General features: G+C 39.8%; 1 long non-coding RNA gene across 3 annotated transcripts; it reads left to right on the forward strand.

The window, feature by feature from the left end:
• The first annotated feature begins 1,088 nt into the window (after positions 1–1,088).
• Positions 1,089–105,605, forward strand: LOC131096014 (uncharacterized). 3 transcript variants are annotated; one of them, XR_009115939.1, is made up of 3 exons: positions 1,089–1,783; positions 41,185–41,281; positions 105,546–105,605. It is a non-coding gene; the product is annotated as an uncharacterized LOC131096014 (long non-coding RNA). The 3 variants fall into 3 exon arrangements; XR_009115938.1 differs by lacking the exon at positions 105,546–105,605 and adding an exon at positions 90,100–91,088; XR_009115940.1 differs by lacking the exon at positions 105,546–105,605 and adding an exon at positions 86,152–86,215.
• Positions 105,606–144,179: the final 38,574 nt, after the last annotated feature.

A 144,179-nucleotide genomic window follows, 5' to 3' on the forward strand; every position in this document is an offset into this window, starting at 1 on the left:
GCTCGGGGCTGACGTTTGGATCCTCACAGAGCTCTCTTTGTCCGCCAGGTCTCCGAAGGCTGTGCCGGCAGGGAATGCCCGCCTGCCCGGGGCTGCTGCGGGGCTCTCCCCGTGGAAACATTCCGTAGAAGTCTGCAGCTGAGAACGGCAGAGCGCCTTCCCTCTCCCTGGAGCCAAGCGCCGGGGGGAACATAGGCTTGTTATCATATCTATAAATATTTATATGGATGGATGCATACATATGCATACACAAGCGTACACACACATGTGTCTGTGTAAGGGCATCTGTAGGGTGTACATATGTGTATGTATATATTTAGTAATTTTTTAGCGTCGCTCCTCCCACCGCCAACCTCCACAGCAGCCCCCTCGCAGCCGCCTCCCCTCCGAGGGACGCCGTGTGTACCCGACCCAGAGTGAGGGGCCAGCACGACATCGGCGCCCCTCAGTCACACCCCACACGCCCCCAGACAGGGGCTAGAGCACGGATGAGCCGTCCTGCCATCCCCTCCCCCTGCATACCTCTCTCTATCCCTCTACTCCTCCTCCATTTCTCCTTCCACCCCTCCCTCACAGCACACCTCCCGTTCCGGCGCTAACTCAAACTTCTTCCCGTCGGCCCCCGCACCCTAAAAGCTAGGTGGGGCTTTTACTGGTGTTTTCATGCTGTTCTCAAACCCAGAGAGACAGATGAGAGGGGGCAGAAGGAAACGGCAGTGCTTTAGGACATCCTCCTCCCAGTGACGAGAGGTCACGCTACAAGTTCGCCTTACAACAGGAATGGGAAGAGCGTTTTTTGTTAACACCATTATTTTTCCTGTTTGTTTTTTGGGTTTTTTGTTGTTTTGGTGGTTTGTTTTTTGTTGGTTTTTGTTGTTGTTGTTGTTGTTTTTGCTGGTGGTGGTTGTTGTTGTTGTTGTTTGGCCTGCTGTTGACCGGCTGCTTGGTTTTGACAAAAGTTGCATAAAATATCAGTGCCTCCCAGAAACAACACTCAGATGAAACTGTTCTTCAGAAGTTAACTGGAGAAAAACACCTTAGGAAGCTCGACCATTTGCTTCTTCTTCTTCTTCTTCTTCTTCTTTTTTTTTTTTTTTTTTTTTTTTTTTTTTTTTTTTTTGTTAATGTTTCCAAAGAAATGCAAGCTTCCCTTCTTCTCTAGGGAAAAAGTACTCATTGCTCTTCTCTGCACTAGACATTTCTAATTTGTTCTGTCTGTCAGAACGGGACTATGAGAGGTTTTGGTGCAAATCCATTATCTCTGGCAATGCATAACGTATAGTAGGAACTGAAAAAGACCGTGGCAATGGATGAAGAACAATAGAGCTTCAGTTCTTCAGCAACAAAAGCGTTGGGGAAATTGGTTGAATTTCAGAGCACGTCCTCCTCAGCAGAGAGGCTGGACTAGACCTTGGCCAAACCCCCAAAATCTTGCAGAACCTCACATACAACAGTTCACTTTCTACTCCAGGGTGTGGGCAAAAGTGTGGAAAAAGAAAAAAAAAATGGCAAACCCAAGCCAACTTTCTCCATTTCTCCCCCGTTTTCATGGATGGAAGATTTTAAACTATTTTAGAGTCGTTGGAGCAAGAACAACACCATGGATCTAAGGGATACTTTTAAATAGAGATGGAGAGGGGAAACACTTGAATTTCTGGAGACCTGAAAGAGCTTTTTCTGCTCCTAGGGGCCTTGGCTGTGGGGATCTTTGTTTGCCACCAGAGGCTCAGCTCACCTCCCTACATGTGGGGTAAAAATCACTCCCTGATAAAGGCGAAGATATGTAAGTACTGCAGTGTTTATGTATGTGTGTGTGTGTCCTGAATTCCCTGCAAAATTTGGGTGCTGAACCCCCGACAGATGCAGATTTCCCGGGTAGCCAGAGCGGGTCGCTCGGCTGCCTTCTCTCACTCTCGGCAAGGGACTTTTGATTAGCAAGGCAGGGTTTATGACTAGACACAGTGGCTTACACCGGTGAGCCGATTTTGTGTCTGTTGCTAAACCTGTTGGTCGTCGGGCTGTATTTAATTGCGGGAAATGTTAATTATCTAGCAGACCGCCAGCGGATGCTGAGCAGCTGTGGCTTCTCGGGGAGTGTTTTTGCAGTGCCTGGTTGCCCTCGGAAGATGTGCAGGCACAAGAGCAAACACAGAGTTGAAGAACAGCAGTTAACAAACCACGCAAACAAACCACACAAACAAACAAACAAACAAACACCCGAAAAAGTGTGTGGAGTGGGAGGGGGGTGGCGGCGGTGAAGGAAAGAAATGCAGAGGGAAAAGAAAAAAGAAGAGGAGAGAAAAGATAAGCCAGAGGCATCTCTTGCAGCTAGTCAGGGTGCAAAGGATTGCTCGCAGCAGTTAGTCCATCTGCTGCCTCCCACGCAGTGGACCATCACTTCTCGGGTTTTCCAAAATCTATCCCTGCCAAAATGGCTCTGCACAGCACAGGAACGCATCTGGCAAGGGAGTGTCGGGACAGGACAGTTCCAATGGAGTTGCAGGAGGGCCAGTGAGGAGCCGCCCGGCCACTCACCCTGGCCCGAGGGTGCCCCTCTGCATCCCCCTGTCCTTTCCAGCAAAACAGTGTCATCCTTCAACAACCGCAGAGCACTCGTGTCCATCGGGTGGAACTGCGTCATCGCAACATTTAAGAACAGCGTTGCTGCCTGGGAAATAACAACAGCAGCAACAACAACAACAATAACAATAATAATTTTTTAGTTGAGGCTGTTGTGATCGATATAATCTGATGCAAACCAGCAACTTACATTGTATTTATTTACCCCCGCGGCCCTTGATAAGCTTGCAGACTATGCCTTCCTAGTAATTCTGGTTTCAGGACATCATCAGTCAGGAAATGTGGGAAATCTGTGGGAAATCTGGCAGGAAAGTGCTGATATAATATATTTTGCCTGTTTTGAGCTGAAGGCTAGGAGGCTAAAGGCCTCCAACCTTTATTAAGTAACTGGCTGCTTATAGTACAAAAATCCCAGATCTGCCTCTACAGTTTCCATCCCAGATATGCCTCTATAGTTTTCTCCCCTTCTGTTCAGGAGCCCCAAATAATATTTTTAGCCTTCTATTTTTAAGTGTAATTCTTCAGAAATAACAATGCAGCTTAAAATACACGTATTATATTATATTATATTATATTATATTATATTATATTATATTACATTACATTACATTACATTACATTATATATAATATTTCTGGTAAATATTGATTACCATCTTTAACCCTGCAGATACAGGAGTATATCTCTCATATCTGTTTTGTGTCATCTTAAATCATTTGCAGGGAATGTAACTAGTTTTTTCCACCTTTAATCTAGGGTCAAATGTTTTAGTGATAATCCCAAAAGTTAATATACTCAGTGCCTTCTAATCACATAGATTAATCCATTCGTATATATTTCTGGAACAAGATGTTTAAATGATCCTTTGCTTTTTAGGGGGCTATTTTTCAGGTTTAAACAACTCACACCACAGGTAGTTACAGTTGCAACAAGAAATGGTAATCTTTGTTTGTTTTTTTTTTTTTTTTTAATAAAAGTCAGATGATATTTTATACATTACCAACAGAAAACACATCCTTTAACAGCACATGGTTTCCACGTGTAAACTGACTGTTTGGGGGGTTTGATTTTTCTTTTCCTGTGACTTTGAATTCTTGATACTTTGTCTTTTCACCATCAGAATTTGGATTTGTACCTTTTTGCATACTCTATGGTTAATGTAAGAGAAGTATAATCTGTTGCTTGTAAAATGAAATTGTGGTCACAAAAGAAACTGTAAACCACCTTCATTTGAGGGTGAGGCAGTTGAATGACTTACCTGAATGGGAGAAAAGGGATGCTGGTCTACAGAGAAAAATGCCTTGGACTCTACTGGCATGCCACAATGTTTATATGAATTTTGTCATAATTTAGTGCAAAAAGGGAATTTATGCAACACACTTCTTATGTATGTCACAGCAGCTTAAGTGGGGTTCCTGTGAGTCCTCCCAAAGAAGGTGGTGTTGCTGGAGATAGGATGGGGGTCTGATTGCAATAATTAGAGAATCATAAGCATTCCTCTTTAAAGTCAATAGAGATGGTTTGCTCTTAAGGAATCCATACAGGATGTTTCTTTTTTATGTCACAGCCATCTGGGGACCTATAAAAAGATTAGAAAACAAGTATGACAATCTACAAGCCATTAGCAGGAATTTGCTAGGGAGCTAGAAGGAAAAAGTCAGTGTCATGTATTCCATAACTTCCAATAAGCAGGTATTTCTACAGTGACTTTGGAATAAGTAAGTTTTATATACAACTACGTAAACTGGAAGAGAGTGGGCAGTGTTAACAGCTGCTTTTGACAATCCAGGTGATGTTTTGGACAGAATTTTCACAACTGTGCTTTTCTTAAACTTTCGACATGCTAGGCAACAATCCAGTTTTAGAAAAGTGCTTTACAACTGCTGAAAATATTTTCATATTCAGAATAAGCAAAAAGTTAAACTCATTATGATTTTGAGGCTCTTGATGTCTCAGAGCTCGAAAATGTAATTGGTAAAGACTAATGAACAGCTGGGTCATAACCACACATTGCCTCTTTTGATGTGCTTAGGCTCCAATGATTAATCAACAAAATATGTCAGGTGTATTGCAGTTACTTCCAAAGTTAGTGTGTAAGTGAGGCTGTGAAAAAAAGTTTGGTGTTTTAGATATATGCTTTGTCTCTTTGAAAAAACACCAATTTACATTAACGTATCTTGCATTTAAATCTGGTCATGTGACAGCTGGTGACACGCATGCATTTAACATGTACATATGCATCTGTGTTAATATACACATATGTACATATGCAATTGTATGTAAGCATAGATGCACAGACACCCACACATATGCAAGGATCACTTGTAATTTCATACCTCTGACTAAAAGAATTTAATGCATAAGCTCACAAACCTGTCCTGTGCAACACATGCTTGATCACCAGCAAAACTGCCCCTAGTTATTGCCACAAAAAAAAATCATTTGCCTATCTGCCGACTCAGAAAAACTCATATAAACTCATTAGAACTTTGTATATTAATCAAGGTGATCATGTGCCTCTGGTTGCTTCAGATATCTGATTCAGTTGACCCTGTTATGCCTGAACAATCCAAGAGATAGTGAAGGAACTCAGTAAGACATAACACAGCATCATAAAAATTCTAACCATTTTTGTGCCAGTCTGAATTTTCATCAAAGAACACTGCCACAAGTAGGTCTTATATATCCCAGGTAAAAAAAAAACTCTTCTTTTTCCTGGTGGAAAAAAACCAGTCTATACCAGGATATATAATACCTGTTTAAAACAGAAGTGCTTAGCTTCAAAGTCATAGAATCTGAAAACTCAAGTAAATTGGTAATGTCCCGCAGAATTCAGATTCAGCAGTTAGTAGATTAGCAATGTCTGTGTGCTACTTCTTGGTGCCAATATTAATTTTGGGCTGTGTCTTACAAATAGGATTTTTTTCCCCCATTTTCATGTTTCTGTAATTGCAATAAAAATAGGCTTGTTGATACAGTGGTTGTTTTACAGTGTAACCACATATACCTGCATATATATTTTAACACAAACACAGACACATGCACCTAGACTGACACATGTATATATGGCTCCCTTGTGCACACACAAGGGAACATAAGCTTTATCATACAAGCAAGCCCTGTAGCCGACATAGAGCATCAACAACTTCAGTTTAACCCCTTGAATTTAAAAAAATTGACCTAAAAATAGCAATATATGTAAGTGCAGGTTAATTTACAAACAAATGCATTTAAATGCTGTGTGACCCATAGACTGTGATTGTATGTTTTATTTTGTGGCTTAGAAAAGTAGCAGCATGAATTTTAGTCTCGTATTCCTTTAAGAGTTCTGAGCAGTCTATAGTCTGTCTGATGAATTTTTTTATATGTATCTTACACTGAACACAGCACACAAGAGCTGTTGAAGTGCATTTATTAATTTCAATAGTAAACATGGTAGATCACAGTGAGAAGGTTCATTTTATCACATATACTCAAGAGACCTTTAATGTTTGCACTTGAAAAAATTCTATACAAATTATATTGTTAAATAATTCAAAGTACAATGTTCTTTTAGCGGGGGGCTGGGAGGGAAGGAGGAGGAGCTGAGAGACTTAAATCCTGAAACTCTACATTCTCATCAAGACTTTTCTCTGTCTGTTCCATGAGTAACACCAGCATGCAGTTCTTTTCTCTTAGTACGAGGTCAATAAAAAGAAACGATAAATCAGCTTTTTTTTTTTTTAAGGCGTTTTGTCAGATGATGCATGGTCTTAGTAAATATTGCTGCAATGTTCACCTGTGTTGCATTCTAACACAGACACAGAAACACACACAGGCTGGGAGGAAGTGGGGGGTGGGAAAAAGGGCGGAGAGAGGTTATAGAAGCTACAGAATACGCTGAGCGTGCCGCTTGCAGCTTCCTGCGCAGACAGGCAGAGGAGGACGCCTCGCACAACTGTCCCGCTGTAAATACCTGAACCACCACGAGCGCCAAGCACGACAGAGATGCGGAGTAAAAATAAATACACACCTCTTCTCTCCCCAAAGAAACTAACAAAAAAAAAAAAAAAAAAAGTCCCTCATAGACACATAAGGACAGGGCAAATTGTCGGTGTAATTACACATCGACTCATTGCGCAGCACAGCCCCCCTCCCGGCTTTCCAGCGCAAGGCCCCGCTCCCCGCCGCGGCATCCCTTCTCACCAGCGGGGCTGCCCTAGGAGAAGCGCAGCAGCGCTCCCTGGGGTCGGACAGGCTGCTTACCGTCCCCGTGAGAGTCCTCTCTCCCGGCCTCTGGATTTTAGAGCGGTCTGTGCTGCGGAGGAGGAGAAAGGCGGGCGGATCCCGCACCAGGGCGGCGGAGGCGGCGATGCTGGAGGCCAGACCAGACTCGGTCCCGGCGCCGGCCGCTGGTGGCTCATGCATATCAATAGCCGTGTGTACTCGTAGTTTCTCATGACATCATCATTATCTTGGTCTCCCGCGGTCCAGGACCTCTGACCTTGCCGGGCTGGCCCACATTTTGGCACTGAAAGCCCTCCAGTGATGGCCCTTTTCTCCTTCTTTCAGACCGGGAGCAGCAGCAGCCGGCAAGGACCGCCGTCTTCTTCTGCCCAGCTTTAGGAGCTCCGAGAAAGGGCGAATCCCCCCCTTCCAAAATACACACGCAGGCAAGGTATTTGCAATCAAGCTGCCACCATTTGGCAAAGAGCTCTATGCCGTGTACAATGTAAGGAGCTCCGGAGCGGCATCCTCGAATCATCTTGTTACCTCCTACTGAAATGGATTTTCCCCACCTTCTTGTTCCTCCTTACACTGCGCTGGAAATTGCCGAAGGCTTTTCACCTTTATAGAGGCTAAGGTGTCTTTCGTGGAAAAGAAGCGATTCACAATGCAAATAGGGGCCTGTAAAGGAATGGATGCTCCTCTCTCTTAATGCAGCTTGACGCAACTTAATAGCTGGTTTTATTTTCTGTTATTAAGAGACGAATTGATGGCTAGCTTTGCCGGAAATTACTGGCTGAAACAAAAAGTTCGGAATAAACTTTGAAGGCAAGGGGTCGTTGTGTAGCTGCACATACATACAGAAATAATTACATAAAAGGATGACATTTTAAAGCAGCGCTAGTCCTCATGGAGGAAACAATACTTTTGCCAGAAAGAATCTGGACAGTAGCAAGGACAAAAAAAAAAAAAAAATTCTGAGGGAAGTGAGTTGTTATCTTTGGTTATCTAGCTGTATGAGTGTTTTGGTCTTCATAAAGCTAGATAACCGAAAGTAAAAACTCCTTCAAGATCATCGTACAGTGTGTGAAAATGAAAGACTGCTGCAACAGAGTAAAAATCAAAAAGGGTCAGAAATGCTTATTGAATCTAACATTTTTACAGCTAAAGATGAGACTGGAGAAAGTTAAATGGCATACTTATTCCAAAATACGAAGTTGATGGCACGCTTATTCCAAAATATGAAGATGTTGCATGGCACAGAATGGAAATTCACCCGCTGCAGAGAGAACATGGTACTGATGGTAAACAATGTATATGCAACTATTGCTGTGGAATAAATAAATAAAGAGAAACCAAGAACGGTCAGCATTAAACCAGACTAAGGGGATATTTTTTTTTCTTTTAGAAAACTAATGCTGAATTTCATTTTGCAAAGTAATTAATTGCAATGAAATGACCTTAAAAAATAAAAGTGGTAGTTGGTGATGAAGATGGTGCTGCTAATGATACAGAGCTGACTACTGAACTGAGGAAAAATAAAACTCAAATACAACAACAAAAAACAACAGTCCAACCTAAACCTGTCTGTGTGCATCTGAGACAAAGCATTGAGGTTAATTTCAAATCATGTGAAAGCAGGCTTTCAGAGAAAGTTTACACCGAAGTGCAGGCAAGCTTAATGATTTATATCTACTTAGAACTCGGTGGAGTTGCACAAAAATGGAGAAAAAAAGTAATGGCCGATTTTCATTCCTCTATTCAAAACGCGAGCATAGATGCTTCTCTGTTTCGAGAGGGTTTCCTTGAGGAAGCTACTGAAGCAGAAAGTCATGATGGAGACGAGATCGCCCTCCCCCCGTCAATGTGTGGAAAAATGTTTTATGCCTCGCTCTGCACCTAGCATTGGAAATGAAAGTGACATTTACTCCAAAACCCACGTGTGCGCCTCCTCTCTTTTTGTTTAAGGATGATCAGGTCTATCCTGAAAACAGCTCTGGCATCCCATACCGAAATAATTAGGACGTATACAGACCTGACAAAAACACGGCGAGGAGGGGAGGGGAGGAGGTGGAGAAGCGGAGGGTCTGTCTTGCCTAATTGATTCCGTTAAACGACGTGCCGGAGATGTGAACGGCCGGGCGCTCCCATTCCCACGCTCGGGGCAAATGGCAGCGCCGCGGCCGTCGGTGACAGACAGCGCGGCGGGGGCCGGGGCCGGGGCCGGGGAGCCCGCTCCGACACCCGCGAGAGCATTTGCCACCCACTGCCGTCCCAGAAATGCCGGGCGAAGGGACGGGGCTGCAGAACACGCCCGCTTCCCCTGCCGTGCCCGCCGAGGGAGAAGGGCGGAACGCGGCCCGGGCGGAACTCGCTCCCTTCGCCCGCGGGGGTCGCGAGGGGACGCGGGTTTTGGTCCCGATGGAGGAAGGAAGGTCAGGGCAGGTGCGTCGGGATGCAAACGGTCCTGTGTTTTTAACAAGTATTAACATTATAATGACGGCTCTTTAGGCACCTCTTGCAGTGAAACTGAGGGGGATTCATTGCTCAGGGTTACATATTTTCTTTGGACTTGACCTAAAGGTTTGTCCAGAGGCACGCTCGAAAGTGTTACTGAGTTGGTAACCGAACGTTCTCCGCTGCAGATTAAAATAAGATCAGCGATAAGGGAGTGTGGGTCAGCGGTCTCCATCCGTCTGGGGCAAAACCATTGCTCGCCGCTCTTTATAATTATTTAATTTATTTTGTTTTTTCGCTTCGTTGTTGAATTGACTATAAAAAAACATTGGTTTGGGGCTTATACTGGGAATATTTACCTTCACGCCACACATTGCACTGTGAGAAGGATGGAACAAGGATCCAGCTAGCGTGTTCTGGAAGCAGCAGGAGCACTGTGTAGCAAAATCAAAGAATTTTGCCTAAAAAGTTAGACCATCCGCTCTGTAGCTGTTAAAATAACCTTAGTTTCGGCCGGAGGGTGCTCCCCGTGGTCCTCGGCAGTGCCGGCTGGGACCCCGGCTAGGCTCTTTTGAGGTTAAACCTTTGTTTTGTCTGCGCTGCGTATGCTCTAAGTTTTACTGCTGCAGCGCCCGGTGAGGGGAGCTGTGTTTATTTACATCAGAGCTGAGTTTGATCAGCCGGGCTTTCAACGCAGAGTGCCCGCCTCTCATTTAACTGCTTGTCCAGTGGTGCTATTTACCTCCAGCCATTGTCCACTACAATTAATATTTACATGACAAAGTGCGCGGTCTTGTTTCTTAACGAGCTTCAATAAAGGCGATAAGCTGTTTTCTGGGGAAACCCCTTGTTTACTTGGGCATGAATGGGGTTAATTTACTTAATTTACTTAAGATCTTGCTTGCGTCTAGGTCTTCGTTGTAAATTTGTGAAAGAAAACATCAGAGAAAAACAGCAGCATTATAATCGCGTGCTTGCCCTTGTCATCTTAAATGGTTTTGTATCTTAATAACGTCACGTGATTATGAATCAATAAAATATTATTGGCTATTATTACTATTACTGCCCTTACTCCTCCTCTTCTTCAGGAGCAGAGACCCATTTCTCTGCATGTTTTTTTCTACAGAGTAAACTTCTGACTTGGGGAAAGAGAGCATGTGGAAATGTGGTAGCAGGCCCTCAATTTTATGCTTTAACAGGCTCACGCAACCACTAACTAGGAAAGGTAATCCTTCCCTAGAATTATCGACCTTTTACGTGTTGTTCTCTCAAAGCTTGTGTGGAAAAAAAGTCACTCTATCAACCAAAGAAAAAGTTTTATGTTACGGGAAATGAAACCAAACCCAAAGCCAAAAAGTGGAACTATAAGTGGGCATTTCTCTCCAAGACACTTCTAGCACTGAAGGAGACCGGATCAAGTTTATTTAGCATACCAGTGCATTGTAAAACAGTTGGAAGGTAGTTGCAGGTTGTGTGAGTATGCATGTTAACTAGCAGGGATTGGGGCTTATTCTTTGTGAAAAGAGAACAGCAGATTGCTGTGCAAGGCCAATGTTAAAAAGGCAGCTGAATTTAACACCATCTGGAAGAAAAGATCCCTTGACGACTTTCTCACACCGTCAGACAAAACTGGTGTCTCTTGTTCTGTGTCCTTGTCTATGCAACCACACAATACTGAGTCATTATACTTTTGCTGAGAGAAAATTTGAGAACACATTATGGGTAACTGGTGAATGACCAAGTTTCATTATACCCGCTTAAGTCGATTGAAATCTACGTCTAGAGCTATGAATGGCAGCATTGTTTTCCTCAACGGGGCTGTACTAAATGTCAGCATGATGTAAAGAAAAACTTGAAGTCTGCAAATAACTTACCAGATCTCAATTATAATATTTTCCCACACTAAAAGTAATATCATTGCTAGTGCCTACAATGCATGAAATACAACAAAAGAAGGCAGAAAAAAAATTGAGTTCATTTACAAGTTATTTCAGCCAGACAAACACTTTAATTTTCTTACAATGACTTCAGCACGTAGAGCTAGATAATAATTTCCTAAAAATTTCAAGCAACCAAACTGCTTCTTATGAAATTTAAAAAATAAATTGTGCAAACTAACGTATTTATTTTAACCCTCCAGTTTAGGACTGATAAAATATTAGTAGATGTACTTTACAGTAACAGATCTCTTTGTATGAGTCTACAAGATGATTTCTTCTTTAATGTTAAGCAGAAATGGCACAAACAAAGCCATGAGAAATGTATTTCTTCAGGTGCTGGAGGAAATCCACCTGGGCATCTCAGTGTTTGCACAGGTACCAGAAGGACAGTTTTCAGTTCTCTCATTTTTTAACTACTACTTTTTAACCTCACTTTATAGTAGTTTCTTAGTGCTGTTCAGGTCAATCTTCTGCTTATGATTTCATGCACAGTGGAGACTATGAAACGGCTCAAAGGCATGGTGAAGAGTTAGTTGTGTGTGCTTTGTTAGAATGTGTTTTAAACCTAGGTGACCATGATTCCGTCTGCATTTCATAAAGCACAGTACAGCTCCTGACATAAAAACTTGAAATGATGAGCAACTACCCTTGTGCTGAGTAACACATCTCTTCAGCAGCTGCACTTGCTGCATTTCTCAGCAGTTCCATCACTGCAGCCCTGGACATTGGGAATGCTGGTGCATGGGGCAGGCAGAGGACTGGCGGGGTAACTGGGCAGGTGTCGGTGCTAGATAAATTATTTTTTGACTTGGTCATGCAACCACTCATGAATGAGGGGCAGCTGGGGCCATCTGGATCGGGAGCAGAAGCAGGGCAACGGCAGGCAGGTGATGGGGACGTTTAAAGAGAAGCCAGTCCTTCACTAGTGCCCTGCCTGCTGAACAAAAGCTGGCACCTGTTGGAGGAGGGAGTTCCTTTCACAACCAAAGAAGTGTTGTTTGTATGAATGGGTATATTCATGACCACACCTCTACTTTCCTGAACTTGCCATCAATATGCAATAGCATAGGGTCGATTTCATTATTTTTGTTTCAAATAAATTGTGAAATATTTTGTTTTGTAGAGAAGCCAAGGACACACTGTCTGTTAGCCAGATTTCTCCCTTCCCATCTGAATTAAAAACAGTTTTCTGACTTCTTTTGGCTAAAAGGAGAGGTATATGTGCATAGCTGTCCCACAGAGACACTATTTAAAAAGCTCACTAAAATTTTTAAAGCATGCCCCACTTCCAAAGACTGCTCACCCTGGAGTAAACATATTTATTACCCCTTACATCCTCCATTATTTTAATTTAGAAGAAATAAAATGCCAGACTTTGACGATTACATTTGCTATTAAACAGCAAGTGCATGAGGTAAATATTAGGGCATTTCTTATCACCTTTTCTGGGAGTCTGAAAGGAGGAGAAAGCAGCCCTTTGATTGTGCTGTTGCTTGTCAATAGTGCCTGTTTTGTTCTTCCTGAAGCTCTCATTGGTGTATAAACATATAATTATAGACATACATTTGTGTATGTATATATATACATCCATAGTTTATGGTATAGAGCTGGGGTGACCCTGTCAGAGTCTGTCATGGATGAACTTGTGTCATCCACTTTGTGGAGATCAGGACTGAGTCTGACACCAAGCTGTACAGACTTATTTTAGGGATGTATGCAGTAATGCAGTGGAAAGGGAATGTTCAGTCTATGTCTTTAAATCTAATGCTCAAAAAACCTATTTTCCCAATAATTCCGTGCTACTAATGCTAATCCATGCTTGCGGAGGCGGGGAAGGGACAGGAGGGGACAGAAATTCCCCTGGCAAACGAAGAGGTTGCGCTCGGCCCGCGGATTCCCTGCCAGGCCGCACGTCCCTCCCCGGCTCCCCGGGCTGATCCCGCTGGTTCGAAGCGCAGCCACCGACCCGCATCCGCAGCATCCGCAGTCCCAGCCCCGCCGGGGCGATGCAGTCCGGTCGCCGGGCTCCGGTCACGCTCGACGACCGCTCCGATTGGAGTTTTCCAGGAGAGCTGTGGGATGCGCGGGAAGCGGCGGGTTGCGCCGATCGTGCTCCGTGCCTCTCCTCTTCCCGCTCGCACCGAGCCGGTGTCCCCTCGCCCGGCCTCATTGCCCTGTCTCCGACCGCAGGGCTGCATTACCGCCATTAATTGCTGTAAGTGGACCACCTCTAATTAGCGCTGCCCGCCGAGGAGCCGCCTCTGGAGGCAGCCAGAGCTCTCTTCCCTCCCGCTGCCGAGTAACTGAGGTATTGTCGCGACTGATCCCCCGCGCCGGTGTGCTCCTCCGACAAGGGAGATTCGAAAAAAAAAACCAACCAAGTCCAGGTCTTAAGTACTTACTAAAGCCAGTTAATGACATCGTGCATGGATATTTCAACTTGTTGTAAGTCACAGAAAAGATTAAGGAGAAATCATGCTACGCAGGTCTAATGATAGCTTCTTGGCTCCGCAGCACTGTCAGGTGCGGCTCAACCCACCTGCTCTGCATACGCCGCTAAAAGGCTCCTTGGAGGCCCCTGCTGTCACCTCATACCCAAGGTGCTTTGCTGTTTATTTAAAAATCCATAACTGCGTCTGAAATTTCTGTGCCTGGCCTACACCATAAAAACACATTTTAAAGGTGGTTTGTGCTAGAATGGTAAACACTTATATTTAATGTATGGGATGCACTGAGTTAAGGGCAGAACTGATCTTTCTCCTTCAGGTGTAGATGCTTTATTGCCATATTTCTCAGTTCCTTCAGCTCTTACTAAAATCTGAAGCACAGAATCACAGAATGTCCTAAGTTGGGAGGGACCCACAAGGATCATTTAAGTCCAGCTTTTGGAACTGGCCAGGGCAGGCCCAAGATTAATAGTGATTGGGTATTCACTCTTCCTCAACGCTGATTATGCAAATATCTGTGCCAAAGTGTAGTGCGTGATAACAACCCTGATATTTTTGCTTAATTACTATTATGGTTTTGATGGTACTGTAAGGTGGGTGAGCAGGGTTGCAGAAGGGAGCAAATCAGCACGCCAACATAATAAATAAAGTAAAGACACTGCCAGTGCACAGGGAATTGTGATAAGGAATCACCTTCTGCTTAGCCTTTTGACCGCTAGTTTGTACATCAGCATGGGGAAAGTAGTAGCCAGGTCAAAATGAACTTCATAAGTAAATGACTATGTGAGACAGTCAGCAGTTTGTCTTCTTTAAAGTCTTAGAATAGTTTGTTGGGAAAAATTAATATTTTGTGCTTTGGGTCAAAACTTGGTAAATCTATCTGTGATTCAAATAGGAGCAGCATTTCACGTTCAGACCTGTATAGTCTGAATGAGATAATTTTTCCTTCAGAATAAGCTCTGTGTCAATTAAAAGGGGCATTTAATAGTTATTTAATAATGATTTTTTAAAAAATATGTCTCTGTTAATAATATCAGTTGACTAAAAGGGACATTAATATAAAAAATACTCCAGCATCCCTGTCATGTAGAATACTATCTTTAAGAAACAAGATTTTAGGGTGCAATAAAATAATATAATTATCATCAGAATAACAGTACTGGTTTAATGTAATTGGAATCTAACCTACAATAACCTTGTATGAGAGAGCTGGAGTCAGTAACAGAAAACCTGCGCAGAAAGGATGGTATCGCACATATGCAGTTTCCTGCCATCTAATTCAGCAGCAGTTGTAGTAGACCAGAAAAGGTAAAATTAGTTTTCTTTTTAAAATTAGTGCTCTCGCTCTGTCTCTCTCCATAAATATATATATAAATTACTTTCTTTTGCCATTTTCTATCACAGAAAGCAATTGCTGCTGTATCATGTCAGAATTCACTCTAGGTGTGTCGGAAGGTACAGGCTGGTGGAGGTACAGGCTGAAACAGAGCAAGAGATAATTCTTCACTTATTTTTCACTTTGGAAAATTGTTTCAAGATAGACCACTTCTCTATGGCTGTAATTAGTGTAAGCATACATTGTAGAGATCCCTCTTCAGCTGAATACTTGGGATTTTATGTGTTACCAATATCTTATCACTGGATATAAATATATTGCAGGAAATTTATGAATATTAAATTTATGTCTTCCTCTAAATTCCCATAATTCTCATATGGCTGGGCTCATATAACAGCTAAGCAGATCCTTTTTTATATACATGGACATTTGGCATATACAAATCATAACTTTGAATCTGGAAACCTACAATCTGCACCGTCATGAAGTGAGTTTACTATGTTCCATCATATCCATATGCTCTACCTCATTTGTCTCCAAAAGGTCCTTTCCAGCTTAGTTAGTTTAGTGATTCTCTGATTCTATGACTTCATGTGCTGAGGCAATATTCATAGTTAACACAATTCCATAACACAGTTATCAGAAGTAAGTCACCTCTGAACCTAGACTGTGAGTAATGACAGAATCAAAAATTTCCATTTTTCCCTGCATTGTTCTTTACCCCTGATGATTAATAAGATAGACTAAACTACAAAAAACCAAGACACCATTTAATGATACTACAATTAAATTGACATTTCCCACAATAGTTGGAGAGAGACTCTAGGATGATATTATAAATTGTATTTTAGTTTGTTTTCTTCCAGTTTTGTAGGATGAATATTTCCTATAGAATAATTTAATTCCTAGTCTGTGTGCAAATATTGGATGTCCTTCTGATGTCTCTCCAGTCTGCTAGATTTGTAAGTGTGATTATGTAAATTTTTTACTGATAAATAAATTATTATAATTGTAGTTGAAAGACCTCTGGAATTCATAAAACTATTGCATCTAAATAACATATTATGAATTACTTAATTATTTATCAAGACTAATTCAAAATAAGTATAGGGAAAAGCATACATTTATTTTTAAATAGCACTTTTTTTTGCACCAGGTCAAAAAATATTCCAGATATGAAAAATAAAAAAGAGCAAGAGAAGAACCAAGTTTCCTTCATTAGCTGTAAGGAGCTTGTTTTAGGTTAATAATATTACAACAATGGTGCCATTCTTACTGTAAACTTGTTATCAGTTATAATATATTTTGGCTAATATATGGAATTTCTATTAGAAGGAGGACAAGAAGGGAAGAGTTAATATGGGTGAAAGGTGAGTGTATGTAACAGTAAGAGAAGAACAGCAGTTTTAAATTACACTGCGGAACAGAGAGGAGATGGCAAGATTTTAGCGGCTATGGATTTAACAAGAGTGTCAGATACATCAGTAATTGCAAAATTAAAACAATGGGTTATGTGTATTTTCAAGTCAGTATTCAGTGCTAAATGTGGAAAGCCTCAATAAACAGACTGGTGGTTATTAGAAGCACTAGGCTGTCCATTTAGCTACATCTGCAAAAGAACTTTATTTTCAGTCTCATGCAAATTTTAATTCCAGACTGGGTTCTAATCACCCTGTAGAAATCATCACAGGCAACATCAGATCTCAGGGTACACACAATAGCTTTTATTTTCCCTTTTCAGAAAAGACCTTTATCTGGCTGCTAATGAAATACAGGAAATTGATTGCAGAAAACCTGCAGAGGCATACTTACTGTACCAGATATAGTAAGCCCCACTTGCTGCATTGGCATTTAGCCGTTTTATGTAAATTTAGTGAGAAAATGACTCCTGTATATGATCTAATATGCATCAGTAATAACTCGTAATGTCCTCATGTGAGGAAAGAAATTAAAAATTCATTAGAAAACTAGACCAGTGACACTACATTACTAAAACATATTTCAGTGTTTTGCTTACACTAGTGTTCTTATCATGGTGCCTCCATTTCATGGCAAAGAAGATGGAGGAGAAAACATTCAACTTAAAATGTCTGCTGGCACACATCACTGGATTTGTGTGTCACTAAACAATGAAGGAGCATAGCCTTGAATACCAACTATTTAATTAGCACTTTTGCCAGCCATGCACAGAAAACAGCTCATTTACATGTGTCATTCTTAGTGATTATTCCCATAAAAATCTACTGGTTTTTTTAAGTGTATGTCACGTTCTAGTGTGACAATGAAAGAAAATCAAAACATCTGTTATTATTTTAAAAAACCTTGAAATTCAGAAATTGAATCGAAATTTATAAAGTCTTTCTTTCTCTTGTAGGTATATTTTAGTTATTTAATTTAACCTTAAGTGTGGCATAAAAGACTGGATACAACTAATCATTAAGAACTTCAAAGGGTAACAGAAAACCTCTAACAGTCTGCAGTTTAATTAAAGGCTATTATTACAAGCCTCTAAAACATACAGCTACATGACAAGTGTAATGACAAGAGGTGGCTTCTAAATGCTCCATTTGAAAGGTACCACTCCTGCTCTAAATGCTGCTGATAGACAATGTTGAAACATGTAAATTCTCCCAGGGAAAGACTCCATTTTGAGCATAAATGTGGTACCTTTTTGAAATATTTCTTCAAAAGTATACCATTTTGAAGCATTTTGCTTAGAAATGTTTTGCTGTTGTCTCTCAACACCTGCAAAATGGCTAGAGTATCATTGAAGAGATAAGCCAGTTCATAGAAATGAAAGTCAGCCATTTCATCACATTTTTCCTAGAAATATATAACATACAGAAACATTCCCTGGCTGTACACACAAGAAACATAAGATACTAGATATAACATAAAGGTTTAATTTCTCAGGGAAGTTAAAAATGTCAATCCACTTGCAATTATAAAAAAATAAGCTTGTATATATTTTTATGAGTGTTTAATGAGCAGTGTGTATTCAAGTTTCTGTAGGAATGTAGTCTATCAAATAAAGGCCTATCAAATAAAAAATATGCTGTACTGACTCTCAGTCATTGAGCCCAATCCTGTAAGGTCCCTGCTTTTCAGGCAGTCTTTGTTGTCTTATGGTGTCTTTTAAATTCAGCATATCCTATAATTAGGAACTGCTCAAACAGTCTTAGGTTCATGCTATCATACATAAAATTGGTATTTCTCATGAATGGATACAATCTTCTGTATTTTCAGTTTTAAACTGTTCGGTTTTTAATGTTTCATCCCTGTAGCTTAGCTCCCTCAGGTGAATCCCAATTCTGTGTCTAACTTGCCACCAGTTACATAGTGTTAAAGATCACAGAACATTTGATTTCTCAAGTACAAAATGATGAGTTAACCCAAAAATAAGCAAAAGAACATGCAATTTTAATGGTCTAATAATTAAAAAATATTAATAATATTCCCCCTCTCAAAAAAAAAAACTTAAATAATTGCAGACACTTTAGTAATTTTAAGAAAGTTTGTTATCTAGGTCTAAGAATACTGAATTTAAATCTGAATGTATTTATTAATTGATAATTTGGAGAATGCAAAAGAAACAACTCAGGTTACTATATTTTGAGATGCTATGAAAACTTGTAGGAAAAGTAAAAGAATTATCATAATCAAAACAGGTTATCAGTATTTTCTGGAAACCTAGATGTAAGATTTAAAAAGTAAAAAAATGGCAATGAGTATGTGAGTGGAAGGAAAAATCTGAAACACAAATAAATATTCAATAGATACAGATACTGAGTAATTGAAAGAGACCAAAGGGTGAAAAGAACAAGTTACAAGGATAAAATGTGATTTAAAAAAATACAAACACAAAAAAAGAAATAGCAGCAATCCCTCATATGCATTGTATTTCAAACCATCCTGTTGGGACCCCATAATTTTGGCATAGGAATATTAGACTATGTAGAATACAACTCGCCATTAAAAAAGATGTATAATAAGTCAAATGGAGAAGATGCAGAGAAAAAAATGGAAAAATAACAGAAATGTAGGCATTGCTTCAAAAGAAAAGATTAGGAGAAGAGACTAAGCTAACTGATGATCAAGGGAAATATGTGTGGGTGTTTGGACAAGCAAAAACTTCAGCAGCCAAAAGCTTGCATTGTTTTGGTAATTTTTTGTATACACCCAGAATTTTCTTTAAGGTTAACCAAAAGTTGGCCAATAAAACACAAAACACCATGTAACATTAGGACCATGCTGATGTGATCAACTATGTACCTAGGAAAGGTAATTAAGAATGTAAGCACAGGAGATTGTTGTCTGAGTATCTAAAAAACTCCTAGTGAGGAGGTGGATGGTGGGTTAGATTGAAAGAAAAGAATGTTGACTCCATAGACTGATCCATTTAAATCCAGAGTAAAGAATATTCCAGAGATCTTATTGCAGGTTACAGTCCTGCGTTCTTGAGAGGATTGACTAGATCAGCTCTTAGATCTTATTTTCACCTCTAAATTTTTATATTAGATAGTTTTGATTTAGATTTGATTCTAGGTGATGTTTTCACCTCTCAGGCTAATCTTCAAATAAAATGTTTTGTAAAGATAAATGTGGATAGCTTGTCTGCATGCTCATTTTGAGAAGCGCATATAATAGAGACTTACTGTGATAGTGTTTGCTGCCCAGATACCATCACTGGAGTAATAGGAATACCAATATTATCTTGAAATATAAATTTTAAAAATCAGAAATTAAAAGGTGTTGAAGATCCCAAAGGTCTAATTATATTAGATATTAGCACATTACTCCCATTTATTCAACACTCTATAGATATCTACTGCCTTTGTCTTTTTTTTCACAGTTTCTGGTAACACAGTGTATGAATTAGTCCTTTCTGTGAGTGCATGAAGTACAAATACAACATATCATCTATCATTATATTGTGGTCTATAGCACATGTTCACAAATACAATGGTCAAAAAAGTTATCTTTAAATTTTTGTGGTTTGGCAGTTTGCACTGTCTTTTAAAGATGCTTGCATCTTTCTACTGAAGTCAATGAATGATGTTGGTGGTATTGCAAAATCAAGATCTCTTTATGAATGTCTGTACAACATTAAAATTACTGAGTGTCAAATATTTATTATATTTGAGTAGACATTGACAGAATACCAGGCCAGGTTACTTTCAGAGAGATCTGTCCTGGTTTCACCCTTAACTTTCAGTTTTAGCATAGCAGGAATGTTCATCTGCCTTGTTCAATAAGAAGAATATAATCCAGCCCACCAAATTCAAGCCCTTTGACAGTATGCTATGAGAGCTGATTTGGTGTCTCTGAGTTGTTCTCTATGTCGTACTGGCACCATCACTGCTGTGCATCATTTATAGTTATACACATATGTGTATATCTATCTGTCTATATTTATACACACATGTACATAGACTATACGCAATATAGATTTTATTTTATGTACAATATAGAATGAACTATCTAGAGAGAATTTATTCCAGTGTAGAACATCTTTGGTCATTATTTGCCAAATTAGAGAGAAAAAAAAGACCTTTCAAAAACTGTGGCAGGCACAGGGCCTGCAAGGGCTCCCTGGCGGTCAGCACCCTAAAATGGGAAATGCTTAGTCATGATGACTGGACCTTAGAAGCTCCTCTGTCTGACTTTGGAAAGGGCTTATCCCTCTGTAAGCCTATAGGTCAATTTCCTTTTGACCCCTACTATTGGACAATTTCTAAAACCCCTGTATCCTATAAAAACCCCTACTTTTGCCCAGTTGGGCAGAATAGCTGTCCCTGAGAGCCTTCACAGAGGATTCAGTAAAGACACCCCTGTGGAACCTCACACAGCCTTCTCCTCTCTCTCCCTGTGTCTGCCCAAGGCACTTGGCAAGCTAAAGAGCTGAAATCACACAATGAGCTGATAATCACGAAAGAGCTGCTATCACCTAAGCTTGCTAAGGTAGCCTGCGCCTGGGAGCTGCTTGGGAACTTGGACAATTTGTGCTCAACAGGACTGCACTATCTGGGACCCTGTGGCAGCCCACTGGGGATACCCCGAAACCTGGCCGAGGCCACATTAAAAAATAATAGAAATTATATGTTTTTTAAAAAGGAAATAGAAGTGGGAAAAAAGAGCTATCAACATTAAATCACAGAATCACAGTATCAGAGAATATTCTGAATTGCAAGGGAATCCATTTAAACTTTTTTTTCCTTATAATTTCCAATAGTAACTAGGCATGACAAAGTCAGTGGGTTGTCTTACACGTTTTCTCATACAGCCTTTTTTGCTCAAATACTGCCTTGACATTTCATGATGCCAACTATATCTTGGTGTGTATTAGATGTCACAAAGGGCTGGTGAAATTGTAGGCATGGCCTTCACACGATCTGTCTCTTGCAGTTTCTCCACATTTAATTTCTTGTTTTCCCCCTCAGATATTCTGTGCTTGCTATCTTTTCCTCCATACCAGTGCAGAGGATGATTGTACTGTCAGAATTAAACACAGAGAGCATAGCTGCTGGTCTTGGGATGAGAGCTTTGCTGTCCTTTAGGGTAATTAAGTGAGAAGATGATCTTTTTGTAGTGAGGGCATCAGTGTTAGAAATCACCCTTTAAAAACCAGGACATTGTCTGACCTATTGACTTTAGCTGTCCCCAGTGACAGTTAATAGAATTAATTTGAGAAGAGAATCAAATTATTTATTTTCTCCCCTCAGGTTTGCCAGCCCTGTTTTGCCAATAAGAGTAACAATAACAAAATAACAACATAACAATAACAAAATAATAATAGCATCAACAATAATTATTAATTTGATATTATTATTATTATTATTATTATTATTATTATTATTATTATTATCATCATCATCATCATCATCATCATCATCACCATCATCATCATTATCATTATCATTATCAATATCATTATCATTATCATTATCATTATCATTATTATTATTATTATTTCATGCATTTTTTCAGTATTTAAATGAGGATTAAGGTTGGAAAGTTTGTTTTCTAAGGCCAACCTAACAAATATGGTAGGGGAATGTGGAAGTAAGATTGTCAAAAAATAGCCCCACATATACTATGTACATCCAGTTTCTCTGCTTGGTTCACTCTACCAAACAGCAGGAAAGGCTATAAAGGGTATGTACTTAAAGAGGAAAAAATGTGCAGTGATGGGTAAAATGGGAGGCTCTGCAGTAAGTCAGAATATAAAGCATTGCAAAGCTAAGAATAAACTTTATACAGCAATTGAGTGTATCTGCACATTAATTTACAATAAGTTTTATTATAATCTTGCCACGAAGACTCATTCTACAATGCATTTGTGAAATTTATTTTTTACAATCTAGCTTAAAGTTCCAGATAAATTTGTACTTAATATATAATGGATTTGGATAGAAATGGATTATTACAACAAAGGGTAGAGTTTTGGAACTGCTATTCCAAAATGCTATGGTCTGAAACTTACTAAATAAAGAAAAAGTTTACTTTGAGTAAATTTAACAAAATAACATGATTTGTGATTTTGCTACATGATTTCTCTTCTAGCTAGGTATAAAATGTGTATATAGCTTAGTTATAAGCTTTTCTGTACAGAAAATTTGGGACAGATTATAGACGGGTAAACTACATTTTAGTCAATATTTCACAAAACAAACAAGTCTTCCTCACAAAGACAAAAAACCTATTGAAGGAAATAACATCAAAATTCCTTTAATCAGTTAAGAATACTGGAAGAATTCTAACATATTTTTAAACTTTTCTTTGTATGTTAATTGCCATTTAAAATATTCCATAAAATGTAAATTTCAAGTAGTGATGACATAAATATAACATTATAGAGATTCTACAATATCAAAATTTGATCTGTTAATCTTAACTTATAAATCAGGATTAAAAAAAAAACTTTTCCTATCTTTATTTGTGATGATATTGAAAGTAATACAGCATCCTTACAAAATGCTTACCATGTATATATGTGTATGTCAGGGATTATATGTGTAGTCTCAAATGTTTACATTAATGTATAAAATGTATAGGTATACATAGATGGAAAGAAGGCACTTCATATATAAAATTCTTCATGAATGTTTATTAATAATAATATAAGGTACATTTCATTGTGAAGCTCACTATTTGGAGGCTTTTATATTTTTTTTAAGCAGGGTAATCTCTCAACTCTGTAACTGTCTTTCAGAAGACCTTGAGAGATAACCTTCCTCCAAAATTACATGTCTTTTTAAAAGTAATTTTCTATATATTAAGAAAGCTTGAGGGAATTATTGTTCTTTCAAAATATTTTTCTTTTTAATTTGAAATTCTTCATGAAATACCTAAATGTACTTATTTTCCCTGGGAAATTCATAATTGGCCATCATCTTGAGTCAATAATGGGCACAGCTGAGTTGCTACTGCAGTTATCTAACTTGGAGTTTATTTATACATGTGTAATTAAGGAATATTCAGCATTGTTTATGAATATCTGGTAAATATCTGCTATATTATTTTGCCAAAATTAGTCTTTTGTTCGGACATGGTCTCAAAGAACATATATGCTCAAGAGCATATTCAGCACTGCTTGGGAACCAGTTTGGATCTTGGTCTGGTTTTATGTTTTATCATTCTGAGTACTGGTAACTGCATTTTTTTTTTTCCATGTTAGCTGCACATTTAGGTGACAACTCTCTTTTCAGTGAAGATAGGTTTAGGTAGATCAACTGAAGTTCTCAAATCTTTCATGCTTTGGCCAGGTTAATTGCTGCCCTGCTCTTCTCTCCTCAGGACAAAGCAAAGGTACAATCCTGCAAAAAGCAAAGTGCCTTCCGTGATATGCTGATTTTAATTTTAATGGAAGCTGAGAATGTTCAGCATCTTGTAGTAGACACTCAGCAGCTGAAAGACCATATTTTCCCCTCTCAAACGCAGAGGAAAGAACAATAAAATCAAATCTCAAGACAGAGTCAATGTGTCCTCAAGGAAATTTCTTTTCTGACCCAAATCTAGCAAGCAGTGAAATGTCAGGTAGGATATCAGGAATTTCTGACAGAACAGACCACAGATAAAACTTGACTGTTCCTTTCGGAGCTTTAATACCAGTCTCCACAAAACTAGAGAAGATCGGGAAAACAGATTAGTGAGAGCTCTTTAGTTGACTGTCATTAGTGGAGCTGGCCTAGGCTTCCACTTTCCATCCGACAATCTCAGTCTTCTGATGGAGCACCTAGAAGAAATTCATATGAGTACAATTAAATACTGGGCAACCAGTCAGCTCTGTCACTGGGTGGTCAAATCTCCCTTCAGTCTGGGAGAGCTTAGATGGTGCATTCCTTATGTAGACAGAAAGTGGGGATTATTTTACAACTGAGTCAAGTTTAAAATTCCTTATCTTGTCTTGGTGCTGAAGCCTTTATCCTAAACACTGCACAGAGATTAGAACTATTTTTGTATACTGAACTATACCCTTTCTCTAGTAAGAAGGACATACCCTTAAGTTTTAGTTTACTAGATGCAATATTAAAATAACCAAATAATTCTACTTTGCATTTGTGATTATTATTATTATACACAAATCCAGTATGTCAAAAAAAATGGTCCTGGACATATATTAAATGTCAAGGTTTGTAATGATTTGCTCTTTGTAAATATTTTTGTAGTTTACTAGTGAGCAATGAAGTGGCTTTTCTTTCTCCTAACTGTGAAATGTACTGTGTGAATATCTAAACTTGCAATATTGATGATAAAACAGTCAAGCACAGAACTTAAATGCTGAGCTGCAGGATATCAGATCAGATACCCTGGATATGTGCTGTACATGGTTCTATCCTGCCTTTTACTGAAGAATTCTTCCTTTCGCTGGGGAAAACCAATGTGTTTTTGTTGAATGAGGTCAGAAGAGAAGAACAGAAGAATGGAAGCGCTTAAGAACACATCTGGAGAGAGAAAAAAAACTACCATTGAAAATTTTCATGTTTGTTGAAGTGTTTTGATATTACTCAGGGGAAAAAAAAGAAAGAAATGAAAATGTTTGGTCTTACTCTTATTAAAACATATCTCTCTGCATTCTATTATTCTTTCATGGCATCAAAGGTGAGATTAGTTCTCTCCTGTTTAATCAAGTTCTAGACAGGTTGTTGTAGTTGCATGGCTAAAAGTGCCTGTACACTTAACAATCTTTTATACAAAGAAAAATAACAGCACTGCAAGACTTTTAAGGAAACATGGTGCAATATTTGCATATGGGAATACCTGATATTACAATCGATTTTAAAATGCCAAAATAAGAAATAATAAGGAAATTACTTTTATTATTAAATTCTAGAACGTAGATCATTTTACAGTTGCTTTTGTGTTCTAGAAACACAAACACTTATTTCTCACAAAGAAAAGAATGAGAAATAGATTTAAATGAAAGAAATCAGAAATAATTGAAAATTACAAAAATTAAAATTATCATTGAGCATGCTAGTTAACTACCTAGTTTAAACTAGGTATAATATAATTAATACTAAATCCTAGGAAAAATATCTTTGTTGAGTTAATACATGACATGTGACTTAAAATTTAATTTCTTTGTGTAGATGTATTCTTGCCTAAGTTAATTGGAAAACTAAGCATCAATTTCCATTTTTTTCCAGTTCCTCATTTATATTTCCACTTCAAACATCACTTTTATTAGTTTGGAAAATAGAATTAAGTCAAGACTGGTGACTAGATGACTAAAAAATAAAATGTAGCTGAGTAATAAACATCAAGATTCTATTATGACAATGAGCAATTTAAGCAAACCTATTGATTCCCCTGCTCAGAAATTTGGCAGAGTCTCAGCCTATACAAATGAAGAGCTAAGAAAGATTGCATCTTTCTTCAAAAAGTGATTTTAATCATGGCAGTCACCATAAAGCTTGGCAATATTTTCTGGTAATTCATGTGAGTAAAAATTGAGCTAAAGCCAGGATTTCTAGATTCCCACCTATTATTCTATACAGATAGTAGTGCAGACACAAGTTTCTGCATTAGTTTTAATGAATTAGTTTTACATCCCTCTGTTGACAATGTTTGATTCTCCCTGCACAGCACTTTGGTACAATGAGCAGGGTCCCTACATTTTTTGATTGCAAGTCTGAAATTGTTGTGGCTATCAAATGTGGCCATTTTAATTAATTGAAAATGCTTGTTCTGAACTTGAGCCTAAATTATAAAAAAGAAAACAACTATCTTTAAGAAAACAAAAGCAAGCAAACTAACAAACAAAAATCTCCCCCCTCACCAAACCCAAATACCAAACACCATGGCCACAAAATAAATCCTGCTTACTTGCTTGATGCTTATTGACTTAATAAAGTGAAAAATATTGTCAGAAACATGCTCATGTAAGACTACATGTGTCTTACATGAGCATGTGTCTAAAGTAAGGAGGGGAATTATTTTTCCACTTGAAGTGCAACATTGTGCAAAGTTTTTTTCCATGTTGGCATAAAGGCAATTTAAAATTATAGATATTCCAGTTCAGGAATAAATAAAAAGGTTAAAAAATTTATTGCTGCTGAATGTATTTTGTGTCAAAGATTAATTTCCAAATTAATCTTTCAAACTAGTGGTTTAGGTATTCTAATATTACTTCCACGCTTAATTCAATATGTGGAAAATAAAAGGTTAATTGTTACACAACAGTGATTTTTTTCTAACTTTCACAAGTATCAATAGATTTCAAAATTTAAAAATTAATCTAAAAAAATGAAGCTACAAGGTACCAAAATCAGCATATGCATATATATATATATATATATATATATAGATAGATATATATAGATATATAGATATATAGATATATAGATATATAGATATCTAATTTACTAATTTTAAACAAAAATCAAAATAGTGTTTTAAAAAAGCTGGTGTTTTTGAATAGTTAATAGAAAAATACTGCAACATACAATATGAAAATAAATGCCAGTGAATATGGTATTGTCAATGTGTAGTGGTGAAACAGTTGTTTGAAATGAAAAGTATGCAGGGATATTTTAAGAATGTAAACTATACCTCTAAAGTAATAACAATCAAAATGAAATACTTGATAATTGCATTTCTTTTTGTTTTTACTAAACATGAAATGTGTGGAAGAAAATAGGGCAAAAATCTCCACATAGATAATTGATATTTCTTTTTTCTGCTTCTCAATCCACTTATAATCTGATTGTTCTTCCCTATGTACCTGGAAAGTAATCAAGAGCCCAAGACAATGCATACTCTTTAGTGTACACTTCTAGGAGCTCATTCAAAGCCTCCAATTTTGAATTAAAATGTCATTTATTTGTTGACTTTCACAAAGAATTTTTCACTCATTTTGGGTCAGATTGTGATATGGATTTTTAGTTATAATTTCCCACTGACGCTAACAGTAGTTTCTGCTAAAAAATCAGTTGCCTGGTGGGCATCACTGTGAGATTCCTACAGAAGAAAGAACCTGATGTCTCATAAAAATTGGATACTGATAGAGAGGTAGCTGTATGAAAGTTGGAAAATGAAAGAAGAGTTGATACCAAGTAGAAGTTGATACTCAGAAATAGAAGTTAAAGGTGATATTTTGGCTGTTGGGTCTTCTTTAGGCCATAAGTAAAAAAGTAGTATTTTTTTAATTCTTCAGCCAGAGAAAGGCCTCAAAGACAGAACATTGCCCCTAATCTCTTTCTTTACTTTAGCATATGTTCTAAGTAACATTTTCTTGAGTAAACTGACTCTGGGAACTATACACCCAGAGTTGCTCTAAATTCAGCATTCTGCCCAGGGACACTGCTGATGAATATGTAAGACTGCCACTGACTTAACTAAGCCAATTTTAGGCCTAAACATTGTAAAAATCACTGTCTAAACATTTCCCTACTGATAGTGTGTCATGCAGACGACCTGTTTCAGCTATCCTGACTTTCATGGTATGATATTTTGTGTGCATTAATTGAGGTTAAAAGGCCAAATTCTAATCTCATCTGTACAAGGGGTACATCTTGAGTAAAGCTATTAAGGTCAGAGGAGTTACTTTAGATTTACAATAGCATAAGTAAAACCTTATAGGATATATTCACATAAGAATTTTTATGCTTGTAAAGGTTACATGCTAGAGCACGTAAGTTTTCTCTTAAAGATAAAAATTTTGGGGTTTATGTCTAATATTAGATACCTATTTAATTCACATATTCCTGCAAGTTAGTGGTTTATAATTTATACGTAAATGAACACACTTTAAAATAATCTGTCTTTGAATTTGAGGAGATTGTGTGTGCATAGATAGAGGAATAAAAGTATTAGCTTCGGATTCCCTCAAAATAAAGTGAGGGAATCACACTGACTTTCTAAGGATATGCGCCTCCTCCAGAAGAATTCAAAAGACTTTTTTTTTTAGTTAGAGTAATGGCCAAAAAAATACTTGGCAAATTTACCAGGGGATCTACTCAAAATATTGAATAAACTTTAACTAATGCATCAATAAGAGCAGTGTTTTGACATGATTTTTTTCCACTTAGTTTAGCTATGTCTTTAGGTAAAAACAAATAATGTATACATACAGTATATGCCATTGAACAAAATTGGATTAGAGAACTAAACACAGCTATGAGTGCTTCCATGACAAAAATTATACAGTAGCTTAGGACTATTCTATTTTCTCCTAGGCCTAATTTGTTTCAGTTCAGTTGGAAATAATTTTGTTGCTGTGCTAAAAGGAAACAATTTTTTTAACTGAGCATAACATTTTACAGAAAAAAAGAACACTAGAAAAATCCACCAACACTTCTGGAAAGTATAGAAGTGACAAATTTGAAAGCAGGAGGGAAAATATTTTGATAGATAAAGAAATCCAGGGAAAAATAAGAAGGAGGTTTAAAATACCCAAATATCACTGTAGTATAAATTTAATCAAAATTTTTACATAGGGGAGAGTGTTACTGGCAGGGGTGTGAGGCTTATAGTGGGTTTACATAGCAAACATAAGGGAAGAACCCACAAAATGCTCTGGTAAGTAAAAGTGGAAATGGACCCAATTAGCAATGAACCAGGGTTACAGAATGACAATGTAAATGTAGCTGAGATTCAGAGCTGTTTTTCATGGACAGTTATTAGGATTTCAGGTTTTGGAATTAATAATCTTGATCAAAAGAAAATGAGGAAAACAAAGTATACTTATTAAATATCAGTACACCAGGGACTAAAATTACTGGTGTGTGCTGAAATGCATATGGCCACTTTAAGAAATTTATTAAACAGTAACTAAGCTAGATTTAAGTATTGTCTGGTATGAAAATACATTTTGCATTGATTTTTTACTATTTACTTAAGAAAAAACCAGCAATTTTTTCATATAATTACTCCCACTTAAAGTTTGACATGCTTTTGTAATTTTTTCTGACATTAAAATTTTACACATAGATAATATTTGCTTTGGAATAAACTGTAAATCATACTCCTTATAATTCAGTACTTCAACATTAGTTTCATTAGTATAGTCCCTTACATGTAAAACCTGTCAATTCTGCCTATCCATTAATGTTTTAAAGTAACCTGCTAGCACATAAACTCTAAAGCAGTGTTATATTCATTTCTCTAATATTGGGGTTTTAACAGCTCCTTTAAGTAATCTTGATCAAATACCTGTGAATAGTTGCAAAAGTAAAATCATGAGTACTATACAATAAATCCTGCCATAGAAAGCAAGGCAGACTGCATTTAATAAATGGGATAATTCTCCAAACCTGAAAGGAATATTTTAAACCAGATGAGAGGAAGTGGTGTTCCTTAAGGTAAGGTACATAACTGATGTATAGAAGTCACTTCCGAAAGCAATAACCAGGATGACACTCCAGCATAGTCTTAAGTTTTTTATGACAACTCTATTAGCCACAAATATGTTATATGAGATGTAAACTGCATACAGATAAACAATCATCAAATCAAATAACAAAACTTTTCCTCTAGGCTGGTGACTTCATCATGGGCCTTTGCTATTTGTAAATTATTTTCTTCAACTTAGATAATGCTGGCCAGCTGGAGAGTCAAGTCAATCTGACCAAGGATTTAAATTCCAATTATTTTTTCTACTGGCTACCTAATTCCCACAGAATTAAGGGAAATTACATGTGGCACAACAGTGATTACAAATTCATTAGGATTGTGATTAAAGGTTTTGTATGAAAAAAAGCCCAACAAAAAAATCCTCAGAAGAATTGTATTCTTATATAGAACATAAACCAAGATGATCTTTCAGATCTAGAAACTGGAGATATCTTAAATTTGATATTTTATATGTCAATAATTTTATAAGATTAGTGCTATGGTTTGTTAAATCTCAGAAAATATGATTTACACAAGGTTCCTTAAGGTACTTTCAAGGTATTCTTTCATTGATAAGGCTATTTATTAGATCAAATAATCCATTGGAATTTAAAAATTAAGTTTTCTTTATATCTGTAAGAGTACTGTAAAAGCATAAAGCCCTGTCTTCTGTAAAATCTGATGTAAGCTCTGCATTTGTAGCCCTTTCCTGCAAAATTTTATCAATCCTCTTTTGAGACAGAGGAAGACTCCTGCAAGTCTTTTGCATGCATTTTCTTTAATTATTCTGGTTTCTTTTCTGTCTGATTTTTATATAGTTTTTCTTTATGGTTTCCAATATGCATCTTGTTTCCTCTTCCCAAGTCTCAGAGACCTCTTCTTCCTCTTTTTTCCTACACCCTTTGACTTTCCTACACTTATCATTCAAATATGATGAATGATCTTTCTCCTAAGTCAGTGAAGTAACTCTGTGCTCTGTGGTTATATGGTTATCTGTCACTCCAGCCAACTCTTCTAAATTGGTTCAGTACCTTAAAAAAAAAAATTGGCATAAATAAGAGAAAAACTGCTCTTTTCTTATGTGAGTGGGAAATGGATATTGCTGGAATCATTATTTAAAGACTTTTATCCATTGTGACAAAAATTACAGTGTATCTTATGTGTGCTTAGCCATCATAGAAGCAGTAAAAGGCAAGGCGAATTTACAATACTGCAGAATATAAAATATATCAGGAATCACATTGATGTGTGCATATGCATACTGAAACACAGAATAGTAGTTTTAATGGGGGATTTTAAAGAAGGGATTTTCAGCTCTACTCAGTCCAGTTTCCACAAAAAGATATGTATACTTAAGTTTTCTTAATCAAGTCTGTTTATGTACAAATATACTCATAAATAAGATGTTGTAATCTCAGAACTGTTTTTAGGATGTCATTTATTGCTCTTTCTTAATTAAATTTAAATTATGAAGTCATGTCTCAGAATAAACTGGTGTCATTTTAAGACCTAGGAAGCATTTTTCCTGTTACAATATGTTTCCCATTGATTAAGAAGTAATGTTTTTTTGAAATTTAGGTTATCTGCATTATGTGCTAAATTAAAAAAAAAAATTAATGAAAAGGTCTGTTGAGGATCTCAGACTACTGACACAACACACAGTCAAATACAAAGTGTCCATAAACAGAAATCACAGCCATTAGATGAACTAAATCCTTTTCTAGCTGTCCCAAGGTCCTGCTCAGGTTTTGTGTCACACCAATGGTTTGCTGAGATGCTAAATATCTCATTTTCAACCTTTTTCCCTTTTTCACAGAATAGAGAGGGGAAAAAAGTGAAATAAAAAGTACTTAAAATTTAAAAAGAAAAAAAATCTGTTAACCTTGTATTACCTACATTCATACTACCCTTTCTTGACCAAAATGCCAAATTCCATTTTGTTTAGAATGTTGAGAAACAGTGTTTGGTTAGTGTCAAAAGGCTCAGGAAGAGTTTCTGAAATGTGTTTGTCCACAAAGGCCAAGTCAACCTCACTATCAGTCAAGAACCTTTTAGGTTGCTATATAATTTTTCTCTAAGGTGAGATGATATTCTGAAGCATTATAACTCACATGGTAAGAGATGGAGAGAGACAAATAATGTTGCTCTAGAATATATAATTTACTGTCTTTCAACTGCTCTTGTTCAGGTTTTGGCCTTTATTTTTGCTATATGCATAGGGATCAGGCATTTCTTCTTAAAAAATGCATTTTATAGCCTTAGTTACACATTCTGAAATGAAAATATCAGATTATAACAATAAAGCAATGCAGAAACAGCATGTTTCTGTAATAATTTTGCAATTAAGTTTGCAATACAGAGACTATTATTATAGAGATGTACTGGGATCATGAATAATACCTTCAGTGAAGATAATAGCAATAAGAACATCACTATGTTAGAAAAAAACATGTAATCTAGACCTCTGTTTTAAGTGACTGTCTCCAACTCCTATGGTACTATGAGGTACATAAACATATGATGAATGAGGGGAAAACAATAATGCATGCAAAATCAAATACAGCAAATCAGGTGTGTGTTGAAATGTTATCTGCAAACATCTAATTAAGGGAAGGAGTTGAAAATGGAATGCAGTGATTATGGAAAAGACCTAAGCTTGTCCCATTAAATACGGATTTTCAGATACTGTTTTCAGATACATACAAAGAAGGGAAGGCAGCTGCACCCACTTTCAAGGAAGACCCCTGAAAACTTCTTTGTGGTATTTTTTGAAATAGATGTGTAAGCAACATTACAAAAGTGCAGAGCAGGATGAATAGTACATGTGATGTGCCATTGTGAGGGTTTCCGGCCATAATTGCAATCAGGCTCTTGCACTGTTTCCAATCTTTAGCCCTCAATATTGTTAAAAACCCTTCTCTACTCATACCCTTGTCACTTTAAGAGCATGCATGGGGCCAAAAGAGCTTTACTTGACATTTCTTACAATGTTCTCAGCTGGAGTGTTATCAAAATAAAAACCTAACACTGAAGAACAGAATTGTTCTATGTAACCACTTCTTTGCTCCTACAGTACTGTAGGTTTTACTTTTGGAAGGTGGAAGGAAGAGTGCAACCTCCTTTTCATAGTTCAGAACAGTGACCGTAATGAAATGCAGCACAGCAGTATTGCTTTTTGCACTTTTCACTTTTCTGTTTGAGGATTCTGGTTGTAAACCTACAGATCCAGGGATGATATTAACTTAGTTGGCTGGACTTCACACCAAGATTTCTTTGTTTCTTCATATTGTATCACAGGAATGGCTATTCTAATTGGGGTTTTTTAGCATAATGATATTTTAAAAATATTTTTTCATAGTATTCTGTGATAAAATAATTGTCAAAATTATACAGAAAGTACTCAAAAAAAATATCAGTAATGAATAGCTAAGTTTTCATTGTGGGTTCTTCACAGCAATTTTCTGTAAAACAGTACTATGCTCAGATAAAGTTAGTGCAGTGGATAATTCTCAGGCATTTGACTGTACTTTCACATGGATGCTTCATATTCTAATTCAACACTTGTGTTGTATCGCAGGTGGTATTGCCTTACTTTCTTGTTATGTTACCTATATTATTTAAAGAAATTTTATGCTTCTTATTCCATGAAAGTAGGAGTCTTCAAAACAGATGTATAGTTTGCTCTGCACTAGGACATCTGCATTAACACAATATTTGCAAAAGCACCAACATCAGCATTTTTGCTAATGGTACAGAAATGGTACTTCCATTTCTGTCATGGTAGCGAAGACTTACCTGCCTGCATTTTCACAGGTCACACAAACATTGATGGAATAAGGTTTTTGCCCTAAACTAGGATTTGTGATTTCTTAATGCTGCTGTATTGCTTTGAATCTGTTTAGTTCCACAGAAATAAAGCATGGTGAAGACCTAATAGGTCACTTTTCTATGCCACTGAGGTATTGTTCCTTAAAATGTTTTATGTTGAAAAGAACAGGAGGCCACTACTGCCCCAGGAAATTTTTCAACAGTATAAGAGAATTCACTTTGTTCATCTTACATTTGATTTTTCTTCATTTCATTCAGATACTTCTAAATAGAAGTATCTGAAAAACAGCTGATATAATTTTTCCAGACACAGTCTCAAACACTTGGAACCTAATTCTGCAGTCACTACTAATGTACAATGATGAAAAGTTAGTCTCCAAATATAATTCTGCAAGGTGCCGGGCACACCTTGTGAAGCTTTGCATTCATCACCTTGTGGTTGAATTCCAGGTCCTTTTGCCTTTGTATGCAGAATTCCTGAAAACATTGCTCTACTTAACTTGACCCAGATATTTGACCTTCTTCTGCCCTCCCTTTTTTACTAACAGTGTTATCCATGGTGCCCTGGCTGCCTTCTTCATCTGTTTTGTGGCTTCTTCATTCACATCCTCAGCAAACTGAATTAAGAAATACCCACCTTCCTCCTAGGAGGAGCCATGGGGAATTCCAGGCTTTGGCATCAAAATTAAAGCAAGATGTGTGTGATACTGTTGAATGTTTGTTAGAATATTTATTTTGGAAGTTATAAATATTGAAATAATCAACCGCAAGGTAAAGTTGCTTTTGCTAAATGACTGAGGTTATTTAATTTTTGTTGTGACATTTACATCACTGGTCTCATTTGATTCTGTTGTCACACTTGTGATGAAATTGTAGCAAAAGTAAACTTTGGGGGAAAAAAGCCGTTTGCTTGAGAAATAAAATGTCTAATAAAGTTTAAAAAAGCATTTTAAAAAGTTTAAGAAGGTTAAAAATGCTTAAAAAGTTAAAATATAATGCTTAAAAATTTTAGCGTTTCAAGAAATTTTAATGCCTAACAAAGACAGAAAGTCAAAGAAAAATTATGCATTCTTAGTAGTAAAACAGTGGTAGTAGTTGGATCCTGAAATTCCAATAAAGAAAAAATTCTGCAATTTTCCATAGCCTTCATACTCCGACATCAAATATAGCTTGGGCTTCATTAAATTAAGAAATAATTTAAAAACTAAGAGGAGTCCTTTAGCTCCTTTTTGTTCTACAGTTTTATTTTACAACAGAATTCTCCTGTGTCCTTACCCTTGAAACAAATATAAAAAAAAATATACAACTCTGTAATTTATTTGAAATGATACCCTTGTGTATGCAGCAGAGTAACTTTCTTGCTGTCATTCTTATTTACCTCACTGTATTTCTACGAACTCTTAATTGAGGTCAAGTTTTATCCCTTTATTTATTGACACTATTTATTTGAAAAGTGAGAATCATAACCACAAAGAGAGAAAAAGCTGTGTATACACTTGCTCCCACACATCTACCAACTACCAGATAACAATCATATATTCAGATTTTCTTCATATGCATTCTTGATTGTTTCTTCACCTACTGATCCTTCTGCTTGGCTATATCCAATCACTGCTTTCTTGTGGAAATTGGTCTTTCCAGAATTCTAACCCATCACACATGATTTCATTGTTCCACACTGCTCTGCTCCAGACTATTGCATTGCACCACAGAAAGAGCCAGTCTTTCACTTTATCTAAACATTGATTTTTTGTTGTTGTTGTTTTGTTTTGTTTTGTATTGTTTTGAGTCCAGAGAACAAATCAGAACAGGGCCTGATTTGTCGCGTGAGGGATCCTGTGAACAATTGCAAAATCCATGCCTACATTTCAGTGGACCCTGTGCTGGGAAAATCTGACTTAGAATATATTGCCATGAAATTAAAATTTGAATTTTAAGCTTAGAATTCATTAAGTACCAGACGAATAGGAAAAACTCTGAATATTATGGGTGTTCATGCATGATGGTGACTTTCATACAATTCATTATTATGTTTGGAGGTTTTTAACCAGCTGAGTGCTAGGATTTGGATATTGCTCTGAACAAAGACATTTGCTCTGAACAATTTCTGTCAAAGTTGTGCAACTGACTACTCACCTGAATGTTTAATTCAATCCCCACTTATTCAGCCAGCTGCTGACACGTAAAAACTACCACTGGTATCACCTATCTCTTATCATAGTCACTGACATGGCCCAGCTTCACTGAGTTTGTGAAATATGGGTACTCTGCTTGACTGCAGATAAGTACACATTGTTGTATCACTAAACAGCACTTTTCCCAGCCTAGTCCTTACAACTTTTTATTCTGATTTCCTTGGTACAATCTGTGCTTTTACATGACCTTCTGCGTATATTATAAACATTTCCCACAGAGTCTTTCATTTTACTGTTATTTGCAACTTTGCAATATTTTGCTACTGCTGCCATGCAGTAGCAGACGCACAATTAATGAGAATTTTGGTATCTTTTATTCTACACAGAAGAGATGTAATATTTCTAAAGCCTGGGATTTAACGATATTCTGTGGGAAAACAAAGATAGCAGAGCTTGGGTTTGGGGTTTTTTCACCCTGCCAAATTTCATGGAAAATCTTGCTTTAGATTTCTTGTCCAATGTGACCCATTTTTCCAGAAATGATAAGCACTTATTTCTCCTGATGAAATAAACGGAAAAACACAGAGCTTGTAGAAACCTGATTTTCAAGTATTAATATATTAATGCTTGGGTTCTTTTCATTTTAGCAATTATCTATGTCTAGTGTCATTTTGCTGTTTATATTACAATTGAGATTATAGCAAAAAAAAAGTAAAATCAATCCTCTTACTAAGAGTTTCTTTTCAGATGTTTTTTCTTCTTGTGTTTTCAGAGTAAGCAGGCAAGTGAAGCTGTAGAAAACGACACACGTGATTGAGGGGATTGCTTGCAAGAGTATTTGCAGTGTCAGCTTGAAAATACATTTTGGAAAGATGGAATGAAAAAGAGGGATGTTTTGACGCAGAATTTGGGAGGAAGAACAAAAATAATTAAAAGGAGTCAGCATCAATAACTCAATTAAATTGCTGGAAGGCATTCTTTTGCTTGTAAAAGTCTAGTGCTTTTAGGCCAGGAAGCCATTTCCTCACACAGAAACTGTCCACAGCACGCTATGATAGTGGTGATGGACTAATTGCTGCATCACTAACACCTGTTAGTGTTAGTGATGTCAGCATCATCTGGAAATGGTGAGCTCAGGAGAGTGCCTGAAATCACATCCTGGGCGGGGGGATAAGGGAGGGAGGGTATAATTAATAAGCTTGTGAGAGGGGTGAGTGGTGCTTCTGCACAAAAGGAGAACACAAAATCAAGGATACACCAAGCCATGGAGTGCAACGAGAGCTGTTCTGACTTGGAGTGGGAGAAGATGTGTGGTGATAGCCAGATCTCCTGGGTAACGGGGCTTGCTGGGAGCTGGGCTGTTGCAAGGCAGTCAGGATGTGAGCAGGAGAAGGGCTGCTCAGCCAGGGCCTGAGGCTGCTGTCAGAGCAAGAATAAGCTCTGAGGGAGGCTCAGAGTCTGCAGCTGCAGCAGGGTGCTGACATACTGGAGGTTGCTTACGGGGCCTTTGCCCAGGAGGTGAGAACATGAGTCATGTAACTCTCTCTTCAACCTTCTGGTAATGAAATGACCATTGCTAAGCAGCCTGGCGAGGGCACATTTGATGCCTCCACTGAAATGGGAAAGTTGTTTCCTTTGGACTGGAAAATATTACATTTATTGATTTTTTAAAAAATCAGTCTTAAAAATTACAATCTAGCATTTTGAATAGTTGCTGCTCAAGCTTGTTTATAATTTCTGTCTCACCAGGCTCTGTAAGGTGGCGCTTGCAGGTAAAATTGTTAATGAAAGAAAGCCTTTTTTGTGTGACCCTTATCAAGTTCTAAAAATTGTTCTCATATTTAGTCAAGGAGTTCTAGAAACACTTAGTTTATAAAGCCTGACTATGTGTGGGAAAATACTGACTTGACCACTGGGTTTTCAGAAGTTTAAAGTTGTTACAAGAGCTTAACTTTTCAATAAATTGATTCTCATACTACATGGAAAAATCTCTAGAAACTTAACTTTCCTCACTCAGTTCATATAGCAGGAGAATCACATATGCATGGTATAAAAATTATCAATTCCTTAAATGCTGTTAGTAAGCGAAAGAAGTCTTTGTGTTTCTCCTTCATGAGAGAGAATTGTAGTGTTTTGGAACCTAGCATATACGGAATTAATGTGGTATATATATATATATATATATGTGTGTGTGTGTGTGTGTGTGTGTATAGATATATATATACATATGATCATGTCTACATTTAACATTATACTTACGTATTTAAACTTATAAAAGGGTAGATTTTACACTTAACCATACGTATCTGTTGATCTACTGAATGGACCCAATTTTCTTCTCTCTCTTTCTCTCCCTCTGCCCCCACCACCTCTTTCACCCTACCTTTTTATTTTTGGCAGTAAGAATGAACAAAAATTACCCCTGTTGTCTTGGCTGTATGGCTTAATACACTGAACTAAAGACTTGGAGTGAAAAAGGAAAAAAAGGAAGAAACCTACAACAGCAATAACATTGACAAAAATAAAATTCTGTTCTTCTTGTGCATCGAGAAAATGTCACTTTCAATTTTTCAAATGTTTATGCACTCAAGGGTCCCCTATAGGGTATTTAGATGGTTCATATGCATAATATTAAATGTAATACTGCAACACTGAGGTCTTGCTTGTTAAATTCCTCTTGGAAGGATTTTCACGCACATAGAAAATTGCTTCACTATAGACAGCCCTTACTCAAGTGTAACCCTATTGCAACTCTTGCTGAAGAAATAGTTACTCCAATGAGATAGTAACTTATTTTCAGGAGTAGGCTACTGGAGCATGTTTGTGAGGACTGCATTTATGTAGAATGACACAGTTGTAGAAATTATCTGAGGATAAACACAACAAAGAGAATACCATGTTAGTGATTTATCCTGTGTTTCTTCTTTTAAAAAGTGAGTTAGACATAATTCTGTTGAATGGTCCTTCTTTCTCCCAACATAAGGTCTTTTGATACTATTTGAAATTACATTACTAGGAAATGAAGTAAACACATTTTTGTGTGTATGTTTAATGGGTTGTTATGAAAGCAGAGTTAAACTGCTTTGTGTTTTAATTTCTTTCAAAGGTCCCTGTCCTGTAAACACCTTTTTTCCAATCGTGGCAGGTTTCTGTATCCCCATACTGAATACAGGGGGCTTCTGCATAGATTCACTTCCCTGCTGCTGTGCTAATGTTTGCTGGCTCAGGGCTGAATGCACATGCCTACCTCTACATGCATTAGTCATACCAATGAACACAAATGAGGGAGGTGACCTCATGAAACAGCTACATCAGGGATGTACAGTACATTATTCTTAAGGTTGTTCTGCAAACACATCTGGCATTGCAGCCTGACACAACCTGAAAGACTGCTAAATGATAAGAACCTTTCATTTGACATAGTCAAATTGATAAGGTGAATGATTAGCAGCACCTAACTACATAATGCAGCCTTTGGATATGATTAACTTTTTAAAGAAAAGAAACAAAACCCAGCAACTAGTATGTTTCTAACATGATTAGCAAAGCACTTCTGAGAAATGTTTTCTGCAAAATGTGCTGTTGTATTTCATGTCATTACATATTTTAAAATGCAAAATGTATTCACTTCAGAGAATGACAGTATCTGGAGGATAGAAGCAGTGAATATCCTTACCTATAATATGTTTACATATCTTTGAAATTTGAAAAAAGATATTTTTCACAGTTTCATTGAATATCTTGAGGTTATGAATGGCACTGCATTTAAATTATAAATTATGTCTTTCCATTTCTCTTTTGACTGTCTGAACTTTGTTACAGCTTCAGAATAACAACTTGTGCTAACCACAGGCATAAAATTATTCACTTCTATCAGAAGTGTATTTTTTACCCAGACATGCAAAGCACACAATTATTATGTTAAGGCAATACTCATATGTAATATTAATGTTCTTATAATTTTACCTAAAAAATGATGGAAAATATGTGCTCTCTCATATCATTTAGGTTAATGTGCACTCTAAAAATAGTACTTCATAACTCTAAATTTCCTTGTATGCTTACATCTCTGTGGTATGCTTTCCAATATTCAACACTTGGCCACAGCATGCAGCTAATATTCCAGTAGTCTCCTTTCTTCTTTTATTTATCTGATCTGCTTTGGAGTATGTCTTGAAGCAATGCTGCTTTATGTGCATGGGATGCACACAGCTAAATCTGGAGTTTTGGTGCCATCCGATGGACTTGCTACTGGAAGTTCTGTTCCCACACTCCTTAATCAAAACCTCCATGTCTTTTCCCCAGTTCCTCAAGGGCTGCTTGCAAGATTGATGATATATTTGGCCTAGTGCTAAAGACAGGTAAGACTTGTGCAGATCTTTAGCTCCATCCTCCCTAAGCATCTAAATACTGTTTGGCACAACCTGCTCTCTCCTGGCTGCCAGAAAGTGAGAGTCAGCCATCAACCTATATGTGATGCTTTCTGCTGAGGAGGCAATGAGACAAGATATTGGCCTGAAACAGCCTGCAACTCATCACCTATTCTTGGGCTATGGAAACAACACAGGAGAGCCAAGCTCAAGTTGTATTTGAGGCAAAATGGGACAGGTTCAGTCCAGGTTGCTTGTATTTTTGCCCTTGAAAAAGAGTTTAGTCTGGTCTTTTTGGTTAGATTCAAATAGTTTGGAACTTCAGGTGGTAAAATGGTAGCAAGCTAAGTACAAAAAAAAAAAAACAAAAAACCCTAAGTTAAACAGATACTGCTCACTCCTGCAAAATTATCTTCTGTATTGGTCATTCTCTAGGCTGATATTTTTGTCTAGCAAATATTTTTCTAAAAGAGATTTACTGCATGAACCTCCACTAATAGTAATACCTATCATGTAATGCCTTAAAACAGAATAGCTGCTTTGAGTAAAAATCCTCACAGTCACTTTGGCAAACTGTAAATTATGGTTTTATTCCCTTTTCACATCAATAGAGTTGTACACAGAGGTAGAGTTTATTTGTGGGTAAAGTACAAGATATTATCAGAACTCGCATTAAAACTAGGACTTTTCAAGTGCTTTTCATTTTCTTAGGGACTGCATGTTTCTATTTCATTTGCCCTTTTACTCTAATACAAATGAATTTATTAAGATAAGAATGTCAAAGCAAAATACCAGAAACATCTTTGTGTAAGTATTTGTGCGTCATTCTACCTCTAAAATTCGTGATTCATGTCTTGGTAGAGGAGCACCACATCTGCATCAGTGTATTGCACATAGAATCAAAGAAGGGAGATTTTGTCTGCATCAGTGTATTGCACATAGAATCAAAGAAGGGAGCTTTTGTAATTTAAAGTTTGATTTAAATTTTAAAAAATGACTAAGCAGGATAGCAAACATTTTTCTAATGTTCTTAAAAATTCTGTGTTTCAGAGTGTGGCTACTGACCCATCTTCCTGAGGAGAATGGCTAAGATGTCTTTGAAATTATTCCTGGAATTCGACCAGCATGAGATCTCTACCAAACTGAGGTAATACTGTTGAAAGGCAAGAAATCTGAAGTGATGTATGTCTAACTGTCTGTGCATTGACAATGTCAACTGCTGAAAACATTCCCGATGCCTGGGGCCAAAGCAAACAGTCAGAAAGGGTAAACCTGAGGACATCAGTCTCTTCTGAGGGATATTTTGTTGGTGAAGCCAAAAGTTTTTCTAGGTAATTTCTAAATCCAGGTTTTACTAACAATGATAGGCCAGACTTCTGCCATAATGAAGTACCTTCTTGGAGGTTAAGTAACTAGTTATTTACCTAAAATACTCAGCATAATGGCAAGCACAGGAGTGGTGTTGCTTTTGGTTAGTTTGTAGAGCCTTTAAAACCTCAGAAATTTCACTATGAGAAAACCAGACAATTTAAAATGATAGCATGGGCAGTAAAATTATGTAGTGTATTACTACTAAGCCTTCTGCTAGAAAATTCACAAATTCTTCTTTCTTTAACTCTTCACCAGAACAGGTTTTGGTTACAATTCTTTTCTGTCGGAGTGCACCTGACATAAAATGATGTCAAAAATCAGTCACATTAGGATTACACACATAAATAAGACAAGTACCACTTGCCAAGTGATATGCATGAAAATGAATTTTCTTGCTATGGAATTATTTTTTTGAAATGTTTTCTTTAAATGGCATTAGCTAGAAAGCAGCAGAAAATATGCCCTGGTCTATACCAGGAGGTACATCTGTCTCATTCTGTTTCATCAAGCTTACATAAGTTATGTATGGCATTTTCATTATGGATAGTAGTCTGGCCTTAGAAAGATATCAATTATTATGGAATGTCTTTCATTAATTGTTTCTCTCTTGTGAGGATTTAAAAAATAGTTTGTGTTGAAAAGAGCAAATAATAAACACTTTTGTTAAGATCTCTGTAGTGTAAAATAAAATACTGCCTCTCCTAATAATTTCAGCAAGACAAAATTGGTACCATTTTAATTATGTTTAATTATGTTTAATTATTGTTTAATTATGTTCAATTATTTAATTATGCTATATGTACATTGTGCTTCTGACACCTTTGCTGGGAGGAGGAGTAACTTGCCAACATTACTGGCATTATGCAACCTGAAAAACCTGCACCCCCCAAAAAATCAGGGTGTTCAAGTTACTATCAGAAAACAAATTAAAATGCTAAACCCATTGCAAACAATATGCTTCATGTTCAGAAATTCCATTTACTCCAAAGGTGTGACCTGATTTCAGTGGGAAGTCTGTAAACAGGGGTTGAAAATCTAGGTTCTTAATATCAAAAACCTCACTCCAAAAATACGTAGGACAAAGGACGAAACTGATATTAAGAAAAGTGTGAACAAAAATGTTTTTCACAAGTCTGTCAATGTCAGTAATTTCTCTCAGTTGTCAAAACTCATGTTTACAGAAGTTAATTCAAAGATAATATCTTATGTACTAGGAAGATTTATAGGTATCTAAACATTTCTTAAAGACAAAAGTTGCTGCACTTCCTAATAACTCTCTCAATTGCATATCTGTTCTCAAGTTAAAATATGTAACAATACATATATTTATATATATACAGTTCTCTTTAAGAGAAAGTATGCACAAAATTGTGTATGTATTCAGATTGGTATATATGCAAATGCCTCTGTAATTTCTAGTGGTCCCTAATTCTAGAAGAATGGAATGCTTATGCTGTTGAAGGTCTTCATTAAAACATACATTATTCTATAATACAAGTAATATCTAGTTTAAGAAATATTTTATTAATATGGAGTTCAACAAAATGCTTAATCTCTTCAGGATTTTAGTGCTACCTCCTATCTGCGAAGCCATCCATAAGATCTCAGACTGAGTTTGCTGTTGTTGCTCACCTCAGTCTTATTTTAGATATACGTATCTCAGGCACTGGTCTTCCCCAGTAAAAAGGGACTAAAGACAACAGAAAAGGTAGCTTATCTAGAAGAAGGTGAAAAACAGTATTCCATAACAATTAAGACTCCTGGAAAGCAGAAAATACCTTAACTGAAGGTATTCTTAATAATTAATTTAAGAACCTGATTTAAGCTGAACACAGGAAAACAAATTACCTTGCTATTCTATGCAACCATTTCTTCAGGAAAGCTTTGAGATTTCAGTGTAAATTCCAGTGTAGGTACATCCCAGTTTTTAAGGATACTGCAAAGACTCACCAAGCTAGCCAATAGCATCAAGGTGCCTTCCCCCTGGAAAAGGATTTGGATGGGACAAATTTTATGTTCAGTTCAGCTGACTTGGATCAGTAAGGTGGGTGTAGTTGATGTGGTGTCTGTACATATTTCATATTCTGAAAAAATAGATCATTTTTGTATAATAGAAACAGGGTTTTTTTACTTTTTAGAAATCATAAAACTTGTACAGCAGCAGAATTAGCTGCTCTACTTTTTGCCTGTATGGCCTCATGAATCTTGAATTTGTGAGATTCATGAATGTGGCAATCATGAATAAGGCAATGAGGCAAATCAACTTTGCAAGTTGAGCAAGACTGAGTGTCCTCATCTAGAAACTGTCCATTCCTGGTGAAGGGGAATAGTTCTGACTTTCTCTGTAGAGATAAGAAATAGAGGCAGCCAATTATAAGGGCAGGCAGAAGGATTTAGGTAGAATTTAGGCTGGCAGCATCCAGGCCAGCTTTATTTATGTAACTCCTTTGTTTTGGCATCTCCTCTAACTTTATGTCTGATAGGCCAGAGCCTGGTGGTCAATTTGATATGTTTGGAGAGTTGAACATGCTCCAAATAAGGTGACTTCTATTTTTACTTTTCTTTTTTTTCCTGAGAAGTAAGGGTCCTGAGCAAAGCTCTGTCAACAGCATCTTCCACTCTCCTGCCACAACCCCCACTATGACCCATCACTTGATGATTTTATGCTTTGAGGTTTTTGGCTTTTTTTTTTTTTTTTTTTTTTTTTTTTTTTTTTTTTGAGGAGGAGGAGGGAGAGGGGAGGCCTTTTGATTTTTGTTTTGTTAAATTGTGTCATAACATGAGCTACCCTACTCAGAAAGGGCAATATTTCAGTAACTGGGAGGAGAGCTAGTGGCAAAATAAATGTCAGCAGCAAATCCAAACATCTCTTTACCTACTGTTTGTATCATAGATGCTCTTCAGTTTTAATTAACTGATCAGCACAAAAAGTGATAGTCTTCCTCTTCTTCCAGGGTCTACATCTTAGTTGTTTTGTCACCATTTTACAGAAAAAGTGCGTAAGGCAGTGCAGCATATATGGCAAAAATAAAAAGACAACCCCCTCTTGCATTAGAGTCTTGGAAAACTGTCAGTTTGTGAGTTCTGTCTTAAAGTTTCCTAGAAGAGAATTGTGCATTTGAGTTTTTGAAAGTTTAGCAGAGTAAGAATGAAAGCTTCCCTTGAAACCATTACGATATTGTCACATAGTGTTTTTCTTAGTTATTTAGTCAGCAGAGGTTGATGGTAGGACCTTCAAAGCTGTAGCATAAGCTGCATTCATTTGAGCCAACAGAGTAACCAATAACTGTGGTCAGACACTTTCCTGTACATGGGCAGTGCTTGGAGACATATTACATATATTTTGCCTCCAAGATATGCATGAGTGGAATTTAGGGTAGGTGGGCTGCTGGGCTCTGCATCTGGAGCTGGGGTGGGCTTGGTAGCCCTGCAGTTCTACAAGAATCGTAATCCTATGAAAATTTTATTTACAAAGAGGGTATTTGTTGGCTGCTGTGAAGGGAAAATCATACTGAGAAACAAGGCTTTATATAACAGAAAAGAATTCTTCTTTGCACAATGGAGACATGTCTCAGTTTAGAGACAAGTTTAGGAGAAAATACCCTAGAATAAGTGTTCCCTCTAAAATGATTCAAACAATCCCTTTCTGCCAACAGGAAACGAATACCAGTGAACAGGAAACAAATGAAAGTGAAAAAAAACCCAAATAAACAGCTGTTTATTGACAGTTTGCCCACATGGTACAGGAAAAAGGTAAAGAAATGCTAGATATTGAAATGTCAGACCTTAACTCCCCCCCCACCCTGACCCTGGAACAAAACCCAAAAATGCCAGGGAAAGAAAAAAAACAGCAGCTGGACACATAGTGGGTAGAAAATGGCATGGGCATTCAGGGAGAAAAACCAAACAAAAAACAAATATGAGATTCCAATAGCAGTTCAGGCAAACAGATGTGAACCTGGTGACTCTGGTGTCGTTCCCCTCTTCACAGCAGAGGAAGCAGGTGGGCTTGGTGTGCTTTCTCTCAGTGGCTGGGCTTTCTCTGAGGTGTGGAGCCAAAAAAGAGCAGCCCCTTGCCTTTCCTGCCAGTTCAACTGAACCCCTCTCCTGCCAGTAATCCTCTTTAATCTTACACCAAAACCAAACAGTCCAGTTCACTTTGAAAAAGATGCCAAAGGATTGCTGCTTCCACCTCTCCAAGGACATGGAAGGATAAGAAAGCTCCTTGCCTGGACTAACAAAAAAGCCAAGCTAGCCAAGCAGAAAACCCCAGATTGTACGGCACCCTGGATGCCATGGGAATGAGGCTTCGGAAAAAAAGGACATGCCAGAATGCCAAGGCGTCCTACTCTCCCAGACCCACCCTAGAGATACAGCAACCTGTATTGGGCATAAAGCAGAGGATTAGGAAATAGAGTACCATCATAAAATGACCACAAGACAGAAAGAAAATGAAGGAGTTCTTTTGTTTCTTAAATCACATCTGAGTGTATTTTCTTTCCATAAATCAACATTCTAAAGCTCATGGTGTTTTAGGGGTTTTACCTTTAGATGCTATATATAAATCCCTTTACAATGGTGGGAGTGCTATAAAAGTATGCAAACATATGCACATATGTATTTATTTAAATAAAAGTAGGGGACAGAACATGGCATATTTAAAGGCATAGGGCAACAAGAATACCCTTGGAGAGCTCTGTCTGAAGATTGCAAGGTTGGTTCTTATTTTCAGTGATGGTCTTTTCAGTTTTAGCTCATTCTCTGGAGTAAAATATTTTAATTAAATATTTTCATTGATTATATAGTCTATTCAAGATATGGTACAAAGCTAAAGCTGTAAGAAAATAATTGATAGATGTTTAATTTGGATTCATTCCAAATCCACTGAGTATCATTGCACCACAGTTTTTTCTTTACAGCTCAGCCACCATCAATCTGGACTTCTGAAAAATCAGTATAAAAGTGTCAAAGGCCCAGTTTAAATACAGGCCAATATTAGGCTGCAGTTTATGCATCAGCACAGGGGAAGAACAGGGAAACAGACACATTTTTTGACTTAAAATGTCTTCTCTGACTTCTAGAAAAATCTTAGCATATACTTGTATAAAAATAGTATTTTTCTTTTTGGTAAAAGTAAATTAGGATTTTTTTTAAAATTTCCATAAGAGAGAAAATGCCTGTATTTGATTACAACATCAACATGTGAAAATATGTGGTTCTGGATAAATATTTGTACATATATAAAGAAAAATCAGATTTGAACAGCTGAAACGGGAACAATACTTCCACTCACCATCTCCAGCAACATAAGGTAGGATGAAAGCAACTGCAGTGGTGAGCCACCCAAAACTAACAGCAACTCAGAGCAAGTAAGTCAGTCCAAGTACACATTCTACCTGATGAATAAGCCAAAACCAACCCTAAATAGGTTTATTTTCCTGTTTGAAATCTGTTGAAAGCTTCAGAGATGACTTTGAATGCCTATAGCTATTGCTTCCCTTCTGCATTAGAGGCTGGTGAACACCTTGCATCAATGTCAAGAAACGTCTGTTCATATCTTTGAGTGATTTGCTGTAGTTGACTCTGCTCCTCTGTGTATGAATAGTCTTAGAAAGTACTTTATTGGAGAAAATCACTTATAGAAAATTTTAAATAATTACTAAACACTCATGATGTGGAAATTATCATTCACAGCCATGAGCATTAAAAGTCTCATTTCAAAGTATTATTAGTCCAGCAAGAGAAAATCTTATGTTACTTATATAACCAAATAGGGATATTGATTTAGAAATAATTATTTTAGATAAAAAGTATTCATTATTTATTAAATAACAAAATATATCAAATGTGTCTTTGATATAAGTACATCAAAGATAATGGAAGACAATTTGCAAAGATATTTGGGATGATGCTTCACCATAGCCATATACAGTTAGTTGGGGAAATTTGTTTCATTTATCAATCCAGTCAGAGTACAACAATGGGAAAAAAACCAACAAATCTCAAAACACCTTCTCTCCAATCTTACCCTCTTGCTACCATGGGAAGCTCATATATTTCTGCACCTGACAGTCTTCAAGGAAACTCTTCAGAACTTCATACCTACGAAGACAATTGCTCTCCCTGCCTTGTGGGCTTGTCCTGGAGATGTGTATGGAAAGGCAAGGTATGAATAGGTTACTTTTAGGTCTGTTTTCCTCATCTCTAGTTTATTTTCAAAATTGTCAGCTGGGATGTGATGACTCATAACCATGCTTTCTTCAGAAATCTTCCACAGCTGATTTCTGTCAGCTTCATAAGTATCTAATGGATGAAAAGCACCCTGTTGACATTGCTCCCAGGAGTTTAGACTTCCTATACTTGCAGATTTGTCATCCTGAACAGTGTATTTGTGTGAAACAGCACCATTGCAAAAGACTGTGTAAGTTAAAAGTTTCACTTTTGAGTGTGAGTTGACCTTTGAATCTCTTTCAATGAAACCTACTCCTGCAAGATCTATCCATAACACTTGACTTCGATCTTATTTCTCCTACATAGGAAAAGCGTCTAGAGTGAGATCTTGAAGGGATTCTTAGGTAACTCACATTAAAGTTCTGTAAAACAAGTGGTTTACAGGATATCCTTCATCCTATGTCTTCTCAGGGAGACACTAGGGTGACTGACTCGGGTCATGTTGATGGTTGCCTCTTGGTGAGGGCTCATGGTGGGCAGCCAACAGGAAGGAACTCCTGTCTTCTGCAGAGGAAGATGTTGCATAGACTGCCTGTTCAGTGTGGTGATTTCTGTGCCAACCACACACATAGCAAGACAGAAGCTAGCATAATAGTATGCATGACATGACAAAGTCGTTTAGATTCTTTAAAATATCATTTATAGTTATTGTGAAACTATTGCCTGATAAGGTTTGATTTGCGAAAGACAGCACACAGAACATTGGTAGGGGTGTGTGTGCAGAACTCACTGACAGTTTGGTAGTTTGAGTGATGCCTGGACAATTCTGAGCCCCCATATGCATATTCCCAGACTGTATCTGTCAGCTTTTATAGAAAGTACCCCACAAAAAAAAGTGCCATGAAAACCATAAACAACTGCTATTTCCATATATGAAAGATAACCGGACTACACAAGAAACAATTGGAACAAAATGATTGTAACAACAAAAAATGTGTAAAACATCTTTTTAAGCAAAATAGGGAGATACAAACAAAGCTGCATGAATTAATTTTGGCAGCTACCAGAAAGGCCTGGACAAATTCTTAGAGGTAATATTTCCTCTCTTATATTGTGGAGATATTTTATTTATGATGCATCATGTTGATCAGATGTAACCAAGTTTTCCACTGGAAATGCTCTTTAACAAGTAATGAGGACAGCATCATGTTCCTTAAGAATGGTGTGAGAATACCCTCCTTTGAGAAAGAAAATAACTTTTTGCATTCTCGTTTCTATGGGAAGGTGATGATGGTGGTATTATAAAAGTTGAGCACTACTAAAATCTTGTTTAGAAAAATAATTAATTATATTGTATTTGAATAATTCCACTATTTCCACAAAATTTTAGAAATTACCAAAATGGTTAATCTCCCATGTAGGAATCTTTCAGCAGGGAAGGTACTTAATATTAGAGAATCACAAGATGAAGTTCAAGCTTCATCTAGATTATTCCTTCCTTTTTATACCCTAGAATTCTACTGAAGGAAAAGACTTTTATTTTTTTTAAGAATTCATGCTTCCTGCAAAGTGGACCCACTGGCAGCAGCCAGAGGGACATTTTTTCCCTTTCAAGTGGACGACTTTAAGGACTTTATCACCTACTTCTGGAGAGCAACCTTCCCTCTCACTGGCAGATCCATGAAATCAGTGGAAATCTGGATGAATCAGACTGAAATTTCCATAACAAAACTGAACAAACTGCTGCAAGTATAAGGACAACCAGATGTAATAACATAGTAAGAGGATACAGTCTCCTGATTTTCAGATGCAAGGCAAACAGAAATCTTTGGAATTGAAACCTGGCTGTCCATGTTGAGCCATATCAGCCAAATTAAGCAGTTTACAATATTACTTTATCAAGCTACCTATATAGTTAGGCATATAGCAGATATCTCATGTGTTGTAAATAAACAAGAAATAAAATAAAATTTTAATAATAGTATTTTATTTTAATAATAAAATACACATTCTTAATTGTTACATGCCACTAATGTGTTTGACTAAAATGTCAGCATAAAAATCAAAAGTGAAAGACTTTTGGAGGTAGTTTAGACATTGACTTCTTATTTTCTCAAGCAATAATAAATCTGTAATTATTTTATCATCAAGACCTTAGATCTGATTTAATGTTGAATTATATTGAAAAATCAAATGTTAATACTGGATAGAGGGAAAACTTTAAAGAATAGAAAATGTTTTCTCTGTATATAGGTTTGCTTTGTCACCATGCTGCATTCTATATCAGAAAAAGGGCTAAATGCATAATAAGATTACGCACATGAGGTGAAATCAGCAAAAGTATGGTGGAGGAGGGGAAAATTTAAACCATGGCCATAAGTGAAACAACAAAGTAGTAGAGAATTGAAGTGTTTGGTGCCAGCTCATTTCAGTTTATTTTTCTGTCACACTTTTGAATGGGTAGACTGAAAGACCAGAAATGAAAAGATCCCTTTCTGGACCAGAAGGATTGATAGTGTTCTTTAACAGACTGTCCAGATATGTCTCTCTGACCCACAGCTATTTGTTTATTTGCTTTTATGTTTTTAAAATAGAATCAGCATGGTAATAGCTAGCAGCAGTAATAGAGGGGAGAGAGAGAACCCCTGCTCTGTGCTTTGGTGAGAGTGCTGTTTTGCAGCCGTGCTGCACTGCCTTGATGTCAGCCCCCACTTTCAGCCATCATGGAAGCTCCAAGTACCACTATGAGCTCAGAGTACAAATATGAATTACAAATTCATGTATCTTACTTCACTGCCTCCTTTCCCCTCTTCCAATTAATGTAGTCTAAAAATATCCTCCATTCTAAATTGCTTTACTGCTGATGTCTTGTAAAAGCACTATGGTTATTGACAGAAGAAAATAGAACCTCAAGCTCCAGAATGAATAATCTTTAAGCTTCAGAATACTGTTAATGTGAACTGTTCTGCATTTGACTGCAAATTAACTATCTTTTTGAAAGATATTGATCTCACTTAAAAATGCAGCACGCCCACATTAAGAGCAATACTCTTTTACTTACAGAGAACTTATGAGGAAAATCCTGTTACTTCAAACAAAAATAAGAGGGAAAAGTAGATGCTACATATGCACATGTTGTGATATTCTTTTATTGCTGTAGCTCAGTAAACATACTTTATATCAGCTTCTGAAAAAGTAACATAAATTATTTCTTCACAAGTGGATCTCAAAAAAAAGCGGGAGAAGAAAACTGCACAGAACTAGTACATGGAATTAATATTAAAATTATTTTTAAATTTTAGAGCCAGATTCAGTAAATTTACTTACAAGAAACTACTCAGATCAGTAATTTATTGATTTACTCAGATAAGAATTGCAACTTGCAAGAATTTACAGATAAAAGTCCAAGTCTGTTAATATTTAGAAAATAAGATATTTAGATACATGAAATCTTGCTCTTCACAAAAAGGAAATATTCATTTGGCAATAGTAAACTAATGAAAGGCTTTCTTAAAGAAGTGAAAATTAGATAAGTAGGGATTGCTTCCTTTGAACTAGCTAAATCCTTTCTTTACTCTCTACCAAAAGAAAAATTAAGATGAGTAACTCCTTCTCTAACACTTTAACTCTTTTGCAAAAAACCTTATCACTGCCCATATCAGTGTGTGGCTTAATCAGCACAACTGACAAGGATTTATGAACACTTTAATTTCAAATGCATTTACATACACATACATATATATATACACACTCATTTTATTCAAGCTATTTTACACAAACAGAACCTTAAGTAGTTGAAGTACTAAAAAAGTCAATCAACATACTTTTCATATATCTGTAAGTCCATAAACCTCTTAAAATTTTGTCTTAAAAAAAAAAACCCCAAACAGCTAAATTATGGAAATACAGAATATTTACCAAATATATATATATTGATTTTTTATTCAAAATTCCTGCAAAACTGCAGGCCTACCAGTGATATAAACTGTAGTAACAGGAAAAAAGCAGAACACACGAACTTGTAAATAAATCTGTGAATAACAAGAAGCAGGGATGCTAAGATTATGAATTTTATCAGTACAAGCCTTTGCTTGTAAACTGTAAGGGAGGCAGTTGAGAGATGCAATAACTGCCAGCTTTGCAGAGGGGAGTGTTTGTATGTGTGTGTGGTAGGACACAAAGAAGGAAGAGAAACAGAGGTAGAACATGTAGCCACAATAAAGCATAATCACATTACTGAGCATTTGTGTCTGCCCTGTCCCTCTGTATCCTACTGCTATCAGTACTGCCAGCAGGGTCACAGAAGCAGATGATTGTCTGCTTGTTTTTAATTCATGTATTGCTTGTTTTTAATTCATGTATTCTTTGACATAGGAAAAAATTGTAACTTCAAGTACAGGGGAAAACTGAATATTTAATGCAATTTCCAAGATACAGCAGTGCATCACGTTTCATAGGCTGCTTGCCAATCATAAAATACTGGCATACATCTTAGTTACTTAGCATGGCCTATTAGGAGTGAATTAGTATCACTAACTACAATTTATCTTTTAACAACAGCATATTTAAAAAAATTACAATTTTAGAGACATAAGATGAAAGTGAGCCCAGAGCTGTTCATTGCTGTTATTTGGCTCCATAGAGGACTGTTTTTTGAAAGTATAGGGTATCTTTTTCTTTATTTGGTGGATGTTGGGGCTTTAATGAAGAGTGACTGAGTTGGCTTAACAACAAGAAGGAGGGCTGAATGTGTTTTTTGCAAGAGAATAAACACCTTCCAGAGCTCTTAAATCCACACTATATATAGTGCATGTCCTGAGTGTCTTTTGTTTTCCATGTATTTTGTAGGCTTTTAGCATTAGATTTGTTTTCTCTGCATCAAATATCAAGTTAATTTACAAGGTATTATTACTGGTGTGTTTTCCTTGGTTTGTAGTTTTCCATGAAAGGTAGGCAGCTGAGACTGAGTCTTGGAGTGAGGGGGAGATACAGGACAAAAGTGTGTGCCCATGCTTGTAAATTGGCTGTCCGTGTGACAGAGCTAGGAAAACTTCCCATCCTCATTTGTACCCTGAAGACGATCCATGATAAAACACAATGGATTTCCACATGGGATTTAGACTTGACATTTTTTATTTAGTTCACAAACCTCTCAAAGGAAAGTTTGTTTTCCCTTCATAGATGGAAAAATCCTCTAAGATAAATAAAGCTGGTTTAGCAGCAGTAGTAAGTAAATATCTTGGTTATATTCCTTACAAATTTATCTTATGTGATAAAAACGCAGATTCTTGCCATCAAACTGTTGTATTTTGCTCCTTGGCAATTCAAAAGAAACGTCTATCAACATCTACCATGTTCCTGTTGAAAAAGTCTCCATTTAATTCCAGAAGTTTATTTGCCATAAATAAAATTCTTAATTATGGTTTTAGAGGGAAATTAAAACAATCTTGAAGATATATGTGACACAGATTTTACATATTTCTATCTTTATGTAGGGAGAGGCAATTTTCCACTGGCTCAGTTAGGTTGCACATGGGGAGGGGTGAGGGGCACGGAGACAGAGATACTTGCCCCCAGACGTTTGTGCGGCACTGAGGGTTTTATTTCGCCAGCCTACCCTTTATAAAGATTTTTGAAAGACACAGTCTGGATTTTCTCATCGGTCCATGCCCCCTCGGGATCTGGCCAGTGAAATGCCTGCAGCTTCGTAAGAGCTCTGACTGGGAGAAGCCCCTGTCAGCGAATCCTGGGGCCTGGTATATGATATCCAGTAACACCAGATCTTCCTTTTTATTGAGAGATAGTACAGTGCTTTGACATCTTACTAATTTAAAGTAAAACATTACAGTTTTTACCAGTGCTGCTCTCCAAAAGGCTCTCCCAGGAACTCTGATGCCAAGACCTTCTGTTACTTGTTCAGTGGCTTTTCAGGATCAGGGCATTAGCAGGCATATCCACTTAAATGTGGATTCCAAATCTTCAGTTTTTTCTGAACAGCTCCTGAAACTTAGCTTGGTCCAAAGAGTGAGAACAGAGTCTCTGTGCTGCTCCTACAAGAACTAGTGTATGCTAACAGAAAAAAATATGCCCAGAGAGCACACAGAGACACAGCCTTAGTGTTATTATGTTTTATTCAATAACTTTGTGATGAAATAGATTATCCAGAAGCCATGCCTTGATATTAATTTTGGCCCCGTGTCTGTAAGGCACTAAATGTTTTTGCAGGACTCTTTCTTGTGACTGTACAGAGGTCTCTGGGCATAGAACCTTTGTGAACAGGGAGGAGATGGTGGTAAACCTTGGTCACTCCTTCTGTGGCTGATAAAAGCTCAATATCTATTCAAACAGAGAAAATTCCTATAGTTACATCTATGCATATCCACATATTCTGAAGCACATGTTTAAGACATTAATTTGATCTTCAAAGATCCTCTGGCATATTATAAATTTTAGCCATTTTGAAAATGCAGTGTTTGGGGGGACCATATTGGTCTGCGCAGTTGGGAGGCTCATGTACCTATGCCCTTGTGCAGATATGTGAACACCTCCACAAGCCTGAGTCCTTAGGTGCAAAATATTCCCTCCTTTCATATGAGTAACACAGCTGTAAATTATATTTGCAATGTGTCACGGTCAGGTTTACACATGGCCACAAATAAATGTAAAATGCCTGATTTGACATCCCTGTCTAATGCAAAGTGAAAACTTTCCACATTGTTTTATTACCTTCTGGCTAATTTCCCCTATTAAATCTAAGACCTTGCACAATAATGAAAGATTTTCAGTGAACTCTATCACTCTTGTTCCACAAGGAGGACAGAATTGTGTTGGTGTCCATTAAAAATACCATGCCATTAATGAATGGTAATATCATTCATTAATGGTATGGTATTTTTAATGGAAATACCATACAATTAATGAATAAAGGAAAAAATTTTTCAAAGTACAAATGCAGTGGTGTATTTATGTATTTAAGAGACACAATGAAATGTATTCTTGAAATATATGAACAGTAAATAAGTTTTACTAAAAACATACACAATTAAAATTGTGTTCTCCCTTTTATGTGGTCTACAACATTTTTTCTGTTTAGCGATATGAGAATAGAATAATTTCTCATAAGACTGAAAGATTCATAGAATACTGATATCGCATGTTTTACTAGTGAATATTTGGAGGCATTTAGCAGTGTAAATAACAAAGATTTTGTTTTGCAAATTAATTAATTCTGCAACAATATCCAGTAACACTGTTATTTGCAATGTAACAGGCAATTTAAATAGTAAATAGAATAGTAAATAGAATAATAAATAGTAAATAGAAAACTATGTAAAAACATCGTTTTCTCAAGCTTTCTGTTGTATGCTATTGTGTGGTAAATATCCACTGATACTTTGAGGTCTCAGAATGCTTTACACCTTCATTTACAAGTCACTTTACTAACCTTAACTGAAACCATGAATTTGAAGATATAGCTGGTGTGCTAGATATAGATATAGATATAGATATAGAACTCAAAATACCAAGAAAAAAAAGGTTCTAATTAGTAACTAAGCAGTAATTTTTTAGACTATGTCTCAGTTAATTTCTCCACTAAAAATGCATCCAAACATCTATGACATACAACAGATTTGGAATGTAATTGCAGTTTGCCATAGCAGCAAATGTATCTTTCTGTAGTTAAAATAAAAATGAGAGGAAAAACTTGCTCAATTATTCTATCAGGTGGGTAATTATTATTGAAGTAATTAGATAGATCAAATTCATTTCAGAAATTAGCCCAATTCATCAGATTGTTTTACTCTTGATTATTATCTGCAGGGAATAGAACAATCACATATAAAATACCTACAGGAACACTTTTTCTCATTGCACACAAATAATCTGCTTTGAGATAATGCACACCAGATATGCATTAAAAACCTGAAGCCTTAAAAAGTAGTATGCTAGTAAAATATTTGAATTTTAAAACATTTTGTTCAAATTGCTACCAGCTCACACTGTTCTCAGGAGAGGTCAAGGAAATATTAAAAATACTATAGAAATAAAAAGAATAAGGTATCTGTCACTCTCATTTAAATTGATGTATGTTCCTGTCCCACAAATGTCATATGGGATAATCCTGAAAAATTACCATAAATATCCAGAACTATGCATATTTATGATGGTACTTTGCATAGCACCAGTAGCCATTTGCATGGGAGGACTGTGAATGGGGGCGGATGGGTGAAACCTGAACAGTCAAGAGGACAAAATTTATTACCAGCATCCTATAAACTGTCTCAGCAACACTTTTGTTTTGCTTATTTTACAAAACCAAAGCAATTTGCCTCGCACCACTCCTGTGATGTTTTCAATTTGCTGGCAGTTTAGTGCTCCATACTTAGCCAGAAAAATTTAGCCTAGATAAGTTTCTGAGGGATACCCATGTTAAATAGAAATATCTTTTCCTATTACTGACAGCTGTAAAGAAATCCAAGGAATATTAATAATGCTAGAAAAATCACCAGAGCAACTTTGCAAGATACTGAGTACCTTGAAGCTAATCTGCTACAGACTCATGAGCAGGATAAACTTACAGTTAAAAGATATGCATAGGTTTAACTGTTTTGCTAAGTGGAAGAGAAAATGAATAGAACTTTGTTGTCCTGGTTTTTGGTAGCTTTTTGAACAGCATTTCTCAATGTTGAGAATGGTTTCTTAGAATAAGGAAAATAATTCCAAAAATATATAGGACTTACATTTTGTTCTCAGCCACGCCAGAGACTTCTTTGTGAGGAAGGTCTGCCTTATGAGGTCAGATTCATTCTGATTAAGGAGATTTACGTCCACTTAAATAAATACAGACAGTAAAATCTCTTTCTAGTTTTATAAAACCATGGAAGTATTCAATTTTTCAACATTTGGGCATTGCATAAAAAATCCTAATGTAAGTAAACGGCATAAGAAGTGGTGAGACCAGACAGTGGCTGTAAGGATGATCTGGGTGTTATCATGTTATCACCTGCCCCAGAAGGTAAAGGTAATCCAGGTTCTTTTTAAAAGATCCTTTGGGGGCAGAGCAGGTGAGATGACACTGAATGACTGGTGTGTATAATAAATATATACACAAATATATATGTGTGAGTGTATTTTAGATCAAATTGGTTACAGTGAAAAGCAAGTAGCCATTTTTGTTATCATTATCTATAGTAATATAGCAACATAAAAGCATAAAAAGAACACTGACAAAAATGTATAAGGACAAGAAAGAAAGTGAAAGAAAGGATAACAGTGGAAAGGTATCACCACCCATGGCTCTTGCCTTGATTGTTGGAATTTTGGTGCCTATTTGTAGAGATGATCACAATCTTCATCCATCAGGACATGGAAAAACCCATGAAACACAATGATGAACTGGTTAATGTACATTTAGGTTGAGGTGGAATGTACCTCCCCTGGGGAGGAGGAAGAAATATTACACTGTCTATTTCAGCACTGTGTTTCTGTTGTAACACTTGTGCAGTCCTCTGGAGGCAGACCTCAGAAGGAAAGTCTGGGGGGCACTTTGGGGATATTTGATGATTTATGAGCCTTTCTAAGAGAGGTCAGCTAGCTCTGTCATCAGCATAGTTGAGCCGTTATTCCCCATCAGAAGGGGTGAATTAATCTCAGTCCTACAGGGGAGGGGAGGGGAAGGGAGGTGAGGCGAGGCGGGGCGGGAGTTTTACAACCAAACTAGCCGTAAAACCATTGGCATGATAAAAAGCACTATCCTTTCTCTGCATGATCTGCTTCTTACCAGACTTCTCCCTTACCTGGCTCAAGCTGCAGCACACAAAAAAGTCTCTGCCTTTCCCTCAATTGAGTGATGAGTGCAAATCTGGCTTCAGCAAAGCACACTCCTGCCTCTACAAATGAAAGAATACTTTAAGTCATTAACCATAAACATTCCAATCTCTCCCAACCCTGAAGAGAACAATACTGATATTATCCAGAGTAACCAGTCCAACTGACTGCACAAAGTGAAGAACTAGATAAAGGAGGGAAAACAGGCATTGGGCAGTTTGATCATAGAATGGCTTGGGTTGAAAGGCACCTTAAAGATCATCTTGTTCCAACTCCCGTGCCACATGCAGGGATGCCTTCCACAAGACCAGGCTGGTTCAAGCCCTATCCAACCAGATGCTGTACCCTCACGGGACATCCACAGTTTCTCTTGGTAATTTCTTCTAGTGCGTTGCCACCCTCCTGGAGAAGAATTTCTTCCTAATATACAATCTAATACAACTCTCATTTGTATCTATCCGCATCCAATGAACTCTGCTCAAGCACAACGAAGTGGCAAATTTGAAAAGCATCAGCTATGTGTTTTGCAGAGCAAGGATTGTAATAATTGCTGTACAAAGTAGCACAGAAGCTGAGGATAGATATTTTGCAGTTCCCTAAAGAAATTCAGTGTTTCTGCAGTGATGGATATTTTGGAAATACCCGCTTTGTAGTCTATTTTTCAGGCAAAAACAATTACTCTTTAAAAGCTAAGAATAAAGGTCAACCCTATCAGGGCTGGTTTGGAAATTTACAGAGGAGGACATGAAATACTGGAGGCCACAGCAACTTCCTGCCACCCTTTCAATTTTGGCACCAGTTTAGAAATCTATGTAGCTGTGTGGTCCACCTTTAGACCTTCTGTTTTCCAGCAGAAACTTCAATTATCTTGTTCAACTTTCTAACAAAAACATTCGTGCTAAATATGGGGCCATGATACAGACTTGTCCATCCCCATAGTTTTGTGTGCATCACCTAGCTTTTTGTTAAGTCCTATAAAGTTTCTATTAGTTTTCCAAGATGCAATTTGCTATTTCCTATGACTGTTTTTTACTCTTAGCTCATCATTGCTGGGGTTTTTTTGCAGTCTTTACCTCCATTCCTTGCCTTCTGGTTTTCTTCATTTTGTTTTCTTTCCCCTCTCCTTTTCCTCCCATTGCATTTTCTCCCACATCCCTATTTTTCAACCACCCTCCCACATTCTGACTCTCCTTTTGTGAGGTCATATTCTGGTTTTCCCTACTCGTGCAGATGTGTTAGGTTGATCTGCATTCACAGACACTATTGCTCTCACTGGGTCCCTGGAATTCACTTCACAATAGCCCCTTGCTCACTTGTTCATAGCCAGGCTTTACTTCAGTTGGACACAGTAAGGCACTTGGTTGAGCGGTGCAAATCTCTAGGATCTTGAAGTCTAATTGGGAGGCACTCCTGTGCAGAGAAGAATCACAGATGTATGTGGCTGTTCTTTTGGGAACAAGAGATCCAAAGAAATCTCTATCAGGAGAGCTTAGGACATCCTTGCTTTTGGTAGTCTGTGCATTGTAATGAAGGAGTTTATTTTTAGGTATAAGTATCATGTGAAAGCTCTGCAAGTGGAAATTATTACTTAGCAACCTTAGGGAAGGGCTCGAACAGCTGTCTTTTAGGTGAGGATAGGCCTTCAAACTGCCATGAGAAGCCTTACGTGGAAAAGTTACTGAAGTAAATAATTGCCTGCAGGGCTAAGCCTAGACACAAAAAACCTAAATGTGAGAGAAACACAAGTAGTTTGCAAGGTATTAGTTCATTATGAATGTCAGTATATTTGTAAAAGGTATTTTAGTCTCTGGCATTCATAAAATTCACACTGTAACTGTATATTGTGTCAGTATAAATACAAAAATATTTTTTAGGTAACGTATTTCTAGACTGAACGCATTTCACATAAACCCCAATGATTCAAAATAAAAAGAGCACCAAGTACCCAGAATTGCTAACAGAAAGCTTTGTTGACTTCTGTGGGACTGATTATATGATGAAAGTTAACTATACTCCTAAATGTTCTCAGGTAATAATGTAAATTTTTTGTCACCTCTTACTCCTTGGAATACTAATAATCCATAGGTGACCTCTTCTAGTAGTAAATTACCCTTCAATCCCTGCATCTCTGTGCCAGGTGTGGAGAATGTCCCTGATTCAGCTGCATTTTTAGCTTCTAAATCTGCTAAATTGTTCCTTCATTCCCCTTGAGTAAGCCTTTTTTAACGTCCTTTAATGTACACTACTGGCATTTCCTCTGGTAATTATAAGGTTTCTAATACTTTGAAGTAAGTTTTTTTGTGAATTTTTGTGAATTTCCCTTTGAATTTAATAGCCCCCTCTCTTCCTGAATTTTTCCAATGTAAGCACTACTCCAAAAGCATATTTTGAGTCTGTATATATTGTTCCCCTTTTCTGTGCTAATATTTCCAGAGGTCACTTTAGGGCACATAACTCACATGCTTGAACTGACCATTTGGAAGGTAACTTTCCCTTTCCTGTGGCTACCAACCCTTCATCCACTATAGCAAACTCCAATACCCAGTGCCCCTGGACTACTCTTTAAGATCCATCAATGTACAATAGTTTTTCTCCTCGGAAACTGGATGGTCCTCATTAACTACTTTTATTACTACAGGTTTCATATTCAATTTACCTCAATTTTTTTGATTTTGCCCACACCATTTTATGACTTTTCTCCTCATATTCTTTCCTTAATTGGAGAAGCTTAACTACCATTTTCCCTTCCTCTGGGAGTATTCCAACATCCAACTGCACCTGTAAATCCCATCTTAATAAATTGTACCCTGCTTCTGGAACTAATAGAATCCCAATTCCTATTTTATTTGTTCCTTCAAACTTTACTTGCTTTATCAGTGAGATTTTGAACACTTTCCCATTTGCACCTACTACCTGCATGGTATCTTTACCTTTTTTGCACCCCTTTGGAATTCTACAAACACAAGTTCTTTTGTGTCTACTAAGAATTCAAATTCCTCTTCTTTTAAATTCTTCCTGGAGACCTATTTCTAAAGTTATCAAGAGTTCCTGATGGTATCCTGTCCCTAGGAGGTAGAGACTGACACCCTTAATCTCCCACTTCTCCTTTTTGCTCTGTCTCATAGATCCTCAGGTCCTTTTCCCTGTGGGGGCAATTCTTTCTGATATGCCCATTCTCTTTACAGTAAAAGCAAACTGATCCTAGGTTTCCCCGTTTCCCAAACTATCCTTTTTGTGTCCAGTCCCAAGAAGCTGCATCCCCCCTCCATCCATCTTCTCGCATTCAGGGTCCCCCTCCCTTACATGGGCTGTTCTTTACATGCTGGCTTCCTTCTCTAATGGTGGTTACTATTACCTTGGCTTTTGACGTTCTCTTCATCCCTCTTTACATATATCTTCTGTAACTCTCTTAAAAGATTTTCTAATCTCCTTTCTTGCCAACTATCTAACATATCTAACTTTCTCCATATATCTTGAGTGACAACATTTATCTTTAGTAAGATCCATCCAGCTGCTGTATTAGAGTCGATCCTGAAGGCTGCCTCATATTCTTGCTCAATCTTTCCAGCTGCTCTGTTAGGGTTTCTTCTTTCTTTTGCTGTTAATCAAAATCTTTACAAACATTTTGATTTCGTGGAGCTGCCTCTTGAATATATCTTATAATTAATGCTCTATAGTCCTCTATGTCTTGCATTCCCCCAGAGCTGTTGTGGTTCCAATTGGGGCACATTATGGACCTTTTCACGTCCCCTGGAAGTCCCTTTCCCATATCCATATCCCAGCCACCCACATCATCTGTCTTTCTTCTGGTGTGAATAGCATAGTCATTATTGATTGCATTTCTTCCCATGTATAAATATTGGGCCCCAGAAACTGGTGTAACTGCTCTGCTCATCTAATGGGGTCCTCTAGTAATCCTTTTAATTCTTTCTTGAACATTTTCACATCAGAGGAACTTAGAGGTATGACTACAAATCCAATTCTTCCCTGCAGCTCCCGCTGGAGTACTTCCCTCAGGGGATATAATCCTATTGCTCTATATCCTATATATCCTATTGGGATATAATCATATCCTCTGATCTGCTTTCCTCTCATTGTGCCACCCTGTTTCTAGTGTTTTGGCTAGGCCAAACAGAGGGTAGGGGAGGTGCAATTGGGGCTACTGGAGGTGGAGGGGGCAAGTGTTTTAAAGGGTGTCATTCTCTGATACTTTAAACAGGATCACCTTCGAGGATGAGGTCTCCCCCTCGCAGCAGGGAGGGTAGTCACTTTCTTCCTTAGCTCTTACACAGATGTTTAATGCCCACCCGAGATATTTATTTTTTGTCTGATCTACATCTCAGCCAGTATACATGGCTGCTCCTGGTTTCCCCTTTGGTGCATTCTATTGTACAATACTGACTCATTTAGAGTTTGTCTTTATCTCTGGTACTGAGGTCATATCTCCTCTGGGCTAGTTTCCTTCCTAGTGGGCTATCTGGAGGTATTGGAGATACCTATTGGTATCTCTTAAATTTCCACTTCTCCCCTTGGGGATTCCCTACTTGCCCATAGTCCCATCCTGACCAACCAATCACAGGCCCTCCCCTGACAGAGCCTGCCTCTCTTACAAGGGAAAGGGAAAAGGGAGGGGGAGGAAACAAGGATAGGAGTAAAGAGAAGGAAAAGGGAAGAGAGAGAGAAAAAAAACCTAAAAAACCCCCCCAAACTGTAATTATCTTTTGACAAGTAAGAAAAACACTTATGATCTAGGGACTCCTGTATCACCAGACCTGTCCCTGCCCTTCCCCCACTCCTCCAGTGGCACTTTGCTCCCAACCCCACCTGGCTCAGCTCGGCTGCGGCCCGCCCCTAGTGCAATTCGCCTTGGCAGCCGTGGTCCCACCATGGCCCAGCTCAGCCGCGGCTTCGGTGGCTCCACGCATCCCGATTTGGCTCGGCATCGGTCTGCCCATGGTCCCCCTCGGGTTGGCGGTGTGCCAATGTCTCCTGGGCGACAAAACCCCCTCAGCGGTCGCCCCGCTTCCAGCCTGGTCACTGGAAATTATAGCACCGCATGCGCCCCAGAGGCAGCCCCTGCTTTGAGCGCTGCATCCTGCTCGGGCCGCTGCGTCATGCGGAGCTCACCAGCCCCTTTTGTGTGTGCCATCTGGGAATCTCGCTGCGGATTCCCGTCCCCGCAAAAACGCGACTCCCCCAATGGGCGACCTCTGCCGCAAACCCTTCACAAACTCTTCAATCTCATGCATCCTGCCGGCCACAGGGTCCTCTTTTGGAGGATCTCTGCTTTTCCTCCCCACCACACATCCCGCTGTTCCCTTTTTCTTCTTACGGTCCAATATCCTGACGCTTCAAGGGACTAGGACAGATCCAGTATAGTACTAGTATGAAACTCACTTTACATATTGGAATTACAGAGTCACAATCTGGCAGAAATAGTTATGAGGATGGTACTCATCCCCCCCTTCCCCTCTTTTCTTTATCCAGCCTTAGGTTGTCTTTGGGCTTCCAATCTGCGACCACCGGTGGTCCTCGGAGAGGCGGTCCTCGGAGAGTTTGATAGACTCTGCCAAATTTGTGGCAGGGGGTGCCCCTTTTGAAAACTCCTAGTGCCACCGGGGTGAGGTATAAATCCTGGGGGAAGCCCCCCACCATTATGAGAAATTATACTCCTAAAAAATTAAAAGGTTTATTAAAATTTTATCAAAAACACAACAGAAGACTGAATAGAGAAAATATTATGGTGCTGGGAGCAGAGGATTTTTCCCACCATATGCTCATCCACACAATGGAGGTTTTGCCTTTTAGCCCTTTAGCCCCTCCCAAAGTTCTGTCCATTGACTCCTTCTTCCATGTCCAGTGGTGGAGTTTACTTCCTTAAATGTTGATTTGCGGTCAGGTGCTGCCACAGTAACCTGTCAGTAAGCTGACCCTCCCAAATGACCGACTACCCAGGTTACCCCATGATAACAAGCAAGAAGGGGGTAAAACACAACTATAAATCTATAAAACTTCTCTTAACATATACACATTATTTGCATTTTAATTGTGAGAGTCAACAATTGCATTATTCATCTGTCAAACTTGATCAAGGGCTTGAAGCCTGTACTGCCAGATCTCAAGGCCACCGTAAACTTTTGCCATTGCATTAGATATATATCAAAAGCTATTGATTGCTAAACACTCTGCTCAAACATACAGGGTTTACCATACAAAATTATTTCCTTATGGCTTTTTTTTTCCTGTCTGCTTGAACTACTTGTCCCAGAGCTCCTGCAGGAGAGGCTGCAGAGAGCAAACTTACCGCCAGCATGTCTCATCTCCCTCATGGGGAGGGACCACATTAAGAGGCTGAAAGCAGCTGAGACAGTTGACATGGGTGCCAGTTAGTGTCAAATGTTGCCATCATTCTCTGATATCTACACCTATCCATTGGGAGCCAGCCCAAGACTTCATAGTTTGACAGTGAATAGGCAGCAGGTGACAACAGTCTTTAGTCACATCCCAGCTATCTTTACCAGCTTGGTATAAGGATTCATTAGGCCTTGTTGGCAATGATGAAGCACTGTATATATATTGCTGGTTGGGGGCTATGCACAAATCACAAACAGGACGGGACCGCTAAGAACGCATCTTGAGCTGTTTTATTTTCCAGCATCAATCTCATTACATGGGTATGACATTGGGAAGATGCCATTAGATCACATCCCAGGCAGCAAAGAATGTTACAACTTACTTTAAAAGTTTTTTGACCAATCACACAAAGCAAAACCATATTGACAGTAATCCCATCCAACCACTGTAAGTACACCTTCACTTAAAACAATGCTTATTTCCAATAAAATACCTACTTGTAAGCCTTAAAACACAATGCACAGAGCTCCATTATTAAGCTTAGAACTTCCTAATATCTTGCTAGATATACTTTTCTGCAACTTAAGGAGTTATTCTAGACAAGTGTTAATACACTGACCATTGCTCTATTTGTCTTTACTATTCTACTTCGTATATAATTTTTCTGCTGACAAATCTTATGACTACTGCTTAGCTCTAATCACAGTTCTACTGTCCCTAATGCCTGTCTTTTACACCTTTCCCAAAACACTGATTTTAAAGTTTCCCACAATTGCCCCTCTCAGTTCACCTAAAAAGAAACCTTTGTAAGCATGTCATTTATTAACTACCTTGTGTTTTGTGGGTTTACTATAATATATCTATTACTTACTTAAAGCATCTTTTTGCTTGCACTAAGCATTACTATATTACAACACAGCAATTTTAATGCTGTGAAGCCTAGTCACTTTAAAGGGCATTAGTCATGTCTGATAACAATTACAAGTAATTATTGGAAAAAGTCTCGTCAGTTCTAAGGTCTTAATTCAAAACCTTCCTCCATGTCTATACCTTCATCCACTATCTCTGTCAGATTTTGAGAGTTATCTGTAAATCCATGTCCTACCTCTATCTTTTTTATGATAAAAACTTCTTTGATAGTTTTGTCCATCATTTGTCACACACACTGGAATATGCATGATATTACTACTAATATAACTACCAAAACACCCAACACATATGCGGCAAGGCGTATGTGGCCCAAAGGGTCAAGGTCCGGCTAGCTATGGGCAGGGGCCAACGCCCAGCTGCAATTCTCTACCAGCACCCCTCGGCGTCGTATGGCCTTGGGCAGTGCTGGCTGCGGACAGGGTCTCGCTGGTGAATAGACAAGGAAGGAGCAGGACATTTCAACGGGGGTTAATGTCGGTTTATTGGTGTTCCAGACGATCCAACAGAGGAGAAACCAACCGGGGGAGTGACCAGGAATGGAGGATGAAACAAGATTATAAAGGGAGTGGGTGTACAAAGGAGGGGTTTACGCTGAACCAATGGGGAAGGGTGAAGGGATGAACTTAACATAACAGATATAACGGGGAAGCCAATAAGTACAAAGTAAAGGAGGGGCCCCGGGACCACAGCCAACCACAACCCCCAGAGAGAAGAAGGTTCTGGAAAGTTGGGAGGAGTGGGGGGTGATTGACTGCGCCCAGGGAGGAGAGAAAGTCTACATACAAGGAGATAAGGGGGAGGAGAAATTATATAACTTAGGTAACTGACACAACCAAGGGCAGGGGTAACCATGGTAACATAACTGACAGTAAGGCTATGGTGGGAAAACTGGGGAGGGCAGAACCATTTACATGGAACAGGGGGAAACAATACATAAAATGGGGGAGTAATACAAGAAACTCAACAACACACTGCAACATCTCCCCGTTTTTTACCAAATAAAATAGAAAGAACAGAAAAGACTATATTAAACTTAAAATGCAGGGACCCCCAGCTGGTCCGGCCAAGTCTCGCCCTCTTCGAGTTGGAGTCCGCCCGCCCATAGGTGGTTGAAGGGCAGTGCGGTAGCCCCCTCCTCATCCACGGCTTCCCCTGCTTCCAAGGAGAGGTCCTCCAACTTGACAGGCTCATTTAGAGGAATGGTGGTGTGCTTCACTCTCGGCGCAGTTGCTTTTGTTATCAGTCTTTTGACCAGTCCGCAGACCACAGCAACCAAAAGGGACAGTATAATCAAACTTAAAACAACTTTACAAACAGATTCTATTATTGAGCTGGCCCACCCGCTAAGGCCCCAACCCTTGAAGATGTCCCCCAGCCAATCAGATATTTCTTGCTTAACCTTGTGCAGAAGGTCTTGTAGTCGCTTCATGGACTGCCTGGCGTCCTCAGCTCGGGAGGACGGGTTCATGCAGCAGAGGCCCTCAAACTCCTCACAGTGGTGGTGATGGAGCAGCAATAGAAAATCTATTGCTGCCCTGTTTTGGAGTGTCGCCTTCCTTGTCATTTCCTTGTCTGTGAGGAGGTCGTATAGAGCAGCTGAGGTAAGATTGGCTTGTTTAGCCACCCAACAGTCCAGGTGGCCCAATTCGCCCAGAGATTTCGCCACTGATACCCATGGCAATAAGATGGTAAAAGCGACGGATTTTGAGTGAGACCAATGGGTAATTTCGTCATCACAGTCCTCCATGAGATCTTTAAGATCTCTTTTAGATCTGGCCAATTCAGATGTGATGTTTGTCCTTTTCCAATTAATAATTTGGGTGATGTTGGGGGTAAACAGTGTCAGCCTGCCAAAAGTGCACGGCCCTCCGATCAGACCAGAGGGGATGCCTGCCCACGCTTGGTCGCCACAAATCAAAAACGTTCCCCTAGGAAGGGCATAAGGGGTCCGTCCAGTGGTGGTGGGGCCACTGATCTTTAGTACAGCCCTGCACCACTGGTTTGCCTGGTATTCTTCTTTAGTCTGCTGGACCACCTCACTGCCCTCCTCTATGGGGGCAAAGGTACTGTCGAACTGAAAACAAATAGAGGACTTGGCAGAACCACGAAGATGTAATTCTGTGGGCTCGGAGGGTAAAGGATCCAGCCTGACCACTCCGTCTCTCCAGGCATTGCTAGAGTCAAAACTAAGGAGGATGGTAAGGCTCCGGGCCAAAGTAGGGGAAAGGGCAGACTGAGAGGCGGAGGGGAACTCGTCTGGAGAGAAAGGGATCCCCACAAGGCAAGACGATATCGGGTCCTCTGCTGCGCCGGTGTCGAGGCAGATATGGTCCTGTCCCAAGGACTGAGCCAAGGCACGCCAGACATTGACCTTTGGCTGGGGGATGACCCACAGCTCCGAAGATGGCAACAGGAGTCCGTAGGTCGTCAGCAGTAGCAGCAAAACTCCAGGGTTGGGAGCCATTGATGACGATGCGGAGGCCATCGGGGAGATGTACGAAAAGTAAAAAGAGAACAGTGAAAGTATGCAGTAATTAAACGGATGGTTCTGCCCCAAATAATAAATCTAAATTGGAAGGAAATGGGGAGGAAGCAGGCAATGAGGGTCGGGACTCATAAACTAAAGGTAAGTCTTGAGCTGAAAGGGAAGAGGGAGGAGAGGACTCAGCTTCAGGAATAGGGGGGAGTTCGGGAGAGAAAGATGATGTTATGAGAGAGGGTTTCCTCCGCCGCCGCCAGCACGCTATCTGCACCTGTGGCACGGCCTTCTTCTGCGTCCCCTGGTTCGGGAGGAAGGGCCTTACCCACTTAGATGGAATCCACCTGGGCCCTGAAGGAGTGGACATGCAAGCGTATCCCCTCCCCCAGGTGACCAGGTCAAAAGGCCCCTCTGTCCGCCAGGTCTCTGGGTCCTTAATAAGGACCGGGGGCCTGGCCTTAGGCTTCAGCTGCTGGTGACTGCCGAAGTGCCGGACCACTGGAGGATTTGGGTTATCAAAGGAGCAATTCAGAAAGTTTAGAGTGTACAATGCTCTTGATAACCAGACATGGGGGGTCTCCACCTTCACCGCCACTTGTTGTCGTGATAGAACCTTCTTTAGGCTCTGGTGGGCCCTCTCCACCATGGCTTGGCCTGTTGGGGAATAGGGGATGCCGGTCTCATGCTGTATTCCCCATTGCTGCAGGAAGCTCCGCAGCTCCTTGGATGTGTACGCCGGGCCATTGTCTGTTTTGATGGCCCTAGGGATGCCTAAGACAGCGAATGCCAGAAGCAGATGCTTCTGGACATCCGCAGCCCTCTCACCTGTGTGGGCAGAGGCAAAGATAGCACTGGAGAAGGTGTCAACTGAGACGTGGATGTAACACAATATACCGAAAGATGGGATGTGTGTTACGTCCATCTGCCACACCTCACAGCTTGCCAAACCTCGAGGATTTGTCCCCGAGGAAATGGTAGGCATCTGATCTTTCTGGCACTGGGGACATGTGGCCATGATCGCCTTAGCCTGTTTCTGGGTCAGGCAGAATTGCCGGACCAGGCCAGGCGCGTTCTGGTGAAAAAGCTGGTGGCTGATCTTAGCCTGGCCGAACACATCTGGGAGTGGGCCCACCCTGACTGCAGCCACGGCCAAAGAATCGGCCCGACGGTTGCCCTCAGCGATGAACCCTGGCAAGTCAGTGTGTGACTTCACGTGCATAACATAGAATGGATGCTTGCGGTGGGAGATCAAATCAATGAGCCTTGTAAGTAAATTAAATAATTTCTGATTGGAGACCTCCTGCAGAACTGCTGATTCTGCTCTGGACACTACACCGGCCACATATGCAGAATCTGTAACCAGATTGAAAGGTCCAGGGAACTTCTGGAATGCCCTGACGACTGTGTCCAACTCAGCGATTTGTGGAGAACCCTCCACAACAGCAACTTCTGCCTCCCACCGCTGAGTCTGAGGATCCTTCCAAGTCATGACCGACTTGTGGGATGCTCCAGACGCGTCTGTAAAAACAGTCATGGCATCAAGAGGATCCTTGCTTTGGACCTTCTTTAAGGATAATTTAAACTCCAAATTGAATAATTTGTGGGCCAACTGCAATATGCCCAGTGTAGCTGTCCAGTGCAAACTGAAGGTTCTCATTCGTTTGCACTAGTTCATTGAAGGTCTTTATTTTAAGTTGGCCCGACTCCAATTCAATTGGTATGTGTATGCACTCAAAGTCACACCCTTCCATCTCCCTGATCCGCGATCTCGCCTTGCGGATCAGTTCGGCAACCAGCTCCTGTGGCCTTGTTATTCTTTTGGACTGGTGGTGACTCAGAAAGACCCACTCTATGATTAAGAGTTTGTCTCCTAAGCCTTGGTCCTTCAGGGACTTGTCCCACTGGTGGATTATGCCATGGAGGTGTGGCAGCTTTCCCAGGATAATAAATTTGAATGGCAGGCCCAGATGGTAGTGGTGGGCCTGCCTGGCCGAAATAGCTTTTTGAATTTTCTCCAATGCTACCTGAGCCTCCGGGGTGAGAGCCTTAGGGGAACTAAGCCCCGCTCCCCCTTTCAGTAAGTTTAAAAGGGGGCCCAGGTCTTCGGTGGGAATGCCCAGCCAGGGTCTCACCCAATTTAAAGACCCACACAGTTGATGGACATCCGCTAGGGTCTGGACTTTGGTCCGTATTGCCAATTTTTGCGGCACAATGGTCCGCTTAGTAATCTCAAGACCCAGGTACCTCCAAGGTGGCATCCTTTGAATTTTGTCCTGCTGGAGCTCGAACCCTGCAGCAACCAAAGCATTGGTTGTCAGGTCAAGCGCATGGGCAAGTAGGTCATTGTCGGGTGCACACACGAGGATGTTGTCCATATAGTGATGGATGATGACGGCATCCCCGAGGGCTGCACATATCGGGGACAGCAGAGAAGCGACGTACCACTGGCAGATCACAGGGCTGTTCTTCATTCCTTGCGGAAGTACCTGCCAGTGGTAGCGCTTGTCCGGGGACTCACGGTTAATGGCGGGAATCGTGAACACGAAATGCGGGGCATCATCAGGGTGCAGAGGAATTTGAAAGAAACAATCTTTTATGTCTACAATGGCCAAATTCCAATTTTGGGGGAGCATTGCTGGGAAGGGCATCCCTGGTTGGAGAGATCCCATATCTACAATTTTTTCATTAATTTGGCGAAGGTCAGTCAGGAGCCGCCACTTATCTTTATTGGGCTTTTTGATAACGAAAACTGGAGAATTCCAGGGAGACATAGTCTCCACGATGTTGCCCTTAAGTAACTGCTCCTGAACGAGTTCTTTGAGCGCCTTCAATTTTTGTTTGTTAAGTGGCCACTGCAAGACCTGTACTGGTTTATCAGTTAGCCAATCCAGCTTCCAGGTCCAGCGCTCCTCAGTGGCCACTGCCCAAAAAACCTGGGGAGCCTTTGGCAGGTCAATTTTGGCTCCCCACTGGGCCAGTAGGTCTCTCCCCCAGAGAGGCTCGGTGTAATCCAATACAAACAGGCGTACTGAAGCCAATTGCCTGTCGGGCCCCGTAATTTGCACAACGCTCCTGGATTGCTTAGCCAATTGGAGCCCTCCTACACCTTGAATGGTTCCAGCCCCGTTTTGCAGGCCCCAATGTGATGGCCACTCCCGAGAGGGAATGATCGTCACATCCGCCCCTGTGTCCAAAAGACCCCTTACGATCTTACGATCCCCGCCCAACGAGAGTTGACATGTTAGGCGGGGTTTTCCCTCCCCACTACTTGTGCCCAGGCCACTGTAGGAGGTGATGCGTCCTTAGATGTTTCCGCCCAGTGCGCCTTCTCCAGCACTGGGATGGCCTGGGCAATGATCTGACCCTTGGGGAGGAAGAGTGGGGGCCGGGCACAGTACAGCCCTACCGCGAAACGGTCCCGGTCCGTAGTGACCAGCCCCGGGACGATGTAAAGGTCTCGCAGCGTGTGCTTTGTGTCTCCGACAATGGTCCACCTGCAACGTCCTAACTTCCTCCAGCGACTGGGATGTTGAAGGTCGGCAGACATCAGCTGAAAGTCACTGTTAGGGAGATGAATTTCCCTAGTTAGCTGCAGCCTGTAAGGGGAAGCTGAGGACAAGGTAGTTAGAGCAGGTTGAGGCCGTACTTCACAAGTGCTAAAAGTCATGTCTGATTTCAAATATGTCAAGTCCAGTAGCGTGCATGGCAGGTCTCCCTTTTCTCCTCCCTCCTTGCTAGATGGTACTTGTCCCACCTCATTTTTGTCTTGGCGCAGGGAGGGGCTGTGCTCTGGAATTAGTTTTTTTGCTCCTTATTTTTCTCCTCCCTCCTCCTCCTGTATTCTAGATAATCTTGCCTCATGGGGCACTGGGGCATCCAGTGCCCCACCTTGCCACAGAGGTGGCAGGGGTGAGTCGCCATCATCCTTCTCCGGGACCCTGGTGTCATTGGTCCGGTGGCGGCGGCAGCTTCGGCGTCTATGTCTTGCGGAGACGGGTATTCTGCGAAGGCTACGGAGGCTCTTCTGGGGCGCGCTTTCAGGTCTTGGAGAGGAACCTCCCTGGTGCATACTTCAATCATTTGTTCCATGGTGGGTCGGGGGTTTCGAGGGAGAGATCGGATGGCTCGCCGGCACGCAGTATTGGCGTTGTAATAGGCCATCTGCCTCAGCATCTCCTCTGTCTCCCTCTCCCCTGGAACTTGCATTTCTACGAATCTGTACAGTCTCTCCATAAACGCCAGGTAAGGTTCCTGCGCGCCCTGCCTTATTTCTTCTTCTTCAAATTGGGAAGTGGTGGTGGCTAATTCATAAAAGGCACGTTCCGCAGCCTTCCCCGTCTCTACAAGATGTTCCGTGAACAACGCCTTGGCCTGTGCTGCCCCGCTTGCCCACTGCCCGGTGCCCACAAGATGGTTCTCTGAGATCACCAAGCCCTCTGTATCATGAGACGTGGCAGGATTCCCCCAAAGCATAGGGAGAACCTGCATGATCTCCCTCCTCCATTCTCCCGCCCAGACCCTGAATTCCATGGGTCCCAAAAGGCTAGAGAAAAGAGCCCTCAGGTCCATGGGCACCAGATCTCCCTGTGCAAGCACTGGACGAAGGAGCCCCCGGAAATACTCCGATTCCCGGGAATACTCCCTCTGGGCCTTGCACAGTTCCTTAATTCCGGGCCTGGGCGATAGGCACTCATTGGGCCTCAGCACTCCCCTCCCCGCCGAGGCAGTATGTAAGCGGGGCAGCTTCCAATAAAGGCACCACCACTCCCAGCTTCCGGTCATCCACCCCCCCACCCCCCCCACCCCCCCCCCAAAGACAAAGTGTGGGAACCGGAAGAGGGAGCGTGGGAACTGGAATTGGAGGAGGTTGAGGCGGGGCTTGGTTTGTGGGCTGGACAATGGCAGGGGCGCAGCGACTCGGTTTTCTCTGCCTCCAAGGTGGAGTTAGGAGGCGGAGCAGAATAAGGAGGAGGGATTTTGGAGGGGCCCACAGGGAGTGGAGTCATGGGCAGAGCGAGGGGAGGGGCTGAGAGTAGAACCATGGGTGGAGAGACTGAGGAATGGGAGGGATCAAGGGAGAGGAAAGGGTTAGACCTGGGAAGAAAGGGATTTTGGGAAGAAGAAGGAGTTAGGGCAGGAAAAGCCACATGGCCGTCTCCATCTTGGGCTCCCTGGGAGCCATCTTGTAGATCTTCAACAAACCGAACTAACTTAGGGATTGAAACTAGGGACTTGGGGGTAAGGATAGAGGGATCGGGAAAGGAACTCCGAAGAGCTTGGCCAGGGCTCTTCAGAGGAAGAGGCCGAGCTGGTCACGAGGGACCAGGGGCAGGGTGGAACCCCTGCTTCTTGGTGGCCCTAAGGATCCCCTGAGAGGGCTCCTGCCTAGGGGAAGAGGGAGAGGGACGAAGGGTAGGAACACGAGAACTGGGAGAACTGGGGAGCAAACTCGATCGAGAAGGACTTTTTCTCCAATCCCCAGCTGGGCGCAGCGAAGTTAATACCTTGCTCGCCCAGTATGCCACGTTAGATAACTGAGTTTCCCCAGAGTAAACTTCTTGATCTAATTTAGCAACAATGGCTGTCCAAAAACGTGGCTCTTTTGCAATCTCTGGGGAAACTTCGGGGAAATGCGAAAAAATCCATTTGACCAACATTTTTAACTCCTTCTTGGGGGCAGCAAACCCCCCCCCAAGCAGCAAACCTTTAACAACATAATATACTCTTTTCTGAGTTTTGCTCAACCTGGCACCCATGGTGATACCCCTAAGACGCGCTAGACAGCCTGACCTTAGGGGGAGCAAAACACAAGATGATGTACCAACCGCCCAAGGAAAAACGAAAACTAAAACACTGAGGTGCGCGCCACTGGCCCCCACTCCCTGTGCTGTCCCCAAGTCTGGGGTTTCAACACAAAGAAAGAAAGGATATTAGGTGGTGAGGTCTGGCCCCAAGTCTGGGGATACAGACCTCACAGGAGAGGAAAAATAAAAAAACGAGGGGTTGAGGACTGTCCCCAGAAGGAGAGCAGTGAGGAAAGAGAGAGCACTGCCTGGGGATCAGCCCTTAGAGAAGAGAGGGTAGGGAGTGGTCCCCAAAGCAGGGCATGGACTCCTAGGGAGGGTTAAAAAGACAGGGGGGAAGCCACTGAGAGTCCCCAGCTCAGGGCCAGGGCTTACCTGGTCCGGTGGTGGCACAAACAAAAATCCCCGGGCGGTTGTCCTCGTCTAAGAAGTCCTCCTTGGATGCAGGGAGTTCTGACTTCTGATCCCCCGGAAGCGCTGCCCCTAGAAGGGGCCTGCTACTACCGAGGGTAGCTTGGCGGCCAATAGAATTATAATATCCTGCCTGCGGGGTCTGGTGGTCTGGTGTCCAAGTGTCCCGAAGTCCACTTCAGGCCCCACGTTAGGCGCCAAACTGCGGCAAGGCGTACGTGGCCCAAAGGGTCAAGGTCCGGCTAGCTATGGGCAGGGGCCAATGCCCAGCTGCAATTCTCTACCAGCACCCCTCAGCGTCGTATGGCCTTGGGCAGTGCTGGCTGCGGACAGGCTCTTGCTGGTGAATAGACAAGGAAGGAGCAGGATACTTCACCGGGGGTTAATGTCGGTTTATTGGTGTTCCAGACGATCCAACAGAGGAGAAACCAACCGGGGGAGTGACCAGGAATGGAGGATGAAACAAGATTATAAAGGGAGTGGGTGTACAAAGGAGGGGTTTACGCTGAACCAATGGGGAAGGGTGAAGGGATGAACTTAACATAACTGATATAACGGGGAAGCCAATAAGTACAAAGTAAAGGAGGGGCCCCGGGACCACAGCCAACCACAACCCCCAGAGAGAAGAAGATTCTGGAAAGTTGGGAGGAGTGGGGGGTGACTGACTGCGCCCAGGGAGGAGAGAAAGTCTACATACAAGGAGATAAGGGGGAGGAGAAATTATATAACTTAGGTAACTGACACAACCAAGGGCAGGGGTAACCATGGTAACATAACTGACAGTAAGGCTATGGTGGGAAAACTGGGGAGGGCAGAACCATTTACATGGAACAGGGGGAAACAATACATAAAATGGGGGAGTAATACAAGAAACTTAACAACACACTACAACACACATATAGACCTCTTTTACAAAGTTCCTTTAGCCAAGGTGCAAAACTCCATTCTTCGAACAAATCATCTAACCAGGGTCCACCATCTTCTTTAATTTGAGCTTCAAATCTTTCAGCTTTTGTATGCTTTTGTGGATGGATTCAGAATGATCTGACAGGTCATGCAACAAAATCCTTCAAATTCCTTACAACCATGTCTGTGTGCCAGTAAAAGAAAATCATGCTGCTCTAGTTTGAAGGGTTGCATGTCTAACACTACTAACATCTGTAAACATATCACTGATTGCAGTAGATGTGACATTAGTTTGTTCACTCAGCCAACATCCAACCTCATATAATTGTTTCAGTGCCATTGCTGAAGCCAGTTGGGGTAAAAACAAACCCTCTGAAACCCTTTTCGCAGCATTCCAAAGTATGAAATCACTTTTACAGTTTTCATCATAATGAGGAGCAGATCTTGCTCCTCTATGTTTCTTCTTCATGACTGCCTTAGCAGTAGGTGCTATCACAGTGAGCATTCCAATGCTACATGGGCCACCTTCAAGGCATGATGAAATGCCCTGCTAAGCCCTATCTCCACAAATGAACCAATATCCTTTTGACAATTGTTGTGGATATTGGTCAGCCTCAGAAATCACATCCCAACTGTTTTAATAATTATACCAAAAATTTAAATTTCTGTATGGAAAAAAATGGGGAGTAACATCATACTTTGGAGGATCACCTTCTCTCCAATCATTAGCTATAAATGTAAGGCAAATATCCATTGTTAAAGAAGAAAGAATTTCTAATTATTGAGGTTCAATACTGCTTTGACAAGTTCTTTGGCCCAAATTTTCCAATTCAATACAGGATTGCTCCCATTGTCAATTTCACCAGGTTTACTACTTAATTGCTTTTTGATCAAAGGCAAATCCTTTACTGGCACACCGACAAGACAGGTTGAGAAAGGCTTTTCTGGTTCTGAATTAGACAAACATATGGTATCCGAGCCTGCTGCCTTGGCTAAGTTCACCTAAATATTTGGTTTTTGTTGTTCCACAGGCAAACCTGCACTACAAGAAGCAATTAAAACCAACTAACACCAGCGTATCACTCAATTTTGCTCCATCCTTTTCGTGAGCTAATTTTTGGCATAAGATCCTCCCCTATATGTCAATTTAAAAACTTTGCTTTTGACCTTAAAATAAAATTTCACCTTTAAAAGTCCAATAGAGTGGATCTATAACATACCAAACAAAAACTATGCTTTTGCCAAAAATCAGCTCTATGAAACTAACAATAAATAGATAGCAGAAAATCAGGAGTTTGTTGGTTCTACCGGTGAACAAGGGATGTCAGGCGTGACTTGTGATCCCTCTGTTCGGCTCACATCTGCCTGTTTGCTTTTACAGTCTTGGACTCGTCAACATGTTCTGGAGTGTGATATGATTTGTTCTTTATCTCTGGGACCCACTTCATTCCTGCACCCATAGAGACAGAAGCATATCCTTTGCCCCAACGGATTAATTAGAAACAACATTCAATTTGTCCAGTCTCTAATTCAAACAGGGGATTTTCTTTCAGTTTTGCCTGTGTGTTGTTTGAAAAATGCCAGAAAATTGGTGGATTGGGTTCTGCAACAGAGCTGTTTAAAAAATTAAAAACATATAACTCTACTCCCCATTCTGTTGATCTAGAATGCATTTTAATGTTTGATGTGCCCTCTCAATAACTCCTTGACTCTCCCACTTGCTTGTGGGAGAGTGAGGAATACTAAAGATGTAACAAACTTCCCAATCCTTTAAAATGTGGCCAATTTTTGAGATATATATGTGGGACCATTGTCAATTTTTACTTCTTCACTGGGGCACACCCAATGAAGCAAAAGCTTGCAAAAAATGGTGACAGGCATGATTACCTGCTTCACCTGTGTGAAGAGAAGCAAAAACTGCACCAGAGAACGTGTCCACTGAAACATGAATATTTTGAAATTTACCAAAGGAAGGGTATTTAGTGATATCTGTTTGGCATAACTGCAGGCTTTGCAAACCTCGTGGGTTGACCACTCTTGTAGAAACAGGAGGCTGCACAAGCTGACAGGGCAAGTACTGGCAATAACCTTAGCTTGACTTTTGGAAATATGAAACATTTCCACAAGTGCTTGTGCGTTTTGGTGAAAAAGGGCATGACTCAGTTTTACTTGTTCAAAAATGTTTGTCAAAGTGTTTGAAATAACCATTGTCAGTTCATCTGCTATAACCTTTCCTTCCACTAAAAATTCAAGAAGTGAAGAATGAGCCCTGATGTGATAAACAAAATAGGAATTAATTCTATATTGCAAAATTTTATAAAGTCATATAAACCAACTATATAAAGTTCCATTACTAGCATTCTTTGAAATTGATCCTTATATTCTTTTAACCACATTAACAGCATCAGCAGAATCTGTGATTAATTCAAAATGTTGTGGAAAGAGCTGAAAAGCCCAAACCACAGTGGCAAGTTCAACAATCTGAGGAGATCCTTCTAGTATTTGAATATCTGATTCCCAGGCTTTAGTTGTTTGGTTCAACCAAGTAATAACTGATTTGTGACTTTTGTCAGATCCATCAGTGAAAAGAGTTATTGCATTTGAATGTTCTTCACTTAACATAAGTTTCTCTCTAAAATACAATTTTGCTTGCCAAATAATTTGTGAGCTGTGTAATGAACAGAACAAATACCTGGGAAGTTTAACAATGCATATTGCAAATCATCAGAATTTTGCATTGGCCAATCAAGATAAACCTTTTTCAATGGTAAATAGATAACTGCAAATTCTTGATCTGCTAAATCTAATAATCTTGTTCTGGCCTTAATTACAATTTGTGCTATCATCTCTAAAACCATAAAAATAGTCTTTGGAAGAAATCTGTAGAGAAGAAAGATCCATTCTGTTATCAACAAAGGATCTGTCTCCGAAGGGTCCCACTGAAAAATGAGACCACAAAGTTGCATTTTTTTCTGCTAAAATTACAAAAAAAAGATAGGCTTTCCTGGAATAAAGCAATGAGCTTGTCGTCTTTGGAGAGCTTCCATGACCTTGTCAAGCACTGCACGAACTTTAGGTTTCAGAGTTCTAGGAGAGTTGATGTCACAGCTTCTTCTTAGTAAATTAGAAAGTGGGCCCAGTTCATCGTTGGTAATTCCCAAAACAGGTCTGACCTAATTGATTTCTCCTGGAAGCTGTTGTAAATCTTGTAGATTGTTGACACTGGTCTGGAGCTGTATCTTCTGTGGTGTAATTGTTTTTTCAGTCATCTTCCATCCCAGATACTTCCAGGGTGGAACTTCTTGGATTTTGGTTATAGAAATTTCAAGTCTAGCATTTTGGATTTCAGTAACAACACTAGCAGGGGTTTGCTCTATCTCTGTGTTGGAGCTGCAATGAGTGAATCATCCATGTAGTGCAGAATTATGGATCTTGGATGCTTCTGTCAAACTGGAGACAAAGCTTGTGCAACAAAATATTGGTAAATTACAGGTGAATTCTTCATTTTTTGGGGCAATGATTTCTAGTGATATTTCTACATGGGTTCTCTTTGATTGATGAGGGGAACTGAAAAGGCAAATCTTGGATCGTCATTGGGATGAAGTAGGATGTGGAAAAAACAGTCCTTTAAATCAATGATAACAAGAGGTTAGTGTTTTGATAAAGAAAGGAGTCTAGGTTGAAGAGGTCTCATGTGTTTAATAATTTCATTGATCTTCTTCAGGTCATGAAGCAACCTCTAGGAGTCTGATGTCTTCATATGGATAATGAATACTGGTGAATTCTAGGCACTATTCATAGGGGTGGTGTGACTTTGCTGTAATTATTCTTTTACTAATCTTCTAAGGATGTTTAATTTTTTCTTTGTTAAAGGCCATTGGTCAATCCATATAGGATGGTTAGTTTTCTAGTTTAGCTTTAAAGTGGCAGGTTTCGATGTGGTTTCTATCACAGGCACACTTCTAGTTTTGCTCTCCATTGGGACAGGACATCTCTCCCCCAGATGGTGAGAGGTTTCTGAACAACAAAAGGACGCAGCATTGCTGTCTTTCTTTCAGGACTTACAATGTCCTGAAAGATGCAGGGATGCACTTTGCAAATACACAGTAGCACCTCCAGTTCCTGTGAAGGAACCTGCAGGAGCTACCAAATCCCAATCACTGGGCTAAAACATGTGAGAAATTACAGTGACATCTGCACCACTATCTGGCATGCCTGTAACATAAATTGTTTTACAATGGCGAGTCAGGCTGCAAGTCAATTTTGGTTGGTTGCAGTCTAAACATTGTACTCAAAAGACCTTAGGACTTGAGGTACCAAATGGCACAGACATAACTGAATTCTTTGGAAAGCTGTTTTGCTTGGGTGTATTCATGGGTAAATGGAATGCAACAGCTATAGGTGTTTTTGTGGAATTACCATAGAACATTAAATGTAAGAGCAAAAATTACTAGCTCTTCATTACAATTTACTGAAACAACAGCGGGAAGGATTGAAAGTCTAAGAATTTTGTTGTTGCCTAGAATAAAAAAATTTTGTATTCAGTGAAAAAAATTGACAGTTCCAGTCGGAATGTTTTCATAACAAAGATTATTTAAAAGATGTATCCAGTTTGAGGATGCCAATTCAAACCTTGTACCTGAAGGTATTGAGCTGGGACCATTTGAGGGATGGATGACTGAGGGATAACTGACTGAGATACCAATACCATTTGATTGGATAATTGACTGTAAGGAGGTACCACTACTGTGTTGAGGCATGGTGGTAATCCGTGCTCTTTTTTGAGTTTAATGACAAAGATTTGCCATTGATGTCAAATTGAGAACTAAGCAGTTCTTAGAAAGATGCTTCTCTTTCCGACACTGAGGGCAAATAGAAAGTTGGTTAGGTTGGACTGCTTTTGTAGGACAATCCTTTTTAATGTGTCTTGGTTTACCACAAGCAGAGTAAGAATCCTTTTTATCAGTCCAACTGTACAGTACCAACAGATTTTTCTAAAATTTTTGTTTGTGCTTTTAGGGCCTTTTTAAATTTTTCCATTTGCTGTCCCAAATTTTCTCCTTAAGTTTTTGCTAAATTATTTCCCAATGTTTTTCCTAACTTTTCTTGAGATTCTGCAATCTGCTTTCCAAAAGTATTGACTTGCACATTAGCAATATGCTGTGGAGATGTGAGCTTACTGCAAGCTGTTAGCATCTATGTTACAGCTGGAGGTTGATCGGGTGAAGTAATTTTTCTACATTCTTCATTAGCATTGACAAAAGTAAAGTTTTGAATAATACAGGAATGAGCTCATTCATCTAGACATTGTTTTTCCACCGCTTGGGTTAATCTATCTAGGAAAGAACTAAAGGATTCCAATTCACCTTGTATGATAGTAGGATAAGCATTTACATGGGTACCAGCTGGCTCAACTGAAAATAAAGCTTTTTTAGCAGCATCTTTAATATCTCTTAGTACAGGCTGAGGCAATTCTACTGCTTGATTTTTTGGTTTATGGAAAGGCAGATTACTTGCTAGTTGCTAGAACTACTTGCTAGTTAGGTAAGAGCTATATTTTTATAAGGAGTATTTTCATGTCTTTTAACTAATTTATACAGAAGTTTTTTCTATTGTAATTCTCATAAAAATATTGTAAATTGGTTAAAATTAGGGAAGCTACATTTTGATAATTAGTAGGGACTAAGTAATAAGAATTAAATATATTTTTAACCACATTATTAAAATAAGGAGAAGATAACTTTTTTTCTAATGCTTGACAGAGTTCTTTTATATCATGGTGAGAAAGAGTTTTATATTGTGGATTTATATCATTATGAACCATATTTTATAGGTAAGGCAAGGAGTTGTTGTATTGAATCTAAATATTTTTCTAGATTTTGATAAATATTAGACTAATTAGGTAATTGTGATGGAAGGTTTACTTTTGATTTAGATTGTGTTTTGTTTTTCTCTTTTACCACTCTTGTGTCTGATATAGAAGAACAAGGTGTTGTTACAGCTATCAGCTGTCTTAGGAACTTTGCTAAGAAGCTTTAAGTTCTTGGTAGCAGTGTTGCCATAGCAACAAGCTTTCTTGGGAGTTCGGCTAGGAAGGGTTGGGGAGGAGAGTTCTAAGTTTTCGGTCATATTGGTGCTGGAGCAACACACTTCTTTGGGAGCTTTGCTAGGAAGGGTAAAGGAAGAGAGCTCCACATTGTTAGCAACCCCCCCTGTTGGAGGTACTGGCTGAGGAATGTGTTGTATTGGTTATGGGAAGAAAGCTAGAGTTCGCTAAACTACATCTTAAGTTGGGTTTTATTAGAATCATACAAATTGGGCTGCTCTTGAGCTGTAGATTTTGAATTTGTATTTGTGACACTTTCTAATGAACTGTTACAGGTTCTACACTGTATCCCCACCCACAGGGATACAGATGAAAAACTCTTAGCTCTAAGCTGCAATTTTGATATGCTGTTTTCTCCTTTAGTAGCAAATGAGATAGCTTCAAGGCTTCTAAATTGTTTGTCTTTGTCTCTACAGAAACTTTATTGCGTTCTCTTGCCTCTACTTTATCTATCTCTTTGGGCAGAGCTATCTTGGTTTGCTCAGCTCTTGGTTGTTGTTTGCTTCATCTTTTTTGTTTTCTCTCTTGTAGGTAGTGCTAAATTTAAAGTTCTCTCACTGCTTGTAACTGGAGGCTGGGGAATTAAAAGCGGTGAAAACTTTGGAAGAGGTTTGGGGGAGGAATCTATATGAAAGAATTCTTAGAATTGTAAAACAATTTGCTTGCTTGAGTTTGATCTGAGGGGGTGATTTCTTGGGAAGGGGAAACTGTGATAGGGATGATTTTCACAGCTTCTCAGCTAGGCAGAGTAGATTTGGAGTCTCTCATGGCAGACCTGCCCTGTACAACTTCAGAACAAGATCTGGTCATAACTTGTTTGGAAGAGGAACAGGGCACAGGAATAGTAGCTCTTTTTTTGTAAAGCTTCTCTAAACTCTCATCTCTTGGATTTTAACTCTTAACTTTTCTAGAACACAACTTTTGATCCCTTAAATTCTTGGAACACAACAAAAATCTTGAACACTTTCTTGGGAAATCTGGAGGTGGATGATTTTGCAGAGGAACGGGAGGATGCCTGGTTGTAGTATTAGTGACGCAGGAAATCTCAGAAGAAACAGAGGACACGACTGAAGTTGGAAGCTGATCTGATGTCTTCTTCCTGGGGATTGGGGTGTTGTCTACACTGCTTGTAGAAACTCTAGACACACTAGGAGAAGAGAAGGAACTTTGAACAAAACCTGAGATCTCTTCAGAAGAGGACAAAGGCTCAGCACTACTTGGAATTAAAAGTCTCAGAACTAGGTGTTCTGTTTTGGTATTTGAGAAAGTCTCTATTATGATCATTCTGTTTAAAACTTTCTATTAAAGCTTTGGAGATAGGCTGAAGTCTCTTCTTTTTTGAGAGAGACTAGATCATATTTTTTTTTTGTTTATCTGATCTTAAAAATTAAAGGTAAAAGCAGATTTTAAGTTTCTATTTTGAGTACTAACCTTTACTTTCATTAAGAAGATTTTAGTTCATGTTTTGAGATGTCTGAATATCTTTTATTTTGAAAAATTGTCTTAAGCTGGTAAAAAACATTCTGTTTGGTTTTAGATAAATGATTTCCCATCATGGTGTTTAGGAGATCTTAAAGTTGCTACTTATTACTTATATCAGCTACAGATCATGAAGGGGATTATCTGTTCTTCCTATTAACAGTTTGGTCTTCTGGCGACTGCACTGTCTACTCTCTTATTTTTTATTCCTCTAGTCTAAAATCTTCTTCATAGAGAAGCACTATTTATTGTTGGCAGGGGGCTAGGTACAAATCATGAACAGGACGGGACTGCTAAGAGCGCAACTTGAGCTGTTTTATTTTCTAGCATCAGCCTCATTACATGGTTATGACAATGGGAAGATGCTATTAGATCCCATCCCAAGCAGCAGACAAAGAACCTAATGTTACAACTTACTTTAAAAGTTTTTTGACCAATCATACAAAGCAAAAGCATATTGACAGTAGTTCTATCCAATCACTATAAGTACATATACCTTAGGTTAAAACAATGCTTGCTTATTTCCAATACAATACCTCCTTAAAACACAATGCACAGAGCTCCATTATTAAGCTTAGAACTTCCTAATATCTTGCTAGATATACTTTTCTGCAAACTTAAGGAGTTATCCTAGACAATTGTTAATACACAGAGACCATTGTTCTACTTGTCCTAACAAGATTTTCTGCTAACAAATCTTATAGCTACTACTTAGCTCTAATCACAGTTCTACTGTCTCTAAGGACTGTCTTTTACACCTTTCCCAAAACACTCAGATTTTAAAGTTTCCCACATATTCATAACACGAAAACATATATATTGCAATGTTGGTAACAACAGATATTCTGGTGATGATGTGAAGGAGCCCTGGAGGGCAGTGGTTGTCTCCATGTGAGACACTGCGAGAAACAGCACTATTTTTAAAATTTCAAAGGTTTACTAAACCTTAACAAAATTACAACAGAGGACAAAAGGAAAAATTACAACAGTCGGAGTCTCCATGACCAACAGCCATGTGCTCATCCACAAAACAGATGCTCTGTCTTTTATACCCTTAGCTGCTCCCAAAGTTTTGTCAGTCAACTCCTACTCTGCCATCCATTGCTGGAGATTACTTTCTTACATCTTTCTTGATTGGAGGTCAAGTGTCATTATGCTGTGCCTCCTAGTAATAGGCCGTGCCTACTAGTAACAGGCCGGCCCTCCCCAGTTGCAGTGACTACCAAGGCTATTACAAGTGGGAGGGGAGGGAGGACTCTGGGAAGACATATTCCAATAACATCACTATATATCTACAAAATTTCCCCAATAACATCATTGTACATCTACAAAATTTCTCTTAACATACACATAATATCCATCTCTTAATTGTGAGAGCCAACCATCACATTACTCGTCTGTAACAGACGCCACTGACTTACTCTCTACTGAGAGTTCCATCTACCTCCAGTTGGCTTTACACTTATCAACCAGATCTTACCCAGGTCTCAGTCATTTAATCTCGATCTCCAGTGCAAAATACAATCCCAATCTCTCCATTGTTTCTGGGTCAGTTAGCAGCTTTTAAAATGACCAGATCAGACACCTGGTAAAGTGTCTAGGAGCAGGTCCAGAGAGACTTGAGTGATGGCCAAAAAGATCTGGCTCTGGCAGACAGGCTTTTTGTTTCTGTCACAGCCATCATAGGAAAGCCTTGGTAACCAGAGGCCTAACTCATATAAATGTTATGGCTCAAACAGAAACCCACCTTTAACTTGTCAAAAATGTACAGCTGAAAGATAAACGACAAATTCCTTTGAGATACAGTATCTAGTAGTAGATGATTCCTTTGCAATGCTTATAAAGTGAGGTTATTTAATTCCACTTAGTTTGTGTGATCTTTCCCTTGTATTGTGAGTTACTGTAAATCAATCATGGTCATGCATCCAAAGGCTCCCAAGTTTGTTTCCATGTGTTTACAAGTGCATAAGCACTTGACTTCACATCACAGTACACCAATGCAGCTGAAAAGGTTTAAATGAACCTTTCCTTCACGTCTTCCAGTTCTTTTTAAGCCACTATATTTTGAGGTATATATGAAGTCAATGATGTCCTGCAGGTTGCAAGAAACTCAATATCTGAATTTAGGCATTGACTGAGTTCTCAGTACTCCAGAATGAATTGGTCAACTTTTTCAACTCAGCCTTACCAGATATTTGGGTTTCATTGGAATGGCATGTCTTTTCTGGGTTGTTTCCAATTTCATGGGTTTCAATGCAACCCAGGTCCAGGTAGAAATCATACATTCTTGTGAGGATACTAATTGCCAAAGTGATGTTTCATGCTTCATCACTCCCAAATTCACTCTGCAAAATAAAAAAGAAAATTAAAAAATCAATTTCATTACAGGGAACACCCCTCTGAGTCCCAATAAGATGGAAACACTAGCTATGTTGTGCATCTGGCTTTGCTCGCAGGACAAGATTTAGGCAACATAGTGACTCTACTCCAAGAAATGCTTGGACAGCAATGGGCTTGGACCCGGATAAATCTGCTCTCACTACTCTTCACACTATGTTTCTTGGAATATTAAGAAAAAAGAAAGCAATACTAAAGGACTATGAAATAACAGCACAACAGCAAAGATCGTCAGTGTAGTACAGTAAGGTTTTTCGCACAAAAAATTTTCCACCCCTTTGTATGCATGTGCATGCAAACACAAATATGTTACAACATTGCAACATTACTCAGGTAGAGTAAGTATGGATATTGTTCTAACATCATTGTCCATAATTCTGGATGATTTACAAGGCCATGCTGATAAATACCAAAACTCTCAAGACTTCTGAGTCTGTTTTTGCCTGGTTTGGATGTGTTGTGAAGCCAGCAATCCCTATTGGCATCAGCAGATTTTGCAAGAGTCAATTTATATAATAAACAGGATAATTAGGAATAAAACATCTTCTGAAACCCCTACACAGCTTTATGGGAGATGTAAAATCTTTTATTAACTCAACAGTGGATAAAAGAAAAGGGAAGCCTTCAAATTTGTAAACATTTCTTAACATGCCAGTTGCATAAGAGATATAAACTTTCTGCAAACTTTATCTCTTGCACTAAGGCCACAAAAAACTACAACAAAATTATTATAAAAGTGACTTAAAAGAATTTAAATATTTTATTTTTATTGACCTAAAACTAGGCTGTTTGTTTTTGACACAACCACGTACATTCTTGCTTAGGACATTCATGATTTATAGTGGTCATGTGTTCAAACTAAACTGGCTTCAAGGTTGTGTTGCTCTTCTGGTTCTTTCTATTTTCTTTTCTTTTTGTATTCCATTTTGTCCTGAGAAACCCTTTATTTCAGTGGCTTTTTTCCATTTTGTAGACCTAAATCTTCTACTGATAAAATCAGTGAGACCTATGTCACTGGTGGTTGAAGAAGTACAACAAAGCCATATTTCTTGACTAAAATACATGAAGCAAAGGTTCTTCATGTGATTTTAAAGGCAGGTTCATGCAACCTTTTCTTAACAGATTAACTTGCCTCCTTAACTACACAACTCATTACACTTCTTTACTTAAATAAGGAATAAACACCATCATGTATCACAGCTTCTTTGCATGAGGTCACTTGTGGATAAAGGAAATGTCTAGCTGTGGCAATATTGCAAAAGTAATGTCTGGCATTTTTGTGAATGCATGATAGGGAAAAAATCTGTATCCAATAGTTAGGATAGCACTGCACATTTGACTATATAATATCCTATATAATTTGAATAAATGATATCCAGAAGTCAAATATTCTTATTCTGTCTTTTTTTTGACCACAAAATCTATACCTGGCCTTAAATGTAGTACTAATTATTTTCATTTTTGTTGTAGCCTACTAATTGCACCAAGCTGTACTCATGCATTGTTGAAGGAAGGTTAATAAACAGTAGGGAAAAAATAGACTTCTGAAATTCAAACTGCAATTAGTCCAGATTTTGTAATGTTTTTTGTATCTGTAGTAAATGTATTTTATGTTGTTCAAAACTAGAGATTTTAAGTACATTATCTGGTCCTTTGATAAACAGTAATAATTTTAAGAGATAAAAGACTTGATGGCACAATAAAATTTTACCTTTCAAAACCACAAAGCCACACCAAGCAGATTACAAGAGAGGAATTTTGATAATATTTTTTTCCTGCAGATTAAAACCAGAAAAAATAAGAAAGAAAATAAGAGGGCAGTGGAAAGGGAGGCAATAGACAAAGAGGGTGTAAGCATCATATTATTCTAAATAATCTTTGCTGTAAGTTTTGATCTAGAATGAGAATTATTTGATGGGTTTATCTACTAAATATCAAAATATATAATCAAGACAACATGAAAAACAGATACTTGGCTCTTAGCAGTGTAAAGTCAGGTAATGTGCAACTGGCTTGTTTTGTCGTAGTACTGCTAGGACAGCCTGATAAGGAAAAATAAGAAACTATCATTGTGTTAATAGCTAAGTTAATGCTAAAATAAAGTAATATTTACCCTGCAGGAGTAGCAGCTGTGTTGCACTATTGAATTCAGTGGCCTACAAAGTTCTTAGCAATGAACAAAACCAGCTGTGCCTGGCAACAATAGGTGACTTACAGCACCTTGATACAGGCTCAAAATTAACTAATTTTTAATTGTTGTATAATTTTCCAATTATAAATGGTTGCCAGTTCTTTTCTTGCCAGTATTCTTGTAACAGACATCCGTACTGGCATCTTGAACATTTTTGGGGTTGTTTATTGTTGGCTTGTTGCTGATGGTTAGCTGAAGAGAAACTTTCAGGTTCTGTTTGAGGAACCTCAGGGCTCTGTTTTAGGCAGTTCAGCCTAACAGAATTAAGCCTGACATGTTTCAAGTCTAGTACTTTGTAGAATAAACATAAGACAATGGTTTAGATTGATACAATTCTCATACAATTCCTGAACTGTATGAGACTCGAACTTTCCTAATTGCTTTACACATCTATAAATAAAGACCATAAAAGAAGAGTACAACAGGATCAATCAACATAAATTTGAAATCCACTGCAGCACATTAAATGGTGCAGTCTCACTGAAACAAAAGGTAACCCTGTGGCTTCTTGCAGTTTGAAGCTAATTGTTTTCATCAGGATTGGATCATCTGGATGTTCACTGTAGTGTCCCTCAGTAACTGAGCCGGCTTGCAGAAAATGAGTCCATTTTGCAGCAACACAGCAGGCTCAGACACCACCTATTCTGCTCTCGAAACTGTCATGCATAAAAACTTCATTGTGATTAATTCAACTTGAAAGCAACTAAAGGCTATGAGAATGAGAGGCTATGAGAAAAACGTGCTGCCAGCACTGGCAAAAGCTGACCTGGAAAGTAGGCTCAGAGACAGGAGAATAAAAGACCAGGACCCATGAACATAGCATATTGTTTAATGTTTAAGTATGATTCCCGTGCCAGCAAAAATAGCAAATGTGATGTAAATTTATTTAAATAGATTCCACAGCTTAAAAGTTTGCCAGCCGCTCTTATCCAGCTTTCCCAGCACTCTGATTCGTTACTTAGAGTGGAAATATAATGACATATAGTCATCATTGTAATAGCTCCTTTGCAGAGACACAATGATGATTAATAGCTAGCAGCAAATTTTCACATGGGCTCTGAAGAACTATAGCATTAAGCAGGCAAACACTCCCAAATCCCCCTTTTCTGTTCCACTGAAAAGTACTCTCCATGCAACTTGCAGATATGAACAAAGCCTATCTTAATTCCAATCAGCTTTTTCCTCATTCAAAGAAACTTTCTCTTTTTCGTATTTGATTAATGTGCATTTTTCTTTCATCTTTCACTTGAGCCTGAGACTCTACTTTTTACTGGGTGGAGACAGGAAATAATTTCAGTAATAACTGATTTTGCTTTGTTTGTCCATCTAAAATATATTTAGAGACTTTTCTCAGTTAGTTGATCTAATGCATATTAAAAAGAACACAAAACTGAAAAGGAAGCCTAACTTTCTCTTCATTGAAAAATTATTAACACAAGCACCAAGAGATGAGCTCAGAGAAACAGTTCTAGTTGTGTAAGTCAAAGACTGGAGAGCAACAACAATAAGATGCCTCAATTTATTGTATCAATTTTCATTCCCATTATGAACTTTTAATTGAAACTGGAATAAATTCACTTTTCCTTACAGAATTATGTCAAAGATAAGACTTTAAATAGATATGTTTTATCTAGATTTATCCAGATTTATTAGAAAAACATTATTTTTATATTAATGTTGTATTCACTGATGTGAATTTATCATTTTTCCACAAATGTCCTTGCCACACTGATGGAGAAAAAATATTTTTAGGGAAGTTTCAGTGTTCCTTTTAACACTTTTACTGTGATAAAACTAAACTTGGAGGTAATAACGCTGGATTTACATTAGAATAAGCATACGGCAGAGCAGCAGGATACAATTTTAGCTTTTTATTAAACACCTTTAAAGAGAAAGGAAAATTTGCACCAGTGCAAAAAAAGCTGAAATTTATGAAGTATGTCAGGTTTTGCTGATGCTCTAGAGAACTTAAAAATTCTGTAACTCTCTGTATGTACCACATACTCTGTTAGACTTTGCATATTATTGGTGTTCCACTCATGAACTGATTATTTGATCTATCCAGTCCCAGGAAAATGGTCCTTGTCCTCTGCATATTAGATATAACACAGATGAAAATTGACTTTGAAAGCAACATAATATCTCAGAATAAATAGTGTTTGCTGAAATGATTTCATCACCATGTGAGATGAAGAAGTAAATACATTTGTCACCAAGCTTTCCGTGCATTTTAAAAGAATGCTACTGTCAAGTTGTCTGTTAATTTGATCAGTTTATTGTCTAGAAGAAATTAAAATCTCTTCTCATAATAAATTATTTTGAAAGAATGCAAAATATCTGTGAACCATTTCAATTGTTTTGTATTCACATATAATTATTATTTGGTTTGTTTCAGGGACTAAATTTTCTAGTGAGGTGAATAGCATGGCAGATTTGCATCAGAATTTTCTTATAATTACTTGGGAAATAACATTTCATATGAAAATTTCTCATAAGATCAGATTTCTACACAATTTCTTTATGTTTCTGCACCTTGTAAGCACATCTGTTCCTTCTGTGTGTTTTAGAGATTTTTTTTACCCTGGTGTAACTTTGCAGATATATAGATGATTTAATATCCATGACCCAAAACTTTAATCAGACTCACAGAATTTTTGTCAAGTATTATTAATGCTCAGTGAAGTAAAGGCTGCATTACTGACATGGGATTCTTTCCTCTTAGAAAGATAGATACACTGCTTTAAAAGAAAGATACACTGCTTTAAAGAAAAACTTGCATTTTGTTTTCTCCTAGAAATTCCACTTTTAACCTGTAATTGAAATTACTCAACAATTAATTGAAAGAGTTAAATATAATGCAAATTCTAGTAGCTATTAGTGACCTGCATTGAATACTTGCATTGGTGTTATTTAAGAGGGACTGTCATTGGAAATATTCCCAGAAACTTGGAAATCAGAACTTGCATATGGATGAGGGAGATCCATTCACTGGTTTATGGATCCCAGGTTCCTCAGTTGTAGTCACAAATTGATTCAGTGTCCTCTTTAATCCATTTTGTTTTATTTGAAACTTTTAAAATTGGTGCAAAAAATGTAAAATCATGTGTAGCTGGTGAACTCCCCACTGTGCATCTGAGAAGCCTTATGTGGGTTGTATATTCCAGCAAATACATGGAATTCATGCACACTCCTGATGGCCTCAGACAACGGTATGCAAACAACTGGTAGGGAGGGCTAAAATCACAGATGTCATACATTTTTCTGGACATGTCAGCACAAGCACATTAAACATGTCAACGTGTTCATGCATGCCAATCTATGTCTTGGAGGACAGCAAAATCCCAGCAACGCTACAGTTTCAAAGCACTTGTTTTACTGTTTGGTGCTGTGTATGTAGAAGTTCCACAGAGGCAAGCTTTGGGTTAATGCAGGGTTAGATGAGGAAACTCCTTTCTCAAGAAGTCCCTAATAATTTGTGGTCATGTATAATGTTATTGCTGGGTTTGAGAATTTTGTTGATTTTTTTTTTCCTCTCAAGGAATGTTCCTCCTACATGTTGCTAGGAGACAATAACGACTGGATACTTAAGAGAGACAGACAAAAGAAGCTGTCAGAGCTCAGACCTGAGATTTGGACTGGGAAAATGGGATTGAGTGCAGTCTCTTGCGCTCTCAGCTTTCAGAGGGGAGAGAGGCCGCAGTCGGTTGCTGTGAGGAGAATTCGTCACCACTGCAGGGTTCCGTCCCCTGCTGCCTTCTACCACGAGTGGAGCTCTGCTCATAAGAGCAGCTTTTGTACTGGAACCTTATTAACAGCCTGCCTGTTATATGTAGTGGAGATAATTCATGCTATAGAAATAGATATATGTATGTATAAAATATTAGTAAAGTCTAAACCTATGTTTGTGAAACCACCCTGTCCAGGAACAGAGTCCTATTCACATAATAACTGATTCCCGGACAGAGTTGAGATAAAATCAAACCCTGTTATCGTATGAACAGAGTAGCCCTGAGTCTGCAATTGTCCTGGTCGGGACTAGAGATATTCACAAGGTAACCAGTTCCCGGACAAGCTCTGGGACTATACCAGACCCATTATCAGATGTAGGAGACAGGCTGGAGTCTTCAGAGGGGATTTCCTCTGCACCTGGAAGATATCATCTGGAATTTCCTGGGTGATGATCAATGGGACATCTCAGGAAGCCCACGAGATCATGCATCATCCTGGATTTGATGGAATCTCTGCTACTCAAGAGATGGCATCATCTACTACATGTGAATAGCTCTTCCTCTTGGGCATTCATCAAGGCTTTGGACACTCTCTTTGTGTGTTTCTACACATGTATGGATCCAACTTTACATGCAAAGAGAGACAAAGAATTATGTGGTCATCTCTGCCTCAGGCAGAATAAACTGTATATAAGCAGGCTGCTGGAAGCACTTGGGGTGAACCTTCAGGGGAGCACTGTCTCTCTGTCAGCAGGAACCCAAGGTCACCCAGCGGCTGCACCCAGGGCTGACACTGACTTGGCTGTGGTGAGATTTCGAAATTTTCTATTTTTGTAAATTGACTTAATAAATCTTTGTCGAATTTTTTTTATAAATTTGGCTACAGATTTGATCATTTATAACACTGCCTCACTAAAAGAGGGACTTATTATCATCTGCTCAGGTGCATGAGGGGAAAATCCTGGGATCCAGAGCTAGCCTTTCCCGACCCTGCTGGGAGCTGGGTTGCCACTGGTGCGCCCTGCCGCTTCTTTGCCACTGCTCCAGGTTTTTGCTATATTGTAGCCCCGCACGCCCTGCTTGCCAAGACGTCCTGCGGTTCCCAATACAGCTGTGGGGTTTGATATATCTTGTCTACTGTCCCCAGAGATTTTTGCTCATTTTTGCTGTTCCAGTTTGCTGCTTCTGAGGATCCTGCTGGGGCACTAGGATGGACTGACCCAAGGGGTTTGCGAAGCAAAGTCTGTTTTCTATCCCCTTCTTGTCTAGGACAAAGCCCCCATTATCCCTTCCTGTCTGGGCCAAGCCGCCATTACAGCGTGCTGCCTGAGCTCCCACCAGTGCGCCCCCTGCAGGCATGGGGGAATCACTGCACCTGCACCGCCCAGTGGGAGCCACCAGCGCCCCTGCCGGCTGTGACTGGAACTGCAACAGAGGGGAAAGGGCTGCAGCCGAGAAGGCTGGGATGGGGTTTCTGGTTCTGTTTGTTGTCACTGCCATTGTTGTTGTTTGTTCGTCTTGTTATACATACTAGTAAATAATTGTCGTTCCTATTCTCATATGTCTGCCTGAAAGCCCCTGAATTTCAAAATTACAGTAATTTGGAGGGAGGCTCCTGCCTTCCTTTACAGACAATCTTTCAAACTGAGACAGTTGCCCAGTTTGGTAAAAGTATTAGACAGATATTACCCAACTGCACAGTCAAATATTTTTAGATCTGGCAGAAGCCTAGTTTCGAATGTCAGGCTTGTATGTCCAAAAGACTCTATGCTTTGTCTTCTGCTACACAGTGAGCTTCTAAAACACACACTTCGGCTATCTTCCCTCACTGTGAAGATCGTTCATTCCCCTTCTACCAACTATCCTGAGGTATTTTCATATGCACCAAATCTTTCCATGGTTTCGCCAGCACAGGCCTCTTCATACACCAGTACATATACCTGAATGAGTACAGTAGTTGCAGGATTGCAGGTTAAATCTAGGAAAATACTGCAGTATGATTTAATTTTGCCATCTTCATTCACATTGGATGGTAATTTAAGACTTCAACAGAAAACCTTCTGCAAGTTACTACTATACATCCGGAATAAGGGACAGAATCTACTGCTTCCTGGTTTTGGGAGGTAAAAAGTGGTCACATGGGAGCAGAGGTGCCACCGCTTGTTCACGTGGGAGAGAAGGCGCTGCAGCCTGCTCCAGTGGGAGTAGCGGCACCGAGATCTGTCCCAGTGGGATCGCCATCTTGAGAGGCAACACAGGCACCAGCGGTGCTTGGACTGGTCTGGGCTGGGGCGGAGAAACAAGGTAGGTAGGTGGAAGATTGTCCAAGGGTTCCTATTCCTTTCCCTTGTTTGCCGGATATCTGAGAGCTCCTGCCGGGTACAAACTCATACCAGCATACCTCCACATTTCGGCATACTCAGTTTCCTCAAAATCCTGCGGGCGGTGATCAAATACGTGATTGTACAGGGACTCGCAAGTCCGTGCCTCAAACATGATGAACACTGGCCAGACCACGTATTTTCCAATCTCCTTCCCTCCCCATTCTTCCATGCAAAAATGTATCATTTTCTCCTCGGACCTCCCTGCTCTGCTGGGACTGTCGTCCCAATGTTCTAGCATCCACCCCATCAGACTCTCCCTTGGAATTTCTGGCAGAACTTTCTCGGGACCCTGGGGAGATTTTTCCTGGGGCTTTTTCTGGAACCTGCTTTTTCCCAACCCCATTTTTCCAAAAATCCTGCCTGCGAATTTTCTCACCTTGTCTCCTCCGGCTGGGACACTCATTGCACGTCCCGAATTCTTGTCTGATGTCAATTTCCCAAGCTTGCAAAACATCACCAGTTTACTCAGTCACGTGGAAAACCGTTCCATGGACTTTTCAACTGATCTCCAGTTTTCTTACCTGTTTTCTCTGGATCAGAAGGCAGACGGGCTCCTGGAATTTTCCAGCACCATCTTTTCTTCCCCTTTCTGACCTAACTGTGACCAATTCCCCCCTGAACTCCCTACGAGTCCCAAGTCCCACGTGCGTTTAGAAAAAGCGTCCGCTTCCTCCTTGACCGACCACATTCCTCACGGGATGGTGGAAATGCAATTGTGGGGTCCACATTTGCTTCATGACAGAGTCACATCTCACACACACAGTCAGTCATACCCACTCAACCACGTGATACTCACGGTTCCTTTCCCACATGGATTCTTCGTGCACGTCAATTTCTGAGTGGAAAAAGCACCTCAGGCTCTGAGATCCCCTGGATCTTGCCGAGAATCCGAGAACTGGGTCCATTTTATCCCTCTTTGGCTGTGGCTCTGGTTTTGGTTTGGTGATTTTTGATTGGTCCCGTGAACTCCCATTCCTGTTCAGAGTGCTGAAATCAGCGGGGCACCTTCTGGCCAGGAAGGGGTCCCGAACCCCAAATTCAAATCACTTCAGGTTGTCACCAGATTGTTATAAATGATCAATCGTGAGCCAAATTATCAAAAATTTTGAAAGGATTTATTAATCTATCTGCGTGACCAAATTTCGGTCTCTGAGACCACCACAGTTGAAGAGGCAGCATCAAGCCCAGGATTGGTGCTGGGTGAACCTGGACCTGACCCCTAGCATGTCAGAATCTCCCCTGTTCACGAATGTCAGTTCTTGTGGCACAGTTTTATACAGTTTATTGTGCCCAAGGCAAAGGTGTCCAAATTTCTTTTGTAACTCTTCATATTCATTGCTGTTTTTTAAAATGTGCATAGCTGGACAAAGGTCAGTTCCAGGTGGACAGTCAGCGTTGATGGGCTCCGGGGATGCCATGCATTCAGATGTATCAGGTTGGCGCTGCTGACTGTCTTGATTGATGCAATTGGCAAGGCGATAATCGCTCCTAGGTGGTTCCCCGAAGACTTGAGATACCGGTGATCATTGCCCTGGAAGCTTCTATTCTTACATTAAAGTGTGGATTGTTATCTTAGCTTGTGTCCGGGAATTTGTTGTAATCTGAATAGACAGCTGCTCTCGGCCGAGGTGGTCAGAGACATATGTTTGGATTTTTACAATCTTTTATACCATACATTAATACCATATATTACCTACCATATATTCCAATTTTGTTTCTTTTTCACTCTTGTTTACACTAAATATATTACTTTCACATGTCCACCTTCAACCTTTTAAAATTTTTCTGCTTTGGCAGAATTTTAATAGAGGTATGTAGTGTAGGTTCATCACAAAGCTGACAATCCACAAAAAAAAAAGTTCTGTCTCACATGATTCTTCTATTTTTGATATTTTTTTTCCCTAGAACCTAGAAATAAATACCCTCATTCTTTTTCTCTAGGCAGTTACTCTAAATGCCTTTTTCTACACTCCTTGAAAACTCTCTTTTTTCTTCTATGTTCCAGGACATCAGAGGTCTGTCTGTAAGTCCCTCTTCGGCTTTGGAGCTGTCTTCCACTTCATTGTCTATTTTTTGAGTTTGGTGGCAGCATATGGGCTTACCTACTTTCACAGCAGCCTTTAGTCACTTCTTATAAGATCATAGTATTAGATAACAGCATCACTCTGTGCACTGAAGATCTCTGACCTGGTATGCTTACTGAAGTGGTGTAAGTCTCCCTGTAAAACTGCATATTTATAAGGAAAAAGAAACTCTGTATTATTGTTCAGTTCTTCATATCTTAAATTACATTTTCTCATTCCAGAAATACACAGTTCTACGTTTCCATGTTAGTCTGTTTTATTATCCAGTTTCAGATCACTTCTTCTTTCCTCTGTAGGCTGAAAACCTTGTGTTCATTGAACCTTGTCCTGGGCTGACTATATGATGCTTTCATCCCCAATCATCTTGTTCTGTTTATACCAAATAATAAGTTTTGCACCTTTAAGCCTTGTTCCGGAGAGTGAAGGGGAGAGAGAAGAAGCACGCAGTTTTTTTCAGACACTGCACTCCACTCCTCCACATTCCTGCTCCTGGACTGTGCTGTCTGTGGATGGACAGACAGCGGAACAGAGCTCTCGTTTGGCTTTTAGTTAGTTTACCTGGCTGAGGCAAAGAAGTTCCCTGGACTGTGGTTTTTGGGTTTTTTTTCCCCTTTTCTTTGGATCTCTTGAAACCTGCTCTGGACTGAACACCCAGAAGAGCACCATCAGCTAGCATCTGCGGCCCACTGGGCAGGCCTGGCCTGCGACATTTCCAGCAGCGGAGGGAGCTCAGCTACAACCCAGGGAGGGGCCAATTGAATCTGCTTTCCTAGAGGAGCCGCTTTGGGGATTCTCTCCCAAATTTGCTCTGAACCACGACAAACCTATATTTCCTATCTGTATTAAAACTGTGCCAAATATGGGGAACAAATGCATTCAGTTGTCTTGAGAAACAGCCCTGTGAATACATTGGCATTACATTTTGTCCTTAATCACAGCTGTAACAGCTTCTCTTAAACAAAGATACCCAAAAGCTGTAAAGAAAACCTACTTCCACTTCAAGTGGACTCAGTGCACAGTTTTTCCTTCTAAATCTCAGCTCTGAAAATAATGAAAGAAAATAAAGTCTTGCTGAAGTTTAACCTAGAACATGCCCCCATCTTCCATTTTTTCTATTTTTATTTTTGCCCTGCTTTCTGCATATTCTTTAGGTCATCAGTAAGGTAAGAGCAATAGATTATGACTAGTATCATAGACACAAGTGTCCTGTGATATCATATTTTTTGAACTATATTTTTGGATCCTTGCTGACAATTTCTCTTAGCTGCTATGAAGGCAGATGGTGCTCTCTGCTAGAATTCCACCATTCCTGCCTTCTCTTACTTTCACCTTTAACCTTTTAATTTCTAACTCTCATGGACTGCAGAAATTTTTACATTTATCCAATAAAGAACCTTCTGAGAAAGGAATCTTCTCCCAAGTGTAAACTTACTTCTCCAAACTCTTAAAGCAAACAGTTCTCTGCAAATAAAAGAAGCATTCGGTACTCCTTAGGAATTAAGAAAGCTAACATGCTGTTCATTAGACTCAGCACATGCTACATCTTAGCTGAACATGTGAAACAAAGCTGAGTAATGAATGGGGTATGATGATGTAAGTAAACACTGAGGCGACTTCAGTGCCAGGAAACCTCAATGTACTGTGCTGTCAGAGGAGAAAAGACTCAGAAAGGACATGGAGAAGCTATGGGGTTTCACAGCTGATGGTAAAAATGAAGAAGCAGATGGCTACTGGAGATAACAAAAATAATTGCTAGGATTAGAATACAAAGGCATCCTTTCTTCATCAACCCACAGCAGATAATCTGTTCCCACTTTCACATTCAAAAGGATTTTTATAAGTTTTGAGGGGCACTGGAAAATTGGAGCAGATCCAGTTTGTGGGGGAACAAGATGATCATAGTGCTGGCGAACTTGGTGTATGGTGAAAGGTTGAAGGAATTGTGTTTGCTCTGCCAGGGCATGATGAAGTTAAGAAGATCAAAGAATCTTGTATCTAACAGGTATTTATGGAGTAAAAAGTAAAAGTGTTCTTGCTTCACAGTGATGCATGGTGTCAGGACAAGAGGGAAAGGATACAAACTGCTGCCTGGATAGAAGAAAAACATACAAAGAGCACTCTGAAATACTGGAATGGTTTGCTCAGGGAAGTGGTAGAGTCTACCTTATTGAAAATATTAATGTCTTAGCTTGACAAGGCCCTGGATAACCTAATCTAAAGACTAAAAAGTTGGATCAGATGATTTCTAAAGGCCTCTTCCAACCTAGATTTCTCTATTATTCTTTGCATCTTATACTAAATCTGAGTTTAGCATAGGGTAAGAACCCTAGAATAAGGATCATTTTAAAGGCTGTATTAAAAATTAGCATACATTTAGCATTTCAAAACAAAACATATATATTTTTAACAAGGGTAAACTGTTTGGCAGTTTTTTAAAAAATTGAGAGTTCCAGGCCAATGTGCTCAGTTCTTCAGCCAGCCAGTCTCCACTTTCACCTCAAACCTCTCTGCCTTCTAAGTAGCTCTGACAACCTGTCTATCTCAGATGTCTACCTGTCAATCAAGAATAAGATGTTGTGATCTTCAGTTAATGTAAAAGAGTGACTTGGATTAAAATGTTTATTGCAGAAGCAGTCAGAAAATGTAATTTTGTAAAGACTGAATTTTAGTTGGTTTGATTGTATTCCACTGTGGCTGGCATCACTACACATCTTTCATTCTAACTCCTCTTTCATTTGATTTGCTCACGCCCCCTTTAATTTTGAGTCCTCCAATAGTTCTTTTGTTAGTTTTATAATCATCAATTCAGCTAGCACTTCCATTTTAATGCCTCTTATTTCCTACTCCTTATATTATCATTTGTCCTAAAATACTCATTGGTTCTCACATCTTACTCCAGTGATGTACTCTCAACCTCACCTCCACTTGGAACTTATCATTCTCTGTGATCTTCCACACCAAATCTCTTTTTGCTGTTGATCTCCACCCATCAATTGTGCCCCTCCCAAGAATTGCAATTTGACAGTGTCTCTCAATTCTGCAGTGCATGCATGTTTACTTCTGACAGTAGTAAATTATTTGGAATTATTATTATTATTATTAGTATTATTATTAGTAGTAGTAGAATTAGTAATTATTTGGAATATTGTCTACAGTTATAGGGTAATTTATACTGTAAACTCTTGATCATTTCATCATTAGTTTTTGCCTTCTGCGAGACCAGAAACACTGTCTTCTGTCTCTGAAGTCTCATGTTCTTTTTGCCATGGAATTAAGAAGGCCAAGCGATTTCCCTCTTCTGCATGTCTTTTCAAATATTATTTTTTTACATCTTTAGTATTACTGTGCTTCTGTTCCCTGTTCAAGTGCTGATTTTACAGTCTTTTCTGACTTTTCTGCAGCCTCATGTCTTTCTGTTGTTGACTCCATGTGAGGATTCATCAAGTTCTTAGAATTATGAAATCATAGAATAATTTGAAGGGACCTGAAAGAGCATCTAGGTATAACCCCCTTGCCACTGGGGGTTCTTCTCTCCTTCTCCACCATGCCCAGTCATGTTCTTCCCTGCTGTGCTCTCATCTTGTTTTCTAAAATCTTTGCTCTACTAAAACCTTTGCTCTTATCCTGTTGCCATTTTCAGGCCCATGCTCTCAGTGGAGTAGAGGCTGGATAGCAGTCAATGGACAAGATGAATGGAGCTTCTGGAGGACCGTCTCAGCTGTTATAACATCCTCCTGTTCTCCTCTCCAGGCCAGGACTCGCACCGTGTCCTAGGGTGATGTTATGATGCTTGTATCCCCATCAATGTGTTCTGTTAATGTTGGATATTATGTTCTGTACCTTTAAGACGGGCTCTGAAGAATGAAAGTTTTGTTTTGGTTTTCTTATCAGCCTGGCTGGGATACAGAGACTGTGGCTTTTGCTTTCACTGCTTTTGCTTTTCGCTTTGCTCTTTTGCTCTCGCTCCTGTTCTGCTTCTGCTTGCTTTTGCTTCTGCTCATTGGCTGGTTTGGCTAAGCAGCCCAAGTTCTTCCTGGACTGTTTCTCCTTTCTTTTTTTCAACTGTCTCCAGCCTGCTCTGGACTGGGACCTGGAAACACCAAGAATTTGCACCGTGTGGCCTGCAGCAGCTGCCTCAGCCCCGGAGCGGCCACCCAGAGAGAGACTTTCTGAATTTGTCATCTTTTTCAGAGTGCTGCCATCCGATATTGTTTATTTTGTGGGCTGGGGGGTGCTGTGCCTGTTAAATAAACAGATTCTTTTCACTTCTCTCCAAGGAATTCTTCCCGAACCGGTTGGGGGGAGGGGCCATGTGGGTTTGCTTTCTGGAGGGGCCCTCCTTTGGAAATTCTCCACCAAATTTGCCCTAAACCAGGACACTGTGGTACAGCACACTTCAACATCTAATCACCTCAACTCTCTGGGATTAATTCTTCTATTTACTCATGAAAAATTGAAGAGGAAGACACCTAAATGCTAATGGTCTGTCTCTCCCTGTCCTGCAGTAGATTTTAGGTCTCCAATCCTTCTTTCTAATTCATTAAGTAATGCCATTTTACCACTTGCACAGTGATTCCTTCAAAGTCACACTTTGAATGGCACTTCCTATTTCAGCTTTTCTTCAAACAAAACAATCTCCACAACTGCAGCAATTGCAAATTTAGAATAAAATATAAGGCAGCCTAGCATAGCCCCAGCTACAAACTGTCTGGGGACTGTAATAGATTTGGTATGACTTAGATCAGCCTGAAGATAATCTCAATGACCTCTGTCTGTCCAATGGGAACCCCTGCATTGGGTAAAGATCAAGGAAATACTTAAGTATTTTACCTTGCCTTACCTGACTGGTCATGATTCCTCCCTAACCAAGCACTCCTACAATAAGAAATAGCAAATGGTGGTGTAGAACATTGATTGTGGTTTTGCATAATTTGGTTTTTTTGTCAGGAGGGAAGAAAACAAACATGGAAGTAATTTTTTCCGTGGGAAGCTGCTAGAAGCTTCCTCCGTGCCTGGCAAAGTCAGTCACAGGCTGGCTCTGAAAATATGCTGCTAACCCAATTAAATTAATTGGTAAGACCTCTGTGATGACATACTTAAGAAGGAAAAAAATCACATACAATTCTTCTTTCTTCTCCTCCAAGCGGTGGTGAGGCAGCCACTAGGGCTCTTCCCAGTGTGGCCACAGGGGCCATGCCAACAGGGGCCATCCTGGTGCCGCAATCTGCCCCACAGCCTGGACCATGCAGCTGCAGCCAGCACCGGGAGCACCCATGTGGCCAGGGCTATCTCAACACAGTCCACAGCAAACTGTGCTTGCTTGGCTGCTTTAACTAGCCATGCTGAGGGCAGAAGGGCAGAGGCAGCAGCAGCAGCTGCTCCTTTCAGCGCGCCACATGAAGAGAGGCGTTGAATGGAGCTGGCACTGCGGCAGCTGGTGCCACCTGTGCTGCGCCGGTGGGGAACACATGGCCAACAGCAAAGGTCATGACAAGCAAATCCCCAATGCAGAGCTTGGATGGAATCAACACTGTAAGAACCTTTCAACTCATAGAACTTGATAACAACCGAATCTACCAACCCCAATTCTTTCCTACGTCAGAGAAAAGGAAAAGGTGAAGACACAAGAACAACATAGGGACACCAAGGTCAGTGAAAGGAGAGAGCAGCAGGAAGTGCTCCAGGCATCAGAGGTGAGATTCTTCTACAAGTCACGGTGAGGACTATAATGAAACCGTTTTCTTGTAATTTGTGAAGTACATGTGGGGATGCAGAAGTGCACTCACAGCCTGTGAGAAAAGGTGTTCATGCTGGAGCATGTGGAAGCTGAAAAGCTGTAATCTAGTGGGAAACTCGAACAGAGAGAGAGAAGAGAAAGGGAACCCTTGCTTCCAAACCAGAACAAAAGATCCTTAAAAAACTACACCCCATGAATTAAAATGACCCGTGCCATGTAGTTCGAAAAGACTATTTTGCCCATGAGAGTGTGTCATTGTGCCCCTCTGAGTGTCCACTTGGGGTCACCCTGGCTTGCTCTGACACAGGAAGCAGCAAGGGACACTCTCCTGTTCCTCGGGAAGGCAACTAAGGCTTTCGCCTTGCACAGGCGAGGCTCTGTGCAATGAAAGGTAGAAGAAGGAGTGGACTTCTGTTGAGGGTTCAGTATGGCTTTATTGAGGAAGAGCACCAAATCAAACCACAACCCAAAGGGTCCAGTCAGCAGAAGATGCCGGACTGGGCTGCGCAACATATTATAAAGGAGGGAGGGAACTGGGGAGGGGCTCGCCCATCTGCCAATGGGGTTACAGGAGGGTGTGGGGAGCAGGGGAACAGGCATTTAGGGAAACCAATTAGGGTAATCTGGGGGCGGGGCCCCAGTGCCAGAACCTATCACTTGACGCCCTTGGTAGAAGTTTCTAGAGGGAGAGGATGGGCTGTCGAGTGACAGACAGGACACTGGGGAGGGGTTGAAGGAGTGACACACAGTTTATAGGGAACAGGGGAGGAGGCAGGGTGATTGACACTAAAGAAGAGGGAGGATGCAACAGGGGCAGAACCATTATAACGGGGGAAACTGGAACAAACCAAAGTACAAACCATTACAACTGAAACGTACAAAAATACAATCGGAGTGACTAATGTTACAGCCAGTTGGGCAGGACTACTCCTGAAAATTAGAACCACGTTGGAGAAGTTCACAAAGAACTGTCTCCCATGGGAAGGACCCCACAATATAACAGAAAAGATTCCTCTTCCTAAGCAAACTGAAGATTTTTAGAAGTGACAAGCTGGGTAAAACCCCATGCTTTGTCTCCCTGCACTGTCAGTGGGAAAGAAAGAAGGGCTGGGGGGGGGGGGGGGGGGGGGGGGGGGAGTAAAGGTTTATTTTAGTTCTCATTATCCTCTTTTAATTCTTTTAATAAATTTTTCTTCATACCATTTAAGTTTTGAGCCTGTTTTGCCCTTAGAGTGTTTTCTCTGAATCCTTATCTCACACCATAAGCATTTTGGTTTTTCTTTCCCCCTTCTCTGCTCAGCTATAGCAGAGGAGAATGAGTGACTGGTTTTTCATGGGTGCCTGTCTTCTAGCCAGTGTCAAGGCCTGATAAACGCAAAATCACTGCAGACAGACTTGTGGAACACGACTTTTTAATAATAATTTTGCTCAGTAATGATAATTTTGCTATAAATGCGATTAATAAGAATATCACCTCCTACTTTCAGCATTCTACCAGAACACAGATGCACAAGTACCTCATGTTTTCTGTATGAGTCTCAGCTTTCTTGCATCAGTCTATTCTGGCAGGTGCTGAGGAGAGAAAGTACCTCTGTTAAAATTCATAGATCTAGTTCAGGAATGGACTGGGAATTAAGGTTTCTTCACACAAGGAAGAGGAGAAAGAACAGAAGGTTGTGGGCTGTTGGGCATCTTCTCTTTGAGAAGGGAAGAAGAAATCTAAAGTAAAAAGTAGGTGAAACCTAAAGGAAAAAGTAGGTGAAAAATTTTGTTGTATTTATCCACCCTGCTGAGGATGACAGTATTCCTTCAGAGGCGAAGTTGGAGCAGAGCAGTCCTTGAGTCATAAGACTTCAGTGATCTGGCCATGAAACATCACAAGGAATCTCACCTGGAAAAATGATTAAAGAAACTGAGGTCATGTCAAATACAAAATGTAAATAAACATATTACTGAAGAAAATAAGGACTATGTAAATGTCCAGGACATTGTACAAGCTCTCTGGGCAACAAAAATTCACCAGTCAGATGGATGAGGATAGCTTTGCTTCAAGGAGGAATTTAATTTAGGGACTGGAGATCCCTGGAAACCTATTTTCTCAGTGTTGTGTAACTTTTTTTTTTTTGCTTAGTTAAAATTGACAGCATGTTAATTGACCTACAGTAAAGGAATCCTTTCTATTAACTGGTATCACTGATAATAAAATACAGCATTGTCTGTATGGAAAACAGCACAAAAATAGGAATAAATGTGACATGAGTGAAAACTACTAGTTTCATCTTCTGATGTGGAAATTGCAGTGTAAGTGCCTTTTTAAGATGGTCTAAACTGAAAAGTTGGGGTGGGTCCAGTTATATTAAAAAAAACACATGAACTTCAAATTATCTTTTTCTGAAAAGCTAAAGTGTGCCTCTTTTTAAGCCAACCTAGCTCAAACAGTGAGGGAAATAATGGAAGTACTATGCAACAGCTTCCATGTGACTGAACTCTTCCATTTGCCCCAGTGAACCAGGTCTGAACCTGAACTATGTAGAAAGGCATGATAGGAAGTAAGACAAAAAAAGCCTGTAGAAAACACAGTAGAAAGCTTTTAAGGATCACAGTCAAAACTTGTTTGAATATGTTAAGTGCTGGTTCATGGATGCAAGACATGCAGCAATCTAAATTGTGATGGGATCTAACAAAGGGTTAGGAAAGTGAAACATTTCCTGCAGTTTCTATGCTTATTTTGTGTGCATTTTCTGCTTTGGAATTGAAAAATTAATCTTGAATTCCTAAGCATCTTAGCTTTTTAGCTTGAAAAATTTTGCTCTGATCCAGTGATTTGAGTTGCTTGCATTTAGGCAGCTCCAGGAAAAAAAAAATCTGTGAAATACTAGGAATAATATAAAGATGTAGTATGACTGTCAAACTATCAAAAAGAAATCAAACTTTCAATAGATAACTAAGAACACTACAGTCTACCAAAGTACTGTAATATATCATGTCCAAGACATACTACAAATCCAGTATTATTTCTGAACAAAGAATCTTTGAAAAGACAACCTTTCACAGAAATCCTGGTAAACTTACACCAGTGTCTTGGTTTGAAAGACGGATGTCTCTTATGGAAGGCAGGAGCCTCTCTTGCAATGAAGAATATAAACCCCCTCCCTCTGAATTATTATAATTTTGAAATTAAGGGGCTCTCAGGCAAAGATATGAGGATAGGAATAATAGTTCTTTACAAGTATGTATAGCAAGGTTAAAAAACAACAAAAACTGTGGCATTCCCCTGCACAATGATGTAATGCAGATATTCTGAAGCTTCACTCTTTTCCAGTACAGCCTGGATCAGTCCTTGGCAGATGGTGGGGCTGTGTTCCCATCCCTGGGGCAGTCAGTTCCAGGTGTACTGCATGCCCTTCCAGGTGAAAGCAAACTGAGGCCTGCATTCTGCTGCCAGAAGAATGAAGAAAATTGTATTGGCAATGTCTATAGTGGCATACCACCTTGCTGCCTTGGACTCCAGCTCCTACTGGAGTTCCAGCATGTTCAGCACAGCAGCACTCAGCAGTGGAGTTACTTCATTCAAGGCACAATTCCACAGTCAATCTCCATTCTCTGTCAGACTTGTGCACAGGCCAAATGCAACTGTTATGAAGGGTGAGTGGATTTTGCTGACCACCCCTTGGCTCTCCAGCTCATGGATCATTTTGTGCATGGGGATCACCGCATCTCAATTCATCCAGTACTGCCAGTGATGCACTATTCAGGTGGCAATTGGTGCTCCTTGCTCTTGCACCTTCAGGAGTCCTACTGCAGATGGGTTTTCTGATTGTCCAGGCAAGGTGTTCAACTGCTAAATGTTCTCTGCCTCTACAGCAGCTATTCCAAAAGCCCACCCGAGTCCCTTTGGGTCTTTGTAATAGCCATTCCAGAGGAAGCCTATGCTCAGAATACATGGGGCCTCTGGGCCACTAACAATAGGATGTTTCTGCCACTCCTTCCCAGTCAGGCTCACCTTGGCTTCCAACATTCATTCAAGAGGTTCCTTCAAGGGGATCCAACAGATCCCCCTTCTGTAATACCTGGCAGCTCAGTCATGGGAGGCTGATGCTACCTTCACTTTAGGGGAACTCTCTTGGCTACTGTTTCCCTCCTTGAGCTGACGCACTTGTTCTTCAGGGCAGAAGTGGTTTCCCATCCCACCTTCTCATGTCTTCCCCATGGTTGCGCAGAAAGAACCACAGGCCAGCTTGTGGGGTGTACCCTGTGTCTCTAACTGGGGAATATTGGGCTCTGACTTTGGGGCCTGTGACTTGCCCTGGTGCAGCACTGATCTCCCTCATCTCCTCCCGCATCTCCCTCATCTCTGCTTTGAGGTCCTTTAATCACAGCAGAGACGTGAACCTATATTGGGCCATTGATCATACTCACATAATTTCTGAGCCTGTTGGTGACAGAACCCACTGTCTCTCAGTTGTCCTTGGCATTAATTGTTGTAATTGTTGAAGTAGTGTACTGGGATGGCCCTAGCTTTGCCAGGTTACACAACATTTGCCCTGTGCACTTGACTTTATCAGGGTCATTATCATGCTGCCTCTTCCTTCCAAAGAGTACCTCCAATACTGCCACTTCTCTCAGCTATTGGATCCCTTCCTCAAGGGTCTTCCAGCACATTCTATGATGGTGCTCCTGCATTCTCTCCCTGTGGACAAACCTCTCTGTTACACTCATTAAAAGCCACTCCCAGAGGGAAAGGGACCCTGGCTCCCTTACAGAAATCTGATTCATACCTGAGTCCTGGGTCAAGAGTCCCAAATTCCTTGCCTCACCACCATTCAGTTGCCCACCTGTATCCATAAGGTCCCAAACCTGAAGTAACCAGGTTGAATAAGCCTTACGTCCCCATTGTACAATGTCTTTTCACATATTACAGAGAGTGTCATACAACAGGGACCCAATGATGATCTCAGCCTCCTGCTCCCCTATGGATTGTGAGCTCCCTCGTTTCCCATCATTATTAACTGGGTGTGCTGGTTTGATCTTAGACTTCTGCTTTTCCACAGGGGTGACTGCAGCTGTCTGTGACTGCTCTTGCGGGACAGCTGGAGCCTGGATGGTTATAAGTCTATGGGTTCCACTGCTGCACCCTCTTTGAGGCAAGGGGAGGATTTCCCACCACCTGCTGAAGTCACACCTCACCTATTTCCTTCAGCAGAACCCCCACCCATGGTGTATAAAGAGGTTTTACAGTGACTTCTAAGAGCCAGAAAGAAGTTTGGTAAGAGGATCCATGTTTACCCATGAAAGAATTTCCTACCAATGTTGTTGACATAGAAACCAAGAAAGAAGGGCAAATAAGAGAAACCTGCAATTGTCTATTCCAATAAGCACTTTGTCTCTTCTGACCAGTGAGTAAAGTGTAAACTTAGGAGATTTTTTAAGAATGTATAAAAAGCATGCATGCTAGAACAAAAACGGGTTTGAAGCCTTCTGCAAATGGAGTATTGCTTTATATTGTCTCCATTTCAACTATGACTGTCTCAACTACAACAAATGGTGACGGCCAAAGTGATGGGGGAGCAGCTGAGAAGGGCTGCCAGCAGCCAGGAGAGCTGCAACAGTTGGGTTGTGGGGTGAGGCATGGCCCGACACAGGGCCCCAGTGTAGCTTTTGGGAGCAGCAGAAAGATGCTGTCCATCTGGATGAAATTGATTTTGACACCTGGAATGCAGGTAAGCCACTGGGAACAATGGGGAGTTCCAGTAAAGCATAAAGCAACATGGGGAGTTGCTGTAAGTCCAGACTGATCTTTCATACTTTCATATAATAAAAGTGAGCCACTGGGGAACATAATGGAGAATCAGTTAATAAGGGAAGACAAACTGCTTCAAAGTTTTGCTGAAGAAGAAGGATTTTCAAGCTTTTAATTGTGCCCTTCATGGTGTGTTGTGGAAAAATCATAGGACTTTGAAACTGATGCTAGTGTTGCCTTTAATATTGTCAGAATATGGAAGACAGAACAAGAAATGGGAGTTAATGGGGAACAGCAGAAAGATGGGATTCAGCTTGAGAATGTGTTTTTCCTGGAGGAGTCAGATGGAGTTGCTTTTGTGGGGATTTTTCTGGGGTCTGCTATCATGGGCAACAGGTGGTGCTCCTTGGTATATCTCTAAAGGACTGTATTATGCCTGTGTGGCTTTCTTTGGCACAAAAATTAATCAAACTGAATGCTAAGTTAAAATATGTTATTTCTGCTGAAATGCATTCACAGTAGAGACAAATTGAAGAACAAGCTGAGGTGTTTGTCCCCTCACTCCCCGCCGAACTGAGCAGAAGAATGAATTCATTAAATCTGTAATTTGTCGTTACCTGAAATGCCGGTGATAAGATTTCCTGAAGGAGCCTCTACCCACCCTGCGACGAGCGGCTGCCGGCACCCAGGAGATGTTGCTGCGGGTGTGAGGGAGAGACGCCACTGTTTGGGACCCCCTTGAACCCCCAGGACCTCTCCCCCATCCTTACTGCCCTTCCGGAGGCGGTGCAAAGGGGGCGGGAGCTGCATCCCGATGGAGGGGGCCATGTCTGCTGCAGTTGGAGGAAGTCCGTGGGGAGGGCTCAGATCTTTCAAAAGTGTTGGGAGCTGCGCAGAGCTCTGTGTTGCTGCTTCACGTAGAAGAAACTGGACCAAAGAGGTCTTTGATCTACAGGGCAACCTCAAGTATTTAGGACTCAAAAAGTGACAGATCAATGCCTGGAAAAGGAATGCATTATTACAGCCAAGGGACATTATCCAGATACCACAATAATAACAGGTTTTATTAACATGGGAGGAGATGTAGCTAGACCTTCACAACTATTTTGGCCTCAACTATGGCCTCTCATTCAAGCAGGTTTTGGAAACATGGAACTCAGTGGCTCTGCTACAGGAGGTCTGTCTGCCATTGTGATTAATGTAAAAAATGCTTATGGCCAACAAGCTAACATCAGGCCTTATGTTTCCAATGCCCCATGTAACTTATGGGGATGAGATTGTTTATCCCAATGGGGTGTTAAAATTACTATGGATTTTTAGCAGGGACCACTGTGATGCAAGGCCTTAAGCATCCAGTTGTAACCTTGACATGGTTAACAGGTAAACATGTCAGGATTGACCAGTAGCTGCTTCCTATTGAAAAACTTACTGCCCTGCAAGCATTAGTAGCAGAACATATTGAAGAGTGAGCTGGACATATTGAAGAGTCATTTAGTTCATGGAATCCCCCTGTTTTTGTGATTTAAAAAAAATCAGGAAAATGGAAACTTTTGCATGATCTACAGCAAATAAATGCTGTAATTGTTACAACAGGATCTTTACAACCAGGTCCTCTAACACCTACAATGATTCTACAGGGATGGGAGATAATTATCATTGATTTCAAAGATTGCTTTTTTACCATTCCATTGGCTGAACAAGATAAGGAAAAATTTGCTTTTACCATGCCGTGTTTAAATCATGCTGAATCTAATAAAAAACATCAATGGAAAATTCTAATGGTTTGTGGCACAGGCCTTATCAAAGGTGCAAGAGCAATTTAGTAATTACTATTGCAATCATTACGTGGATGATATCTTGTTGGGTTCTGATAATAAACAACAGCTGTCAGATCTTGAACAAAGTGCTGTAACAAATTTGAAAACTTTTGGATTTCATTATTGCCTCAGAGAATGTATGAAAATAGATGCCTTGGAAATACTTGGGGTTGATAATAACAAATACTTGGATTATGTCTCAACCTGTAAAATTAGACATTGAAGTTAAAACTGTTACTGATGTATAAAAATTGGTTCATGCAATAGCTTGGATTAGGTCATATTTAGGAATAATTTATTATCAAATGCAACCTTGGTTTGAATTATTGTCAGGGATTACTTCTACTGATGAGAGATATTTGATTGATGTAGTAAAAAAAGTTAATGAAAAAAGTTGAATTGGCTTTGACCTGAAAACTTGTTAGCAGGACAGGTACTTCTGTTGGTGTGTTATAATTTATTTTGAAAGAACAAAAATATAATGTGGAGGGTTGTGTCAATAGAATGATAATTGGGAAGATAAATTATATATTTTAGAATGGGTATATTTATCTTTCAGATCTCGAAAAACAGTTTCAGGACTATGAGGTTTTTGCAGATATCATTATCAAGGGTCAGATGTTGTCATAAAATCTTAGGCCATGATCCTGTAAATATTGTGATGTCTGTATAATAATAGTATTTTTAATGGGGTTTTCAAAACAATAATAAATTGCAATCTGCTTTATCTTATTTTACTGGTTAAATAATGTATCATTTACCTTCTCATCCTATTTGGACGTTCCTTTTTCAGGGAAACAAATTTGTTCTCCTGTTCCAGTGGAAAGTACAACAGTTTTTACAGATGGATTGGGGAAAAACTGGAAAAGTTGCTGTACCTTGGAACAAGGATGATTGTTGGGAATATGAATTTATGATTCAACAAGGATTCCCTTAATTGATCGATGTGGATTCCCTTATAGCTGCTTTGGCAGTAAAAATGGTACCTAATGTGTTATTTCATCAATTTTTTTCCAAGGTACTTAGGCACTATGGCAATAACTGAAGTTGTCACAAAGTGAAGGAAAATCAATGATTTCTTCTTGTCCTGATTGTCATATGACTCATATTTCGTACTATTATGGTACCAGTCTTAGAGACCTACTCCTTTTGTAAGAATGGCAAACAGATGTTATAGAAATGCCTGAGTTTGGCCATTTAAATTCTGTTTATGCTGCAGTTGACATCTTTGCTCATGTCATGGGTTGCATTAGCATTGGCAGGTGAAGCAGTTTAGGATATTATTCATAATTTTTGCCATGCCTTTTCTGTTGTAGGTGTTTCATCACACATCAGGACAGATAATGGCTCGGTATATGTTTCAAAAAACTGCAGATGTTTTTCTGTGCCTAGGTAGTGATCATTCCCCATGCTTCAATAGGCCAGGCAATTTTTGGAACATGCTCATGGTGTTTTGAAGCATCAGGTTTAAAAATAAAAAGGGGGAATGTATAGGGAATTACATTAAGTGAGATTAGATAAAACTGTTTATGTGCGAAACATTTTGTGTCCTTTACCTGATATACACTTGTTTCCTATATTCTATTATTTTTCTTCTTTGAATTCTAAATAGTCAAAACATGTCTGTGTAGTTATCCAAGTCGACCTCACCTTATGTCTGAATGCTAAATAGGCTAAGCCTATCAGCAGCGCTTGGTTAGTATCTAGAGGAAATCAAACCCTCTGGTGCAGTTCCGGTCACAGCCGGCAGGGGCGCTGGTGGCTCCCGGTGGGCAGGGCAGGTGCGGTGATCCCCACGGGGCTGCAGGGGGCGCTCCTGCGCGGGCTTGGGGAGCACACGGTAATGGCGGCTTTGTCTGAGATGGGAAGGGATGGAAGAGAGGCTGTGCTTCCCAAACCCCCTGGGGCAGTTGGTCCCGGTGCCCCAGCAGGACTCTCGGAAGCAGCAAGCTGGGCCGGCAGGAATGAGCAGAAATCCCTGGCTGGTGGACAAGATCTATCAGAAACTCCGTGGCAGTAGCTGGAATTGTGGGGCGTCCTGGCAGGGCAGGGGATGCAGGGCCCAGCAACAGAAGAAAGGCAGCTCCCAGCTGGGTTATAGTGGTGACAGCAAATTCTTTTCCCCAAGCCGCAGGTCCGACCATCATCCTCTGAAGCCCAGAGAGAGTGAGAGACTTCAGCTGCCTCCAGTCCCGTCCTGTATTTGCCCCAAATCTCGTGGTATCTCTCTCCTCGGAGAGAAGCTCCCAGAGAAAAGAAGTGTAGCCAGATGCTACACTCCCCTCTCAACCTTGACCACTTCTTTTTTCTTCAGTACCCATAAGTACCCAGTAGTTAGTTTCCCAGCAACTTATGGGAAAAAAATCTATAAGTAAAGAAAGAAAGAAACCCATCCACCCCCCAACAACTAGTGAGCACATTAAAATTGTAACAGATGCTACTCTTGAATATCATAAAGTTGCCTGTATTTTGGTATTTCCTCTATGGGTTCATATTTCCCCATGAAAATATAGTGAATTTAAAATGAAAAAAATTTTGAAATCTTTTTCATAAATTTTGATAAATTCTTTAAATAATGTTTAATTTGCAGTAACTCATTGAGCTGTGTAGAAGAGGGTATTTTTAAACTTTTTTTCACCATCCTCCAAGTAGTTGTTAAAACAAAAAGAAAGCAATTGTCTACACCATAGACAACTCAATTTTTTGCAAGGTAATCTATACATGCCAGGGTATACAGTGATGTCTCTGTACCTCTTTTAACATAATTGCTTCTGGGTGAACGTTTTAGTTGCAAAATTGAAAGCTTTGTGTACTTTTTGCTGAATTATTAAACTTTTAAAAATGAATTGTTTATTACATATGAACTACGACTTTTTTCTTGGTATAACAGCATTTCTCTATTATGCAAAATATACAGAAATGACAATTTCCCTTTCTATTCAAAAAGATTTTAATTGAAATTTGTCTGAATGGGGTAATCTTTGTTATTTCCACAATCTTATAAATTGTTTATATTTTCTTCTTCTTGTCATAGTTCATATGAACTTATTTTAGAGGTATTATGAATGATCATGAAGGTGAAAAAGCAACTTATATTCTTAACTTTTTGGTCAGAAAACAACAGATGATTGAGATTGAGTAATATTTTCTGTTTTACTGGTAAAGAATTACTATTCTGTCAAAAATAAAAATGGTATTTCAGAGGAAACATTTATCTTTAGCTAGTTAAAAACTTTTCAGGAGGATAACTTTGTTAATTACATGAAATATATTTAGTTTTTTGTTGTTGGTTCCTCTCCTTCTCTTCAGTTTGTGCATAGTTCTTTATTTTTCCAAATATTTACTGTTCTTTAGATTTTTAAAAAGGGGAAGTGGGGGAAGGTGATTGAACCATGTCTGTGTTGAGAATTACCTACAATAGACTGTTGTTAAGAAAGTAACCAGATGTTTAATTAAAATATTTGATACTCTATGTTAGAGTGAAAAGCTCTTTTTTAATCACAGATAAAGCAAAGTCAGAGGAAAGGCATGCTTTTGCATTATGACATGGGGAAGTAATTTGGGCATGTGTTTTTGAGATATCTAACTACTCACAGAAGAATTATGCTAAAACTGGAGCTATAGTTTCAAGTTTAGTATCTTTCACTGGAAGTTGGACCTGAAGTCCATTACAAAGTAAAACTCACAAGTGGGGATTTTCTTTTTTTGTTTTTGAGGGTGTAATTGCCTTGGTGTGGTAGGCCGACCCAGGCTGGATGCCAGATACTCACCAAAACAACTCTAGGCTCCCCTCTCCAAGTGGACAGGAGAGAGCAAAAACAAAACAATGTGTTCCTGACTTGAGCTAAGGACAGGGAGAGATTCACATACAGATTATTGTCATGGACTTGACTTGGGGATATTAACTGAATTAATTACCAATCAAAATCAGAACAGGAAATGAGAAGTAAAGCAAATCTTAAAATCACCTTTCCCCCAACCCTTTTGTCCTTCCAGGTCTCACTTCCACCCCCGCTAGTGGCACAGGGAGACAGCAATGGGGGTTATGTTCATCTCATCCTAGGTTGTTTCTGCCACTGGTCAGGGAGAGCAGTCTTTTCCCTGCACCAGCATGGGGTCCTTTCCACAGGAGGTCTTCATGAACTGCTCCAATGTGGGTCCCTTTCCACAGTGTGCAGTCCTGCAGACACAGCCTGCCCCAGCTTGGGTTCCCCATGTGATTAGAAGTCCTACCAGGAAACCTGCTCCAGTGTGGGAACGTCTCTCCACAGGTCTGCATGTCCTTGCCAGAAATCTGCACCAGCACAGGTCTTCCAGAGGCCTTCACAGCCAACTCTCAGGCATCCACCTGCTCCAACGTGGGACTCCTCCACCAGCTGCAGGTGGATCTCCATGGACTGCAGGGGCACAGCTGCTTCACCATGGGCTGCAGAGGAATCCGAGCTCCAGTGCTTGGAGTTTCTCCTCCCCCTCCTTCTTCACGGACCTTGGTGTCTCCAGAGTTTTTCCGCTCATATATTCTTACTCTGCTCTTATCTCAGCATATTTATAATTGCACAATAATTCTTTTCTCTTCTTAAAATATGTTATCACAGCCGGCCGGGGGGTGCTATGTACAAATCATGAACGGGATTGGACTGCTGACGAATGTGTCTCAAGCTGTTTTATTTTCTAGCATCAGTCTCATTACATGGTTTTGACAATGGGAAGATGCCAGCAGCTCACATCCCCACAGCAAAGATCTTAATGTTAAAACTTACTTTAAAAGTTTTTTTGACTAATCACAAAGCAAAAGCATATTGACAGTAGTTCTATCCAACCACTATAAGCACACCTACCTTTGGTTAAAACAATGTTTGCTTATTTCAAACACAATATCTACTTGTAAGTCTTAAAACAAAATGCAGAGGGCTCCATTATTAAGCTTAAAACTTCCTAATATCTCACTAGAAATACTCTTCTGTAGTTTAGGGAGTTATTCTAGACAAGCATTAATACTAAGACCATTGTTCTATTTGTCCTTATTTTTCTAATTTGTATATAATTTTTCTGCTGACAGATCTTATGGCTACTGCTTAGCTCTAATCGCAATTCTGCTGTCTCTGAGGCCTGCCTTCTGCAGCTTTCCCAAAACCCTCTGATTTTAAGGATTCCCACAGTTCCCCATGTCCTGAAAAGCCAGGACATCCACTGCTTCTCTCGTGAAGGTGTGGTGATTTGACAGGCAATGGGATTTCTGGGATGCTGTGGTCAGGCCAATGGGTGCTCAGATTTTAATATTGGCACCTGGTTTGGCCATTGGGACATTGGATCCGCCTCCGAGAACACAGGGTTAAAGGCCGGGCTCCACGCTGGGCGATTCTCTTTGGATTTCCGGAGAGAGAAGCAGGTCAGATCTCCCCTGGCCAGCTCTCCACTACTGGGCCGGACAGGGGAAAGCCACGCGGCCTGGGAGAGGTGGGCCTGACCCTGAGGGGACAAGGGTGGAAGCATTGCAGAACTACTGAGAGGTATCCCCGCGCCCTCCCTTTCTGGGAGACAGAGACAGAGCCGTGCCTGGGACTATTATCTTGGAATTTGATATCGTGTGCTGCCGGCACAGCCGACCTGTGTCCTGCCACTTGTGGGAGCTTTTAACCCTTTGTGGACAATGAAAACTTTACAGAACATTAACCCTTCCTAGAAAAGAGATAAGAGTAGAGAATGAAGAAGGAAATGGGCAAGTGATGGAAGGACTAGGCCGAGAGAGAGAAGTTGGAGGAATGGAGAAGATGGAGGGGCATTTTTGCTGGACTCTTTTTGTATAGCCATGGGCTGTTTCCTTGTGATACAGAGACTGCATTCCAGGGGGAGGCAGGACCTCAGCACCAGGAGGTTCAGTGTGGGTACCCCTTGGCCCCAGAGGGTGCAAGAAACATGGGGGGGACAGATGTCCCGAAGTTGAAACTGTGCCTTTTTGGAATGAGACAAGGCATCCTTAAAAGAGGAACCCTAGAAGCTGCCCTGGTCCATGCACAGTGGTGAGAGCACTGGGCAGGGAAGGAAGATGTCACGATGGCAAATGATCTCTGGGCAGTGCCATGTGTGACAGGAAGCCCATGGCACAAGAAGGACTCCTCTCCTCTTCATGAACTGAAGATTGATTGTTTGAAGGGTGGTGCCGGACCGAGAGTTGGTGATTTGGGGAATGTATTGTATTGGAGAGTTGGGGAGGAGGAGATGTATTTGTGAAGTTTTCATTTTCCTTGTGTGTGTTTCTTTTTTCCCCCTCTCTTGTATTTTAGTTAATAAAGTCTTCTTTATTTCTAAATGAGAGGCTGCTTTGCTTATTCCGGGTCACATCTCACTGCAGAAACCAGGGAGAGGGTATTTTCATGGGGGCATGGGCATTGTGCCAGTGTCAAACCATGACAGAAGGGTCTAGTCCTTGAGGATCATCAATAGTGATACTGAGGATACAAAAATCACAGTCCTTCTTACCTTTTCTGTAGGGCAATTTCAGCTCTCTGATGAGAGGTACATGGCTAGCATGGCTACATGCTCTTATTTGATCTGGTGCTGTGGGTGATGAAGTTCAGTTTTTCCCCAGTTATAAGAAATCTAGATGTAATTTTGTGTCACGGAGACTGCCCATGTTCTGTTCAGTCTAGTTGTCCTTACCTACAGCACAGCCTTGGCAAGCCTCCTGAAACTTTGTGGGTCAGGCCAGGCAATCAGGAAAAGGAGGTCCCGTTCCCTGCACTTAATTCTTATGTGATGGTGTTCATAGGGGTCTTATGTTGAAGGAAGAGACGGAGATCTGACTCCATATTTCAGAAGGCTTGATTTATTGTTTTATGATATATATTACATTAAAACTATACTAAAAGAATAGAAGAAAAAGTTTCATCAGAAGGCTAGGCTAAAAATAAAAAAGAAAGAATGATAACAAAGGCAGCTGTCCCAGACTCTCTGTCCAAGCCAGCTGGGCTGTGATTGGCCATTAATTAAAAACATCCAAGATGGGCCAATCAAAGATCCACCTGTTGCATTCCACAGCAGGAGATAACTATTGTCTACATTTTGTTCCTGAAGCCTCTCAGCTTCTCAGGAGGTAAAAATCCGAAGGAAAGGATTTTCATTAAAAGATGCCTGCGACATTCTTAAGAGTCAATACCATCCTTTCTCTGGAGGCTATTAAGATATCTCTGTCTTCTGCTGGTTCATCCATGACAATGCGTGCATAGAAGTGCTTTAAAACAAGTAAACCCCATCTGAAATATTAGGTTTTCCCACTCTTCTCAGAATTATATGGGGGTGTATGTGTGTGATTACTTATTTATTTATTTATTGTTTTTTCTTTGTTTGTTTGTTATATGGCCTCTGTTGGTTTTGACTGTGCCCTGGATGTGGGAGGTGCTTCAGAGCAAGGACACACTTAAAACTGGGTCATCTTTCTTCACTGACTGGAGAAATTTTTATTGAAAGTCTGCAGTGGTTCTTCAAATCATCTTGTAGTCTCTGGGAAATTGTGGAGTGGAGAAAACATGCCAATAGTGGTAATGGATACTTTGAAATTCAGGAATCAATTCTCTCTTAATTCTTTATTATCAGATCTTATTTTAAAGATTAATTTAGAATTAAAAATATAATTCAATTTCTTTTCTATCTAGAGTTCAAGCTACTAGACTGTATCTGGGTACATTATCCAGCTCTTCCTTGCAGCCATAACAACTAGAAACCCTTTTTTTTAGATAAAAAAAGGTTGTCTGTTCTGGTACTTTCAAAAGTTCTTATTTTCATACAGTCACTTGGTTTCCAGAATTGCACTTCTTTTTACAGTGCCTGAAATACTGTCCAAAGCCAGCCAAATCACGAGAGTCAGGCATATCACAAATCAGGCTCTTAGTTAACATCTATATGAATATGATCAATATGGATAGATCACACATTGTAATCTTCCACTAAATCCCAGATCAAGTCTGGCACAGAGATCACCTTGCATTCCCTGGCCATGTGCAGACCAGGGGATAAATCCTGTTGCCATGGGATAATTGCACTTACAGTAGGTTACTGGAAACAGTTAACATCAGTTGGCCATGCTGAAGAAAACGATAAGGAACATTTAGCTCCAGATGCAGTCCAAAAGTCGGGAATGCATGTTGTCCCCATCTCCAGCACATCTACATCTCTCCTCTCACTTCAGGGATCAGTGTTTCCATTCCTATTGAGCTCATGAAGCAAAGTGATATTACTACACAGGTAAGTAAACACATCTCTGAAATTTAATCCAGCGAGATGAGGGGTATTTTGATCAGAGAATAAAGTGAAGTAGGAAACATGTAATCTGGAATAATTATGAATCTTCTTGGAAGGAAAGAGTTGTCTATTTGCCTCACAAATGTATAACGTAGATTTTTATTTCCTTTTTCAAATACCACCTAAAAGGAGTGGTGCATGCCCACAAAATGCCAGGGACCAGGAGAACTTAGCTGGAGAAACACAGTTTTTTCAGGGTCTTTTGTTAGAGTTGTCATGCATTACTTTTTTTTGGACATATATATACAAAATAGCAGAGATAGCAACATAATTTTCTATATTAATTTAATATCATATGTACACCAGCTGGATAAAGAAAAGATTTAAAGGAAAATAAAATGTAACTGCAGAGAAGCTTAGCAAATCAAATCTAAGCCATTGGTTGTGTAATGGAAGTGTTCAGCCAGGGTAGATGCAGGAGCTCCATTTCTAGATTGCCTGTGGTAGAAAAATGTGATTTTTTTCAGGAAGATAAAATCTAGATTTTCAATAGCAAAGGTGCACTGTAAGCTGAAGCAAAGAATCACTCAATTTTTCCAGATAATTCCTTCTGTCACTTAACCATGACAATTGCATAGTGAGCAGCAGAATTGATATTTCCAATGAAAAGGAAGATTCAATTTCAAAATGATTTTTAAAAGACAACCATGTAGTTTTATAGATACATGAAGAACTACAATTATGTGGTTTTCTGAAACGGAAGAAATAAGATTAAAAACATACACAGACTTCCTGTGAAACTTAGTAATTCCCTTTTTTGTTGGTTTATCCTGATTCCTTTTTCATGGAAGTGGGTCATAACAAGGATGACAGTGCTGAAAATATCTTCTTTTTTCTTTCATCTGAAGTACCCACTGTGATATCATTGCACTGTATGTACTATTCTCTGTTCTCAGAGGCTGAACATTCTACATGATGGCAGCAAAACATGTCACGGAGATGTTGCTGGAAAGGATTTTCTCCATCTACCTTTCTGGTCCTTCCAGAATTCCTGAATGTTTTGGTCTCAGCTCCAAACCTTACACAGTGAATGTCATTGCATGGGAACTAAATAAAAATAGGAAATCATTTTTCCATCCAGAATTTGCAGAGTTGATATTCTATAGCTAAGAAAATATACACTCATATATATATAAGAAAAATAAAAGTAGATCAAGATACATGGCATTATTTTCCTTCTTTCTTTCTTTCCTTCCCCTCTCTGTACAGCACTCAAATGTCTGGGAAGAAATTGGGTCAGAAAATTATGGATAGATGAAGAACTACCTCCACTTCATAAATGTTTTAATGTCTTTAGTTATGGTGTCATGCTCAGAGATTCCATTACACTAACAATTATATTAACCATTATAATAACCATGTTGGTTTTTTTTTTTTGCAGCATATTGTACATTGACTGTCCTTGTAAGCACTAAGGTTTTCTTCCAGTAGAGAACAAATGAAGCTATGTGGGATGCTTTAGCTTAGCTTAGATTAGGCTAGATTCAAACTACTCTGATGGGACAATTTGGCTCGTGAAATTTACATCATACTGCTGTCTGCTAAAGATTCCACTTGTCAGCAGTGAGAAAAATGAGTATTTCAAAATATTCACCTTTTGATATTCCATTGCCATGAATAAGAACAAAGAAATAGATCTAAATACAGAAATAATAAAATTCAGGTATGAACACAATGCAGGAAATATCATAAGATGAAGCTTAGGAGAAGACTGGGGGGAAAACGTTCTGATTTTCTTATTTGAAATTAGTCTTTACAAAATAAAATTACATACTCAGATTATATTGGATATATTTCCTATACCAGAATTGTCACAACACCACTATAAAAGGAGTGAGGTTCTGCAATTATTTTAATGGAATTCTGACTTTGTTTCTTAATTATGGCCTTTTTCATGGCAGCAGTATTAATTGCAATTACTCCTGGACAATCCATGGACAAAGTGTCTGCTTCCTCCCAGGAGGAGACCCTCAACTATGTGATGTTTAAGTTGGAAATGTCATCATTTTTGACTGAGAGGAGAGCAACTTGATAATGTGATGGAATAGATGTGTTTGGCAAAAGCTTTTCATAATATATACAGCAAATATTGAGACATCTTGTGCAAAAATGTTACTTGTATTGAGTAAATACAAATAAATGAGGACTTTGTTGAGGAGTGACCTAGCAGGTATACCTGCTGTTGCAAGATACACCTTGCACAGTCCCAAGTTTCATTCATTTGAGGATGATCTGTAACAGTTGTTGCCTAGGACTTGTGTACTCTAACAGCAGCAGCAGCTTCTAAGCAAAAGATGAAATTGTAAATCATGAAAACTGGGGGTATTTTTCTTTCTTTAAAAACAACATAATGGAAACACAGTAAAGCACATTATAAGAATAATCAATGAACTAAATCAGGCACACACACAAAATAGTTTCACTTATAGTCATTAAAAAAGGAATACTGCACTTTCCATATGAACATGCTACATACACATTTTTATCAACTCATCTCCAATAACAAGACTCTAGTAATTGGTTGAAAGGCAACTTATTACTATCTATAGTAAGAGCACTTGCCAAGCAAGTGCTGATGGCCAGTCTCAATCATAGGTAAGTTGTGCTACCATTTATCCAGCAGCTGCAGTGCAAGTGCAAACAGAAAATGAAACTAATTATTTTGAGTCTCACCAAATGGTACCCTTGGAGACATTTTCCTGGTGGGTTACAGAAGGTGCATACCACAAGCCTCTCCAGTGGCACCAAGCTTGAGATGACTGAAGAACAAAAAATCCACTGTGGGCTGTGAAATGGGTTCAGAATGGGTCCCAAATCATTATGGCAGAGTAGGTCCACCCACCTCTTAGGGTCAGGCTCCAAATCCTCATTGACATCTGTATCTCAAATAGATACTATGTGTCCTTGTTGTTGTGGTCATCTAAATTTTGGATTTAAATCTACTAAATAAAAAAACAGACAGAATTCTTGGGGTAGATTCTACACTGCTGGTAGATTCTGAAGAAAAGGCCTCATACAGCATGAGGTTTAGACATAACACACCTAACATGGCAGTATTTTGATTCTGCAGTCCATGAAAAGAGTTAAATATCTATAGGGTTGATTTAAAGCATCCAAACTAATTGTTTAAAGCCAAACAGTGTAAATACTCTTTAGAAGAAATTGAGGAAAATTACTTTAGATTGTTCATATTTTCACTTGGAAAGACCAAGTTAATAATTTTGCCAGTAATTTATAAATATTACACCAATGGTTTTACATTCTAGAGAAATACTGAGAAGTAAAATTCAGCACTATTTCCTGTTGCTTAGGAAAAAGCAATATTAAAAGTCTAGAATCATAAGTTCACCCCTTTCATGTCTGGCCTTCAGGAAAGTAGTGCACTGGGTTTTTTGTTAGTTTTCTTGTTATTCAAAAGTATGCCAAAGATCTTAGCTTACAAAATTAAAGGTGAATACAAGTAATCTTACCTGTATTGAGGTAGCATCTTTAGATGCTACAGGGTAGGATCATATTTACAGGACAGTGGTCATGTACTAAGTGAACTGGCCTAACTTTCTAGAACTAAGGAACGAGGTTATTTTTGTGGATAAAAAAGCTGATGTTGCTAGAAAAAAGAAGTAGAAAAGTTGCTGACAAACATAGGGGTGTCAGCCTGAGTAAAATGACACAGCATCTACCAATTAGATTAAGAAAAAGATGCATGTTTGCCTCATGGAGAAAGCAGAGCCAATCAAGAGACATGTGGACAAACTGGAGCTACCAATGAAGCAATGCGTGACTGTGTAGACCAAGATAAGAAGTAAATATAAACAATGTTTAGAAGCACAATAAATGGCTTTTGCTTGATTCACATTGAATCATAGAGGAGTCCTTTGTCTTCTCTCCTTACTTACAGGGCAGTGGAGGAGATGTTAACCGTGATCACATTTCAAGGAGAATGATTTCTCCTGGGGAAACCCAGAGGTTCAGTGTTTCTCATTTCCCATTCTAACATCCTGTCTTTCATTTTTTTTCTTGTCACATGTGGCATTACTATGTCTGAAGTCAGCTGAAAACTTTGGTTCTTGTTTTATGAGATGTATGGTTTATAAAATCTGAATTCAGGTGAAAGTCGCTCTAAGGCCATCCAACACCGTATGTCTTTCTTGTATTTTTCCCTATTTGTATTTAGCAATGGTGGAAACTTTTACTTCCAAGGTAAGTTTCTCATGTTTTGTAATTGACACGCAGAACCGGCACCTTTTTGAAAGAAGAATGAAGGCCTAAAGGCTGCAGTCCATTACCTGTCTATTGGTACACTTTGCTCCCAATTTATTTCCTTTTAATTGAGACCTTACTTTTAACAAAAATATTGTTGCTGAGAACAGAGTGTTGTTACATGAACACAGATCACTTTGCTTGGTTTTGATATACATTAGTTAATTATGGGAGATCAAATAGCTCATAGAGATGACTCAAGATACCTCATAGCCACAGTTTCATGTTCAATATAACATATTAAACCATTCCTTTTAAAAGGTAGTCCCGATGTCATGGACATTCTTTCATAAAAATCCTTTCTTTTAGGATTTTTCCCCTTCTGGAAGCTGGGGCCCCAGAAGAAGAATGTAAACAATAATTATCTGCTGCTGTGAAATGCAATAGGTGCACCTGTGATTGGCTCATGTTCCATGTGTACAATTAAGGGCCAATCACAGAACCAAGCTCACTGGGACAGATTCACAGAGAGCTCTCTTTTTGTTTTAGATTCCTATTCTATTCTTAGCTTAGCAGCTTCTGAACTTCTCTCTCTATTCCTTTTAGTATAGTCATAATGTATTATATATAATTAATTAATAAATCCAGCCTTCTGATCATGAAGCAAGATTCTCATCTCTCTCACCCTGAGGAACCCATGCAAAGCCATGAAATAAAACTGTACATAGGCACTGGTTTATTTCTGTGCAACCTTCTTGTTTCTCTATTCCCCTGCCTCAGGTATACACACAAAATTGCTTATTCTGGACTGGAATTTTGCATTTCATTAATAATCTCATCCACTATCATCTGAATACAAATTTAACACACCTTATATTTGTATCAACATTTAACCTGCATGCTCAGGTTTTATTTTTTAGGAATTCCAGCCCATCTGCCTGGTGACTTTGATCAAAATTGCCATGAGAAACTAGAGAGGAAAGCAACGGTTCAAACACCCACACCATTTCATTTTATTTTTTTCCTCTCTCCCCCAAAACGGCTGCTTTGTCTGTGCACACGCACCGATAGCAAATGTCCCTCTATTATTGTACAACCAACTTGATGTGTCAAGTATTCATATGCTAATAGAGGTACAATTTCTCCATTTTTCACAGATAAATGGCAAGGATTGCTACAGAGAGTGAAACACAAGAATAAACAGCTTTTATTTCAGATGTGATAAATTACTTTTCATTCAAATAACATGCCACACATGCTACTGATCATTATTAATTGTTTCTATTAATTGCAAGTTAGCCTTCTGTTTTTCTTTAAGAATGGTTAGAAATTGTTTAGCAGATATAGCTAGAATTGAAGAAAATAATTTAATTTCCTTATTTTGCTTTGAACTTTCATGATGCAAAGATAATTTTTCTTCAGTGTTCACTGGTAATGAAAATTTTGGGCATAATAATTTTTCCCTGTGAAGCATATATAATTTTTTAAAGTGCAATAGATGAGGTTTGGAAACTTGGCTATTTCCCTTTATGTGTCAACAAAATATGCTATAGTATGGATGCCTAGAATCCATTATTTAAAAATAATCCTGGCAAAGGATTCCCTACACATAGCACAAAGCATGAAGAAAGAAAATAATACCCAATATATTTTTATTCTGTTGAAAGATCAATATCTATTCAGAACCCCAAAAAATTAGGAGCTAAATTATAATTTGTTTCTCATACCTGGAGTAAAAAAGTAAAATTTGTATTTTATACCTGGAATAAAATACAGCCTCAACTGGAGCTTCAAATGTTTAAACACATAAATTAGCAACACAAGATATTTGTATTTTTCAGAACCATGGCCTGCAACAGCTGGGTATATAGCTTTTACTTACTGGTAACTGTTACAGGTATAACTGCATTGTGACTTCTCTCATATTGAAGAGTTACTGATAAAAGAGAAGATAGCACTAATTGTTATAATTTTTTATTTATTTCCTTGAGCATTCCAGTGTGCTAATTGCTTTCTAAGAACAGGACAGATGCCAATGCCTGTAGGAGCTCATATGGCTGTCACACACAAGACATGGGACTTGAGATGCCACCTCTTAAGTAGCAGAGCCCAACCAGTAAAAACAAACACCCAGATTCACAAACAGCCTTTCATTATAGCAGTCTACTTTTACTGAGCTCATATCTTTCTGCTACTTGCTTTCAGTAAATGCTGTAAAAGTTGAGTGTCAATGGCAAAATATTTGTCAAATCAAATTTCATATACTGAGAAGAAGTCTGCTTGCTAGAAACTTGGTGCCCATTATTGGTGGAGGTGTTGGACAGTCCTGATCTCAGCAGGAAAATTGTGCTTGATGATAAGGTACTTTGGGCCAGATCCTTGAGATATTCTCTAGCCCTTACTGAAATCAAACACCTTTGAGCTCCAAAAATAAAAGAACAGGGACAGCTGTTTATGACTTCTCCAGGCAACTGATGAATTCAGTACAGGTTTTGAACATTAGTAATGAAGTCACTGAGCAGGGAAAACAAAAAGTACTAAATAGAGCATTCCTAATTATCTGTGCTTTTACATCTTGAAAGAGGAGCTGAGGGCTTTTGTCTACATCTTTTCATCAATATAAATGCTGATTTTTTAGAATCAAAAATTTTGTAGCTGTTGACATGTGGACTGGTTATTCAGATTGAATTTCATCTTTATGGTCTCTGTGTTGAGAGAGGAGTTTGTTTCAGTAACAACTTTGACAATACCTCCAAACACTGAGGTGTCACATTAAAATAACCTCTTTTCTAATAAAAGGACAAATTACACTTTATTTCTCATGTAGTTAATGATACTCATTTGTTGTAGCATTAAGCAGGTGACTATGTCAATTTCCTTACTACATTAGAGAATGATCCCTTGTGTAATTTACAAATGCTCTCTGAAAAAGAAAATGAAAAGATGAACTGGCTTTAAAAGTGGCGAGAGTAAAGATTTGTAACAGTTTTACCCTTTGATTTTTCCAATGGAAAATACGTACATTCCAATCCTGCTGATTCTGTAATTCTGCAATATTACATATGCATGCTCAATCCAGCCCTGAATATTATTCTTAAGCTAAAAAACATTTGTTTATTTAAAGATCTGTGAAGCTAACAATACTACAAAGCTAGTAAATCCTGCCAAGCAGTCTTTGAGAATCTTGTTTATTTATTGGTGGAAGTGATGGACCATGCTGGTGTATCCAGTATGACAATACTGCAACAAGCCAGAGCAGGGCCAGGTCTTTTCTTGCTCCTGCAATATAAGACTGAAAGTAAGAAGTGAAACCTTATTAAATGGTCTTCTTTTTTATTTTTTATATTCATCTAGGCCTCCTCACTGAGGAGAACCGTTTATTGTCTATGTACAAATCACGAACGGGATGGGACTGCTGATGAATGTGTCTCACGCTGTTTATTCTCTAGCAACAGTCTCATTACATGTTTATGACAATTGGAAGATGCCAGCAGCTCACATCCCAAGCTGCAAAGACCTTAATGTTACAACTTACTTTAAAAGTTTTTTTGACTAATCACACAAAGCAAAAGCATATTGACAGTAGTTCTATCCACCCACTATAAGCACACCTACCTTTGGTTAAAAAAATGCTTGCTTATTTTGAATACAATACCTGCTTGTGAGCCTTAAAACAAAATGCACAGAGCTCCATTAATAATCTTAGAACTTCCTAATATCTCACTAGATATACTTTTCTGTAGCTTAGGGAGTTTTCTAGACAAGTATTAATGCACGGACCATTGTTCTAGTTGTCCTTACTATTCTACTTCGTATATAATTTTTCTGCTGACAAATCTTATGGCTACTGCTTAGCTCTAATCACAGTTGTACTGTCTCTAAGGCCTGCCTTTTGCAACTTCCCCTAAATCCTCTAATTTTAAGTATTCCCACAGCTTGTCACAAGATAAAACAGAGTTTATGGGTCTGTATGATAGTTTTTCACACTAATATACGTGTGCTATTTCAACACTTTCATTAGTTTCCTCCATTGGTTGTAAATAATGCTTCATGCTAACATATGAAGAAAGTTAAACATTGCAGTTCATCAGTGTCATGACTAAATTAATAAAATTATCTGTTTCAAATGCTGTAATTTTTTTTCTTGGAATGTATTACAGGTTTTTTATATTTTTTGTGCTCATGCCAAATGCTTTCATTAAGGTGTTATATGATCCAGTGGAATAGTACTGTAATTGCCTATTTATATTTATAAATCTGTACATTATCTCAGTGTGCTTGTGTTAGCTGTGGTGTTGATAAGTTAGACTGATATGATGGCTCACCTGTCCTCCCCTCCCCCTGTCCCTGAGCTTAAAAGGTGAATCAGACCATGCGGCCAGAATTCTGTTGGAGCAGTTGCCCACGTTCAGACCTCAGTAACCATGGAATAAACCTCTGGATATAACCTTCCAGCAGAATCCATCTCCTTTTCTCTTCACCATCGCCTGAAGCCTTTCTCCTGAGGTAAACGGAGTTCCTAACAAGCCTGGACTTGTTCAGTGCCCAGCTGCAATCTCCAGCAAGCCAAGGTATCTCTGGGGTGATACACCACAGCTGCTGCCTTTGGTCCAGCAGCAAGGGTCAGACTGGCCCAGGCACTATCTAACTGGTAATACATTCTCACAGTCTGTAAGAGTTTATTCTATCCTATCTCTCCTCACACAAGACTAATATGTTACCTATATTCTGTTCACAGGATGAAGTTTTCTGTTTTAATATTAAGCATGTTACTTGAATCTGTCAGTTGATTTACTAAAATTAGAGGTGATTTCCTGAAAAAATTAGTGAGCCTTAACTGGAACCAGCTGTTGCATTCCACTGTGGGGAACTGCAAGCAGTTCTTTTAAAATAGATGGTCAGGAATGAAATTAGGTGAACTGAGACAAACATTGTATCTGAGAACTGTTTAGTGATAATGAGAAACAAAACATGTAAAAAATTAGTCATCCTACTAAAAAGGGCTAGAAAATACAAAGCAGGAGAAAGAAAAATGGAGAAGGAAAGGGGAGGGGGAGAGAGAGAATAAAAAGGATCTAAGCAATTTGAATTTCTTTCAAAATACTATAGAAAAATCTTTGAAAGAGGATTTGGATGCGACCTAGCTCTTATAACAAGTTGGGTCATTATTTCTGATTTTGTAGAAAAAGCTTTCCCTGGTTTGTGTGGTAAGCAAATTCATTTTAAGATTTATAAAGGGTCAGGTAAACCAGGATCTCACTGAAAAATTAAGGCTGATCTCAATGAAAAATAAAGTTGGGGTTCCTTTCCTAGAATGGCTAACAAGAATGTCCAATTGATGGCCTGTGAAGTTGAAATGGCTTGAGACATGTTTTCTAAGGCATTTTTTGCTTCATTGGTCAGGTATCTTGGTGAATTCAGATCTGTGTGTCCTAGCAGATTAATAATGGTGCCAAATCTCTATTTGTAATTCCAAGCAAAGGCTTAACCCAATTGACGGTTCCAAGCAACTTTGGTAGGTCATGGAGCATTGTTGTTTGACTGTTTTGGTTGTGGTTGTATGGTCTAAGAGTGTTGGAAAATCACAGCTCTACAGAGATGGGGCAACTGAGAGGTGTTTTGAAAGATTTTATTTCATTATCAGTCTCATAGAAGGGTGAGACATAAAAGATGTAAAACTCAATGCCATTCTATCAGAAGCCAACCTATTCTATTGTTACAATGTTTTATAAATGTTTTTCAGCCTATTAACTTTTGCCACATAATGCTGCTAATACTTCTAACACCAATCACCTATTATTATACCCATGTGATCTTGTTGAAATGCATCGTTCACAGTTCTAATATTCTAAAATATCTAATCTTTTTGCAAGGCCAGCTTTTGAAACTTGTTTCTAGTTAAATCTGTCTTTCAACACTATCATCTGTATTCCATGGCCTTCCTAAGTCAGCACACTTTATCTCAGAGTTTGCATACAGATGTACAAGACCGTGTGAGCTTTCAGTCAGGTTTTAAGAATCCTTTAAAAATCCATTTCTCACATTCTCACATTGGATAGCTAACAAGAATTACAAATTGGGATCCATTCAATGAGTCTGTCAAGTTGAAATGGCTTGAGACATGTTTTCTAAAGCATCTTTCACTTTACTGATCAGGTGTGTGGGTGAAATCAGGTCTGTCTCCTTCTAGCTGATTAAATAATGGTGCCAAGTCTCCATTTGTCATTCCAAGCAAAGGCCTGACCCAACTGATAGTCTCAAGCAGCTTTTATAGGTCATTGAGCATCACTGGATTGTTTGATTGTATTGGTTGTGGTTGGATGGTCTGGGAGAGGATATTAAATCCCAAGTATCTCCAAGACAATGTTTGTTGTATTTTTGCTCAGCAATGGTGAGCCCTGCTTGTTGGACAGCTGTGATAGTAGCTTGTAGTGCGACATCTAGGGTTGAGTCAGTTTATGCTGCAATGAAGATGTCATCCATGCAGTGGTAAATGAGAGTTTGCATATGTTCTTTGCAGACAGGCATTAAAACTTTGGCTAAAAACCACTGACAGGTGGTTGGAGAATTTTTCATGCCCTGGCGCAACACTGTCCAGTAGTTTCACTGAAGTGAAGTTTGCTGATTGATACTGGGAATGGAGAATGCAAACTGTGGAGCATCATCAGTTTGGAGAGGGATATGAAAAAAGTCAATGACAGTCAACTTCCAATCTTTGGGAATCATTGCCGGTTACGGTAAGCCAGGTTGTTAAATGCCTATGTCCTCTATTGCATCATTGATCTTCCATTTATCTTGAAAGAGATGCCACTTGTCGCTGTCACAATTTTGGATCACAAAGATGGGGGTGTTCCATGGGCATGGTGGGAGTGATGTGTCATTTTTGGATTTGTTCTTGGACTAGAGACTTGAGCACGACAAGCTTTTCCACAGGTAGGGACCATTGATTTATCCATATGGGTTTGTCAGTTTTCCAAGTTAACTTAGGGGTGTCATGCTGCTCAATGGCTCCAATTAAAAACCCATCGCTAGCCTTATCCCCCATTAAGACAGAATTTCCCTTCCCCATAGAATTATGGGGGGTCTCACTACGAAGGGTCTGGTGGTAGCAATGCAGCCTTCGGTACCTCAGATTTGATGAGCTGCACACTCTTCAGGCTGTCACTGTTGTCTCCGATCTCCAGTAATGTTCCGGGAGCAGGTGTTAGCATCCAATCAGGAGGGTATTGGGGTTGTGAAATTACTGTCACATCTGTGCCTGTATCTATGAGTCCTGTGAGGGTGATCTTGTTATTTAGTTCGAGTGTTAATCTAGGCTGACTTTTACTAATTATTTTGGTCAACATTACCAGGGACTCTGTGACATCATGCTTAGGGAGCAGGATTGCCTGAGCAATTGTTAGTTCTTTGGGGATGAAGCGAGGTGGATCAGGACACATAGCCAATACTGCCATTTCTTGTGCAGACATTACAGACAGAACTGAAGGCAGGACAAAAAATATTTCAGTTGTTGACCTGCATTTACCTAGTATTAGGAGTTCATATAGTCAAAGATGGTTCTGACTCTAATGGGAGAGCATGCAATGCCTTTTTGCATTCTGGGGATGCATTTGACACCACCAGCTTCTTTAGAATGACGCCCCTTTCATCGGCAACCTGTCTTTGAGTCTGTCCACAAATTTCAGGTATGGTTCATCAGGCCCTTGTTTTATGTCAGCAAAGTCTAGAATTGGTGTACTACTGTCAGGCACCTGAATCAGTGCTTTTCTGACCATGTTTTAAATATCCTCTAGCACTGGTCTACGGAGGATTTCAGCTTGGTCCGCGGGCTGGCTATATAGTCCTTCTCTTGCTAAGTGGTTGATGGTTAGTAGTGCTCTTGCTAGGTCCCTGGCACAATTAATCAATAGTTGGTTCAATTTTCTTTTCCACCCCCCTTCCCATAGGGTGTATTCCATGGGGGACAGAATACATCGTCATAGTCATCACATATCACACGTCATGGGGTGTCAAGACTTGTGCAGAGAAGGTAGCCTGCATTAAAATGTGGTGACCCTCTCCTGTAGTCTTTGGCCACACTGCATAACTCTCACCTCCCCAGTATGCAAGTGGTTTCCATCTGCAATTTGCGCCCCCACTTTCTGTATTGCACTAGAAAGGCAGTAAACTTAGAAATCCTCTCCCAGTTTCCCTCCTTTACTGCTTCCTTCCAGATCCTCTCCTATGGGTCCTCAGTGTCACTGGTTTCAGAAGGTTTGAGATCCTTTTCTGAGGAGGAGGGACAACTGGGCTGCAGGGGCATTGCCATGTTGGAAGGCAGCACTTCAGAAACCAAGGTGGGCATAGTTCTGGCTCCCCTGGAAGGGGTGTGGCCTGAGATGGAAGGGTTGTGGTTCGGAGCAGACACAGTGAAGCTTGAAGTGGAAGAGATGGAGATAGGGGAAGGACCTTGGTTTTGTTGCAACATGTTGGCTTGGGCAGAGGATGCAGCAAAATGGTGGTTGGCAGAAGAGGAAGGGAATTCAGGAGAGAGCACAAGCAGGAGAGGGTCAGAGTGGGAAGGTTTCAAAATGGTGACACCGTCGCTATCTGGGGCCCTTGCTGGAGTAGTTGGAGGTGGACATAGGGCAATAGAGTAACGCAGCAAACTAATACTTCCTCCAAGCATGCTGGCAATGTCAGCTCCATATGCCATTTCAGGGTAGTCCAAAGGACAAGTAGGATAGGGGCATGAAAGGATGAGAGTTCCACAAGGCATGGGCTCTCATGCACTCAGCAGGCTTTGCTCAGGTGTACCAGTCCCAGGGTCAGAGGGGTCAGGGGTACAGAAGAAGAAGCTTGAGGGGGTGCAAACAGAAGAGTTAGGCTGACAAAAGGGGTGGAGCACCACAGAGGGGCATTACCCAACGTGGAGGCAGAACCCCATGTGGGAAGGTTGAGGGAAGAACTAGGGACTGGCTCATACCCAGGAACCAAGGGTAGGGGATGGATGGGATTATCAGGGGGATCGGGCTTAACCTCTAACTTAACCACTTTATAAACAACCTGAAATATTGGAAGTAAACAAAAAGCCCCAAAATCCCTTTTGCAACTTAAATCATAAATCTTGTCCCCAACAGAATTCCAAAACCCCACAGTAAAAATAATATCCTCTGTAACAGAAGGGAAATTACAAAAGACACACCTAATAATTGCCTTAAGCTCTCTTTTAGAAAAATTTTCCCCATGCTTAACTAAAAGTCCCTTAAACCACAAGTATATGTCCCACTCCGCCATGGACAGCCTTAGTCCCATGGCTAAAACAAAAACCACACTTTCTCCTGTAGGCTCACTTGCACTCCTCTCCAGGGCGGATCACAATCCTTGTCCAACTCCAGTTGGCAGCACTTTTCGAGAGTCCTATGGGGCTCACTGACCAGACTGGCTCCCCCCTGTCAGAGGCAGCTTGGTCTACCCTTGCAGCCAAGTCCAATAAAACTTGGACTCATGTTCTTGGGGTAGTAGATTTCCTGACCAGGACTTATGTCCAGTGACAGTTGTCCTGCAGGTCCATCGCTGGAGAGCCTTCCAGGACTCTTGTTCAGGGGTCTGTGTTCAGGTGCCACTTGTCATGTTTCATGTTGTTCTGTTCACATCCACAGGACAGGCATAGGCAATAGCAAGGGGTCAGTGCAAAAGAAAGAGCAGGCAGTGGGTCTTAGATCAAAACTCTGAGGGTCCTTTATTCTTCTACACTGAGATCACAGGAGCACTCCTGAATGCATCCAACCACTAAGACCAAGACTAAGGGCAATCCCTACTTATATACATCACTATGGAACATTCTAGAAACATTCTAGTCAATCACAAAAAAAAAATATATAAAAACTAAATTAACATAGTAACTCCTATGATCCCTTTCAAACAAACTTGAACTCTCGCTAACTTGAAACAGTGTCCCCAAACTTAGAGTGTTGCTTTCCATGGCCTTGGGTTGTTTGCAGCTATGGCTGGCTCACTGACCAGGCCAGGCTGCTGGACCTCCACAGTCCATCACTCTTTCCAGTCCTCCCTTCTGCCAATCTTGTGCTCATTTAGTTTGTCTGGTCAGTGGCTGCTGTCTTTCACCTAGACTGGAGGGGGGAGGAATCCTGGATCATAGTCTGGGGCGATGCCAGGAATGTCTCACCACGCAAGTTCCTGGTTGGTCTACTGTTGATTTTACAGGACTCTATTTTTGAGAAAAATAGATGCATTCCCAGATGACATCTTCCCAGGCCTACACTTTGCCTTCTGAGAGGACATATGTTAGATCAGTGAGATCAGCAAGCACAAAGTTTCAGGGAGGGTCACACCTTTATTTATTTTTTTTTTAATGCCCAAATGAAATCTCTCCCCAAGACACATACAAAATGATTAAAACAGATACAAGGTTTTTGTTCAAGACCATCCCACCGCTGCCACAAATGTAAATGTCACATCCACTGCAGGGAACTGTGAGGAGTTCTTTTAAAAATAGATGGTCAGGATTGAAACCAAGTCAACTGAGACAAATATTGTATCTCAGTACCATTTATTGATACTGAAAAACGAAACACAAAAAAATGGAGTTATCCTACTAAAGAGAACTAGAAAAGACAGAGCAGGAGGAAGAAAAATGGAAAAGGAAAAAGGGGGAGAGAGAGAAAGGGAGGGGTGATAGAGGGGAAAAGTGGGCATTACCACTAACAGGACTGGGGAGTGCTGTCAATGTCCATGAGGCAGGGGGTTGCACTGCACTCTGCCTGCTGCTCAGCCTGTGCAGCTCTCAGAGATGCACAGCTCCACAGGCACAGCTGCTGTGGCGACGGGCAGCTGGGCACGTGGTTAATGTGTGCATGGGCAGGAGGTCCAGAACCCTGGACAGGGTCACAGTGGGGATGGTGGCGATGGGCTGAATTGGAGGCAGCTGGGGTTGGATGCCTGTGGCTTGGGTAGGGATGTGGGGGTGAAACAACGGAGTGGCGGTCAAGGATACAGGGAGGCAGAACAGGTGTGAGGACGAGCAAGAGCCAGCAAGAGCAGGAGAGCCAAAAGGCAGGCTAGGACTAGGTCAAAAAGGACAAAAAACAGTCTAGGGCCAGGTCAAAGGAGCAAGCGAGCCTCCACAGGCTAGAGCCAAAGCAAAAACACAAGACCCAAAAGGCCCCAAGACTCAAAAAGCCCAAAAGATGAGACACAAAAATGCCCCAGTCACCAAGCCAAAAAGCAAAAAGCACAAGGTGCAAAAACTCCCAGAACTTGTTGTGCAGTTGCTTTTATGCTCTCTGGCCCATCCCAAAGTCTGCCTCCTGACAGGAGACTATTGGTCCAGTCCAACCTTCTGTGGCAGTCCATTGGTGGAGACCTATCATCATCTAATTGGAGAAGCCTCTCTGGGGAGTAAGTACAGTGTCTCCTGTTGACTGTTTGTCCCATGTGAATTGTTGTCAGGTAAAATCTCCCCAGAGACAAGGCTTCCACCTATATTCTATTTGCCTGTTGCAAGTGGCACATGTGCATCGCCGGCAACCAGTGTTGAGACAAATCAAAACTAAATTGGCTCCTCATGCCAGCCCATCATTCTGTGTAAAAAAGATGATGATCAGGGTGTAACAGCTCTGGAAATTATATAGAAAACATTGACTGAACTGCATAGAATATCTGACTTTCAGAAAAACAGCAAAAATAGGGATTTTTTAAAGTTCATAAAGAAACTGTGTTTTTTTCTTATTTTCTATCCTATACTGGACAGACCATGATCAATCATGTCTTGAAGAAACAAAGCAGCAGTTGCTTTAGTAAATAGCTGCTTCTGAAAGTACCTGCTCCTCAGCTAGAAAACAGGTTTTGATCTTCTGTTGAGTGGCTTTTGAACATCATAATTTAGGGTGACAGGAGATTGCTTACACCTGCTATTCAGGTGTGTACCTACATGTTGCTGATGCTGGAGACAGGTACATGACAGAACACACCAAGGTTCATGCGACAACAGCCAACTTTCACTGAGTGCTCTTCTCCTTAGATAGTTTTGAAGGTCCACACAGTTAGTCCTGATTGGCTGAATTAGTTGCCATCCAGCTAACTGGCCAATAGCTGCCTGTGTCCCCAACAGCCTAGACCTGCTCCCCAGTTGTCCAGACTGGTTGAGTTATATAATTAAGGTAGTTACATAATTAGTTATATAATTAGTTATATTTCACTTAAAATTTAGGATGATTTATATCTGTGAGGCCTTCAGGCCAGCTGTTAGCCACCACAGTTCCCCCTTTTTGTTTTTAAATACAAAGTCTGTCATCCTCTGCAGGGCCCTTGCATTCATGATGACAAATGCAGGACAGTGTACAAAACAATCAAGATGACACAAACAAAAGCCTAGGTTGAATGAGGATTTCCACCCAACTCAACAAGCCTAGCCCCTCTCAAGTAGTGATATATCCCATGTATCATTGGAGATGTAACATTCATATCCAGGAGCTGTCAAATGGGATTACCAGTAATATAATTTCTCGAAATGGCATGGTGCAGGCTCACTACTTAGAAGTTACAACTTTACAACTTTTTGTAGAACCATTAGAAAACCAACTAACAGGAGAAATAATCTGTCTTAGTTTGGGTTTGCAATTAATGTCCTTAAATAGATAAAATCCTTAAGCCCTTGTATCTTTAACTAGATAAAATTTTCATATCCTTAAATAGTTTAAAAAAACCTTAAATAAATTGTCCCAAATCTCCATGTAGCAGGTGTACAAGTTGTTTAAATCACTGTTCCACAACATCTGCTGGAGTGCCATCAGGAGGGTGCTGCTTCTGGTCCCAAGCAGGATGTAGAGCAGGGTGTACACACCTGCAGGTCCTCATTGTGTTCCGGTGTCTGTGGAAACACAAGTGTAGGCATGTCCCCACATAAGCAAATCCCATGGATCTTCCTATTTCCTAGTGATAATATCTTGCACCATTAATTTGGATTTAGGTGTATGGGCATCACTAGATGACTGCAATGATAAAAAGTGATTAAAATTACTGGATTCTGGGAATTTTCTAGTACTGTTAAATGGTTCCAAGTATATATAGCTTTAGCCACTCTACTCTGTGGGGTCTCACCACACATTCCCCCTTTCTGTTTATCAAGTATACATTTTAAAGTGCCACGTGCACATTCCACAATGGCCTATCCTGTTGCTGAGTGGGGAATACTGGTGTGGTGGTAACACACCCTAGAGCTGTAGAAATTGTCTTGTGTTCTGTGAACTGTAAGCAAGGGCCATTGTGTGTTTTGATGGTATGGGGGATACCTAAAGCAGCAAAGACTGATTGCCAATGTGTGATGGTATCCCAACTCCTTTCCCCTGTATGTACTGAAGCCCATATGGTTGATGAGAAGGTGTCAATTGACACATGCACATATTTTAGATGTCCAGATTCAGGGATGTGTGTGACATCTGCTTGCCAGATTTGTAAGGCTCTCAGACCATGAGGGTTAGTTCCCATTTGCAGTGCTGCAATGTAGCCTTGGCAGTCAGCACAGGTGTTAACTATATTATGAGCCTCTGTGTTTGACAGCAGGAATTGTTGCTGTAGGGCTCAAACGTCTTGATGGAAGAAGGCATCTGATTGTGCAGGCTATGGTGCTGTCCTAGGCAACCTGCTCAGCATTGACCCTCTGCAATAAAACCTGGTAAATTTGTGTGACTTCTAATGCCTGGATGGTGTGCCATGTAGTTTTTAGTAGGTCAAATAATTGTGCATTGTCAATTTATTTTAACAGGGCTCAGTCTGATCTCTGTGAGATATCAGCAATGTAGGCAAAGTGAGTGACAATATTTAAATGAATATGGGGAAAATGTTGAAAAGCCATAACTACAGTATTTTACCAGCTGAGGTGATCTACTCTCACAATGTTCCAATGTTTGCTATTCATTTTACTCTCTCCATGTTACAATGACTTTTCCCATTTCCCCAGAACCATCAGTAACTACTGTAACACCTTTTAGGGATGTGCAACTGTTCAATGGTTTTAGGGATAGTTCAGTGGTCCCACTCAACTGCAGTAAGTTGTGGCTTGGTAGATGGTAACTAATCTGTCCCAAGAAATTTTGCAAGGCACTTTGCAAGGCTGTGCTGCTGACAAAGCACCATTCAAATTGTTCTTGTGGCACAGGTATAATACTTTTGGAAGAATCTCTTGCACTTAATTGTAAGCATCTCTGATGGCATTTGATGATTAATTATGCAATTAACTCAAAGATGGCAGGTGCCATCTTTTTAGATTTGTGAGGTAGGACCATCCACTCTAAAACATGTAAAGGCTCAGACCACTGAATATCCCACTGTCCAATAATCCTGGTAGGATGAAAATTGACTGTTCAGGATACAAAGTGGATGGAGTCAACTGATGAGGTGATTAAAAGATGGTTTATTGCAAAATCAGATTCATGGAAGGGTGAGACCTCAATGTTACATTCAACACCATCTCATCAGAAACCATTCTAATTCTAGTTACAGTGTCTTTTATGAATTTCTTATCCAATCAGCTACTTCCACAAAGCTCGCTAGCACCTTCATAAACCAATCAGCAATTGCTATGTATTATATGATTTTTCCGCAATGCAGCTCTTTTTATCCACTCATATAACTCTACAGAAACTTATTGCTGCATCTTCTACTTTTTGCTAACTCTTTAACAAGTTCTATTGCTAGACTTTAAAATTTTCTACTGTCTTGCTTTACATATTCACTTGCATGAGGCATATTTCTGCTTGCTTAAAACATATTTCTGCTTAAACTACAAATCTTTATTCTTACTTCATGTCTGTTTCACTTTTCTATTCTAAAGCTTCAAGCCTTCTCCAAGGTCTTAGGTCAAACATTGTATCCATCTCTATATCTGAGCTTGTGTGTTTGAGACCTTGGGAGGCTTCTGTGCTTGTATTTCCCACAATTGACTATGAAAATAAATACATTAATGCACAGCTCTGGGCATATCTGGTCGACTTGTCTGTCTGTGATAGCCTGCTCTACTATTTCAAGCGCAACTTTTGCCTCTGTGGCTAATTTTCTGGGAGAATTTAGATCAGGATCACCTTTTAGGGTGTTAAATGACGGTGCTAATTGTGAGATGCTCAATCCTAGATAGGGTCTGAGCCAATTTATGGTACCCAGAAAGTTTTTGCACATCTTTTAAAGTTTGAATTTTTGTTAAGACTTGTTGAATTGTTTGCAGCTGTATGGTCTGATTCATTATTTTGAGTCCAGGGTGTTTGCTGCTGCACTTTTTCCAGTGCTACTCGCAGCCCAAATGTTCTTAATGCTTGCATCAAGCTTGGCCAAATCTGTGAAAGCGCTTTTTGGTTGGGGTTGCTATCAAGATATCATCCATGTAATGGTAATAGTATGTCCCTGGAAATTGTTCTCTTACTGATGATAATGCCTGAGCAATGTACCATTGACAAATTGGTGGGGCTCAGTGGCATACGTGGCTCCACTGTTTGTTGCTGCTTCACTGCAGCTAGGTGCAACATTGCAGCAGCTTGGCTCAGCTGGTGACGATGCGTCCCAGCACAGGCCAGCGGTGCAGCTTCACGTGGCTGCAGGACATTCCTTGGGCAAGGCGTTCTGGCATGGGGAGATGTCGCAAACATTTTTTCACAGAAATCCTTTCTTTCAGATTTCTGTGTCTTCTGGAAGGCAGAGGCCTCAGAAGAGAATGTAAACAATTGTTATCAGCTGCTGTGGAATGCAATAGGATGCACCTGATTGGCTCATGTTCCTATGTTTATAATTAAGGGCCAATCACAAAGTGCAAACTAGGGACAGAGTCCCTGGACACAACTTCGTTATAGATTCTTTCTTCCTATTCTTAGCCTAGCAAGCATCTGCAAACTTCTCTCTTTATTCTATTTAGTATAGTAATAATGTATTATATATCATATATCAATAAATCCAGCCTTCTGATCTAGAAACAAGATTCACCGTCTCTCTCTCACCAGCAGCAACCCACTCAGGTCGCTGTAATAGGAGAGGCTGGGCTTCATAAGGCTGTCTCACCCATCCTCCTCTCCTGCACACCCAGTGCACTGTCCTCACCACTTGCTGTGGCATTGCCTCCCCCATCCTCATGTCACATGGTCTTTACTACCTAATAATTCCAGAATGTGCCTCCAGGTCTTTATTACATTAATGGAGGTCTCATCGCCTATGGAGGCTGCTTCAATTATAAATGTGCCAGCCCACTCCCATGTTCTTAAGTCCAGGGAGGCTCCTTCAGTTGCATTAAATCCGGGGTTCTTGGACCACATTAGCAAGGCTAGCAAACCCTGCTCATCATATTTTCTGCTCATCCCTCATTTCTTTAAAGAGTCCATACATTGACACCAGGATGTTCCTGTACCAAAGCCCATGGTTCCATATTTCCTGGTGGCGGCTTCTATTCACAAAGGGTCTGGACCAATGCAGCTTTCTCCACTGCCTTCTGCAACTCTGTTCACTACTTGCATCTATACCTGCTGCTCTGCCAGGGCTACCATGGTGGCTCTTCCCACCACCCTCTGCAGCCCTATAGGCTGCAGGCAGCAATCCCACTGCCCTCTGTCTCCCCACAGTTCCCGCAGCAGCTTGTGTCACATCAGCAGTCATCACTTGTCTCTGATGTTTGAGACAGGTACATGACAGAACACACCAAGGTTCATGTGACAACAGCCAACTTTCACTGAGTGCTCTTCTCCTTAGATAGGTTTTGAAGTTCCACACAGTTAGTCCTGATTGGCTGAATTAGTTGCCATCCAGCTAACTGGCCAATAGCTGCCTGTGTCCCCAACAGCCTAGACCTGCTCCCCAGTTGTCCAGACTGGTTGAGTTATATAATTAAGGTAATTGTATATCTAATTATACAATTAGTTATATTTCAGTTGTAAAATTAGGATTATTTATAACTGTGAGGCCTTCAGGCCAGCTGTTATCCACCACACCCATACAAATGAAGCTGTGAATTTGGTCGGGGGCTTATTGCTCTCGGGGTCTGTATTTACTCAGTCTGTGAGGTCAGAAAGAGCCTTGTGATAATGGCATCCATCTAGAGTGACAATGCTTTGCATTTTCAGCTCAAAAGAAGTGTAAGAGTGGACAACTTCTATTTTCAGGCTAACTTGATGAGACATCTTTGTTGTTAGAAAAACAGTAATTTTCAGGATTCTGTCTTTGATATTGGTGCCAAATTTCCATCCATCTAGTATACAGATTCCTCTTTGCAAGATCTTCTCTTTTTTCAGATGACACTTAGCAAACCATTATTTTTCTGCCACCTTCAAATAATTCTGAGATGCTATTGTACAAAAATGTCAGAGAAAACTCCTTAGAAATGTATAAATTAAGACCTGGTGAAAGCAGAGAGCTCTTTTGTTCCCATAAAACAAAGAGTGAGCAATGGGGTTAGTCCCCTTTGGACAGTGTTGACCATTCTGATATTAGTATATATTTATACAACAGCACAAATTTCACACACAACTAATTTCACTGATTGTTCATTTCTGATGATCCAAACCTGACTTGGTTTAAGGCTAACCTGACAATCCTGTCAGGATTCTTCCCTCCCTATGCTGGTTGACAAGAATTTAACCAGGTGGAAGAGACTCAGGTATTTTTTGCAAATTTTACCATTTTTGAGAGAAGTTTGCCTTTTAGAGGGAAGAACACTTTACCTATTGCCATTTAGAGGCAGGTTAAGAATATAACAGCCTGTGAGGGATGAAGATAAAGACAATAACAATTTGTCTCACTTGACACTTTAGTCAGATGCCCTACTGGAATTGGTTCAGACTGTGTAAAATGCAGATTAATCTTCTGAGCACATATATTGTTCTGGATTTCCTGGCTCTGCATGCAGAGATGATTTAAAACATTCAGGAATGGCCAGAAATAACTATTTCTGGCCATGGGGGTCATCAGCCCTTGGAGAGTTAGCTTCTGGATATTTTTTCATCTAATCTGAGAAAATTTGTGTTTTGGATGTAGTGGGTTTGAGATTCTAGGTAAAAAAGATGATACGATTACTTTCAAGTTGTGGATAAGACATCTGAACCAGAGAGAATTTGTTAACTAAAGAAGCAGCAGGTTTCAAGAAATGGCTATATTGACATCTGCTTTCCTGGTTTTGTTTTCACTTTAATAGACATGGTTATCTTTTTGGGTTTTGGCACATTGTGCAGTTCTAATGCACAGAACATCTGGAAATGTTCAAGGGGAGGTTTGAGGGTGCTTTGAGCAACATGGTCTTGAGGATAGGTGTCCCTGCCCATGGCAATGGGGGTGGAACCAAATGATGTTTCAAGTTTGTTTCAACCCAAACTATTCTGCAACTCCATGATTAGCATTTTGGAAGTTTGTTTCCTACAGCTGAGCTGGGATATTTGAAGATCTGTTATGTCATGAAAAAATTGCCCAGAATTCTTTTGTGCATGCTACTGATGTTTTTCTAAAAAATACCTAATTGTTTAGCAACTTCTGCAATATTTGGTGATTCTTTCAGCTATATTTATGCATCCTGAAATCAGATATCTCTGGTGTGCTTGCACAATGATAGTAAATGATAGTTTGTAAATATATTTTTTCAAGAATAGATTGAAATGCAGGCAGGAAACCCACCAGAAAGCAGGCAGTAAATTATGAGAGAGTCATAAAGTCACTAACTAAAATTTAAAAGTGATATTTCAAAACTAATTTTTGAAAATGAAATGTATTTTAAGAATAAATTAAGATGAAATCTTTATTTTCAACTTATTTCCATTCATAGAGACACAAAAAGATATTGAAGTTTTAGGAATTCCTATAAAATATAGGAATAGGGAAAAGTTACATAAAATACTGTAAATTTTCTTTGTATTGTCTAAAAGTGAGATAGAGTAGTGTGAGTGACAAAAAACCGAGTGGGTAACAAACCTTCCTTTTTGATTAGTGATGTGTGGTGATGTGTTTTGACTAGTTCAGAAAATGATATGAAAATTATGGAAAACATGTAGTTGTGGCCTACAGTTCTCATGAAATGTTTCTAACTGCTTGTTTCCTCATAGGATGCCAGCCACCAGGGTGTTTCATAGATAAAAATGATAGAATCATAGAGTAGGTTGAGTTTGAAGAAACCCTTCAGGATCATCAAGTTCAATTCCTAGGCCTGCACAGAACACTGAAAGAATCACACCATGGGCCTGAGAGGATCGTCAGAACATTTCTTGAATCTCAGAGGCTTGCTGATGTGACCGCTTTCCTGAGGATCTTGTTCCAGTGCCCAACCACCCACTAGGTGAAAAACCTTTTAGTAATATCCAATTGAAACCTTCCTGATTCAGCTTCATGCCATTTTGTTGAGTCCTGTCACTGGTCAAGAGATTGCAGAGATCAGGACCTGCCCCTGCCCTCCGTTTCCTCCCATGAGGTTGTTGAAGACACCAAGGAGGTTTCCCCTTGTTCTGAAGAGCTCCTCATTCAGCTTCCCTTCTAGACCCTTCATCATACTCATGGCCCACCTCTGGATACTCTCTAATAGCTTAGTGTCTTTCTTATACTGCAGTGTCCAAAACTGTCCCCAGCACTGGAGGCCATCCAGTCCAGAGCAGAGCAGGACAATGTCCCCCCTTGCCTGGCTGACAGTGCTGGGCCTGATTGCACCCCAATACATGGCTGATCCTTCTAGCTGCCAGGGCACTGCTGACTCATATTTAATTTGCCATCAACCAGGACTGCCAGATCCCTCTACACAATGCTGTTTTCCCGCCTCTCATTCCCTAGAATATACACACAACCAGGGTTGCCCCATCCTAGGTGCAGAATTCAGCACTTTCCCATGTTAATATTCATGATAGTCCAGCTCAGGGCGCTGAGACTCTCTTGGTTTATCAACTGCATTGAAGACAAAGAATGAATTAAACACCTCTGCCTTGTCTCTGTGTGTGAGGTGACCATCCTCATCCTGCAGAGGACCAACATTATTTTTGCATTGCCTTCTGTAATTGACACAATTGAAAAAACCCTCTGTTTATCGTCCCCCAACAGTACTGGCTAAGTTCCACTCCAATTTGGCCATAAGAATCTTCTCTGTACAGTGGCATCAGCATTTTTGTATTCTTCTTACATCACCTTGTTACTGAACAGCTTGTATTTCTGTAAGAAGAAGTCTACACAGCAGTGAGGGGAGATGTTGGAAAACCCTTTAAACTTTAGCACAATAGTGTATGATCCCTATATTCATTGTTAATTCTTAGTTCTGTGCCATACAGTACTTAGTAAAAATGCCAGAGATTAATGTGGCTTTATGTTAGCTCCCTGTATCTGTGACTATTAAGTCTTGTTGTAGGCTAATTTTTCTTTGTGTAATTCTATCAGTTTCATATATACTAGCTGACATCTTAGTTTTGAGAACAAAAGTGTGTCATCAAAGAATGGTAAGAGAAGTACATTATGACTTGACAACATATTTGAAATATTTTCAAGGAGAAAAGATTCATCAGAATATCTGGAACCATACCCAAACAAGTCCATAGAAAAAAATAAACATATATGCATGTGGATATTCTGGAATTTTGATAAATGTGTATTAGTTTCAGGAATATAGCCTGGTCTTTTAGGTTACTGAGCATCCATGATACCAAAAGAATTTCACATGCCTCTAGCAGTGCTAATAAAGAAGTATCAATTTTCTATCAGAGAGTTTATTGCGCAGTTTTCAGTGGCATCCTGACCTTGCTTCCACTGGGTATAGAGATTCTGGTTTTGCCAATCTGCAAAAGAAGATTCCTGTTCAGTCAAATCAGTCTTCCACCTTATCTGCTTGACGTCTGATATTTTGGAATTTCCTGCTGCTCTGCCCTTAAGAGGCAATGTTTAAAAAGAGAGCAGCACTGCAAAAACATTTTCCCAGGGTACTTCACTCACTGGTTTCCTGACCAGCCTCAAGTCTGCTTCCCTCATGTCCAGGGTTAAAGTTTAGCTGGCACTTTTCTTCCTCTCAAGAGATTTTAAACTTGACCACTTCATGGGTGCTGTGGCCAATCTCCACTTTGCTCACAAGATCCTTTGACAGGAAGCAGATCAAGGAGGGCATCTTTCCAAGCTGTCTCCCTTAGGATCTATTCCTTGAAGTTGTCATCCAGGTGTGTTAGGAATCTTCTGTCCTGGTTTGTACTGCTTGTGTGATGCTGTCAGGTAATTTCTGTCAAGTTGAAGTTCTCCATGAGGACAGGGCAGTTGACTTGGAACTGTCCATAACTTCCTCATAGAATAATTCCTTGGCACCATTGGCCGGGATGTCTATAGCAGACTCTCACAGGGACATCCACATTATTTGTTCATCTCTTGGTTCTAACCCGGAGGCTCTCAACTGCACTGCCAATTGTGAACTCCATACATTCTAACCCTTCTGTTATATACAGTGCCACCCCCAGCCTCTTCTGCCCTGCCTATCCCTCCTGCAGAGCCTGGAACCCTCCAACAGGACGCTCCAGTCACAGGACTCATTCCATCACTTATGCCGGTGATGTCAAATCTCTGGGACACAGCAAACACCTTGAGCCCCTCTTGTGTGTTCCTCATGCTCTGTGCATTATTGTAGAAAATGTTGTAGTGTGTTTTTATGTTTTATAATGGTTTTGTCTTTGTATCCCCTTATTTTCCCCAAATGGTTTACCCCAGATTGTATCCTCTCCCTCTACATGTGTAATCCCTTTCCTTTGCTGAGATCATCCCCAGATCCCCACCCTGGCTCTCTTTTAGTCACTCGGCAGCCCATCCCCTCCATCTAGAACTTTTGGTCCGGGAGATCAAGTGATTAGCTATAGGCTAGGGGTACCCTACCCTAGCTATTACTTGGGTAATACCCCCCAAGTATTACCCCATACACTGTTCTAAATGTCCATTGCCCCAGTATCCATATCTTAAGTTTTCTTATTGGTCAGAAAATGTAATCTATTTTAGGTTTCCTCCTCCCTTTAAATGTAACCTTGGCATCTCTCCCGGGGCTCTCAGCAGGAGGCCCCTAAGGTTGTAGGGGCTCCCCAGAGCTCCTGAAATAAACTTTGGATTAACCTCGGCTAAGAGTCGGCCCTTTCATCTTCCACCGTTGTTCTGGCATCTCCTCTGCATTCTCCTCTTCTACCCCTGGGGCATGGGAGAATGCTCCCCCGCCCTGTTTCCTCAAGTTTTGACACAGCAACCCATTACTCCTCACTGGTTAGTGTGGTTTTGTCCCTTTCCTCCTGCCAAGCTAGTTAAAAGCACTGTCAATGAGCCTTGCTACCTCCTGTGCAAGAGATCTTTTTCCCTTCTGCGACATCCTGTGAGATGTCAGTAGACCATGTGCTGAATAGATCTTCTCATGGTAAAAAAACCCAAATTTTTCCTACTATATCCACCTCTGAGCTCTGAGCTGCATATTTGTCGCTATAGGACACAAAATAATACAATGCAGACACGCAGCTCTCCCAAGGTAAAAAAGAGAACTTTTAATTTCTGACTCCAACATTTACATATTTCCAAAAGTGACAGTGGATTGGAGGATGACAGTGCCACATCTCCAATGACACTGGACAAACCAACAGTCCATGAAATTTCTCCTCCTCCATAAAAGAATGCAAACCAATAAGTTATTTACATAAAGTGTGTGAGAAAGTTCGTTACAATAATGTAAACATCAGAAGGCTTAGAAAACCTTAAAAAAAACCAGGGCAACACACATTGACTTTATGTATCTGCCTATTCCTATCAATATTGTTCCTTTTTACTAGAAGGATCGAGGAAGTCAGTACTTGTATTCCTGATAGTGATTTGAGCGATAACAAAGCGTGGAAACAGTAAATATAGGAATTTCTCACTCGTATAAACTATGTTAGGGCAATTTAAGAAAAATTTTTTTAGACACATCCTAATGACAAGGTTCACTGTGAGCATTTGCTACTCACTGAAAAATATAGTTAATAAACACAGTGTGCTAAATATGTTGGCATGTGCATAAGATTTTGTTTGATAACATCCCATTAGACAAATACCTCAGCTGATGTTAGGTACCCAAAAGGTAAGGGAAGAGAACAAAATTTTTTACCAGTGTCTAGAAGTTAATTTAGCTGGTTATTGTATGCACATCTGTAACATTTACATGGCAAGAAAATAACAAAGAATTTTTAAACTTGGCTTAATACTTGCAGTTATGCAGTTGCATATCTAGAAATATATAATCTCTTATTAACCAGAAAAAATGTAAACTGGTGATTTTTCAGTTTATACCTTTTTGTGGAATTAACTGAATCTGTTATACAGAATTAATGATCCATTTTTAAAGATGCAAGCTATCCATGTAAGTTTCACATTTAAAAAGTCAAACCTAAGCAAAGCAAAAAAACACCAAAAAAACTAGGTTTCAGTCTTTCAAGAAGTTTCATGAAGACTAAAAGGAACTTTATTTAAGTTCAGAATTGAATTTTTCCTTTTTTCAAACCCTTAAATGTAAAAGATGTGCAATTTTACTTTAGTTTTTTCCAAAATTTCTGTTCATATTCTCGTTTTGATCATGTAATGCACAGAATTTCAAGAAAAGCAATTTTTAAATTCATGAGTAATTTTTTCTTTTCTTCAACAGATATTTTTGTTATACT

This window comes from Melospiza georgiana, chromosome Z, assembly GCF_028018845.1.
Source record: "Melospiza georgiana isolate bMelGeo1 chromosome Z, bMelGeo1.pri, whole genome shotgun sequence".
Lineage (NCBI taxonomy): Eukaryota > Metazoa > Chordata > Aves > Passeriformes > Passerellidae > Melospiza > Melospiza georgiana.